The sequence below is a fragment of the Pararge aegeria genome, chromosome 2, assembly GCF_905163445.1.
Source record: "Pararge aegeria chromosome 2, ilParAegt1.1, whole genome shotgun sequence".
Classification (NCBI taxonomy): domain Eukaryota; kingdom Metazoa; phylum Arthropoda; class Insecta; order Lepidoptera; family Nymphalidae; genus Pararge; species Pararge aegeria.
Window position 1 is genome coordinate 8,760,571 of NC_053181.1, and position 121,339 is coordinate 8,881,909.

The window sequence follows — 121,339 nt, forward strand, 5'->3', positions numbered from 1 at the left end:
GACATTTTGAGAAAGTTGAACAGCAATTACCATTTGTCTACAAATTAAACATGTAACAATAGTTTTTGAAGCAATGCCTTACTAATCATAATACTATAAATAATAATGCATGCATGAAAGCCACTATTCTGAAATTATAGGTAGTTATTGCTAGAACAGGGTCTACATGTTTTCAAAAATTTGGTAGTTTTGAATTTAAGTCTCCAAAAGATACATCCACTTTGTAATTTACGTCTCAAAATCGGCATCCTTAGTACGGAATTAAATGCGGGTTTTCGAGTATCGAAACATTTTAACGACTTGGTTAATAAGAATTGATCGTTACGTCTCCAGCAGAGCATCAAAATTCATTTATTTCAAATAAGCTTACATTATAAGTCAAAGTCAAAGTCAAAAATATCTTTACTCAAGTAGGCCCATAGCACTTTTGATACGTACATTACATGAATAATCTGTACATGGTAGTGAGATAATGGCGTTACCCATATTCGTAAACTTAAAACTAAAGCTATGGGGGTTCTAAACGCGTCCTGGTCTAAGAAGAAGCGCACAAGAAAATTAGCTGGGTGTTCTTTTTTTGTTAAAACCATCTCACATTGTCATTTAAAATAATTAGCAATAATACACAGCCCAAGCTTTTTATCAGTTACGTTAATCTTTATATAAATCGACTGTCTGTTTGTAGTGACTCTTCCATCGGTTTGGAAGATAGATTCAATCTTGAAGAAGCCGACAAGATACTCTGCAGTTTCTGTTTGCGAATATCATTTTACAATTAAACATTAGTTTTTCTATCTTGTAAAAGATGAAAAGCGCTCCTAGTTGAAAATTCCTGTAAAAGAAAACTACTATAAACAAGTTTCATTACTGTCTGACGTGTGACGTATAGTGGTTCGATACTCAAAACCGACAATTGCAAGTTGAGCTACCACGTACTAAGGGTACTGTAATGAACATATTAAAATATTATCGCTCACGAAGATTGTCCGCCTTTTTAGCAATAAGGCTTTATACACATACTACTGTAACGTTCATAATGTGGATTTCCTTTCTTTTTGATGTTCTTTACTATAATTATATTGATTGATTTAATTTTATACTATTACGTATTTATATTTTTTGTAGAATATTTGCAAAATTGCTAGTGGACATGTACTTATTTAAATCATAGTAAGTATTTGCTTATTTAGTTTAACAATAAATGAGTTTGTTGTATGTTGTGCCCGTTTTGATATTTTTTAAGAATGGCTAGTATTTTTTTCTTATATAGAAGTACTTGATGAGATGAGACACTGGTGTACATTTGGTGGTACACAAATCCTAAACCAAACTGTCATAATTTGAAGTAGCGCCAACTATGAAATAATAACTTAAAACTTGTATATGAACTAGATATTGACGTAATTTTTTTTTTTATATATAAATTATTCATTTTTAACAATCAACAGAAGGAAAAGGTGGCACTAATAAAACCTGTCAGTTTAGTAAAGTTTAGGATTTTTGTACAACCTATTTGGCATTATTATATTCACGATTGGTCATTCTAAAGATAAGGTGTACAGAACTAGTTAAAATTGTATAGGGTATGGGCATTAATGTGTTTTGTTGTTAATTCATTTATTTATGTGAGAAAATTGTAGTTTAACGCTAGAATCGATTAGATAGATTTTTATCGAGAGATAGGTTTTTGTTTTATATGTTTTGCATGTTGTGAAATATTTTAGATTATTTTTGAATGTCCATATCCTTTTGGTGCACTATTACATTGTAAGTAAGAATTTGTCAAGATTATAATATTAAATATTAGTGTAAACTAATAAATTGCATGGGCAATGATAAATATTTAAGACCGAAAAAAATTGCGTTCAATGAATGAGAAATAAAGAAATAATGTTTATAATACACGAATGGCTCAATGTTGCATATGTCCTACATATTTGCAATATTATAATACAGAATCGTACCCTTTTAGGCCTAAAATTATACTCAAACGCACCACTTTATAACAATTTTGTTTTATAAATATAATCTTAAACAGTCATTCCGTGTATTATAAGCGTTGGAGTGCACTGGTTTGATTGTGCCTGAAACTCACCAATGCCGCTCCAAACCTCAAAATTGTGTAGGTATTTGTATAATAAGGTAGCTTATAAATCGGTTCTGAAGTACCAGTAATACGGTACTGTAGTGTGTATTGGCGTTCAATTAAGCATGACTCAAAGAGTGATTACATTATTCAGTTTTGACTAACTTTTTTTTTTATGGGGAAAGAGCTAATCAGTGTGACGTTAGTGTCTAAAATAGTACAAATGAGAAGACTTATTGTCGTAAGCCTCGGACTTTTCAACATTGCAAATAATAGGTTTGAGATGTATCCCTGTGTACTAGTTTTATTTTGTACTAAAAGTTAAAAATAAATAAGTAATTATATTATATGTGTTTATTTGCTGTGTACGGTCGCTTACTGTGGGAAATGCTACACGGTTCGGATTTTGCATCAGCCGAAATGGAAATGACGTCAGCAGCATGATTCGATCCCATCGAACTCTCAAAAGAGGTTGCCAAGTTCATCGATAGTCATTAATGCTTCACAAAACCAACGGTTTGAATATAAATTGGTGATAACCACGTGATATGAAGATCTTTTTTTCAACTTAGCTAGTGCCTCTAGCGAATCCGATGACTTCTTGATTTTGACTTGCGCTGCTGACATCAGTGTAATTTGTGGCACTGCAACGGCTCTTACGGCAGTATGCGATTAGCTTGACATTTTCATTCATCAATGAACCTGAGATATACATACGAGAGGTAAGAGATACGAGAGAGAAGACGCCTGTACCACTGGGTACTGGTTACTGGTTACAGGGTACAGGGTAATGGTTAAGTCACAATAGCCGCTTTTTGTTATAATTTGTCAATCAAAACACGGATATAATCGAAAGAGGATGACATTCAACTCGCGTCTTCTTTGTTAGTAAGATGGTAACTAGCTGAGTAGCCAAGGCCGAAACCTCCCACCAGACAAAACGAATGATGCCCCTTCTACCTGTTTTCCCGATCTTCAACATTAATTTAATTAATTTTAAACGATAATTTTTGAGCCACTTTTATATACTGGTTTTTAAGTATTATTACGTACTAGCTAGAAAGACAAATGCGGAAAAAATAGCGATGCTAAACCGTTGGAGCTGTTTGCTTTCCAGGATAAAAAGAAGCATATGAGCTATTCCAGACTATATTGTAGGTATACCTTTGCCAAATTTCAGCCAAATCGGTTCATTGTGGCGTTAAAGCGTAACAAACATCCATCTATCCATCCATACATCCATCCCCACAAATTTACGCAGTTATAATATTAGTAGTATGGTCCGCATTATTCGATCGTTGTCTCATATGCCTTGCGACTTGTTATTTGTAAAGAGTTATGTCCTTCATCTCCGACAATACTTAACAGATCTTCAATAAAATTAGACAATACATGCTTGATAGTATAAACTTTTAAATAAAAAAAATAATTATTAAAATCGGTTCAACTTTAACGTAGCTATGAAGTAAAATTGATAAAGCAACATCCCATTTCCGGAGGAAACTTATTGATGATCACTATACCATTTTTTTTTAAATCCGTTCAGTAGTGTTCACGTGATGCTCGGACAGACAGACAAAAAATATATAAAAATCTGTTCTGAGTCCAAAACAGGCATCCCTCTGTGAAAATTTCAGAAATAGTGGAAAGCACACGGGTCTTTGAGCCCACAGATTTATTAAAATACAGAAATCGTGAACACGACTAATATTGAAGCATCAAAAATCACTCCACTTAGTTACTTCATACCATGTAGCAGTTTACAGTAATTATTTTACCATAAAAGGGGAAAATAGGAAAAAGTTCTTGATCAAGCAACATTATGGGGGTGTGAAGTGAGACTTGCGCAGGGCGATTTTACTGTTTTTGGACACAATGCACAGCATGCATTAATGGCTGAATGAGGGCTCTGTATGTAACATGGGTCAACGGGATCTGAGCTATACGTTTAACATGTGTATAGTGTTTCATTCTAGATTAGAATGATGGAAAAGGGGTCAATAAAGATTTCAAGAGTGATAATTTTTTTTTATTTTCTGCTGTTTCTAACTAGTTTTATATGTCTCTTTGCCAAAGGATACGTCACGTCGCTCCGTTCTTTCCTGTAAAAATTATGTTTAACAAACCTAAATATGAGATAATTATAATGTTTATTTGAGGTATTCATATTTACGTTAGTAAAATTTAAAGATGTAAAATGATTCGGTACATCAAAATTTTATGAGCATATATGCATATATGCTAATTCATATCAACCGATAGACGTCCACTGCTGGACATGCGTCTTTTGTAGGGAGTTCTAAATTCCAAGGTTCTGTGCCGCTTGGATCCAGCGGCTACCTGCGACGCGCTTAATGTCGTCTGTCCACCTCGTTGGGGGTCGACCAACGCTGATAAGTAAAATATTATTTCAAAATCAATTAATTTTCAAAGTTTCAAAGAAAGTGTGAGACAGTCGCACCCAATCGTGCTAAACTGTGACCCGCTTTTTCCCCCTCGTCGATTCGAGTTATTCCACAACTCCCCATCGACAATACTTCCCAACTAAAAACCTAAATAAAAAAGTTTAAAAACTTTAATGTAGAAACTTTTGTATTTAAATATAAACTTATGATAAAACTGCAAGTCCTCATTGAGGAGCATTGTCAATGAGGATTAGTGAAATAACCCCAATATACCATTATTTTTTTTCAATTATCAAATAATTATAAAATTTTCATAGGTGAAATTCATCGAGGGGTAAAAAAACTTAGAAACTTTATTCGAGTCAAATCACACCGTATCATGCGTGTGTCTCTTTGAGAACTCAGAGAATTTTCGCATCCCTATCGTAAAATGACAAACAAATCTGACAGCCTATTCTACATAGATAATACAATAATGACTAGTATTCTCTGTGCAGTGGGCAGTATCCAGTTTAGAACTTATAAATCAAATTTTATTTACTTTAGTCTGTGAAGTTTATTTAGTGTACCTAAATCAATCTAGTACTTTAACTATTTGCGGTTTATATAATTCCAAGGCAACGATAATGTAATTTTAGAACTCCTAGAGCACTCAGCAAGTGAGTGCTGTATAATTTGTTATTTCAAACTGTCACGTATTGGAACAATTTACCTTAACGTTGTTACCGAAATAGCTTTACTGTTTTGGCCTGAGAAGAATCCCTCAGGGATTATAAATTTACTAATAATGTTTAAACATCTTTAGTTAATAAACAAATATTCTACACAATATACTTAAATAAAAATTATCAATGAAGTCCAACATTCGAGAACTCGCTCTACTAAGCGACAAACCTTGTGTTGTAGAAGGAAGACTGAATTACAAAAAAGTAGCAAATGGAAGCTACCGAAATCAAGCAGGTAATAATAATGTTCAAGTTAATGTATTTTTATGTCCCTGTTATTTTTTTGTAATTGCATCTATAAATAACTCTTTAAAATCAATTGGTATATGGTATGATGTTATTTATTTTTCACACCACTCCCTGAACAATGCCTTAGCCTAGTATTGAAAGGACAAGTAATTCAATACATCCTATGTAGGCTTAGCAGGTAAGTAATGTTATACTGGAGTCCCTATTATATTATGATGGTATCATAATAATCATTGAATAGAGTACATAGCAGTCTGAAAAGTAGAGATTAAGGTAAGGGATTAAGCTGCCTTCATTTTTATAAAAAAAAAATACAGTTGTGTTTTCTTCACTCAGGATTCTAAATGCAAAGATTTAAGAGTAACAAGCATTACTCTAAAATTCTTAATTTGCTTGGGGTTTATTTGGTGCCCGTAACATTAGACATTGTTTCATGCCCTTGTTGAATACTAAAATGGTTTTTGAGATAAATCTTGACTTAAATTTTTTAAATTTTGTTTTACAGACAATTTTTACACTTTAATTTTTGTTGTGTGTTTTGATTTTTCACTCATGATAAATCTATATTAGCTTAAATTTTCGAAACCTGATGCATATGATGATGGTGATGTATTTTTATATTATAACATTCTTTACTGTATTGATTCCAGCCATTTATATAAAGTTGTTTTTTGGCCAATTGAAAAAAAAGAAAATGGCAGATAAGCAGAAATGCAATGTAACTTATGAAACAAACATTTATTACAGTGTTCAAGGAGAGATGGTTTCGCCTCATAAACAATTATTTATTCTACTTTAAAATTAGTGAAATGGGGAAGTTTGATACAAAAACTCCAGCTGGAGTATTTGTTATGGAAAACTCATCAATACAAATGGAACATGGACAGAGTATATCATTCTCCTTTTCAATATCTTTTATGTAAGTGTATAAGATAATTTGTTTTTAATAAGTTATGCCTACTTCCTGTTGCATTAAGATAAAAAGACAATTGAAACATTTACTCTGATGTACACAAATCTGTAATTTAACTAATTCAATTCTTGTAGGTATATGGCTTTTATGTGTGCCAACTGGGCACATGGTGTTAATGTCTTGTAGATCAAGAAGGCATTAAGGATTTTGATGAGTCTAATCAAATAATTCTCGTCAAAAATTATTATTATACAAGTCTTATCATTTTTCAGCATAGAAATTATTGGCCCCAATAAATAAACAAATTGAAGTATTGAAGTGAAGGATGGATTTAATGTAATTATTAAACATTTTCGATTTCCCTACAAAAATGATTTTTCAATCTTTCTCGTCTGAATCAATCTCTTAGTTGCCTACGAATAAGCTAGTTATTTTCTTTTTAATGTAGATTGCAATTTTTACAACTGGAAACTGACCCCCTAATAATGAAGAGGCATACATTTAGTTTGAGACAATATTAAGAAGAAGAAGAAGAAGAAAAAGTCTTTATTGCACATACAAATATAAAATCAGGTTAACAAAAAAATAAAAAATAAAAACTATACATATTAGTTGAAGGTTATTGACCTTCCTAAATTATTACCTATTTAGATTTTCAGAGCTATATGATACCTAAAAATTCTTTCAGAGATGAACCTGAAAAAAGGCATGTGTTTGCTGCTCGTAGTGAAGATAATGTTGTGCAGTGGGTAATGAAGCTTCGCCAGTGTTCATACGAGTACTTACGCAGCCAGCTTCATACCTTACAATCAAAAATATTCTCAATCACTGGCAAAGTAATTATATTTCAACAATTAAATTTTAAGTGTACACAATGTTAACCTTATTTAGTGAACTTCTATCTATTGAGCTCCTTAACCCTTAGCACAACTCGCTATTTTAGCCTTACATTTGTGGGGGAGCGCGTGTATAATTGATTTATGAGCCTAATTACAATAAAAAAGGATATAATATATAATAATAATTTTAAAATTAATTATCCCTTTTTAATGAAAAAGGTTCATTAAATATTCGAAAGTAGTTTTATTGAAATCCCAATGATTATGAAAACGCTTTTAAAATATCAGTGTCTCATTCAAAAGCAACCATCGATCCTAACTGAGTATCTCAAAACGAAGTCTTTTGTTCTCAAAAATTTTATATTCTCAAATATAAAATTTTAGTATTTTCTTATGACAAGAGATTACATGGGTACCACATACACATGGGTCATAAACCTTAGTTCACTTATTCAATCATCATTACTTTACTGCACATATTATCGCATAATTATTTTATCGGTACATATTTATTTTAAATTTCTGTTTTTCTATTTTTTTAATATTGCACTAATATATAAATATTTAATTAGTATACAAACTTCTCTGTTGCACATCGTGAACATTCTTGGAATAATGCTGTTTGTTTCTTAAGCATAAATATCATCGGGATTTTTCTTCAATATTCTACTTCCGTAGCTATACTCGTGGGGGACCTAGGTACCGTCACAACACGTACCTGCTAAACTAGATGTCTGATGTACCATTAACATTCTTTAGCTTTCTGGCGGCACTAGGAATATCCGTGTATTCCTATAATCGCGAATTCGTATCGTGCAAACATTTATTACAGTGTTCAAGGAGAGATGGTTTCGCCTCATAAACTATTATTTATTCTACTTTAAGCACGCACATGTGTATTGCATGGAACTCTACTCAACCACAAGTTGTTAATGATTAAAATTTAGAAATTGACGAGATTTGTACTAACAAATTTACGAGTGGTAGACCTTTCACAGATAAACTTGGTAGCGGTTGTACAAAAAAATTGTAACTGTGTATAAGTTATTAGTTGGCTTAAAATACATTTTAATTTCAGGATCCGCTATTGCTGGTGCCAAGAAATGATGGTGCATGTTTGTGGGCTCCATCTGTGCCATTTTCAACTGTTCCAGCTTGTACCACAAATACTGGCTCTTTCAGCTGCCATCTTCACACCAACAATGCATTCACACTTGAAAGAAGTAAATCAGACGTGCAGACTCATAGACATTTAAAAGCAGAATACAATTCCAAAACAACGTTCTACATTAGTGATCATTCTGATCGTGAGGAAACTAAAGAGGAATCTCAGAATTATGCACTAGAGAAAAGTAAAACATCAGCATTCTTCACTGACAGTTTAAATACTGTTGATATATCAATATTTGATAACCGACCAGCTTATTCTAGGGCTGCTCCGAGCCCTCCTGTCAGAACTAAATTATCTCCCGGCACCAGACGCATTGAATTGAATAAAGATGTGAAGACTATTGCAGATCAAGGGAAGTTAAAAAGCTTAGGACAACTAGGTATCCTGGATGTAGCACCCGTACCACCTAAAAGGAAGGTATCGCCTAGATCTTTGGATAATAGCAGCAGAGGATCTGAAAACAATATAAGTTCTGAGATGCTATCCGATACCAGTGAAGATCTCATTAAATTTTGATGGGTGCATTAAGTAACACAATACATGTCTATCAAAAGTTTTGTTCCCACCAAGTTAATAATAATTATTATGATGTGGACTCTTGCCATACACAAGAGAATTAATACGTAAGTATAGAACATTTTGTACATTTGTATGCATTGTGATATAAAAAAAATAAGTTACTACTGTATTGCATTTATTTAGAAATGTTTATGAAGAGATTGCTCATAAAGCAGCCTTTTTAATCGTTGTCAATAGTTATATGTACAGGGGTTTACTACCATCAATAGATGAAAGTGCAATATTATTTTTAAAAACATATCTGGTCATAAATTGGGCATAGTAATTGGTAATATGTAGTAGCAGTGAGGTACCTTCTAAATAAATGTGACCATTATGTTACAATAGTTATGCAGTTTATGTCACACTTTAACAGACAAAATATTTTAATTGTCAAGACTACTTATATATAGTTTGGATATTTTCGATTTACTATGTCCAATCGGTTGTTGTATAATAAAAAAGTAGATTCACATTGAGGTTTTTTGAGTTTTTTTAGACATTTAGGTCTTTACAGATAAGTTTGGCGTAACGTTTTGACTAGTAGCAGTATTTTTTCACACTCTGACATTCAGAATAGTGCATAACTGTTGCGCCAATATGCTATTCCAAATTTATTAGAGAACATAAATAAAATAATACTGCTTTAAGTGACGGTAGTAAACCTTCACTTTGCACAACCCTACTTGACCAGGCTAAAGAAGGTTCTCTGAGATGTGGAATCATTAAATGTCACCTCACAATACTATTGAATTCTTAAAAACTAACCACTTGTGACTTCCTGTAGTCTGGCCAACTCGGATCACGCTTACGTTAGTTTCTACTTTAATTAATTAAGCTTGTATTGTATTCTTATGATCAACTATGCAAACTTATATTATAATTCATAATATTCTATATGGCTTCAGTCCAATTTAAGCCAATTTTCCTATAATTTGACACTACTTCTTGCAACACCTGTTTATCATTTTAATATAATATTGTTTCTTGGGACACTTTCCTTGGGTTTGTTCCACTTCCCATAATTAGTTATCCCATCTTATAGTGCAAGTGACATACCTGATGTCAAGTGCATTATAAGTTATTTGCCTTGTCTGGATACTACTTCTTGGGACAACCTGTATATCATTTCAATATAATATCTTTATTTTGGAAAAGTTTTTTCCACTTCAGGGAAGTGGAAAAAACTTTTCCACTTCAGGGAAGTATGAACGTCACTTACACTATCAATTATAAGGGGCATCATAATGACACTCCTTTTATATCATTTTATTATACTAAATTTAATGGAAAGTTCTGTTCCACATCTCATTCAGGCATTTCATTTAAATTAGAATTTTTATGGCGCTTCTTCTTGGTAATGCTACTTCGAACAACCTGTCTATCGTCTTAATATCTTTATGTTGGAAAAGTTGGTTCCACTTCCTATTCAGGTATGTCACTTGCACAAGAAGTAATAAGACAAATGACAATGTAGTTCCACAGGTTTTGACCCACGACTACTAGTTCCGTCCATACGGCGCCGCATCAGTCCTTAAACTGGTGATCCATTGAGATTAATAATACCTACTGTTTATATCGTTTTAGCAGCAGTAAACTAGTCCGTCTTAACATAATGTAAAGCGAGCATGTTATTCCATTTCAACTAAAATTATATTAAAATCCTATTTTCTTATAATGTTAAAGCTGTGTTGCTGTGTAAAAAAATTCAATTATCAAGTATATAATTCTGTATTAAAAAAGGAATAAATATTTTTGTATGTTTGACTGAAATTTGTAATGTCAATATTTTATAAAATATGATGTAAAGAATTGTTTCTAGTTTGATTCAAATTCCTGATAAGTTCTTTTTGTTGAACTGTTAAAAAGGTTGCATAATTTAATTTCAATTCGACCCAATTGAATAAAATTATAACATCAACCAATTTGAATCAAATTATACCAACTATCCTTAGGAGAAGAAAGTAGAGAGAAAACGAACTTATACTGTGTGTATTATAAATGAATAAATTATCAATAAACACAAATAAAACAACCGCTTAATGTCTTATAAGTACTACTTTTATTTAAATAGGTATACTTACCAAAGTGTTTGTTGATGAGTATTCTTTGAATCTATAAAGTTTGCTGCCTATTTATTGATTTATTTTCATTATGTTTTCTTTTGCGAGGTTTAGACTTGGGACCTCTTTTCAATTCAATTGATTTCTTCACTTTTATGTGAGTTTCCTCGTTGATCAATCTCTTAGTTTCGAAAATTGCACTTTCGTAGTTTTCTAATAGACTGTCTATAACTTCCCGCTGTATAACCATTTGTTGTATATTATTATTTCCACTAGACTGTATTATTTCCTGTAGGTAATACACATTAGGCATAGGTATATTTTTTATGCAAACAGCGTAAATGATCTAAAAAAATATCTGGGTATTCTAGCTTTTAAATTCTAATTGACATAATTAATTGTAGCTTTAAGTTTGGATAAATCTCTAAGGTATTTAAATCTATTGGTTTAATTGAACAACTTTAACTTAACAGTAAACTAGTTTTGTAAATCGATCTAGTTCTGAAATTGGATGCATATATGTGCGACTTTAATAACGTTCTTCTTTTCTGAATTCTGTTAAAAATCGGATCTACACAAAATTAGTGAAAGGTAGGCTTAGTTTGACGGCCGATTGGCGCAGTTGGCAGCGAGCCTTTTTTTTATATATTTCATTACAGGTTTACTGCAATCTCACCTGGTGTTAAGTGATGATGCAGTCTAAGATGATAGCGGGCTAACCTGTTAGGGAGTATGGTAGTCATATCCCCTAATCGGTTCCTACACGATATCGCACAGGAACGTCTATATTGGAGCCTGCTTTCCGAGTCCAAGGCCGTGGATTCGATTCCCACTACTGGCAAATGTTTGTGAAATGATCATGAATTTTCAGTGTCTGGATGTTTAGCTGCATGTCGTAATGTATTTTATGCATATTATTTTGATGTCCGATTGGCGCAGTGCAGACCCTGCTTTCTGAGTCAATGGCCGTGGGTTCGATTCCCACAACTGGAAAATGTTTGTGTGATGAGCAGGAATGTTTTTCAGTGTCTGGGTGTTTATATGTATTTATGTATATTATTCAAAAAAAATATTCATCAGTCATTTTAGCACCCATAACACAAGCTATGCTTACTTTGGGGCTAGATGGCCATGTGTGTATTGTCGTAGTATATTTATTTATTATTATTATTCATAAAAATATACATCAGTCATCTTAGTGCCCATAACACAAGCTAACTTTGGGGCAGATTGCGATGTATGTTTTGTCGTAGCAAAGTAATTTATTTATGTTGTCGCTTCGGGTCGATGTTACCTTAAACATGTGGACTTGGTTGTTGATAACAATGGTAACGGCAGTTCCCTTACGCCCAGCGCGTCCGGTGCGGCCTACTCGGTGAATGTAAGTTTTGATATTACGCGGAGGATCGTATGAAATTACATGGTCACACTCTGGTATATCGATCCCTCTTGCCAAAGCGTCAGTACTTATTATTCTGAAACATAAATAACTATGTGACTAGAGGTGGTACAGATTTTTGTGACGGAATACGTCCGGGGAAGTACCACTGCATTTTTGCAATGCCGCGTTCCGGCCTGAAGAGGTTGCCAGTGTTATTACAGGCCCATTAGGCTGATAGCTACGCCTCAAGTTGTTGGACACTGGAAGGCACTTTGTAGGATGCATTTTTTTTCCAGTTATATTATTAACTGAGGTGTAGGTGCTACGCGTCACGTGCCATATGTAATTACACCGGCAACCACGCCCTTCAGACCGGATCACAGCAAAGCAACAATGCTGCTTGGCGGCACAAATAAGCATGGTGGTACTACTACCTATAATGCATGTCCTGCAAAATGTTGCTGTGGTTATAGCCGATGGATATGCACTTACCAATTGCCTGGTCGATCAATTATGCATCATCATACCAACCCATTACCGGCCCACTACAGGGCAGGGGTCTCCTCCAACAACGAGAAGTGGTTAAGACCGTAGTCCACCACGCTGGCGCAGTGCGGATTGGTGGACTCCAAATTTGAGAACATTATCAAGAACTCTCAGACATGCAGGTTTCCTCACGATGTTTTCCGTCACCGTTTAAGCGAGTGATATTTCAATTACTTATAACGCACAGAACTTAGAAAAGTCAGTGGTGCGTGCTGGGATTCGAACTCTGCCCGCCCCGAAAGTGAAGTAGAGTTCCTACCCACTGGGCTATAACTGCTGCCAATTATTATTTATTATTAATTATAAAAAAAATAATCATTGGCTTTGATATTGCCTTGGTTAAGAATTATAAAGCCCACAAAGCTGATTCAATGCTGGTTAGCTGGCTTTATTATACGATTAGTGTTCCTATAGCATCACTAGATTTGCCCCAAAATTAAACCAAATAACAATTATCCTCAGTGCATGGACTGCATTGAGGATGTTAACTAGCTTGTTTCTAAAAATATTTTTTTCAAATCGGGACTAGTAATTCCCAAGATTAGCTTGTTAACAAACAAACTAATAGAATTAATACATACACATCTATTTCTGACTGCTTGAATTTCCTTAGCACTAATTCCCTGCTAGCCCTATCCAAGGCTGCGGACAATTCGGCAACCCTCAGTTTACCACTTCCCCAAATATTCAAAAGTGCTGTTAATCTATGGGCCGATTGTGACGAATTAGTAAAACATAATGTTTTGTCCCATTTTAAATTAGCGAAGAAATTGTAGAAAATCAATGGTTTCTCTTCAGCTGAACATACAACGTAGTGTTCATGCAATTCGTCTGGGGTGGAATATTTTTTGATAATATTTTTATTTGTCGTATCGTTTATTGGTGTCACCGAAAATAGTTTTGGTTGGAAAAGTCCCCATTGCTCGAGTAATTCGGGATCTGGTGATAACGTCGCCGAAAACAGAAGCTTATGTATGGGTGATTTTTGACTCGAAATAGTGCTCCAATTTATATGTGGTGTCTTGCTCATTTGCATTTCAACTTGAATGTGCTTCTCCAAGTGGTAGAGCCAATCGTTTTGTATGTTGTCCATTATTCTATCGGCTTCATCTATGACGAGGAACTTCAAATGCTTCAATGAAAAACCTTCTGTGTTATGCAGGTGCTCTACCAATCTGCCAGCCGTACACACGATGATATCAGTTTCACATATCCAACCTAGAGTTTGAGCTAAAAAAAAAAACATTTTCATAAGTACATCCATTCTTATTCTAAAAGTTCGCTATCTATTTTTCAAAGTCCTAATAACATTCAAGTCACCAATAATTTTTACGTAGTTTTGTGTAGAGAATCTATGTACGCTTGTTAGGCTGTACTGTACTGTAGAAAACAAAAATCTACACTATCTGAACGCCTGGTATTCTTCTATTATCAGTAATATAATATTATTGCTGCTTTTGAAAAATAGCGCACTTGTATATTGTAGAACAATCTTCCTTACACTGTGTTTTCTTCAAAACTACGATAAGAGGAAACGAGGCGGATAAACAAATTCCTTAAAAGCCCGCATCGGTGGCTCCTCACCTCTGTGGTAATCACTGAACATCAGGCAACCCGCTTGCACATGTTTTCGTAATATATATTATAAAAAAATGGCGCCCATTTAAAGTTGTATAAGTTACAGAAAAATTTTACTTGTCAGAAAATATACACTGACGGATTCGCAGTTAACTGAAATGAATTAGTAATTGTATATCATACTATATCTCATTAGTTGCTGCTGTTCCTTTTGAAGAGGTGCCGATCCACACAGCAGTGCCACTCGGAGTCCGGTGTTAGTGCAGTATTTTTTAAAAACCTTAGCAATTTGTGCTGCTAGCTCTTGTACGGGTAAAACGATCAGAGCTCTAATATGATGGCCAAGTGGATTCATTAGAATCTAGAAACGAATAAAAACTCAAATGTGAAAATGACTTTTTAGAGCTCCACACCCAGAGGGTAAAACGGGATCGTATTACTAAGTCTCCGCTGTCCATCCATCCGTCTGACGTTTTTTTGGCCGGTTTTTGAAGTTGTACTTTTTTGGCGCGATGGAGAAAAATGATGAGAGTGAATTTTTTTTTATAACAAGCTTTATAGCAGCCTCGAACCTAAGATTTTTCCGAGTCGTGACACAGCTTGGGTTAAGTTCCCTTGGGACGGAGAAAGTAAAGGAATACCCTGGAGGATACATAACACATGCGCCGAAAGGATCCAACCCAAAGAAAAAGGGGACAATTTGTATGACACGTTGGGATGTTAGGGCGAGTGTACACCAAAGCGGAGTGGCGAGATTATAGGAGGTAACAATCAGCGTAGCGGGCAGGTCAATTTCCACCAATGCAAAGCGGGGATGTGAGCTGATTAAGGCGAGGCAATGCTGCGTCTAAGTTGAAATATGAAAACAGTTAAGCGTAATTGATCATCTCTGCTGATATTGCCGATACAAATATTTTGGAAAAAAATGCTTAAGTATAGAAATTGGGAACACGTAGTATACACGTAAGTATACGTAGTATGTATTTTAACCCGCATCTCTTTGGAATTTGCTACCCAATGGCTTCGCCAAATCCACAAAACGGTAGTATAAACGGTGCCAGGTACTAAAGATGCCAAAATTATTATTTTGCAGCTTTATCAGCGCTATAACGTCTGTTAGCGCCATCTAGTACTGTTATGTCTTCTTTACCAAGGTTCCTATGATATTTCAAACAAGAGATGACACATTGATAAACAAATGTTTTTATCTACATTAGTACATTGATTTAATATGTAGGTATGGTACATATCAGGGTAATATCAAATATTATGTAATTTTAAAATGAAATAATAAAAATTTTATGCAGTAAATGTGGCTTAATGAAGCTGCTTGAATGATGCAAGTCAGAAGGTGCAAAGTGACTGTCAATAAAAATTTTAAAAGTCAGCCAGAGAGTTACTTTTCTCAGTGTTACTTTTGTTGCTCACACCTTATGTCATTATCCATTAGCATTATGGGCAGTAAAGTGGTTTGTAATATTAAAAGTACATCTTAGACTGCATAATAAACTACCCAGCAGGTGAGATTCGAGTTAGGGGATAACTTGCAGAGGAATATAAAAAAAGAAAAAAAAAGTCATATATTCCAAGCTAGCTTTAATAAAGATGTGTGTAAATAAAATTATTTTTCTTACTTGAATGATAGGTAATACAAATGACAATGTTTTCCCACTGCCAGTTGGAGCTGACACGCAAATATCATGTGGTCTAAAAGGTTCTGGTTGTTTATGTTCTTTGAGTATGAACGGTATTACTTGTTCCTGTACAGGGAATAGATGGGTGACTCCCTCACTAGCTACAGTAGCCTTTAGAGTACTATGTAACCAATCCTGGTCTTCAACAACACATGTTAACGTTTGAAGATTTTTTGATATCCTATATGCATGAGATAGCCAATAGGGCAACACTCTTTCAACCTAGAATAGAAAATATTTTTTATACATAAGATACGCTAATACCTAGCTTTTAATATTTTTTAATTACCGTTTACGTGATGTTATTTAAGCATCAAAAATAGGAAAATGTATCACCCATTAAATTAATTAATACATATATTAAAAACTGTATTTCAACTCAGATGATTTTGAGGAAATTTAAACCACACATAAATATTCCATCCATTTAGATTTAGAATATTTAAAACCCAAATAATTGATCGCTTTAAAAAAAAAATGAAATACCTGAATTTTTTTTTCAAAATCTGTGCTACCTAATACTTTAAATTCATTGATAGGTTTATCAACTTTACTTTTATTGTATACGGTTGTATCTTCAATATTTGTTTCTGTCTTGTCTTGCTCATCTGGCACATCTTGGTTTTCATTAGAAATTTCGTTGTTTATTTTGTGGTCCTGTGATGGTCCTTGCTCTTTAAGAGTTATAGTATCAGGTGTTATAGTATGATTTTTGTAATTTTTCTTTCTTTCTTCTATTTTCTGTTTTAATCTTTGTAAATGTAATGTTTCTCGACTAACAACATCATTGTCTTCATTTGCATCTGTGTATCTGAGAATGCAAAAAGGGCACGCATAAAACACATCTGCACTATGTTTTGTTAATGAAATAAGAATCAATCGTAAAAGGTTTGTATCAAGATTTGTAAAAAAACTATTACAATCTAAATTCAAAAATTCTATAACTTCCAATGGTATCTTTAAGAATAATAAATAGTTTGTTTTTTTATTAGAGCACTCTGGGACCAACAGCTAGATTTGAAATATTTGTTTTTGCATTTGATAGCCCATTTCTTATTTAATATGCTACAACCCTTAGTAGCAAACAACATTAATAGGCGAATCAGCCCAACAGGGTACAATTATTGTATAATGTATTATTGAACTGAACACTCACAGAGGAGAGTCACTCACACTAAGTTATAATATGTTAAAAGGTAGGTATGTCTACCACAATATGTATGGAGACAGTACAACTATCAATTAATACAATATACATTTTAATATTACATTTTAGCAAATGTGTTTACTCTATTTAAACTTATGCAAAGGTAAATCTAATAGTACCTTATTAATGCACATACTCAACCCCATAGTGGTTTTCTGTACTTAATATTACCAATTTAAAAATAAATTTAAAATTCAATTCATTTCCTGCTATTCAACTGCAATTCAACCGCCTCAAAGATTCCAGGCAGCACGTTTCTGAACCCATCCTTAACGAACGGATGAATCCCCGACTATTTGTAAAAGTTTGACTAATTTTATGTTAACAAATTATTTTTAAATCAAATCAGCCAAACTCATAGCGGAAAAGTGTAACTTACCTATTTATTATAAACAAGTCCATGCTGAAATACTACACACTGCGCTGTGGTAGGTACTGTCTGAACTTTTCAAATTATCAGAGATATTTTACTGACAAACAGTTTACAGCCACAGAATACTTATTCTAAACTATGTAATATTCTTTCCTTATTATTACTTATCACACAAAACTTTGTTATTCTAAACCAAATCAATACATTAGACTTTAACTTAATTTTTAACCTCAGAAAAACATGTCAGCTGTCACGTTTTTTTTTTCCTTCTGGACAGGCAAAGCTCATTGATCATAATTTTTATTCTTTATTACCCGAAGCGAAAAGGCAAAGGTATAATTTTATGCAAACATTAATTTTCTACTTTCTATTCTAAGAAATTATTTTTGACATGCAGTGACGGATTCTAGCCATTATGAGTCTACTTTTCTTTATCATTCTTCTCATTCATTATATCTCTCTCAAGTTTTCTCTCTCAAGACCTCAAGACAGGCCTAGGCACCTTAATAACCATAAATTTTATATAAATAATACCAGAGTGATACACGAGGTCACTATCGGAAACCCTAGGGTATGGCCTAGGGTCTGCTTTGGACTTTAACTTTTTTTTTTTTTAATCTTTTCTTACTATAAATATACTTACTTAAAATTACGAATATAAGATTTACGGTTTAATAATCAAAAACAGGGGATTCTCCATTTGTAACACATATTTTTTTGTGTGAATGATTGCTATAAGATTTCTTCTGTCTAGTCACTATCATCATTATCAAATATCAAACCTTTAACGGCACACTACAGTGCAGGGTCTCCTCTACGAATTGGAAACGCCTGGCCGTTAGTTAAGGGCTAAGCGTGGATTGGTAGACTTTACACGTCTTTGAAAACATTATGGAGTACTCTCAGGCATACAGGTTTCCTCAAGATGTTTTCCTTCACGGTAAACCGTGAAACCGTTATTTGGTGAAAGTGTTATTTGGTTAAATTATAAAACACTCATAACTCCGAAAAGTTATCAGTACGCGCCGGGATTCGAACTCATTGCCCCCGAATTGGAGGCGAAGTGTTACAGGTTAATCAACAGCAATATCGTATATAATTTTTAATGAGAAACTAATAATTAAAAGTTATTTGGATTAAAGATGAAGCAATTTTTTATTAAAATACATGAAAGGAAAGTTTGAGACCTTTTTATAATGAATTAGTTTTTTTCTTATAAAAACTAACATTTTAAATTTATTTTTATACCTTCATAAACTCAAATTATCAAAGATAAGCACTATATATATGTATGTTAATAATTAATTAAATGTTACAGTAATTTTATAAAGTGGGTAATAATTTTAAACAGTACACATACATATACAATACACAACTATATATTCATATTGGCGGGATATTTTATTAAATTGATTAGTTTTTTATTCAAATACGATAATAATTATTATTTAATTATTAAATAGTTTCCAAGATACAATTAAAATTATATTTGATTAACAACCGATGTTCATGACATTGAGTTGGCGGGTATTTCGATATAAATACGACTGAATTATTGATACACTTCAGTCCTACATGGACTCGAACCATAAACTTTATGAATATCGAACATGGTATCGAACATGGTTGTCGGGGTTCGGTACAACAATATCTGTGTTACAAACATGCACATTTTTGGTGACGCCTTTGTTTATCTAGTTCGATTAATTCTGTGATAGTACCATAGTAAATAGTTGGAAATTTAACACTGTAATCGTAGTATGATTTTATTCTGTGGATTCTTATTTGTAAAAATCAATTTTAGGAGTATTATTATAAACTCAGGTGGTCCATAGTTTATATTTAAGGCCCACAACAAGGCTGTGAGTTATTGGTTATCTCTATCCAATGATTTGGCGTAAGAGCAAAACTTCAGCTGAGAAATAAGGTAACCTTGTATAAAACGTGCATACGTGCCATAATGACGTACGCTAGCATAATATTCGCTCATCGCCCTCGCAGCTCTTACAAGAGCTTTCAAGTCCAACATAGTAAGTCAGCGCATGTCCACGGGCAGCCCGTGGTTCGTGTTTGAGACCTCGATCTTCCCACCATAGCCCAATACATGAAAAAACTATCGAAGACCTATTTTGAGAATGCAGTCCGACACCCCAACTCGAGTGGTCGAGGCGTCCACCTATACTCCAGACCTAAACGTCGATCTCATGCGGAGACGGCCGAAATACGTCCTTGATGATCCAGACAATCAATTTACTACCGACAATGTGTCCCAACACACACACACACACACACACACACACATACACACACACACACACACACACACACACACACACACACACTCCGTCAAACGGACGTGGGCCCTTATCACGGTCACGAGGGTAGTCGGACGAGACCACATTTAGTGCAAAAGTCCACCAAGTCAGATTAACGTCAACCCGAGTCCTCGCAGGAGACACCCTTGGGTTGACGTGCCCGTTTTCTCCGATTTCATCGGGCCCTGGGTCTTAAAATTATTCCCCCCGATTATTTCCCCTAACAGGGGATATAATTAACGTGTCCACCTGCTAAAGCACGGTAACATGGAATGGATAGATGGAGAAGTCTATCCGCGTTTATTATTCACATATATTCATCATATCAACCCATTACCGGCCCACTACAGGGCACGGGTTTCCTCCCATAATGAGCAGGGGCTAAGGCCGTAGACCCAGTGCGGACTGGTAGAACAACACAGACCTTTGATAACTTTATGGAGAAGTCTCAGGTATGCAGGTTTCCTCATTATGTTTTCCTTTACCGTTGAAGCAAGTGATATTTTAATTGCTTAGAACGCAAATAACTTAGACAAGTTTAGACAGAAGTGAAGTCGAAGGCCATTGGGCTATCACCACTTCACTTGACACATATATTAGTATGATATTATTTCCTTTCCCCGGGGAGATATTAGTCTCCTGCCCATACTAGCCGTGTGTTTGTCATCGGCAAGTGTCCTTCCGAAAAAGTAGAAAAAGTATTATATTATATGTTTTAGTCTTTGACAGGACGTGGCATTATCTACGTACCTATTGCTCTCTGTTTTTTAAATTCGTTCTTACGTCTATGTTTTCGATTATTTCGGTGGCAATAGGTTGTTTTTCAGACTATTCCAAATGAGTGTAATTTGCTGTCTTTTGGATAAAAAATAGGCTTTCACATGTTTTTTTATTGTTCGGTATATTAATATTGCTGTCGCAAATAAAATCTCATCAAAATGGCTAATGTGTCGTATCAAATCGCCAATCTTCTGGAGAAGGTAACCGGTGCATATTTTTTTTAATTTAGTGGCCCATAACGTAGATGTCTTTTTATAAAATTGCTATAAAAATGTTTGATTCATTCCAAATTTAATAAGCTGCAACATTCTTTTGTTTTAGATGACATCCAACGACAAAGACTTTAGGTTTATGGCGACAAATGATCTGATGACTGAGTTACAAAAAGATAGCATAAAGCTCGACGATGACTCTGAACGAAAAGTCGTAAAAATGCTACTTCGTTTGCTTGAGGATAAGAATGGGGAGGTTCAAAATTTAGCAGTGAAATGGTTAGTGCCCTATCTGGTATTAAAAATTTGTTTAAAACTGCTTAAAGGCTTGAGAGTCGCTCACAAAATTTATATAATACTAATATAATACTACTTTGGCGTATTAGTTTACCCTGCCATCAAAAACTGCTATTTCATTGTTGTTAGTACCACACAGCTTCTATTATATATTGTATGATTGTACAAATACTGAAAATATTAACAAAACAACACAGAATATCTTTCTTCACATATGCCTAATGTTATGATGTATAAATTCAAATACCTAATTATTATTATTTATTGTTACAGTCTTGGTCCCTTAGTGAACAAAGTCAAGGAATATCAAGTAGAAGGAATAGTTGAAACTTTATGTGTAAATATGCTCTCTGACACAGAACAGCTTAGAGACATAAGTAGCATTGGTTTGAAGACTGTAATATCTGAACTACCATTAGGCTCCAATACACTTGCCGCAAATGTATGTAAGAAAATTACTGGAAGATTAAGCAGTGCTATTGAAAAGGTATGCAATTTTCTTACTTTTTATGTGACCATTGCTCATTCATGAGTGGTTAAGTATTTGTTTATTCATAAATAAATTAATTTCATTTCATTTGTAAAATCTACTTATTCATTCTGGTAGCAAAAATTAAATTTAAGAGAGTCAGATAGTGCCAACAGTAAATTGGAGGGAGTTTGCCATTGAATAAAGTACCTGTGTTATAAGATAAGAATATTTATCTCTATTGATGTCAACACCTGTGTGGCAATAGCAAAACACCTACCTAGTATATTTTTTCTTAGTTGGTTTATAGGTAAAGTCCTTTCTTCAGGAAATTCTTACCAACAATATCTTCCTCAGCATATGTCATTCCACCAACATTAATGAATAATAAAATCATGGTGCATGTGAATATTCAAGAAAAAACAAATTTCAATCATAATAAATTTAATCTTTTATTAAGTCAATTTGGTTACAGCAAGAAGATGTGTCAGTTCAACTAGAGGCTTTGGATATATTAGCAGATCTACTCAGCAGATTTGGGGGTTTATTGATTTCCTTCCATCCTATGTTACTAAATTCGTTACTTCCACAACTAGCTTCTCCAAGACAAGTTAGTGAAGTTCTTCTTATTATATTGTTCTATTATTTTGAATTTGCTAATAGTACTCTTAAATATACATTTAACTTCATGTCTAAATAAAATAGTTCATTCCAAAATTGCCGGTCTAGCTACTTGGATAAAGACAAAGCAGCATAAATTTTTATATTTTGTTATTACAATTCCTTGCTTTGTTTACTGAAAGAAAACCAGCAAAAAATGTGTTCTTAATTAGAGTATATTTCTGACTCCTTATAATTTTTGGTGGTTTAAATTGCTTTTAGGCTGTACGCAAGCGTACAATAGTGGCATTGTCTCACCTGGTTATGTCCTGTAATGCATCTCTGTACAACACACTCATTGATTATCTGCTGGAGGGGTTAAGCACATCAACATCTTCCAGTGTCAGTCGTACACACATTCAATGTATAGCATCAGTTTGGTAAGCTAACTAATATATTATAGATATTATTTATCATCATTCTTAATTGTTTTAACTTATATGTACCCAATAATAATTCATTAATGTGTGTGAGTTGGCCATAGTTTTTGTGAATTGTATTGTACTAAAACTAATATTTTAACTTTGATAAACATTAATAAATAATTAAAATTTACTGTAATATTAATAATGTAATTATATTGAAATTATTCATTTAAGGGTATATTTTATGTAATTTCATTAAGTTTCGTACTAAATGCTAATGCTAATTAATGCAAAAATTTATGTGTTTTATGAAATTTAATTTTTATCAAAATATCCTTTAAATCAAATAATATTTTTGTTATAGCCGTCAAGCTGGTCACAGATTCGGTGTACAGTTGTGGAGAGTTGCACCACAAGTGCTGAAACATTCTACTGACGCTGATGAAGAGCTACGTGAACACTGTTTGCAAGCACTAGAGGCAATTGTGCTTAAATGCCCAAAAGAAGTGCAACCCCATATCCCAACAGTAAGTGTAATCGTCATAGCCTCTATGATAAAAAATTGCAGGAGAAGTCAGATAGAAGTAAAGACAGTGCCTGCTTACTCCACCTAAAATTTTATGAATTATTTTTTTGTTGTGTTCATATTTTTTCTGAAACTTTTATAAACAAATTTCTTCAATATTACAGATCATTGAGCTATGTTTGAAAATGATTACATACGATCCAAACTATAACTATGAGGATGACGAAGAGGGTGGGGGTGGTGAAGACGAGGAGATGGAGGATGAATCTTTTGAGCCTGAAGCATATCCTGAGTCTGATTCGGAGGAATACTCTGATGATGACGATATGTCATGGAAGGTAATGTACATTAGGCCAGAGTGGTGTCCTAAAGCCTTCTTATTCCTCAAAAAGCTCTGTGCCCTGTAGTGTGCTGGTCAGTGGCGTGCATAGAGGGTATGCACAGGGTATGCAGATGATATCAAATGAAGAACATCTCCAGTAAGAGTTATAAATAGTTAAGGGTAGGCTTTTAATAACTCTTTAAATGCCTATCCTTAAGTTTTTTATAACTCATACTGTAGATTTTCTTAAATTTATATCATCTGCATACCTTGGGCATGGTGCTGGTAGTAAATTTATAACAATGCTGTATGTTTGTTGGTGCTTTTCTCAGTGTATTCTTATTTACTAGTCTCATTTGTAAAATATTTCTTAAGAAAGGTCTATCAAGAAAGGTTATCTACACTAATAATAAAGCTGAAGAATTTATTTTTTTGCTCTATTAAACTTATCCCTGAAACTGCCAATTGGATTTAAAAAAATATTTTTATATTTATTTATCTTCAGGAAGGTTATAGGCTGTTAGTAGTAGTGTGCTATACATGCTATATTGTCAGACACATACAAATCTTTGTCTTGTTTTAATATTTCCTAAGTTCGAGCAAAGTTTAAGTACCTACACTCAATAGATCTCAGCCTGATTCTGGTAACTCTTGCTTAACCTATCTTCACAAAGAACATACATACAAAAACTAAATTATCAAAATAATAATCACTATATACTAAAGAAGCGAACAATAAATAATCTGGGCAAAAACAGGAAAATATGTACTTAGTATTTTTTGTCATTAAATTGATCTTCCTAATATCGATTAAAATAAAACTAGCTTGTAAATAATAAATTATTTGTATTAAAGGTCAGACGGGCGGCAGCTAAATGCTTGGAATCCGTCATCACAACGCGTCATGAACTGCTAGCTGAAATGTATCAGACAGTCTCGCCCGCTTTAATTGCTAGATTTAAAGGTAAGAATTGTTTTTTTTAATATATTTTTTTCGAAGCTTCTAACATATTTTTTGTTTACGGTAAAAAAGTCTAAAAAAAACGTCGGTAAAACCTTGGTCAGAAAACTCTTTTTTTTCTTACAATTTGACAACCATACTTGTTTATTTTATATAATAGAGCGTGAGGAGAACGTGAAATGCGATATCTTGAGTGCATACACCGCGCTTCTACGTGCCACGCGGCCCCCGCCCGCTTTGCAGGCTCCGATCGCTCCTAGTGATGACTCACCACAGGCTTTACTATTGCAACGGGTACGTTAAAATTATATTTCATATCTCATGTACATAAAATTTGCGTTCTCTATCTAAACTGCGAGTGTTAAACACCTCATTACTTTACTTTAAAAATTTAAAAAAAGTCAAACGTCTCTTATTTGCTATGTTTTTAAGTTGTTGTTTTATTATTTGTACCGTTTAGGAGAGGCAATTATCTTTGACCATACAGCCTATTCAGTCGTATATTTCTTGTTAATGGACAATCTACGTTAACGAATCAAAAATAATAATGAAGGCACTTAGGCAAACTTAAGGTTTATTTTACGCTTTCATAAATTTTATAAGTAACGCATTTAAAGTTTGTAAGCATAAATCAAAATAACCTACATTCAAATTTAATAAATATTATAGCTAATAATTACATATTAATAAATATTATAACCTGGCAAAAAATAGTACAAATTAATTTCTACAGTTCATTCTAGTGGATAATGCAAATATCATATTCCAACTTTGAATATATTCATACATTTTCACAGTTCACTGTTTGAGTATGTTTTCCGTCTCGTTTAACAATCTCGTTCTCGAATCTCTCTTTTTAAGAATAATATGTTCGACACCAGGGGGTCAATAATACTTCTTTAAGTTACGGTAGGACGGGCTCTGATATGCATATAACGTGGATTAGAAATTCCTCATTGTACTAAATTGTTAGTTTTTTACTAACTATTTACCAAAAATAATTATTATAATATATGAAGCAAAACTGTACCACTTTTTACGAAAATTGCCGGGCGGATAGATATGAAATTTCCCACACTAATATTTTTTTTTATAACATAATAAAAACATTGCATTCACTAACACGTATCTGACACACACAGGCATATATAATTATTTTTAGAATTTTTTTGGTTTATAATTTGTTTGGTGAAAAATAGGTAAATTAACTGTGACAGTGACAAATTTTTAATTTGCATTGCAATGTGGAGTGTAGTGATGTAGAAATCATTCAGATAATCACAAAAATAATATTGGAACTTTCACGCGTGAATACATCAAATAGTACATAGTTTCGTGTTTTACATTAGTAAAACATAATAAAATATAGTCACAGAAAAGTCTTTGTGGATGGTGTTTATGCCATATGCAGAGGGATAAAACAAAATAAAGTACAACCTATTTGTGAACCCCTTTTTTTATTCAGTTCTAAAGGATGTCATTTACGCAACTTTAACTTCGAAAAGTCCCGGAAATTACATAGTAACTCGTATTTTCACCTTCACGGGGTAAGAATATTTAATACCATCGCATGGTTTTTCAAAGTTATTATTAAAATGAATTTTTGTCGAATTTTGGACCACTAGTAATTATCGTTCTTTGCCGTGCTGTTCTGCTACTATCTACTGCGATCACCAATCCATCTGTCCAACGTGATTATGAGCAAATAATCTCGTTTGGAGAGGCCTTAAATCCAGCAGTGAACTGTTATAGGCTATTGATGACACCTACCATGATATGTTCCATTGCCCTATATGACGTCTCTCAAAACTATGTCTTATCTGCTTTGCCTCGCAACCGTTTCTTATTCAGGAAACTTACTTACTTGCATTTAGAATTTCTCTTAATAACCAGAACTTTTTTTAAAAATATCAACGTAAATTGTCCCGTCAGGTGCCCGGATTGGTGCGTGGTGCGTTGCGTGTGATACGCGGACGCAGCGTGCGTGCTCGTGCTTGCGCGCTATCGTTGCTGCGTGAACTCCTGGTCGCCGCACCCGGCTGCCTAGCTGATCACGCTGCTCGCGTTATTCGTGCTCTCACGCCACCTCTGACGTATGTATTTTTTGTGTCGAGTTATTGACAATTACAGTAAATTCCATTTTTTTAATTTCAAATCGACTCGTTATATTGATTACTAGATCCGCCCTCTGCTTCGCTGCCGTATATTGTATAAACGTAGGAGTTCTATTGACACGTCATTTATTATTAAATCTAATGAGTTCTTTGGAATTAAGTCTGAAATGTTTAAAAAGTCTGATTTTAGGTACAATGAACGCTGTACAATAATTTAAAACTATTATTCATTAAAAGCACACGGAGAAAAGTAGACCGATTCCCTGTTATATGCTAGTTTGCCTAATATAGTTATGGAATGTCCCGTTTGTCTAGACGTTTGATGTTCCTGGGTGCGATTATCGGGTCGGGTCAAAAATAAGTAGTTATTGGAATTGTCTGATCAGAAGTCCTTTGTACCAGCCCAGATATAGAAAATGAGCTTGGTTCCGAGTTAAGTTGGATCCGATTTTTAGCACCAAAATGTAAACGTAAACTTAAGAACCCGCCGGTTCGCGTTCGGGCACCGTTGAGGTATGATCTAGTAATTTTAGCCCAGTATAAAGCAGAGATAGATTAGTTCGATGTCTTTGATCTCTGATGGTCTAGACTGCCCTATCTAGATCCCTTATTATTGAGACCAGTGAAAGTCCGGTCCTCTTGTACTTATCGCACGATTGCTGTCTAGATGAGCTTATGAGTTATGCAGTGTTTGAATTTTTTCGTTCATATTGCAGCGATAAAGGCACCGCGTCATCCATGAAGATCGAAACTCTGGTATTCGTTGTTTGGTTGGTACGTGGACACAGTACCGAAGCGATGCGGCCACACGTTGCAGCATTACTACCTGCTGTGCTTGCGTGTGTACACGACTCGTTCTACAAGGTCACTGCTGAGGCCTTGCGTGTGCTGCAAACCCTTGTCAAAGTTATGCGACCTCTAGGTGAGTTAGTAATTACCAGAAGCCTTAGTCCAACATTGGCTTGCTCGTAATCGATGAGTCGATTTCGCATATCAAACTCCATACCGTCAAAGTAAAATGGACCTAATGCCACACTTTTTACGGTTGCAGATCCTCTACTTCTGATTTAAATTTTACAAAAGTTCTGTCAAAAGCCCCCGCTCAAGAATTGCATGTTAATTTGAGCTAAAATACAAAAAGCATTAGATCCGTATTACTCTCCTGTTAAAACAATTCATTATTCAAAACAACTCGTAGATTGAGAGCGTTCAAATCTAATACTAAGGGTACAGTACAACCTCGTTTTATTATATCGAATATAATATAATATGTAAAAGTCAACAGACCGAGTTCGTGTAACATAGCTCTCTATCCGGTCGTTTGTTCATCTCACCGAGTCTTATAATTTAAATTAAAAAAAAAAGTCAATATAATGTAAATTTTTTAAGAGTAAGTAAGTTTCTTTCCCGACATCAATCTCTAGAACGACTTTATCTCACAGATTTTGGAAGGAATTCGCTCACATGGTTGTATGTGAAACAATTTCTAATATCATTCGATATTAAAATACACATAATAAATGTTATTGTTATTAGTTGTTGTAAAATTAGTTAACACTACACAATGTACTGGACAGTGGTAGTTACGCTAACAATGTAAGCATTTTTCATTTTATTGAGACTAGCAGTTCCTCGCGTTCTTTCGCCGCCTTTATTGCAGTTTTTACAAATCACATGGGAACCGTTTGTTTTCCTGGTATAAAAGGTAGCCTTAAAGTTCTATGCCAAAATCAAGTTGATTTGTTGCTCAGATAGGGCGTAAAGGAATGACCACAGAATAAAGAATACACAGAAACCGTGTCTATGACCTAATATTGAAGCATCAAAAACCACTCTACTTTAGATTGGTTTCTTGAACAAATGGTCAAAGTCACTTCATACCATTTAGTAGTTGACAGTAATTATTTTACCGCTAATGTTCTTAGCGATAAGACCAATAAAATGGTAAAACATTCATGACCTAGCAACATTCCGCGGGTGCGCGCGAGGCGCATTTACCTACTGATTTTAGATGCAATGCACTGCATACAATAATGGCTGAATGAGGATTCTGTATGTTCTTAATTCAATGGAAAGGACAAAAAAACACATTTTCGAGTTTATAATATTAAAATAGCAAGGATACTAAGTTAGGAGAGAGCCACTGGCTGGTCCCAACTTGCCTTGCAATTCTCTGTTGTCAGAAAACATAGAGAACATACAAGGTGAAGTGGAGCCGCCCGCAGAGGAACTGCAACGGTTCGTGCCCGCCATGTACGAGTGCACGCTGGTGCGGCTGAGAGCCACGGACATGGACCAAGAGGTCAAGGAACGCGCCATCGCTGCCTGCGGGCAACTTATCTGCCACTTTGGAGACTACTTAGAGGTAGGTATTTTTAGGGTACCGAAAGGGACTACATTATTAAGACTTCGCTGTCCTTCCGTCCGTTTGCCTGTCCGTCTGTCAACAGGTTGAATCTCAACGAATACAGAATTGAAATTTTCGCAGAACTTCTGTAGCAACAATTACTAAAGAGAATAGGTATTTTTTTCCCGTCTTTGTAGATAACCAGCTGCTGCCCGCGGCTTCGTACTCGATTTTTTATATCGAAAAAAGGATATGTGTTAATCCAGGGTATAATCTATCTCCATTCCAAAATATAGTCAAACTGGTTCAGTAGTTTCTGCGTAAAAGGATAACAAAAATATTGGTAGGATAGTACGCGTGCGCGAGTCAGACTTTCACTTTAGCCGGTTTACTAAATATTTTGACAACAACTTCTGTCGACATTTAGATATCATTTAGATAGATGTTGTTGGTTTCCTAATCAACATCTCCCGAAGATAATGTGCGTAGAGAGCGAATTTTTAAAGATCTGTGATATATAAATATTGTAGAAATCATAAATTGCACTGTTTATATTTGCCTGATTTTCGTGGATTATAGGAAGTTATGCTGTATATTGTAAATCATTGAATTCCACAAAAAAAAAGAATCGAGAGCCTATGTTTTTTTTAGTTTTTACAAATTTTTGAAGTGTTTGAAAAAAAAAATAAAAGTAGTGTCAGGTAAACAATGTTGTTTTGCAGTCACGCAAAATTTTCAATTATTTTTATGTCGCCTAGCAAACTGCACGACAAGTTTATTCTTACTTCTAAAATTAGTGTTCCTACAGTGTGTTTGTTAACTTACGATTGTAATTGCTGTATTCGCAAGTTGTGGCAGATTAATATATTTTATAATTTTTTGTTTAGTTTAATAAGAGTTATTGTTACCTGTTGATTGTCCATTAAATAAAAAAAAAAAAAAAAAAAATTGGTGGATTTTGTTTCAGAACGAGCTTCCAGTGTGTCTTCCAATATTTTTAGAAAGATTACGCAACGAAATAACCAGACTGACCACTGTTAAAGCACTAACGAAAATCGCTTCCTCGCCATTGCGTATCGACTTGCGACCTATTTTGGTATGTTGATATTTATTAACTCTATAAATAACTTTTGTGTGAACATTTTAAAGTGAATCTTCTTTAGTAATAGTTAATTGAAAGGAATATAATGAATAATAATAAGTTAAATAAAGTAAATCGAAACATGGAGCTATGATATACCACATCGCCACAGGGAGTTATTGTGGTTATGACAGACTCGTATCGACTTATGCCCCCGCGATGTTCCAACCAGTCAGCTGGTGCCTGGGCCACCATGAGTTATAAAAAACTTAAGATGGGCATTGTTATAAAATGCCTACCCTTAAGTATCTGTAACTCGTACTGGAGATTTTGTTCGTTTTATATAATCTGCATACCCTGTGCATACCCTCTATGCACGCCATTGCCACCAACCAACTAAGACCCAACCATAACCCAAACGGGACCCAATTAATAGTTGGGTCCCGTTTGGGTTATGCATTCTAGTCAAAAATCGATCCAATAAACCCAACCCATTCAGACTTTTTTCACCATTATATGAAATAAACCAAAGAATTTCAATTTTATGTTTGATACTTGGACTTAAGGAACCCAAAGACATCTCTTTGTTTGATATAAACACGTTTTTGTTGCAGTCGGACGCTGTGCCAATACTCGGATCCTTTTTGAGGAAGAACCAGAGAGCCTTGAAGTTATCTACTTTGGTGTTGTTGGATACACTTGTACAAAACTATAGCAATGCTATAAGTATAGAATTATTAAGTAGGGTAAGAATAACTTGTTATACTTATTATCCGCGTCAGTTCTGCGTTTTTTATTATTCTCATATTTATCGAATTGGGTATTTCTTAGTGACTAGTCTGAGATTTTTTAGCTAAGTTTACTTATTCAATAGAAGTGATATAGAATCAAAAGAGCATCATCTGGTGACAATAATTCCTGCCAGTATAGTAGATTTTTAAAAATACTCACTCAGGCATGCAGGTTTCTTTACGATGTTTTCCTTCAAAGTTTTATGAAGTAATATTTAAATTTCTTAAAACGCACATAACTCGAGAAAAGTTAGAGGTACGTGCTGGAGTTCGAACTCGCCCCTGGTTCAGATTAAATATGGAAAGAGAATTACTTTGTCGATAACATGATAGAAAATTAGTATGGAAATGTGAATAAAAAAAGCATGTATCGTTTACGTAGGTGCTAATGGAGGTGCCAGCTCTCGTGTGCGAGGCAGACTTGCACTGCGCGCAAACTGCGTTGGCACTCGTGAAATGCGCTTGCGAGCGTTGCCCCGCCGCACTCACTGCGGAGGCGCGGAACGCACTCACGCCTAATATACTTACGCTAGCTCGTTCGCCGCTTTTGCAAGGTACGTTATATATTTTTTAAATTAAACTACAAGTTAGCCCTTGACTGAAATCTTACCTGGTGGTAAGCGATGATGCTAAGTTGGTAGCGGGCTAACCTGTTAGGGAGTATATAAATAAACAAATAAATAAATAAATATACTGCGACAATGCACACATCGTCATCTAGCCCCAAAGTAAGCATAGCTTGTTTTATGGGTACTAAGATGACTGTTGAATATCTTTATGAATACTTATTGCATAAATTATTATATAAATACTTATTATTACATAAATACTTATAATATACAGATAAACACCCAGACACTTCATTCACATTGACATTCATGTTCATCACATAAACATTTTCCAGTTGTGGGATTGGGTAATCGTACCCACGGCCTTCGACTCAGAAAGCAGGGTCGCTGCCCACTGCGCCACTCGGCCGTCGGCTCGGCTCGTATGGTATACACCTAATCGGTTTCTACGCGACATCGCACTGGAACACCAAATTGCTTAACGGCACGTCTCTGTCGGTATGGTGGTAACTAGCCACGGCCAATGCCTCCCACCGGACCAGACCCGGGACCGCCTGCGTAAATTCACAGTTGAGAATTATTTTCTTTATTTGCCAGGCTACAAAATTTCTTGTTTTTAGTAACTGGTTAACTTAAACTTATGCTGATTAATATGCCTTTGTACGAATTAAAAAGTTGTATGGGATTTCTATAGTCTCACATATGAGGCTTACCACCTACGCCTCACGTTGATGGTCACAGGGCAGTATTTTTTCAGACGTTCATGCCCTTAGAAGTGTTGCTATGGTTTTCGATTATTACTTAACAGGAGGTGCCCTAAAGGCGATGGTCGGAGTGCTGTCGGCCTTAGTAACAGCAGACGTGGCTGGTTGCTCGCGTCGGGAACTATTGTCTCTGCTGGTCGCGCCAGTGCACGCCAACGCGGACCACGCAGCTACCCCACATCACATCAAACAGGTAGGTGGTAAAACGAAAGTTTAGCCAGTCTTAAGAAAGAAGAAAGAAATAAAGTATACTTTATTGCACACCAAGAAACACATACAACAATGACATAAAACGAAACATTAAACTTAAGTTGTTCAATATGCGGCCTTATCGCTGAAAACCAGGCGACCAAAATGCAGAGGATACAATGATTATGATTGGTGGGTTATCGGTGATACAACAATATTTTTATTGTAGACATTTATACAGACACTAGCGGACCCCAGCGCCATCTGTCGGGCTGATTTGTGAATCTAAACCATCCAGGGTGCCACCCAAACGCATACCGAAAAATTCATTCAAATCGGTCCAGCTGTTTCGGAGGAGTTCAGTGACATACACACGCACACAAGAAATATATATATGAAGATATATATATCGTAAATATAATTATTATTATACGTAAATATATTTATATATTCAAAGAGGATCAATAAGAGAAAAGACAGATAAGCTAACAGACGCCAAGGAAAAGTTTATATTGTTCGTACCTGTATTGAGATTTGGGGATTTCCACAGATTAACTCTCAACTTTTATAAAATAGCGATGATCTGATCTTCGCGGGCGCGTATACAATAAAAATTGAATACAAAACCATCCACTAACTAAGAGTTATTATTTTAGTTATTTAATTTAAATTTTTTATTGTATATTATTGAATGAACTTTCAACAAAGTATTCAAGGTCTAAAATGTTATTGCAGGCGTATCATTCGTTAGCCAAATGCGTCGCGGCTGTAGTGGTGTCGGGAGGCTCGGACGCACTGGACATCACTCGTGGCTTCCTGCGCGACGCGGCGCAACCGAACTCCGACACTCAGCACATGTTCGCACTACTGGCGCTGGCCGAAATAGGCAGACATCTGTGCGTATCTTAAACCACTTATTAGTTATTCAATAGCAATAACGCCGCCTTGGTTGTCCTTAAATTTGTAGGCTTTCTGTGTTGTCTGTAATTTTCTTTTGCATGCAGTATTTTGAAATTGCCTTGTTGGTCTCTTTTTTGGTCTCGTAGATGGTTGGTCTTCCCGGTTCTAGTCAAAAATTTAATTCTGAAATAAAAAATAGCCTATTTCACTCAAGGCCATAAACTATCTTTAGTCCGCCACCTTTTTACCATTGAAATGAGAGTCATTTTAAGCAACTGCAACAAACAACGCTTACAAAGCTCTTTGGTTTTTCTATTATAAATCTCTAAGACGCACCGCATAGATCTAGAATGCCCTTGTTATTTTCCTACCACCCATAAAATTCAAAATTTATATCCTTTGAGTAGGTCTGTTTTATGAGCACTATTTGTATTAATTCTACCACTGTTAGGAAGGTCTACAGAGAAGAAGTCGGCAAGTAACTTAGCATTTAAAAATTTCATAATCGTTAAGATAAAAGTCTATAAAGTAGAGATATTAATATGAAACGATTTAAATTTCACCAACAGAGATTTAAGCTCCATACCCAATTTGAAAGAGGTGCTACTAGCGTCCTTCGCGCCTTCGTCAGAAGAGGTTAAGTCTGCCGCAAGCTACGCACTGGGTTCCGTGGCGGTGGGCAATCTGCCAGAGTTCCTGCCTTTTATACTCAACGAGATCGAGGCGCAGCCCAAACGACAATATCTGCTGCTACATTCGCTTAGAGAGGTTGGTCTTATAGTGTTTTCGCATATTAACTTTGCATCTATCTTTCTGATTATCCACCTTACATTTCAATATGTCCATCGATCCATCTATCCATCCATCCATCCATCCATCCATCCATCCATCCATCCATCCATCCATCCATCCATCCATCCATCCATCCATCCATCCATCCATCCATCCATCCATCCATCCATCCATCCCTCCATCCATCCTAACGTTGTTTTACTTCAGTTGCCGAGTTGCTAGGTGCCGGGGATCAAACTCAGAATCTTTTTAAATTGCTCTATATTGAGTGCGATACCTTTTTTAGGTAGTGTCCTAGTAGTTCTAGTAATACTAATAGATATAGTAATATAGTCTTATTGTGAGTACTGTGTCGTAGATTTGCATATAATGAAACGGTCATAAATTAGTGATATCTGCATATCGTCTGCGAAAGGTGCAGAACTCCTTTGTGGGGTTGAGTATACGCTTTTACAACATGATTCCTAAGGAAATTCTTGACCTACCAATGCATACATTTAAAAAATGTGTAAAAACGCATCTAGTACAGCGAGGTTACTATACATTTGATGAATTCCTCAATGACAAGGTAGAATGGAAGCAGCCAGCCTCGCTCTCATCTCCCGCAAGATAGCAAAATGATTGTAAATGTTGATGTTGGAAAAGAGCAACTACTGAGTTTCTTGCCGGCTCTTCTCGGTAGAATCTGCTTTCCGAACCGGTGGTAGAGTCACACAAACATGCATACTTGACGTTTCAAAAGTGCTTATAAAGTAGGCCTACTTGAAATAAATGAATTTGAATTTGAATTTGACATGCCCGCCTCCAACACGCGCTGGAGCAGCATAGTGATTTAATGCTCTTATTTTTTGTATCCTTTGGTAGAGGTGGCTCGTGGTTCAGCAGTGACCCATTAACCGACTGAGGACTATGATGAGGAATGGTGACGAATTAAGCGCCAAGTACGGACCTGATATCAAACAAGAATTTGAATTATCTACGCGCCTAATGATCCTATTATTTTTCAGATAATTGCTTGCGAGTCATGCACACCAGAGGGCGTTGAAGCTTTAAGGCCCTTCATACCCGAGATTTGGATACAGTTATCAAAGCACTGCCAATGCGTCGAAGAAGGTTCTCGTAATGTGGTATGTAAAGTTATTTGAAACGTCTTCTATAGTTTAATATTGTTTTATTAACAGACCCGGATTACCATCAGGTAACAACTACTTATCGAGACCAATAATGATGCTGATTAAAACGACAGCGGTGCAACCTGCGGACTTATTTCTTCAAAATATAGGCAGAAGAGCAAAAAGACGTTACGTGCGTCTTGGACTTGCCGCAATAAGGTGCAATATAAAAAACTACGGACTGTTAAACGTTAAGACCGAAAAAAAAACACGAAGTAAACACGTTCTCTTCCGTGTTAAATAATGTTAAAAATAATTTATTCTTTGTTTTCTTTTGCAGGTTGCCGAATGTTTAGGAAAGTTGTGTCTTTTAGAGCCTAAAGATTTGTTGCCGCATTTGAAAGAATTCCTGAAATCGCCTGAGTCACTCACTAGAACAACTGCTGTTACGGCTGTTAAGTTCACTATCTCAGATCAGGTTAGTTTTGATGAAAAAAATTTATATAGTTTTTATTTGTTTTGTTAAATCCGACATAAATTTTTGTACAGTAGCTTTACTTTATACGTTAATTAACTTCTTTTTGTTATTTGTTCTAACTCTAACCTAAGCTAGATCTGAGTAATATTTAAATCAAATGTAATCAAACCTTTATTTATTTAATTAGACTATAGCAGACACTTTTGTTCTTAATTTGGATAAATCTAAACAACTCTAAAAAATCATAGTTGTTTTGTTGATTTTAGAAATTTGTTTACATTAATTTGTACAAAATTATACCTACTAAGAGTGGAAATCTAACTACAAAAAGAATAATATTGAAACCACATGGAGTTCCCGCACAGATTTAGAACAATAAAGTCAGACTCTTTTAGGAAGTTCAAAGTATTAAAAGCATTTTATAAAACCTGTAGTCCTAAAAATCTTTAGCAATCGGAGTAAATGTTATAAAATGTGAATTTTAAATAATCGGTACAGCCACAAGCGATAGACGGCATGCTCCGCGCGTGCATGGCAGAGTTGTTGGTGCCGTTGCGAGACTCCGAGCTGGGCGTGCGTCGTGTAGCGTTGGTGGCCTTCAACTCGGCCGCCCACAATAAACCTTCACTAGTGCGAGACCTGTTGCCGGACCTACTGCCCACCATCTACGCAGAGACCAAAGTCAAGGTAAAGCTATGTCCTAAACAATCTTGGCGTGACCAATTATCGGACCTGTCGCACACATCTATGCCGAAACTAATCTAAGTTAAGGCAGGCAAAATTACATGTTGTGGTTGTGTGCGAAAGCGTTCCCATGACCCAGTTACCAGGCGATGAGTTGGAACACCGTGGGGTTTTAGTCGGTAAGAGTCCGGCATAACCACTGCGCCTCCCCGTGGTGTAGTGGTATCCATGAGGATTTCCCCACGAAAAAAAAAAAAAAAGGCAAAATTACATGCTCATATTATTAACATTAGACTACAGCAGTTTTTGAAACCTCTGTTACTAACGCATTCAAAGAATGAACGTTAGCAACAGAAATAGTTGGTACAGGTGTTTTTGGATTGTGCATTATATGTCGAGCCTGATATTCCAGATATTGGAACTTTTCCAAATATGACAAAGGAGGCAGGGTAGCCCAAAAAATTAAGTACGTCTAATTAATTAAGCCCAAAAAGTAAGTTAGGTACTGAGGTACTCTAGGTATATTCATTTTAACTCTGTATATCCATTTTTTCTCAACAGAAAGAGCTTATTCGGGAAGTGGAAATGGGTCCCTTCAAGCATTCCGTTGACGACGGACTGGACTTACGCAAGGCGGCCTTCGAATGCATGTACACTTTGCTCGGCACGTGCTTGGATCGCCTGGACGTGTTCGAGTTCCTACGTCACGTGGAAGATGGACTACGCGACCACTATGATATTAAGATGCTAACCTATCTCATGTGCGCTCGACTCGCGCATCTCTGCCCCGCTGTTGTGCTGCAGAGTAAGTGACCGTTCTATCTATTACTAGTAGCCAGTATTATTTTTCAGATTTGATCTAACGTACGTGCTCGTTAGCCTAAATCTGACTTCGTCCGCGAACGAGCCGACATAAAAAAATATTCGTTTGTTAGAACTTTAAAGAAACAACCATTAAGACTTTTTGCCCGAGATTCCAATATAAATGAATCCTAGCTAGATCGATTTATCGCCCCCAAAACCCCCTGTATACTAAATTTCATGAAAATCGTTGGAGCCGATTCCGAGATTCCAATTATATATTTGGAGTCGCGGAATATATATATATATACAAGGATTGCTTGTTTAAAGATATAAGATTATGATTAATTTACCGGCATAGACAAAAATTATAAAATATTAACTCTTATTTCCTTGGACTCGAGACTTTAACAAGTTAGTAAGCGGACTTTGCAAGTAGTAACGTTTAAGGAGGGCACTCATTCATTTAGATAGTAATGGGACGATGGATATCAGAAATTCTGTGCGGACGAATTCAAGGGGTAACTGAGTTTAACTGACTGATAATATGTCTGACTTTATTCGCCAGGACTGGAAAGCCTAGTGGAGCCGTTGCGTGCCACGTGTACCATGAAGGTCAAAGCCAACTCTGTGAAGCAGGAGTATGAGAAGCAAGATGAGCTGAAGAGATCTGCCTTACGTGCCGCCGCTGCGCTTCTGCAGATACCTGACGCTGGTGAGTTATCGCACCCTCAAAACTTAATATGACAGGAGCCAGTGTATTTATACCTCTGTGCACAAATAATATAACGACGGCCGAGTGGCGCAGTGGGCAGCGTTTCCCACAACTGGAATGTTTGTCAATGAATATGAATGTTTTTCAGTGTCTGGGTGTTTATCTGTGTACTATAAGTATTTATGTGTATTTAATTTAATTCATAAAAAATGCCAGCAACAACTTTCTTCTTTTTATCGTTATGACAGGTGTATAAAAACTTACCGTGATAGGTTTCTACGTTTCTGAGTAGTATAATTTGTTTTTTAATTGGAATAATAATTGACGGACCAATCAGATGGCCCACCTGATGGTAAGTGGAAACTATCGCCTATAAACAGAGCAACACTAAACAGGGCGTGCAAGGATCATGACATGCAACATTCGCCCTGTGTCTATCACACCAGCAACCACAGCATTGTAACAGTGCTGCTTAACGGAAAGCTAAGTACTTCGGCGGCATGTCTTAGTCAGCTTAGAAAACTGTTTTCTGAATAGTGATTAAAGATATCTTTGTTAGAGAATAATCGACATAGGGACGCAGGGAGCGTTTATTTCAAAGACGAGGTCAAATACTTATTTCCATACTCAAATAACCCTATAAATGGCACCTTCGATGCGCGTACAATATTATACGTGGTAGTGATTTTGTGGTAATCTATATATAAAAGAAAAAGTGTGTGGGTATGTTCCGTATAGGCTCCGAAAAGGCTGGACCGATTTCAATGAAACTTTCAGGGAATCTCCGGATTGACCTGGCGAGTAATCCTGTAAAGTTTGGTGACGATCGGAGCACTCCTATTTTTGAATTGTCAAACTGTCAAATACAGCTTTTATTTACTATGATGATATTCTATTGTTGGGTGTACATGGGTGTACATAATGATCTTCACCCGCTCGAAAAGAGAACAGAAGAGAATGAATACGGAGAGAAATAAATGATTTAATATATTATGAGACTTAATTTAAAAATTTAATGATGTAAGTTTATTGTTTAAATAAAATAAAGCAAAATTTAGCCCGGCGAAGCGAGCTGGGTACGCTGGTAACTTAAATATAGACCGCGTCAGGAACCCACGAATTACAGTTATACATTTTTTTATGTAATGTACGTATAAAAAGTGACCCATCTATGGGTCTTTATAATAAATAAATATTTGACTTTGAATTACATGATTGCACATGATATTTCCAGACAAAAATCCTCACCTCATGGACTTTGTGACGCAAATCAAATCGTTCCCGGATCTTCAGCCCATCTTCGAGTCGATCCTTAAGGATTCTACAGGCGCCGGTATGGACTCCAACCTAATGGACCAAAGTTAGCTGCTCCTGGCTTCTCTTTACTTATAATTCGCGAATCATCACGAGGTTTCTTTTTCTTTATATATTTTTTTTTATACTATACATAACTCACGTTTACATTGTAAAAATTGTAATGAAATGAGACGCAGTTTTATTCAACAGTTATAATTATAAAAATTACAAATTTATAAACATTTTCGCTAGCGGATAAAAAGCTAGATGAATAATCCGGGTAGCATCAGTAGGGAGGTTTGCATTTAAGGAGTGCAGAAGGATATTGTTTATTAGATGTTTTGTTTTGATAGCTTTATCTGATATGTATTGTGATATTACATGCTATGTGGAATATTCATAGGAGGTTGGATAAATACAATAAAAAGCGAAAAATTATATTATATTCTTCAATTATTTCCCTTTCCTCTTTGCGGCGGGTGTAGCGCTCGACGCCCTTGTGGTGGGAGATTCACTCTGTAACATAGCAATTTAAGGGTGCGATGTAATTGGTCGGTTAATCGATCGTTACAGAGAAAGCAAAATCTTAAAAAAAAGTTTATTTCGATCAAATCTTTTTTTTTATACAACTTCTAGCCCTTGACTGCAATCTTTCAATCAATTAGTTAACGGCTATTGTGAAACAGGCCTTAAGGATTAGGAATTACATGGTGAGTCAACTCGGCTGCCCGACCGTGCCCGGATTGAGTGCGTTGTGGGCAGTCCTCGACTGCGTTAGCATAGATCGGTTTTGCTTGCGCAACGGTACTTTCAATGAGTATACAAAGAAGTTGAATGATATACTCATTACATATTTCGTTGCTGAGCTTACAATACCGCGTAAGTGATATTACCAAAGTTTTAATTTCACCAAAAAACGTTATCTACTATACGAAATTAAAAAAGGTTATAAACTCCTTAATATTGCTAAGAAAATCCTTTTATTTTTAACAATATTCACAGGCTTATCATGCGATTCTTTGTTTAAAATGGGGAAACTTATTGATGACCCTTTTTGATGTTCGCGGTATCGTTACGTAAACGACGGTTTGGTAAAACCGTAGCCTTTTAACCAAATATAAATATTTCCAACGTACCAGTTTAGCGGGCTGAGTGCGTGACAATGTGTTAGCGCTAGCGTTTCGCAGTATTGGTTTAGTGCCACTGGCCCCCGTCGTACTGCCCGCTGCACTACTCGGCCGCTCTGGACTCAGCTCTTTGCTGATAACATTATAATGCGAGATTTATTGAAAAATTCAAACACAGACCTATAAACAAACGTGGCACAACGTTGGAATAGTTCAGTTTTTTTTGTTTTGCGTTGACATTTAATAGGTGCTGTCAGTTGAGGTGTGAGAAAAAAATCTGTATCGTTTTTTTTATCAGTCCTACTCCTCTAAGAATAAGAAGGGTTTAGGCCGTAGTCCATGTTAGCCAAGTGCGGATTGGTAGACTTCACACGCTTTAAGAACGTTATGGAGGCACGCAAGTTTCCTCACGATGTTTTTTTACCTTCACAGTTAAAGCAAGTGATATTTCAGTTGCTTAAATTAAAAACGCTCATAACTCCGAAAAGTTGCTCCGGTATGCACCGGAGCAACTTTTCGGAGCAGGGGATCGAACTCGGACATCCCAAAAGTCACCGCTAATACAATTAAATTTGATAAATTTATTGAGGCATAACTATTCTGACGTAAAGCCATGTTTAATATAAGGGGATAGAGGGGTAATCTAATAGTCAACAGAACATGTGAAATATATTTCTTACAGTATGCGCTATCAAAGTTAGCCAGACGAAGATATGAAGTAAGGTACGAGTGGCTGCGTTTAAAGTATTTTCATTTTGAAGTAACATGCTTGAACGTTTCGGAGATCCAACTTCAGTCCGGCTAAGTAACGTCCGTTGTGCGAACTGTATATAATTGCCATTATTTGCCCATTATACGCGATAATGTTGTGGACGATCTCTTAGTATAGGAATCCATTGTCGCCACTTTTTCGAATGAATTTACTTTGGCTAAATTTACCATGGTCTCGTGCATTACATAATACGTACCTATTAGCTCGGCTCGGTTGCTTTCTGCTAAACATTCCGGATAGTCGACCGCGCAGATCACGCTTGCTACCAGCTGCACTCATATCAGAATCAGATCCCTGTGTTATAGAAATTATTTTATTTAGTGCTGAGGTTTTTTTTTCTTGGTTTTGATTTAGTGGTTATTTCCTGGAGCTAGTAAACTCTTGATCATGTTTTTTAATTGTTAAATAAAGTGCTTTGAAACGTGGCACAGTAATACTCCTACATAAATTTTGTTTCGGTTAAGTATAAGTAGATTTACATATTAGCTGATTGGCGACTGCTATAGCGAGATAAACAATATAAGCACGTTTGGAAATTGACCTGTGACACAGTCCCGATTGGTCTGAAGTCCACCACATCGGTATCAACGTGATCGTCGATAGAGCGCGATTTGGTGAGGTTCTTCAATTTACCGAAGAGTCCCTTCTTTTTCTTCTTCTCCGAAGGCAATACGTCACTTTGGGCGGAACCGCCAGATAGTCGACTGCAAACCAAATAAATTGTTAATATACAAATGTTAATAATATACTGTCGCACACAGTCCATATTAAAGACACTATTTTTTACCAATACTTCAATTCTTTAATATTAATGAGAATATTCTGCATATAGTCAACACCACGTGTGTGGAGGGAGCCAAAAATTTATTAAACAACGGACTAAAGATGATTTGATCAGATAAAGACTACCAAAGTATTCCACTTGTTGGTCGAGATCCTAAGTTCGTTAGACGACTATATAGGTAGGTATATATTGTAACAGTTTATTCATTTAAAAACTGCTCCATATTATTATACATGTATTAAATTAATAAGACTTGCCTGTCCAGACTTGTGTCTCGTTGCATTGTGAACAGTCGCATTTCAGAATCGCCGTCTAGAGACTGCATCGACGAGACGCTGCTATCGTCAACTATTTTCCAAATAGCGCTCTGAAATAATAGATTTAAATCTTAATATTTACTATTACATTCCTAATACATATGTCTCAAGGTCAGGAAGCGCACCACCATCTTAGTGCTACAGCCACTGACCTATTTTATTACTACTGGCAGGCTGCTGTCACGTTTTTTTTGTCTACATTCCATAGAATCCATTTTGTCGTTTTAAGTGTGACGTATACGGTTGTACGGTCATACGATTTGCATGATCACCACCAAGCTGCTTTCCATAAATTCTTAGTGTATAACTATCGCCAACATGACGTGCGTTTTATTTAGTAATTTACCACATTTAAATAATAGTATACCAAACTGTACTGTTACTGTATGGGAATATATCATACATATTGGTCCTTCGATCCGGATTGGAAACAGTGACAAATTGACTTTCTGTGCCAAAGTATAAACTGTACTATAGAATATGTAGAATTTGTATTATTGAACAAACCCTAACACGAATATGAACGTCACCCTAACACGAGTGCCTAAGGATAGTACAGTGTTTTTTATTATAGTGTATTTAGTAATTCATATACGAAATGAATAACACTATAATATTAGTTCCAGAGAAACACTAAACTAGTTGATAGTACACCAAATGAGAATTTGGTGCATCAAAATTGGTATTATGGACACAAAATTTAAGCGTTCAATAAAAGCGATTGATGAGGGAGGCTGAAAATGTTGATATTATGGAGGTAGTGTAATTGATATACCTGTTCTTTAGTAGTTTGCTCTAGCGATATGGACCGTTTCTTTAGTGATGGTACACGCGATGGCGCCCGAGAAGTTGGTGTTACGGAAAGCGTGTCTCGTGGTTCCGTAGACATTGCTCTATGGGATAAACAAAGAATTATATTCATATCGAAATAACGGTTTATAATAAAATTAACGTTAACAAAGTCGATAAGTTTAATTTTAATTCTCAATGCTACATTATTGTTCCCTAAGTTCTTAACTCTCTGTTATGGTCTAGGCATATGATATCGACCCAACACAGACTTGATTTAAAGCATTGGAATGTGAGCCATGTGACATAAAGCAAATTTATCAATATTTTCGTGCCGAGAGGCTGACGAGTGGACCTTTATGTCCCCTGACATAACGCTCTGATTTCCATCCATTATTTCGATTTGTAAATGCGTTTAGAATTACAACAATTTGATACTTCCGTAAGCTTAGAGTTAATACCGTCTTGGGTTCGCCTGTTGTCTGCGCTGCCGTTCAGCTATGCGCGAGGCTCGTAGTTCATCGGTGAGGCGGCGCAAACGTGCTGCAGTGGCCGCGGCGTCACTCGCTGCACGCGCTTCCATGTTCTCCGGTGTTGCCGAACGGGATCGAGATTTTGATGACTGAAATTTTAATTAAGGTCATAACGCATAGGTTCTTAAGTTTTAAAGTCATAACGCACAGGTAGGTATAATTCTGCATGAGCTGAATAATTCCAATCGCGTTACCTGCATGTTATGTGATTGTCAAGGCTCTCTTTTTATGCTATAAGCTTATTCTGACCTTCACTTCGTTGTTTTGTTTGTGTATAAGAGGTGTTTAAAATAAAGCTCACACTAGGAGACAAGCTGTTAAGAGAAACTGTTCAAAAAACGTACGCTATCTAAGAGGCCGTTTTCTCTCAACAGCATTTTAAATTTTGTCGCAATATGGAATTCGTTTACTTGCGTAATAAGAGAAGATACCGAAATGTATATTTACCCTGTTACGTCTTGGAGGTGTTGGTGTCATTAGGGTCTTCTCTGGCTTTACACTTGGCTCGTTTCGGAACAGATCGGGACTCTGTTTCATCAGATCATCGATGGTTTCCAACAATTGTGTTATCACCCTATCGTCTTCCTGTAATAAAGAGATGTATAAGAATATATAGAAAAATATTATATCTAAAGAAACGTCTTGATTTATGACAATACACATTTTTAACTTGAGTTAAGTCGACTTTTCTGGTATTTTAAATGTGATTTTAGACCCGAGAAGTTACAGGAAGCTCGATCTATGTTGTATCCCCAATAGCTGCAAAGATATAGATTTAAGATTGACGACGGTAACGGTATCAATTTTGCACATACATCTCCAAACTTAACTAAATGTTGTCCTTTTCTGTATCTTTTTCGCGGAAAAAGATTGTACTATTTTTTGACCTGTTAATTTTGTTTAATTTCAGCTGCAGCTTTTCTGAATCTGCTTTAAGTCTAAAGCAGATTCAGAAAAGAATGTTGAAATGGCGTGTTATTATTATTCATTTAACCGAGAACTAATGTTAAATGAATGTTTCGGATGGTCTAGAGTTTACAAAGATCAAGCAATTATTTAACCGTCTAGTCGAATGTGGAGTGTTAGGAAGGGACGTCAGTATGTAATGGCGCTTTCATGCTGGAAAATTAACTTACTTGCTGTGCACGTTTCAGTGATATCACAAGCAACTTGTTCTGGTCGCGATCGCGGTCGTGACGCTCCTTATCACGGCGAAGCTTCTCATTGGCCGTTCGTAACTTTGCGTGTGCATCCCGGAGTTCCAACAAATCGCACTGTAACTCCGTCACCTAAGAACGGCATTGAAAAGTTTTGACATGACGGTGGTTATTATTTGTAATTTATGACAAATAGGTTCCTCTTTATTAAGATGACCTGCGATTATCGCCCGCTTATCACTAACGAAATTTCTAAACTATAAAATTTAATTATACCTTTTTCTTGGCCTCTTCAGTTTCTTCCTCTGTAGTTCTCTTCAACTGATCTAATCTTCGCTTCATATCTAGTTTCTCCTTTTCCCTTTCTCGTTCTACCTGAAAGTTATTACAAAATTATATCATATCAGCATTAGGTAAGTACATCTGGAAGATATAATCAAATTTTTTTGTGCAATTTGGGTATGTGGAAGTTTTCGAATTTTATGGAAAAGAGTAGATTGAATTAAGCTTACTTCAAATAGCGTCTGCCTCAGGTCCCTGGCAAGAGTGGAGGTTTCGTGCAACAAGCGTTGCTGCTCATCGCGTTCTTTGTGCCAAGCCAACTCCATGCGCGAAGCAAGACCTGCCACGCGTGCTCTGCCAGATGACATTAATCGTTCCTCTTCATTCTGAAATTCGTTGCGTTTATTTTGCGTTAATTAAAACGAGTTGTAAACTATTAATTATTAATGCTATTGACCTCACAATGTAGCTTGTAGAAATGCGTAATTAAATCAAAAGTGACGAGATCTGTAGAAGAACCACATAGTTTCACGAATTGCAAAACTTATGTGGCAATAGGTGAGGCACATTGCGCGGAGGATCGACGGAAGTTGGTGCCCAAAATATCAACCGCGCACCCAAAAATACAGCGTTTGTAGACCCCCCTAGATGGGCCAGATGACTATAAGCGATTCGCAGAGAGTTGCTGTATACAAACGGTACAAGCCCGTTTAGTGTGAAAATGCCTTCAAATAATTCTGTAATGGACGTCCATCGTTTGAAACGATGATGATGTTGATTTGTTGCAATATAAAAATAAGCCTCTAAATCATATTATGGAGAGAAGCAGATTTGGTCCATATATTGACGGAAAGTATTTAAATTTGAATGAAAGAAATTAAAAGAAACACTTTCGAGTTTTATTTATGGTTATTTTATTTCTTAACAAGTAACTCAACATACCTCATTTAACCTGGACTGCATTTCAGCAAGGCGGACTTCAGCGGTGGATCGTTCGCTGATAAGCTCTGTATTAAGTTTGGATGAAAGGAGGCGGGCTTCGCATAACTCATCTTCCGCGCATGCTAACTGTTGTTCAAGTATGGCCACTCTATTGCGATATTCTTCCTACAAGGTAAAGATATATATTCGATGATTCAACATTAATTTTCAGTTTCGTTGATACAGTTTTAACGAAAGGCCCCTTTGCTTTTAAAGGATAATACCTAATATATTTTTAGTAAGTACCTCGCCTCAGTTATATCTAAGATTAACCAAAGTCAGAGTTGATTCTTAATCATACCAACCTCATCGGTGCTCGATATTGAATTCCTTTGTGCTCTTTTGTCTCCATTTTTCTTTTCGGTTACCACCTTTTGAGCAGAATCTAACATCTGTTTATAATTATCCCGCTCTCGCCTAAACCTTGATACCTTAAATAGAATTTAATTATAATAAATAAATGACTTTCGTATATAGTAGTTTTTTTAATATGTAAATTTATAAATATTCACCTGGTTATGTAATGATTTGAGCTCATCTCTCATCGTGTTCATCTGAGCTTCGTACCGTGTTTTTGTTTCAGCTACTTCGTTTCTCCTTGCCTTGTCAGCTTGTTCGAGCCTAGTGTTCAATGCAGCAAGTTCCCGCTCCAGCTCAACGTTATCTGCTGTTAATGTTCTGTGGACCTTGCTTACTTTCTCGTAATCTTCAAGTTTCTTACGAGACTCTTCCAACTGGAAGATTAAAATACGTAAACATAACGACTAATCCTATTTTTTTTTTCGTGTAAATATCAAAAGTTGTAATTTTTATACGTACTTCTTTTTTAACAACATCGTGGTGATGAGATAGCATTTCATGGCCTTCTTTAGCCGATCGTAGGTCACGTTCAAGCTGTTCAAGTCGTGCCGTGAGTCTTGCGCGCTCGACTTCCCATCCACCACCACACAAACGGTCTTGTAATGATGAAATCTCTTTCTAAGGAAATACAATCAAATATTTCATTTAGTATTACAGTATTACAGTATTCTGTCAGTTATAAAAAGTATTACGACATTATAGGATTTTAAAGTTATGAGAGAAAACTTCACCTGTAATTCAGATTTCTCTTTATTCCATGCAGACGATTCACTTTGATAATTATCTTGCAGGGTTTTAAGCTCCTCCAACGTTTTGTTCAGTTCTTGTTGTACTTGAATCAGGTCGCTGTTTATAATAAAAACAAATTACAATTGGATGTTTAATATAAACTATTTGTAATTCTAAAATAATGCGAGGGTAATGAATCTTTCAAAATAACTTCTTAACATAAAAAAACTTGCAAAGAGATAATAATTAATTAAATTATACTATCAGAAATAATAATATAGGAGATATCGATCAATATTATTCATACCTCTGCGCTTTTTCCTTTTCAACTGTAAGCCTTGCTTTAGTGACCACATGTTCCTCCTCTAACAATTCGTATTTACTTGTTAACTCTTCATATTCAGCCTTTTCAACGGCTAAAGAGTGCTCTAATTCTGAAAATAATTATTACTGGCTATAAGGCAACAATAGATCAACCTGAAGTTATGTGCAATATTATACATACTTTTCACCGTTTCTTCGTGCTCTTGTTTTAGTTCTGTCAACCTTTTAGCTCCAGCACCTGAAGTCTGTTCCAAAACTTTTAGTTTTCCTTTCAGCGTTGCCAGTTCTGCTTCTTTATTTTTAATATCTTTATCATGATTTGCTCGTATACGGTCAATTTTTTTTCTTTCGGCCTGTAATTCAATTGGATTGGAAAACGTGAAAATTGAAAATAGTTATTAAATTAAATCATGCCGTGAACTAACAAATACTGAGTACCTGTAAATCAGTATCAGATTCAGATGCTTTTTGTTCCCAATAACTACTTTCTTTTTTCTCGGTTTTCAATTTATTTTCCAAATCTTTCTTCTCATTTTCATATTTAGCTATATCAGACCTAAGTTGTGCAGCTTCCGTTTTAAGAAGAGACAAATCCTTTTCATTATTACTGAGCTCTGTTTTAACTCTTACCAATTCCTCTTTCTTTTCTGTAAGCTCTGTACTAATGTTATCATATTTATCTTTAAGTTGAGCCATTTCAACTGATGATATAGCTTCGTCATATTTCTGGTTGGAAGTTTCTCGTAAAACATCTTCCTAAAAACATAATTGGTTTCATTTTTATTTTAGGAAAAGCAATATTTATTACTAATATTAACTACTTGTCCTGAATAAAAAAAGGGTTTAAAAATCAGCATCGGAACCAGTTTTCTCGGTTCTTGGTTGCAAAAATACTGGGTCTGAAAATTTAAATTAAACTATTTCACTCTGCTTCCTCGGTCCGCATTGTAGCCAAAATAATGATTGCCAAGAATGGATTGGTAGACTTCAGTCTGTGATTATTATTATTATCAATACTAAAATTCTGCCCGTTAGAACTTACTGTTAGATTTTATTTGTATCTTTCTTAACTAGGAAACATTACAAGCTATTTTCAAAAAAAATATCGCGTTAATCACTAAGAGATAAGCTGTCTCATTGGTCTAGGCATGGTCGACGTATCACGAGAATCTGCACGATTCAGATCGTATGGCCATATAAACTTAGGTCATGTTTTTCCTCCATAAATAAATTCTTAAATAAAGAAGCTTGTGCTCAGAACCGTGTTGCTAAAAGACTGAAAATTATGATGCCACACAAAATAACACAGCAATACAATATTTTTACAATAAATTACTAAAGGAACCGAAAAACCCTGGATTTGCATTGAAACTTGAAGAAAAAAAACTTGCTCTAGTCTCTAATTAAAAATAATTTATGATGCAAAAAGGGCCATGCCAAGGGTTTGACTAAAACTTCGTGTATAGAAAAAGAAAGTAAACCATTCATTGGGATTGTATATAAATGAGTGGGAAACTTAACATGCTTTGTAGGGTATGCAAAATCAGTGTTGCAAAAATACCAGTTGTTTTATGTGAATATCTTTAGCGGTTATAGTAGATTCCAAGTTTGAAATTTTATTTTCATAGTCTGACTTCATTTCTTTGATATCTGACTGTAAAGTGATCAATTTACTTTCAGATTTAAAAAGCTTTGTTTGTATTTCATCTTTTTCACTCGTTAGGTCAACAGACATCCGTCGTTTTGTATCGGCTAATGCTCCAGCTTGCTCTTTTTCTTCAGAAAGCTAATTTAAAAACAATTGTTTTAATATCTGAGCAAAATACCTCAATATTTGTATGTTTATATATAAGACGCACTAAGAGTTAATTTTTAAATAAGGCGTAATAGTCTAGTCGACAAGTTGAAAATGGTACAATATAGAGATACTGCTCTTAAAATTATGTGCGATAGCTCATTGGATCCGGAATGACGTCTAGAAAAATGTGCCAAAAGCGTGTATGAGCACATAAAAAAATGCAAAAGTTTAACAAACAATTAAAGATGAAAAGAAAATGGCATTTCGTATTTTGCCAATATTTAATAAACTATTGATATATAAGAAATTTCAAAAAAAGATTCTGAAAGGGGAGGAAATTTCCAAAAAAAAACTCCTGACTCCCGGAACTCTATCTCCATTATTTATAATTTTAATTTAACGCTGAAAATAGGTCTGCGCGTGTCATTTTTAGGATGCGCGCGTGGCGTCAAAAGCGAGTACTGCACATTTATTAATTTATTTAAGGTATTGAATATTTTTTTTTAATTTGAATAAATTATGGTGTGTTCTGAACACTATAATTAATTTATTCCCGTTGGAAATTTTACTTAAAGTAAATTTTTCAACAAGTTAAACAATTGTTAACTAATGAGATTTTCTCAAACTACCGTCTTAATTGTAAGTGGAAAAAAATGTTTAAATAATGGCGCTTCGTAGAGCCTTTCTTACATACATACTTAAACAAGATCGTGCCATAAAAGTTAAAAAAATATTTATACTTTACGAAGCGAACATTTTTTACGACCAAAAAAAAATATTCAATACCTTAAATAAATTATATTTTGCATTTGCATATTGTTTATAACTTTTGCATTTTTTTATGTGCTAATACACGCTTTTGGCACATTTTTCTAGACGTCATTCCGTATCCAATGAGCTATCGCACATAATTTTAAGAGCAGTATCTCTATATTGTACCATTTTCAACTTGTTGACTAGACTATATTAGAAGTGAAGTATAGAACAAAGTTTTCACCGTTTAATTTTAAAAAAAAGCGGTGTATAACCCGTTTATTAAACGCCAAAACTTAAGCTTCTAACAGCTATCCCTACTCAGCTATTACCTTACCTCTTTTTCTAGTTTTGCAACTTTATCTTTACGAGCGGCAAGCATTTTTTCATTCCGCTTGCACTTGTCTTCCGCTTCTTTTAATTTTTTTTCTAATTCACCGATCTTTTTAGCTTTATCGCCCACCTAAAATAAAGTGCTTTATGCATATAGAAAGTAAAACTTTTCAAGGTAAATTAATAAATATTGAATAATCTTTAAGAAAATTCCACAAACGCTCAAGTTTATAACAAACCTCTTTGATCAATTTACTTTTGTCCTGTTCCATTTTAGTCATGGCATCTACTTGTTTTTTTAATTTTTCAATTTCTTTGTCTTTTGTATCCATTTCCTTTTTGAGGTCTTCAATTTTCTTCATACAGTCTGACATTGCCATCTGTTGTGAACTATTTTTTTCTGCAAAGAGTACTTATTAGTATCTTTTTTATTAATAAGAAACTGTAATAGTAACTTATAATTAGTAGAACCTAGAATTCAGCTAATATACTTACTCATTTCTGAATTCAGTTTAGCTATTTGAGTTTCTAAGTTTTTCTTTTCTTCTGTCAGTGATTTACAATCGGTAGCAGCATTACCATGGTCAGCTTCTAAAGATCTGCATTTATCAGTAAGAGTTTTTTTTTCTGTTTCTAATTTAGCATTTAAGTCTTTTAGTTTTACAATTTCACTATGTAAACGGTTCTTTTCATTTGTAAACTCGGTTTCACTTTCTGATAGTTTGGATTTTAGACTTTCAATATCTTTCCCTACTTGTCCTTTAACATTTATTTCTTGAGATGAAAGACCAGCATTCTTCATAATAACGTATAAACCACCTTAAATGTTTATCAAATTTTTTATTTAATTATTACTTTATTATACAACCGATGATTCCGAACAAAAAAACGTGTAAATAGTTTTTAATATAAATATTCATACGCTTCGAAAAAATTGAGAGGCAAACTAAGTTTGTTTCCAAAAAATTCGTTCTGATTTTTATTAAAAAGCATGTTACTTTGATACACAAAATCCAATGAACTATATTTATTTCAGATTTTAGAGATCAAGGCGAAGTCGAAAACTATTGGTTTAATTAAAAGTTTGTTGAAAATATAGGTATATAGCATTACGCTATCACCTGCTGTTGACATTGGTGAAACCGCAGAGTATAGGTAGTTTTCATTAGATTTAAAAAAACACTATCTAGTCCAAATTGCTAGTCAATAATTGCATTAATAGTTCCTTCTTAATATTTTTCTACAGAAGGATAGCATCGCACTATATTAATATTTATAAATACATGGTGTATTTAAAAATATTTTATTATTCAGCTATAATGAAAAGAAAATATAATATTAGCTTGCGTTTTAACCAAGATGCATCATACCAATTTCACTTTCAAGTTCTTCAATCATTCTCTTCATTTGTAGCTTTGTTGTGATATCGGTAACTTTTTTGGGCGTCCTAGGTTTAAATGTTTTCATGGCATCCTCCTTTAACTCCTTCAAAGTGGTTTGCAATTTGACTTTTTCCTTCTCCAACTACATATTAATATTTTTAATTAATAAAGACACTCAGATTTATAATGACACAATAATAACAAGCACTTGCCTTATTGAAGCTAAGTTTTAATTTATCTAATTCATCTTGTTTTACTTTAAGTGCATCGTTATCTTTTTTAGCCATCTCACCAAATCGAACTTTCTTTTCAGATTTATCTTCCTTATCTTTAGTGTTTTCTAGGTCTTTGATTTTTGTCAACGCCTCCTTTAGTTCAGTCTCTAGTTTACTTATTTTATTTACGTTAAGGTCAAGTGATTTGTCTGTTCTTAATGTTTTAGTATTCTTAAGTAGCTGAAATAACAACGTATAATTGAATGAAACAAGTATATAGAACGAGAAGTGAACGAAAACTAGTTATTTTTAAAGAAATCATCGTACCTGCAACTTTATATTTTCAGCTTGTAACTTTTCGTTGTCAGCTTCTAAACTTTGAGTTTTTGATCTAAGAACGTTAGCTTCCTGCTCTATTACTTGCAGTTGCCGTTTTAAATCTAAATTTTGTTGATCGTTTGCATCTAGGGACCTTTATATTGAAATAAGATTTATTTTTAAGAAATTAATAGCAGTTATCCAATGCATATTCGTAGAAAAAATATGTCAAGATTACTTACTTGCTTTTTATTAGTGAAGCTTTGGGTTTCTTATGAGTTAGACTGAGCTCAGCGTGTAACCTTTCGCAGTCCCTCTCCTTTTCTATCAGCTTTTTTGTTACTTCAGCTATTTCATCTTCAAGCACCTTTAAATAGACCATATTTAAAATGACGGAATTAATGTCAAATAAAATGATGAAGATGAAGATACCTTACCTTAACCTTTTCTTCGGCTAAGTTACTATTTTTTGTAGTATTTCTTCGTAAGGTGACAGTAGAATGGGTATTTGGTTTATTGGTAACACTGGCAATCTTATCTGTGAGTTCTTTAACCTGTTTCTTCAATGAATCTCTGTCTATTTCTAAGTCTTCTACTTTTTTTCGTAAAACGGCTGCTTCCTATTAAAAAAAAGTTCTTTTTAAAAAATACATTCCATAAAAAAATAATAAAAGTTATCTATTTATGATAGCATACTTTGTACGGAATGTATTTAAACATTGAATAGCGTATTTTCTTTATTAATTAGGTTTCTATTCCAATAAAAAAATTTACCTGCTCGTTTAGTTCCAGTAGAAGTCTTAACTCAGCTGGATCCTCTTCATCCGATATACCTTCGTCTTTTTCATTAGGTGCCTCAATAGAAAGTCTATTTGTTGGCGGAGTTGGGGATAGCTTTCGACCTTGAAAAAATTAATTTGTAAACAGAAAAACAGTTCTAAGTTTTTTAATAAAAATCGAACATATTTTAATTTTTAGTACAATGCAATGGCAATGTTATTTATTATATTAATGCAATGTTATCTTATTAAAGTTTATAAAAAAAGGCATTTAAAATCACGCAAACTCCAATAATTTATTTACAGTCAGGTCTCAAGCTGAACTGGAGAAAATGGCTACCTCAGAAAGATACGCCGGTTTTGATTGCATTTCTAAATAAAGACTTAAAGGAAGTCCCTAGTAAGGCGAAGCGTGTTAGTAACAACGTCGAATGGTTGCAGGTCCAAAATAATAGATACTTGATAAGTATCTTATGGCAAGTTATAGAAAAGAGTAATGGAAATGAAATAGTGTTACGAAGGGTGATGCAAATGGGAAACTTTGTCTAGGATCCGGGATTACACAAACTGAGAATTTGCAATTATAATTTGACGTACTTCTGGCTTTGGTAGCCATTTTCTTCAGCTGTAGAAGTAAGGACTCATTGTCGTCCTCAACTCTTGATGCAGTTTTACGCAAGTTATTTGCCTGAAAATATTCGTTAGTTTATTATTAACTATTGAGATTTTCTATGCTAAAATGAGGGAGGTATTGTTATAATATGTACATACATATATTATGTCATAACGAAAAATAACACTTATAATAACCTACGTAAAGTAGTAAATATATACCTACAATAGGTAATCTTGCTGCCAACGGATTAAACAGAGCAAAAGGAAATTGTATGTGGTTTGAAGGGCCCGATGTAGCTTTATCAGAGGAAAGAGGTGGGCTGTCAGATTTGATCCTATTGTTTTTATCATTTGTTTCTACTTTGTCTTCTAATGTATTCTTTTTATTTAAATCCGCCATTCCAGATATTTCGGTTAATGTACCGTTTTCTTCAAATGTTTGGTACTCATTTTTTGTTTGTTCTGCATTTCCGATTTGAACAGATTTGTCGTTATGTATAATATCAGTTTGGGCTAAAAAATTTCTGGTTTTCTTTTTACTTGTTTGCGCATAGGAATGTGATAGGAATAAATCTGTTTGGACGTTCTTGTTTTTAACAAAGGCAATATCTGTTTGTGAATGCATATCTAAAGATTGAATATCACTTTGTAAACATGAATCTAACGTTATTTTATTAGTACCAGTTGCAACTTCATTATAAGTCATAGGATCAGTCTGACAACCTTCGGAATATGATAGTATAAGATCTTGTGGTGACTGTACAGTTTGATTTATTCCAATTGTAAATTTACTTATATCTAAAGAGGATAGATTTCTTTCTAGTTTATGTTGCATTTCTAGTATTCGCTTAATAGATTTATCTTCGTCGGCATTGGCAGCAAGATTGGCTGTGAGGTGAAGCGTTGACGGCGATGAATCTTTCAGTAGCGGTAGTGTCTGTTTGCCCGCGAACCGTCTTCGATATCGACTAGCCTGTTTGAAGATAATATTTAAATCTTTCCTAAAGAATAAAATTTGTTACTAGATAAAAATAATATATGCACCAAAAAGATAATCCGTTGAGTAACGTATTTATGGATGCAATATTTGTGTCGGATCTCGTTGAGTCAGGTAGAAGTTGGCTCGAAGCCAGCTGGCCGTCGTTTATAGCTAATGATCTTTTAAATACAATTGAACTATAGTAAAATTAACAAAGTAATAAATTAAGCGTTACGAACAATGTTAAAATTTAAATTTAGCTTTTTAATTAAGTTCCTCATTTTTGTTTTCTTATATTAAATACTTTTTCATGTTGTAAAAAACCATTTAGCAGTTAAGTGAACCTAATACCTCCCTACCTTGGCACAGAAATGTATGTTTTTTGTTACTTAATTGAAAAGTAAAAGCTTGTGAAATGTTACTCATAACATTCGGCAAAAATTCAATAAATACAATACCTCTTCTTCAGCATTCCGCAATTGTTCCCTTAAATCTGCTTCTCGCTCGAGGGAGTCTTGCAAATCACGCAGTAACTGCGCAGGATCTTCCTGACTGCCTCCACGCGTCAGTGATGATCGCGATACTTTCTAATAGAAATACAATGATTGAGGGGTTCAAGTCGATATTTTTATCGTTAGTCGTGACTGTTTAAAATAAAATGGTTCTATAGGTACTTATATCGACCATATTGCAGCGAACGCAGCAGTGTTAGCGTTAGATAGCGATAATTTGATGATATGTAACAAAAATTTAAAAATGAAATGTATATCGTTATGACGTGTTGATACTACTACACAAATCATACCGCTTTAGCTTGCGCGTAATTTGGACTTTCATAATAATTTGTAATTTATATTTATCCAATCCCAAATTTGGGAATAAAAATAACTGAAATATTTAATTTCAAACCTAATTTAAAATAATTGCAAATTATTTACCAGAAAATATATAATGTGCACATGACATAACATGTACAATGTGAGTAAAAATTATGGTACCAAAGGCTTACCTACTCGTCTCTGGTATTTCATAATGTGGTATAATAATTACCAGGCTTACAGTTCATATAATTACTTTATTATACTCTACTCTACTTTTATTTATTATCAAAATAATCAATCATCAGCCTATTAACGTCCCATCCTAGGCTCCTCTCTCTCGGTTTTAGAGCATAGACCCACCACGCTGTTCCAATTGCTGGTTATTTATTATTGTCTGTTATATTGTATAGGAAACTTTCTGGTTATACTTACTCCGTCATTTAAGGCTTGCCTCTTTACATTGGCAGGCGGAGCACCCGAAGCAGCAGCTATTTTAGCATTAGCTTCTGCTAGTTCTCTTTGTAAACGTAATGCAACTTCGTTTGAGCGCGACACCTCTTTTTCAAGTTCCTTAATTCGGTTTTCACGCTGAAGGCCCTGCGCGCCTCCTACTATCTGAAATCGGTTATTTGTATTAAAGATACATAATTATATCATGTCACCTTAAGAATTATCTCTACTCTATTCGAACAATTAAAAGAGAGAAACATAAAAAAGAAAATTGATAATTGATAATAGTTCAAGCGTTTCATTATATTACAATTTTGCGTCTGTGATGAATAAAAAAATCTTGTTATCTATAATATATATATTATAGACTTATCTTATAGACAATCTATAATATATATATTATAATATATATATTATAGATAACAAGATATATGTAATGAATATTTTATCTTTAATCGTGAATAACATATAGAGAAACAACTTAAAGAATATACAAACTTCTAAAAGCTTCTTCTCTTGATCAGCTTTTTCTTGCTCAAGCTGTTCAGCTCTTCGTTCAGTCTTTTTTAACTTAAAGGATAAAACCCTGCAATTCTTTATTGTTTGCTCCAATTCTCTTCGTAGTGAGGAATACTCATCCGCTTGATCTTCTCTGAAATACATTATACTCAGAATAATCTAATAGAAAATAAAAATACAATATGCCCTTTAAATTTTACAATCGTTTACCTAAAGTTGTCTTGCATCTCTTCTATTTCTTCTTCCAAGTCGCGTAATTCCTTTTTCATATCTTCATTCTCATCCATTAATTCTTCACATAGAGTTTCTGCGGCTAGTAATTTTGCTCTAAGCTGTTCTATTTGACGTGTTTGAGCTTCCATTGATGGCCGAGACTGTAATTAATTTCTAATATGAAACTTGTTAGGCTTGCATGTTAACATTATTAGTATTAATACTTACGTCAAGTTCAACTTCTATTTCTTTAATTTTTAAGGTCAAGTGTTTCTTCTCATCTCTTAGATCTTCATTTTGCGCGGTAAGCTCATTCACTTTTTGCTGTAATTTTAAGACTTCGGAAGATCGACTGGTAGAATATTTATTTGTTGTGTCGATATTTGCTAACCTTCGAAGTAGTATATCACTTTTCTCTTTTTCTACTCGTTCACACCGTTTCCTTAAAAGGTCTACTTCTCCTTTTAAGCTTTCGATTTGGTCCTGTATAAAAAAATAAAAGTTGCTTTTACTTTTACTTACAATATGTATTTACGTTATTAAGTTAATGCATTTTGTGTTTAGTTAGCCGATTTGTTTAGGGACAATTTATTTCGTCACTGGAGTTATATCTACCTGATAATCCTTAATATTTGGATCGATGAGAGTTGTTTCAGTGTCTGTGGTAACGGTGCCTATTGTACTCGCTTCATCGTCGGATACGTCTTCTTTGTCGCGTACAGGACCGCCACGTTTTGGAGGCTTGGAATTTGTACTGGCTCGATTACTTTTAACCTTGAAATATAAATGAAAAATATTTACAAATTATTTCATATATGTTTATATAGTAGATGTTACCTATGTTTTAAGGACCAGACTTATAAACTATAGTAATAATAACGCTGAGATCTTAATTTCCGAGGCGCTATCTTTGAGACTATAAGTTGAATTTTCAAAATCTCTGGTCGCATTTGATAGCTCAGTTCATGAGGGTTATGGACTAAGTAATACTCTAGGTAACAACGACTCTAAATACAGTCGAATAGTTTATATGGTCACTTATCCAAAAGTTTTACTTAGCTTATAAATTGAAAATACCTGCATTAAAAAGTTAACGTCCTCTTTAACACTACTTCGTTCTTCCTTTTGTCGTGTGGATTTTTCTTCTTCTTTACTTCTTGATGTGCTTCGTTTCTCCCTTTCTTTTTCAATACTTGACTCTTTGTCGAAACTACTTTGAGCTTTAATTAACTGCATCTGTAATAAGAAAGGCTAATTTATTTTCCTAATAATCGGTGAGTAGCTAAATTAAAATGAGTTTATTTTTTATCTACTATTTAAAACCAATTATTATTTACCGGTATCTTGGATACCATTGATTTAATATCTTATACGTGTTATATCAATTCAGTTGGTTTTATGTCACATTAAGGCATAACTTAGAGTATTCACATATTTTTGCTTCTGTTTACAGAATCAAAATAACAACAGAAGAAGAAGTAAGTGCAGTAATTGCAGATTTTCTAGCTTCAGCGCTGACATATAATAAACAGGGCATTCATTTCCTTAATTAATTTCACTGTCTTGTACTTTGCCAAAGCACAGATTCTGATAGCGACCTTTTGGCTATTATTAGCATCGCAACGGAACGGAGTGAGTTATAAGCATCTGGAATGGTTCTAAGCTGACCCACTTCAATTTACTATAGACAAATTTATTATTATATCAAGGAGCGCTCCATGATTGGAAGTTGGATATAAAAATTGTTGTTCCTTACACACTCATGCGTAATTAATAATGCACTATATTTAAACGTCGAATGGATCAGTTTGTTTATGTCGAGCACGCTTCCTACATTCTTATTTTCAGCGTTGAATAATTCCTAAACGTCTTGCAAAATATCAGACTTGTAAACGGTGCATCCTATATACATCTCAAATAGTTAAATAACCAATTTGTTTGATGTAAACACGATGCTTCTTTTATTGTGTACCTTTGCGAATAAAAGATTTTTTTTATATTTTACAAGTTAGCAATCTCACCACAGGTAAGGTGATGATGAAGATATAACAATATGATGATATAACTAAGATATTAACGACTAACCTGTTAGGGGTATGACTACCCCTAATCGGTTTCAAAAGTGCATTATTAAATAAAACAATAAAACTGCCGATGTTTAAAGTGCCAAGTGGGCCATTAGTGCAAGCACCGGAATAGATGGATGTTTTTATAAATAAATATAAATTGGCATAGGTTATCTACCTTTCGCACCCGCTCTGCTAGGGAATCGTTTTTGTTGATGGTAATCACGGCGGTGGATTGTACGGCAGGAGGTGGCGGGGACGCGGATGGTCGACGAACCGTCACCGTTTCTGAAAAATTGGTAATTGCTATTCTGTCCTTTAAAGGGAATCTGGGGAAAACATTAAAACATCCATACTTATCATCCAATTCAATTGTAGTTTTGCTGTTACAAATACTTTAAAAAAGCAGTTCATTCCGTTAAATGTGGTCACATGAAATTATTTTATGTACGTATACAAGAAATAATACAATCCTCATACTAACAAACTGAAGGTTTTAGTTCTGGTTTAAAATTATTTAAAAATTATTTCCCTAGGTCTTTGAATCTGTCTCAGATAGACCACTAGTAGATAATTTCTTGCCATGTCTACTGATACTTATAAACAGAAATATATATAACACTCAGATAGTTACTTGTAGTTATTTGCGTATATTAGTTACCATTAACCTTTGTGTGACTAATAATATATGTCGGAAATGTCTGGCCCTGGCAAATGATATTTCAGTTATTTATTACCATTAAGACGTTAATGATAATATGACAGGCTGAGAGATATTTCCAACAAGTTCCAGAAACTAATTATTTTATTATTAAGATGGGATAATTTTCCAAGCACTACATAATATTTAATAGCACTAATAATACCTAAACTGATAAATAAATTAATAGTTTTGATAGTTTTCTAAATCCATCATACCTACTTTTCTAAGAGAAAGAGATATTTATTCCTTTGTCAGTACTATTGAAAACGAGCCCCATGGCCTATAGGTACGCCTTCTTCTCATAATAATTTGATAGTAAAATAGGATTTTTTATTTGGGAAATAATAATCATGAACCATATAAAATGTTTAAAGAGAAATTAATTGCACAGTAAACCACGCTACCTCACTATACTAAAAAATCTGCTCGCTAGGGAAATAGTTTTATTTTTCGGTAATAGTAAATACATACATACATGCTAAGGTAGTTTTGGACCTACCAATGCATAAGTTTAAAGAATGTGTTAAAACACATTTATTACATCGAGGTTATTATACAATTGATGAATTTCTTAATGACAAGGTTGCTTGGAAGCATCCGGCTCTGCTCTCATCTCTCACAAGATAGAGAAATGAATTTTAAAATGTAAAATGTAAATTGTTGATATTGGAAAAGAGCAACTGCTGAGTTTCTTGTCGGCTTCTTCTCGGTAGAATCTGCCTTCCGAACCGGTGGTAGAGTCAATACACGCAGACAGACTTGACGTTTCAAAAGAGCTTATATTAGGCCTACTTGAAATAAATGAATTTTGAATTTTGATTTTGAATACAACTTCTATATTAAATATACAATTATCTAGTGTAAAGATTTTTCGCTTAAAAACTTCCAAGATAAGAGAGATTTTTTTTAAAGTATTATTTAGGATAAATATTAATAAAGCTTAATGAGATACAAAAACCTACATTTGACAACGGAGTGATTCTATAATTCATTTTTTGTTATTGAACAAGTATGTTCCGAGCTTATTATATTTTAATTGACATACCTGTATTATTTTGGCCCGTGTCTAATGAAGGTAGGGGCCCTGTACTTCTACGTTTAGGCAATTTGAGGCTGACTGTAACAGCGGTTGAAGTATCGCCCTCGTTAGCTCCCAAGTCCGGCGTCGACGTCCACGATGTACTGGTTCTACTGAACCCTATGCAATACAAATTTATTTATTTATTGTCTAGAAGCAAGCGTTAAACCAATCTTGATAACTGACTGTGACACACATGCAGCTTGAATACTGGCGATGGATATAGAATAATACTTAACCCGGGGAACCTGCTGGTACATGTTACTCGCGGGGTTTAATACAATAGCACGTGTTACCCATGCATGGCTTGACCACTTAACTTATCTTAGTGAAATTTGAAATTACATTTTATCCTAGGGTTTCAACAAAGAAAAATACAAACTAGCAATGTCTAGTCGGTATAAAAGCACCGAAAAACCCGCAGAGGTTTGTCATCGGTGCCTACCTGACACGATTACCTTAGGTGTTTAGTTAGAAAGAATACAAAACCATCTGTGGGAAAAACATACTGCTATCTACACGTTTTCGTTTATCGGTTACCAGGCACAAAAGCTTTTTTTAAATACTGCAGGAACGTTATCCCGGTTGATAAGAAGTTCTAGCTGCTTCTTATCCAATCATATTTTTTCATCATTTGTCAATCTCCAGGATGTAAGTAAAGGGTATGTGCCAATTGGTACCTAAGGTTTCGGTCGTTGAGCCGACGCGCGACGGTAAGAACGTATGTTATAATATACGTTCTTGCCCGGAACTCCGTTCGCGTGAAAAATTTGATGTGTATGTCTACGTTATTCTCTGACCCCTGCACTACGACTATTCAAACAAACATGTCGATCTCTTGCTCTGTTTAAAACAAAATTGAATCTCTCCCACGATAACCGTACATTTTTCCGGGGTAAAAAGTAACCTATGTGTTATTCCAGACTATACCTAAACAATCTCTGTGCAAAATTGTATCCATATCCTTTCAGCCCTTCTGGCGTAATTGAGAAACAAATATCCATAGAGTATAGATGTGGAATACGAACCCGTAGAGAAGGCGTCTTTCTTGGATGTCTCTGTAGTGCTGAGATTTGAGCTGGAGGCCCAGCCGCGAGTTCCCTTCCCCACGTCTGCGCTTTCTTCGTCACGTCCCCTGTATTTTATAGAAGATTAATTTAGAATTTATTTTACACAAAGCAAAATGCCTCTTTGCTTAAGTGGTAAGCATTTAGGAACACCGATTTAGAGGTATTGGTCGGGCCAAGAAATTCTCAGAAAAAGGAAATTATGCACCTGTGCCTCTGAAAGTACGGTATGCCGTTTGTTTCGGTTATTGCCACTAGCCCCCTATCATCACTAGACTGCCTTGGAAGCTGAAGCAGTGTGGAGGGTAGAAGGTCTAGGTTTCTCTTCTATAAGAGACGAGGGATGTGCCCAGCTTTGGTACAATAAATGCAATACAGCCATACACAAGAGAACTCCATTATTGTAGAGCTGTGCTTTGAACATATACATAGACGTGATGTACAAGTATTTAGTTTGTATAATTAATATCTGTCATTAAACTAATTAGCTTTTAAGTTCTAACTAAAGATTCAATCAACCGAATGAAATATAACATCATTAAAAATTTATAGTGTTCTGTCACATTACGACGGTTTAAGATAAGTCATCAAGAAATTATTTTATGACTTGGTATCATTATAGTAACGTTATTTTAAATTAAAAATAAACTTTAATTCATTTTTGTAAATGTTAATATTTTCCCTTTTAAGTATTTTTTTTTAAATATTCTTGCATAAAATCTTAAATCAATTGCAGAGCAGCTTTCAATTTTGGGTTCCTGACCGTTATCCGGGGAAAGCCACTTTTTCACCCATTTCACATAATGTGGCGCCGAAGACGGATCTGCATGACCTAATTCTCCTCTCTCAAGACTATATTGTAAGCCATGAACCACAAAAGCACTGTCATTGACATTCATAATTGTGCAAATTGCGATATAAGTTGTTCTTACTTTAGTTTTAGTTTAGAATTATTTTCCTTACTTTTACTTTTACACTTGTATACTTAGCTAATGTTGCTAATGTACCTTTAAGACGTCTATGGGTACATTTAATGAGTAATTTAATATTTTCTGAGTATAAGTGCCCGTTGGTAAACATAATAAATAAATAAAATTAAGTATTACTAAACAGCGTATTTGTGGTGTCTTGGTGAGCACGTGGAATTGTGTAGCTAGGTTATAAGTCATTACCTACAAACTTATATATACTTGGTACCTACGTGTTAAAAAATAAAACAAATAAGTATAACTAGGGCGAGGCAGATTCTTTCCCCGAGATTTCCGCAGATAACGAATAAAAAGATGAGTCAAAGACAAAAGAGTCAGTGTTGAAATTGCATTTTGTTCGTCTGTCAGAGACCTATAACGTCTGAATTAAGAAATTTAGAACACGAAGCTTACAAAATTAAATGTAAATGTGTAAAGCAAATTCTCATTAGTGTTCAACAATTAGACAAAAATTAGGGTTTCATAATGTTTTAAACAGAGAATTGCAAATTGTTTAGGTACACGCTGAAGCGGTGATAGTGGGTAAGACATTGGCCTTCTTTTCGGGTTGATCCAGTTCGATCTCTAGACCTCTAACTTTTGGAGTTATTAGTGCCTTTTTTGGTTTAACTGGCCAGCGCTGTGGACTACGGCCTAAAAAATTCTCATCACCAAAGGAGACTTAGGTCGGTCATGGGTTGATAACGATGATAATTATGTAAATACGTATACCTACTAGGTTAAAACTTAATACGTATACGTGAGCTCGTGAGTCATCCAAATAAAGTGTATTTTTGTGTAACCATACTTTTCTCAATAAGTTAGTCTTTCAGTAAGGTCAAAAATTTTAACTTACATACTAATCTTGCTTCACTTGTTCACAAACGGTTAAAACTGTATCCGCATCCGTAAAGTAAATAAACAGTGTTGTTTGTGTATGATTAGCACGCTCGCAAATGTGGAGTCTCTTTCGCGTATCGAAACACTATACGGTCAAAGTAAAATAGACGTAGCGTCTATTGTTTTAGATTCTCAAATTCTGTATTACTGATGTGTATGTTACAAATAGCTGTAACAGAACTGTGAGGAAATTTGAGCTTTCATTTCATGATCATCACCATTATCACTTCAACCGATACAACGTATGACTGCTAGCATGGGCAGAAGACAATTATATACCCGGGGAAAGGATAAAAATGTATCTTCTCCCACAGCTTTATCAACTCTCAGAGCACTAACGCACAGTTTGAAATAATATCCAAATAATACATGTGTGTAAACAAAAGGTAAACTTCTCCTATTCCATGTTCTCGTTAATTATATCCCTTGGAGGAAGGATATAATCGGGGGGGATAATTTTTTTAGTTCTTCCTGTTTCTGCTGGATCGCTTCTTGCCAGTGAGTCGTATGATGTCGCCTGCTCACCTCGTTGGCGGTCTACCGTTTTGATACAAAAAACGACGTTGCGATTGCATGCTAACAAATTTTTAACTAAGTTATACTCAGAATTGCTAAAGATAGAAAGTTTAAACATCAAAGGGTAGCGAGGTAACCGTGCTTTTGCAACGCCTGACAAACGGAAATGAAATTGGTCACGCGCGGCATTAAACGTGCGCGGTCTAATAAGAAATTATAAAAATAAAAACCTTAAACCTCTTGTTTATTTGATTATTAGTAGAACCGTTGAAGATCCAATATATGTGGCGTAATAAGACATTAAATAATGACAATGAATAAGAATAAAACTTTAATTGTAATTTGCAATATTAATACAATAAAGTACCTACTTAGTTTGGGGTGATCATGCGTCAATCGAACGCAATCTCAATGGAATGCAAACAATTCGTGAAAATATTTCATACAATTTGGAATAGTGCCATAATACAAATTTTATGGTTTCAGACAACACGGACGCTGCGTTGTTTTCGTTCTGTTTGTTCATTGAACATTGCAAGGAAATAATAATAACTATCTATACTGGAAACCACCATTACAGTTGCGAGTAGGTACCTAGGTGGAAGGGTAATGGACATACCCTTAGTGAATTAATAAATAAAATTATAAAGTAAGCGTAGCTTGTGTTTTGGGTAGGATGACTTATGAAAATTTTAATGAATACTATACATAAATACTTATAATATACAAATAAGCACCCAGACAATAATTCATGTTCACCACACAAACAGTTGTGGGAATCGAACCCACGGCCACTCAGAAAGCAGGGTCGTTGGCCACTGCGCCATTGCGGCCGTCAATTTCATTTGACTATACACAGTCCCATTGACGTTTTTTAAAGTTACGTAGTCAATAATCCATAAACCCATAAAGTTTCGCCATGTCCGTCATTCACTCCGTGGTTAAGCTGGATTAGAATGAGAGACGAACTCTTTGTGACAGAGGACTTTCCGTCTGGGCAAGTACTTCCGTCATACTTATTTCTGACGCCAACAGCATTATTGCAATGCGGTGTTTCAGTCTGAATGGCGTGGTTGCCGGTTTAATTACATGCACAGAAGGTTTAAAACCTGCGCCTTCGATTGATGGATACAGCCTACAAGGTGGTACGTGTCCTCTGCAACCCGTTAGTTATTACCTACTATAAAAAAATTATAAAACAAAATAGAAATCATAATGGGGGTACTTTTGTTGTCAGACCAACTAACATACAAACGTAGGTCACACATTACATACGTACGACATTCTCTTAACTTTTAATTATAGCAATAATTACAACTCGCTTTAACTGTGAGGTGAAAATATCGTGAGAAAATCTGCTTGCCTGAGAGTTCTCCATTAAGATCTCAAAAGCATATTAAGTCTTAACAATCCGCACTTGACCAGCGTGGTGGACATGGTACCGCCTAAGCCCTGCTTATCCTGAGAAGAAACCCGTGCCCTCTTGTGGGCTGAATTCATTGATGACAAAAATCTAATTTGTTATTCAAATGTAACTCAAGTATCGAGTAGTTATTGGGTGTACCTGTCGATCATTTTGTTTTAATCTAAATTCTCTAATTATACCGCATAATTTTAATGATTCAGTAGTTGTTATATCCACAGTTAATAGGGTAATCTGAAGATAAAGTTCGTAGACAACGGCAGCACGACTAGCATAGACAGGAGAAAATAATTTTACCCTTCGACTATATCCACCCACAAGGAATTTAATTTACTTACTATCCTGGTAAAGCACGGCAACAAATAAAACGAGAAGTTTACCGCCGTTTACAACATCATCATAATCATGTGTTACAGTAATTTTATAAAGTGGGTAAATAATTAAACATTTGATCAATAACCAATGTTCATGACATGGAATTGGTGGATATTTTGATATAAATACGACTGCATTATCGATATACTCTAGTCCTACATGGACAGGAACGATGTAAAGATACCTCCCGGTGTCTTAGTCGTTTATAACATGTAAATTCATTACCGGCCCACTGTAAGGGACGGATCTCCTACCGGCAGGTTTTGGCCGTAGTCCACCACGCTGAGCCAGTGCGGATTGGTTTACTCCACACGCCTTTGTGAACATTATAAAGAACTCTCAGGCATGCATTTTTCCTCAAGATGTTTTCCTACACCGTTTAAGAAAGTGATATTTTAATCTTTCTATATATATAAAAGATAAAGTGTGTGAGTATGTTCCGTATAGGCTCCGAAACGGCTGGACCGATTTCAATGAAATTTTCAGGGAATCTCCGGAATGACCTGGCGACTAATTCTTAAAGTTTGGTGACGATCGGAGCACTCCTATTTTTCAACTGTCAAGCTGTCAAATACAGCTTTTATTTACTATGATGATATTCTATTGTTGGGTGTCCATGGGTGTAGATACAGATCTTCAACCGCTCGAGAACAGAATAGAAGAGAATGAATACGGAGAGAAATAAATGATTTAATATGTTATGAGACTTAAATTAAAAAAAAATTAATGATGTAAGTTTATTGTTTAAATAAAATAAAGCAAATCTAGCCCGGCGAAGCGGGCTGGGTACGCTAGTTTCATATAAAACCCACTTAGAAAAGTTAGTGGTGCATGCTGATGAAATCCTAACCACTAGGCTATCACCGTATAGTATTAAACATATTATTTGGAGAGAGAAAAAATGTGTCGCAGAAGACTTACAATTTGTCCCTTTCCCGTGGAGAACAATGTATCTTGCCCGTGCTAGCCGTGCTGTGAACATTATAGGTACCTTCAGTGGCGTGCACTTTATACATGCAAAAGAGCACTGCCTACCCTAAAATATTTACAAGGCTCGTATAGGAGGAGGATTTAGCTATTTGACGCCACCTTCTTACTTTGTGCTTATCCCAGTCAAAAACTTTGTGCACGCCAATGGATACTTTATTATTATTATAGTGACGACACTCACCGTGACGATGGCGAGTTCCAAGAGGAGAGGCTCGGTGTGGATGAGGTAAAATCATCGTCCTTCTTTTTACCGCCGTGTTCCTTGTAGTCGCGAAAGCAACGCTTGCATCGCGTCGGCCACCGCACTTGAGGATGGAATCCCAAAGGGCACAACGGATCGCCCTTCGCCAGCGGATACAGATGATGCATTTTCACAACCTCACGCACCAAATACTACCAAATGCACTTACAAAAATGACAACAATTTCCGCTTAAATGCTAATATTACAACACCGATTCATTCACATCTGCCTTCGATCACCGTGCCGTAAAATTCTACGAAGGCCAAATCGTTTGCGCTCAACGCACTCGATATTGTTTATGGAATGAGTTTTACGATTCTACGCTGCTATAATAATTCATGTAAGTAGCAACGTGACCGAAACGCTCGTAACTTCGTAAGTCTGCACCGCACACCAGCCATAAAAATATCTCGCTCGGTTCGAACCGGGCGACCTAAATCGACGGATACTATTGGGCGCCAGGAATCGATTTCGAGTGCTCGGCTTTTAGTTTGGCTTGGACGCTCTTTATGTGTTATATTCGCGTAAGCGTGTCTTGTATAAATTGTTAGGAGATTATGGAAAGCGGGTGCGCTGGTCACTGGAGGTGGGCGTAGCACGAGGGTCGGTCGTTGCGCGGCGCAGGCGGCGGTCGGGCCGGCGCTGAGGGAACTGGCGGCGGCCCGGGCACATTGCCAACGCTCACTTCTTAGCCTCTTACACCACGAGCAATTCAAGCACGCGCCCCACCCCTCAGCTCCCCATCTCTCTCTCAGTAAAAATAAATTCATCCCGCGAACAAATTGCGTCAAGAGTACTGTTAGCGGCCCATGAGAGCAATGTTGTCTTTCAACGCGCTTTACCAGAATAGATATATTAGAAGTCCTAAAAGATGTCCGATAAACGTCATAAAGATGGTTCCGAGTGAACAGCAGATACGTCACGTACACATGAATGACCGCGTCTACGATTCGTCGTCAAAAATAAAAGTGGGGATATGGAAAATTTCGTTATTATTAAATTCTTAAGCGTACAATCGTCTACAACCATTTAGTTTTGGTGCTTCAGTGTATTGTAATAATATTTACATTCTGTAGTGCCAAGTGCCTACCACGCCTACATTGTTGCCCCATTCTTTTGATATATTACTAAATATCATAAGCTAACTAACTGTAGTATGAATAAATAATCTTTAATATAATAATCCTCAAATAAAACAATATCGTAACATAAGAAGTATTTAAAAATTTATTAATATATTTTAACAAATAGATACAGTCTTATTATTAGTAAGTTATAACATAATAATTGCTTCAGGTAATTTTTTTAATTTCTTAAACTCTCAGACTAAATTATAAATTCGAATTATTAGTTTTTTTCATTGTCTCTCGAAGTCTGTTTAAAATATGCATGCTTTAAAGACGTTATGTCAATTATTATAGTCTAAGAAGTTCAGTTGTACAGTACATAACTTATACATAGTCTAATATTACGATACGTGAACATATTTCTCCACCATACTAGCAGAAGTCTCCTTCGTTCAAAGGTTCGTCCTCTTTCTTATCATATACGAGGGTTTTATAGATAACTTCTTCGAAATGTAGCGCATTCAAGCCTTTTGGTTCGGCAACTTTAATTTTTACATCTCCTGGGTACAGTATTTCTCCTTTGTTTTTCGTACTGCCCATGACAAGTGATTTTTGTAATTTGTCAATGCAGGGTATTTCTGGAAACGCAATAAACATTGCAATTTTTAGTAAATAGCTCATAAGAATTTTATAATATGTGCATAGTTTATGCAATAAATGAATTATGAATAAATATCATCATCATCATCTTCCTATTAATGACCTTCAAACCTCTTTTCTTACATTGCGGGTTGGGCGTTGTCTATAGCTAAGTCTATTTGTCTATCGTTTATTAATTTTTTTTTTATCATAACAATGCTTAAAAAAATAAAAAACCCTATTAAAAATTTATAAGAAAAAACATCCACCCTCCGCTTGCAGGGCTTTTGAATGCCCAAGCAACCGGCGGTCAGGGCTCCAGAATGAGGAACCTCCTAGCAATACGCGCCGTTTCAGGGACTACTGCCTTCTGTCTCCGACCTTTGATCCAACATCCACGCGAAAGCTTCTTAAGATGTTGGTCGAAGCTTTTCGCGAGAAGATCATTGACTGGAACGACGATCGGAACAATAATGGTCGACTCAACATTCCACATGGCGGTAATCTCGTGAGCCAGGTCCAAGGTCCAGTCTATATTATTATTTGTCTATAATGATAATAATATCTGACTGTAATCTAAGTTTGATCCAAATTATTGTAAATAGTGTTGACAATATTATTACGTGTGTGTAAGAGCTAGTTTATAATATAGAAACGTATAGGAATTATATGAATAAATTTTAATGTTTAATTTATGCAAATAATCATTGCCAAAAGACTTGGTAATATTTGGTTTAAATTTTGTAAACGGCTGACTTTAAATGTCCTAATTATTATGACATTGTGAGCTACCTTGAGGATGTACTTGAGTACTTTCACTACAAGCGCATCTCAACTTAAGACCTCATTATTGGTTTCGTAGCCTTAGTAGAATAACTAATTAACTTACGAGTAACTCGTCGTTTTCGAGTACAAAACTCTGTATCTTCCAAATTAAATGGATCTTATCTCACTTGTTTAACAGAAACAAATCATGTACTTTTGATTTTTGTTTTACAAATGTTCTGCAACCTTAGTATAAGATCGAATCGAAGTCTTTTTTAGTAGCGAAATACTTGAACGTCACAGTAAAATGTATCTTATTCATATAGTTTCTAAGCTCAAATCTAGCCTACAATTCAGCAATTACGGCTTTTGGTAGAACGTTTGTAAAATTAAAATTAGAAGAACAGGAAATGGTATTCAAGCGAATAATTTTCACAAATTAAAAAATATATATATATATTTCGGATTCATATATGTCATACTTATTTGGCTGGTCTAAACCAATGCCAGAATATATCCGGGAACATTATGTAAGTAATCAATCTATTCCAAAATCATTGGGCCAAATGATGAAGTTAGTATAGCCATCTTTATCGACAGGGTAGAGTGGAAAAAGGGTAAGAATTCTAAATTAAATCTTCGATCTGCAGTATTTGGATTAGATTGATTAATTATTTGGGGCGTTGGCCGTGTCAATTTTTAATAAGCATATAATATTTTTAATAAACATTAGGATAAATGCACCGTAAAGTAACAGTGTGCAATACAAATGTACCCCATCTGTATAACCGTGTTAAAATAACCATCAACTGCATTGGAGGTCGATAGTAACTTATTATATAAAAGGTGGTTTTGTCGGTAAGTTAATACTATGAATTAATAACGTATTGAGGATTACCTGATGTAACGACTTTTTTAATTGGGGTACCCAGCGATGCTTCTATTACTCGAACATCCCTCACCAGCTGCTGGAATTCCGTCGGCGTGAGTGAGCATACGTGATCAGTTCCCTTTAAACACTTGTCCAACGTTATGTGTTTTTCTAAAACCTATAAATAAAATAATAGTAAATTAATAGATTCATTGGAGCTTGTTTGTTTTCTCTAAAGAAGATAGTAAAAATATATGAAACCTTGACTTGGCACAACATCTTGCCGTCAAAGTTTCATATATTTTGTACCAACTTACTTATTTTTAGAGGCTAGTTTGTAAGGTGAAGGGGACTCAACCTACTAAGGGGTGTTATAGTATTCATATTAACGTAAAACTTTTGTTTCAGAAGTAGAGAGAACACGCAAAGTGTCAACCATAGCTTCAGCTGTGTTACCTAAAATTTTAGTTCAAATTAGGTCAGATATCTGTATGGCAACACATTAAAGATTACTCTCAATGATACTCCAAGCTAAAGTACTCTCTCGATTGACCGTTGAGTGAACCTGTGCATTCTTATGAGGCTTATAGTAAGCGACCACGTTTCAGAGCATCATGACTGGCAACACGCACTGTTCATAATATAAAAAAAAAAACAAGTTTATAATGTACCTTAGTATATTTCATTTCTTAACAGACATCTGAGCACTATGAATATATCGAATCTATGGAATTTGGCAAACTTTTAATAGGTACAATGTTGTATTATTTACTCCTCCTGACTTTCTTTTTGAGTTGGGTTCACCCGAAAATATTAAATATAAATATCAAGCCAACAGAGATTTATCTATCTCTGATGCTCTAAGATTAGTTGAAACACAACCATTTCAAAACTTTAAAATTCCTTGATTTCATTATCATTTCAATGTGTTTGTATAGGTATGTGCTCTATTTTCGCAGACCTTGTCAAGGTGAGGTGTATTTGCGAGCGTAAAATCTTACATTTTATTTAAATATGTATATATTTAAATTAACAGTAGCTGCTATGTATTTGTGTACATGTTAAATATTTTCGCAAATACTTAGTTGTTAAGGCAAGTTAGTCTGTTCGCTCCTAATTATTCTAACAAAAGCGAAAAAAAAAAGAAAATAAATAATTATAAAGTTACATGACGGAAAGGATCTGTTAGAGATAAAGTATTTAAGCCTTTCCAGAAAATCCATACTAGTTTTAGTGTATTTCATCCATACTAATATTATAAATAAAATAAATAAATGATGTTCGGAAATTATATTCGTACTATTGATTAGACTATTGCACTGATGCGGGATTTGCATTTGTAGTCCGATCTAATTAATTTACAGCAACTTTTATAAATACCGATTTCAAAATTGATATTATTGGATTTATAGTGATTTTTTTAACCATATAAATTCGGTTATACCAAAGTAAAAAAAAAAAGGGTAACGCCTGTTAATAGCACGTATTACTTCTTATAATGACTATTTACTGTTGAATAAATTACATCAGATTAATTGAACACGAAACGTTGGAGAAATTGTCGATGATGAGATGAGAAATTAAAGAGATGAAATTAACGCAATGAAATTATTGTCATCATTACCACTTTAACTATTTACCGAACTACGAGAGGATACGGGTTCTGTTCTGGAATGAGAAGGGTTTAGGCGGCAGTTCACCACTGGCCAAGTGCGGATTGATTTCACACGCCTTTGAGAACATTATAGAAGACGCTGAGGTATGCAAGTCTCCTCGCTATGTTTAACTTCACCATTAAATCAAGTTATATTTAATTTCTAAAACTTAGAGATACTTGCCCGGAAAGGGTGGCCGAAGTTTAGCCAACTACCAATAAGTTGTGTGATTTGTGCCAACGGAAAATAATGACAACCGTCATACAAAGGAAGGTTGCGTTTTTCGGTCACCTACAGAGAGGATCCCTGTGTGCGTTTCCAAAGTTGATCCTTGAAGGGAAAATTACCGGGAAAAGAGCACCTGGGAGACCGAGGAAGAAGTGGTTCGACGATATAGGAGAGTGGACCGGACATACCAATTCAGTATTGAAGATGTCACATCATCGTTCGATTTTCCACCAGCTGACCTCCGAACTTCAATATGAAGATGGCCTAATGATGATATTTAGTTTCTAAAACTTAGAGATGCGTGCCCGGAAAGGGTGGCCGAAGTTTAACCATCTACAATAAGTTGTGTGATTTACAAAGTAAGTATGTAAGTAGGCACCTACCTTAGCTCCCAAAGCAACTGCACCCAACGCTACCGCAGTTCCAACCTCTTGCCCGGAATATCCCACCGGGACGTCAAATGTGTTCTTATAATCTTGTAGAACAGTCAAGTTACAGTCTTCGAATGGCACAGGATAAGCCGATATGCAATGCAGTAAGCAGAACTGCTTGTGTTGAGCTGATATGATATCGTAAATGGTCTTAACCGCCTTTTTGTCGACCATGCCGGTTGATATGATAAGAGGTACCTTCTTTGATGCGGCATATTTAAAAAACAACAGATTGTTTGAGTCTCCTGAACCTATTTTGATGAATGGCACTTTTATGTTGACAAGGAAGTCAAATGATACCTGAAAATAATATTTTGTTTAATAGCTACGTAAATATACATACTTCATAATAGAAAATAAAGGGATCGATCTCTCCGGAATGAATTTTCAAAATACAGTTTTTTTTTTAATTACTCTTTAAGAATTGACTGTAATCTCACCTGCAGGGCTAGCTGACAGGGGATATAATTAAAGTGTCCACCTGCTAAGCACGGGAACATGGAACAGGAGAATTTTACCCCCTCGTTTATTTTTTTTATTTGGATATTATTTCTACTTTTGCGCGAGTGCTTTGAGAGTTGATAAAGCTGTAAGATAAGACGAATTTTGATCCTTTCCCCTGGGATATAATTGTCCCCTGCCCATGCTAGCCGTTGGTGTGTGTGATGATACAGTCTATAACGGTAGCGGATTAACCTGTAGGGATATTGGTATGGCAGCTTTAAAGCCTATACCTCTGATCGTTTTCTACGCGACACTGTACGGTAACGCTAAATCGCTTGGTGAGACTGTTTTGTCGGTAGGCCGTAGCTTGCAACCACAACTAGCTCTCCACCGGACCGGACCAGAGAAAATTCAAACCATAGCGGAACAATTACTCCTACTAGAACCTATATTTAAACATTCAAATTTCTATAATCATACAAATTACGTACCATGTCCATAGCAGAGGCAGTAAACAGAATCCCCACTTCTTGTGCATATTTAAATAGCTCTCTGTACTGATTGTCGGTAAATTCTAAATGTGTTTTATGCTCCCCATAAGTTTTGCCCCACGAGTTAGGGTTGTCATACGGCTTATCTAGGTATTTTTTTGTGAATTTTTCGTTAAGGCATGTTTTTTGGAACTTTACACAACTGGCCCCGGCATCCTGCAATTTTAGAAAAAGTAATAATGAACGTAAGTCAACTACTAGTGAACTACGTCGTGACTTTATACATAGCAAAGATGCACTGCCTACCCTAAAGAGGTACCTTTTTATAACTCTTAATTAGAAAGATGAAGCTTGTGTTAAAAGCAGGCTAGACCCTACGAATGAATTAATACCACCTTTGTCGCAGAGGTTAGTAGTGATTTGCAACGAAACTGTCTATTGAAGTGTTCAAATCTAATCTTAATATGTTGTACCTACTTCTATTTTTATTTTGGTAGGTTGAAAACCATCTACTATAACTTCAGGGTGTCCATCAACCTGAGGCTTAGGTGTTTAACCTCATGTGCCTGTAATTACACCGGCAACCACGCCTACAGACCCAGACGTTTTTCTATTAAACTAAACTAGGGTTGGCATGCTCCGCAAAGCCGCTATGAAGATTAACTTAAAAGGCCGCCAGCCAAATAGTCGAGTAGGTAGTCGAAAGTTTTTAATGCACAACATCTAAACCGGCGGTTCAGACCAGTTAGGCATTTGGTATGTCGATGCAGTGTGCGTAAGCTCCCCTCGAGGAGGATAAAAAAAAAAATGGTTTTTCTTAATAAATCAGAATTCTGATTCATATTTTAAATACAAAATTGACAGTCCAATTTTAATAATAATTCGGTGAGTAGGTAGTACATACTGTCTACCGAGTACTTAACATATTTAACTATCTTGCAATTGTAGTATATTTTCAGAATCGAAACCATACGTCAAAATAAACTGAACCAAATATCAATCTTTTAATTTCGTTAATATTCATAGGTACCTACTAGTATTTAAATCAGGTAATTAAATAGTTTTATTTCACCCTTGAGTTATATATATGTATATTTTTCGATAACGACTAAGTATGCCAATATGTAATTCGAATGTACAAATTTCAATATATCTGCTAAGGGTAGGATGGTACGGGGGTAGTCGGTTCTGAACTGCGCTTAGATTGGATACCTATTAATTGCATTTTTCTAATTGTGATTCGACCATAAAAAAACTGTGCGATGAAACATCTCTATTTTTTTATATTAATAACGTGTGTTCATTTGTTAAGTTTTTATTCATTGTTTCAAGAATAACACAAATAAGTATTGAGCAACTAGTTTACTTTGTTTGTGCGCTTAATGGAGTGGATTTATCGTGCATTGAACGTAGGTAATAGATTATTAATCGCCAGTCGAAGCATAATATAATAAATAACTACAAGGATATACACATAATACGTTAGAGAACTTACTTGGTGATGTAAACTTTATTTAAATCGCAAATATTAATGTACCCATGTAATAAATTATGTAATATACTTTTATCTAGAAAGGCACAAGGGTTTTCAACATTCATACAAGATTAAGATTAATTGAAACAATAAAATGTTGCTGTAGGTAGTAAAGCGAGCGCTTGTCGAGGCGTTCACCGCACTACGTCACCCGTTATTGTTTTGTTTCCTCTTCATAATAAAGCCTCTCTAACCTTAAAACTATTTTCATTTAAAATGCATGACCGGTACTAACCTTAGCCGCTCTGATCAACTTTTTTGCAATCTCAATGTCACCTTGATGATTTTGACCAACCTCCGCGATAATAAAGCAGGGATTGTTGCCGCCAACTCGAATGTCCTCTGATATCTTGACTTCGACCATTTTGACAACTTCTAATGGGCCATAGGAGCAAACATTCGATACCGGACCCCGGTGCGAACTGATATGTAAAACTTTTGTATGCCACGAGAAAGGTTTATCGACCCCTCGTTCAAGATCGCGCAGAGTAAATAAGGTCAATTCAATATAAAAGCGCGCTTCTCGGTACGCGTCCGCCACGCTAGTGTGTGCGAGTGCCGCTGGTACCCGCTCGCCGATAAATAATGATAAAAACCGGTATGTTGGGTAGCGACCAGTGTCGGCGCTAGGCCAAACATGTAGGTACGTCGCGTTGAGGCGACATCAGAGCCTCAAGTATGCTATTACAATAATTGTCAGTTGGTCGATCGATGATAGAAATAAATAAAAATATACTGTAATTGTAACATTTGTATAATTTTTTTAAAATAAAATAGTAATGTGTGGCAAAGGAGCTGGCTTTTGTAATTAAATGCTTTTTTTCATTCGTACTTTTTGTCATTGTTAGCCACCATTGTAGTACTTGACTTGGGTCACTGGTTCCCCACTAGTAATAAAAATTGAATGAATGAATGAATGAATGAATACACTTTTATTGTACACCACATAAACATAACAAATTAACAGTAAAAATTTAACAAAAGGTATACAATTTGGCGGCCTTATCGCTACATAGCGATCTCTTCCAGGCAACCAAAGGCGCTAAAAACAGCTCAAGAAGAGAGGTAGGTGGTGCATTTAACTGTACTGTTTTGCAAATAAACATGCATAAACCTATATATACAAATATAATATGTACATATAACAAACTTACAATAAAATATATAGATAGTGATAATAATTAATATATACCTGTATAATTAATATCAATAATAAATAAATATATACAATATTGTCAAACCACAAATAAAACAGAAGGGAATAGGCAAGTCAAAGATCCGCAGATGCAGACAGAAAATGATCTTTGACAAGTTTTTTAAAAATGGTAATAGACTGTGCCTCTCGGATTTCCAGAGGCAAGGCATTCCAAAGCTTAACAGCCTGAACAGTGAAAGATCGGTGGAAGAAAGATGAATTATGTGAAGGCACCCTTAAGATCAATTTCCTTGCAGTACGGAGAACTTCACCAGGGCGACCAACGAATTCAAATTTTTCCTTTAAATAAGGTGGAGAAGAAGGAAAAAACAACACACAGTAGAGAATAGAAAGAATGTGCAAATTCCGGCGAAGTCGAATAGGTAACCACTTGAGACGAGAGCGAAATTGTGATACATGGTCATATTTACGTAACCCAAATATGAACCGAATGCTAATGTTTTGAAGTCTCTCAAGTTTATTTAACTGATCGTCAGTTAGGTTAACAAAGCTTGCGTCAGCGTAATCCAGAATAGGAAGAAGGAGAAATTGTTTCTCTGCGGACGCATTGTTCCCGACAAGCAAAGCGAGCGCGTTTTTTTATTGTATTTATAGAATAAGATAGATTAGATCCTCGAAGATAGAATAGATGAAATAAAAGAAAGTGAAATCAATTTGTGAATCAACAAACTTTAGAATGCGAGCGAAAATATTTCTGTGTATCTATTTTTTAATTCTTTTTTTGTGAGGTCCGATATCGGTAGTCTGGCGCCGCCACTGTACTTGTTGGTACTAGATAAATAACACACATGTACAAAATATAAACATTGTTTATTGCACGATTCATATAAATACATTGGTTATTTACATTTAAAGTTATTGCTGTGTACAAAACGAAAGTCTTTGTCCTTTGTATCAAAGTGTGCACGCGGCCATTTTAACGATATCTTCACAGTTCTTTATCTTGTCTCCGATAGCTCTGTTTACTCTGGACTCTGTGGGTTTTGCCAGGAAGTTGGATATGTATCGACCAGCTTCAATGAGCTTTACTAGATCTACGTTAGTGTTGACGCCTAGCCCGTATAGGAAGTATACAAGGTCCTCTGTCGCAAGGTTGCCGCTCGCGCCGCGTGCGTACGGGCAGCCGCCTAGCCCAGATATAGACGAATCTACAGTCCTGATCCCAAACTGCAAAAACAAGGAATGTTAAATTTATCTTTATGACGTCAGCAACAATCATATGGGTGGTGGGTTGTTTATATTACACACGCAAAATGATTAAAATAGTGCATGAGGAAATAGCATTTCTAAAGAGCAACTTTAGTGTGTTATTATTTTATATATTTAAAAGTAAGTAAAACTACTAAACTATGGCATTGATTAGGAGTGCTTTGCTAAGTTCCAGTCGGAATAAAGTCGTATCTATGTCGCAGGGAAATAAAATTCGAAAACGTCAAATCCTGTATAAATAAGGCCATACATCCCTACTTTTATAAGACCTACTCGATAAGTTTTTTTTCTTCTCACTGTCACGATCTGGAATATTCGAGTTCTTATTTCATTGTTCCTTGGTTATTATTTAATTAAAGAATCGTTTCAGAGTTAAAGGATTTATTGAATAACTTTGCCAGAAACATAATATGCGGCGAATAAAGAATCATGTCCTTTGTTTGACAGTGGATTGAAAATGTTATTTTATCAGTAGGTAGGTACCTACAACATATTATTTATATTTGGCTACATGTTGTGATAAGTGTGGCGATATACATTTTATCAAGTCCTGTAAACACATTAATCTCGTCACATGTTCAAATTTGTATCAATATGCAGATAAAAGAACTTCTCTGCTAACAAAACAAAAACCGGCTAAGATTAAATAAGATTCGTACACAAACGTTTTTGTACCTAGATGAAATATGAAAAAAAATTAAATTAGATAATCACACGTAGGGTTCTCTACCAAGCTGCGATATGGAACAATGGATAAGTCTTATTTAGATTGAGCAAAAACACCATAGAAACGCGTTTCTTGTATGGTTTAGTTGAAACTCTTATTGTTGTCGTTATCTCATCATCATCATGACCAACCCCGTTGCCGGCCCACTACAGGGCGAAATGAGAAGGATTTAGGCCATAGTTTACCATGCTGGCTAAGGGCGGATCGGTAGACTCCACACACCTTTGGGAATGTAATGGAGAACTCTCAGGCTTGCAGGTTCCCTCAAGATGTTTTTCTTCACCTTTAAGCAAATGCAATTGTGGCAATTTCTAACATATTTATTGTTTTAATTAGAACAATTTTTTGAAAAACGAATTATGAATTTTATGAAATATATTGCACTGTAAGTTTATTCTTACTTCTAATGTTTAAATTATTGCAGTCACATTTTTTCTTAAATTTAGAAATGTTTTTATAAACATACATTAAATTTTACCAAATAGCAGTGCCGGATTAAGCAAGCGCGGGGCCCGTAGCAAATTCTTTTAAAGAGCCCTTGATCTGCTATATGGCTCTGTGTGTATGTATGTGTGTGTGTGTGTGTGTCTATGTATCTATGTGACCTTCTTCTATCTTATAGGAAGTTGGAAAACGGAAGCCGGATGCGCATATTTGCAGTGCCTATTAGAAACGAGGGGGGATATCATAGTTACGTAACGGCGCAGATCCCTGCGTTTCCCCGCGGATTTGCGGTTCAATGGTGGAATTAGAAAGGTGATTATTCAGATGCAAATGTACGTGCTGCCTACACACATGTGTACCTACTTAGTTTGAAATGAAATCGCTAAGCGAACCAAGATTATGTCGCTTGCCTACTACTTACCTATATTTTAACCGACACAAGTCGATGTGTTTTTTTATCGTTGTATTGGCCACTGTAAGTAATTTAGATGGAACACTTTGGAAAAACTTTAATCCCGCTTAGGGGGCTCCATAAATTACGTGAGGTTTTTTTTTATTTTCTGTTCTCCCGACGTAAGATTAGATGAGATTTGACTCGACTCAACCCCCTGCCCCCTTTAACTTCTCGCGTATTTTATGAACGCCCCCTTGCTGCCACTTAAAGTAATTAAGAAGTGACCTTGGGTGACGAGGAGTAAAATAGAATATTTTTGGCAAATAATTGGAAAGAATTCCATTTAATCTTGAACTAATATTGCCCTATGACAATTATGGATAGACTTTGGATAGTAACCATCTAAAGTCCTATAATAATAAGACTTTAGGTCTTACTACCTACGTATCCATCTCAATTTTTTTCATTAAACGCAAATAGGTTGACCATTTATTTCTCTTTTTCATACAGTTCTTATGTTTTATCCAGCGAAGCCGTGGAGGCCTAACGGTTTAGTTTTTTCTAATTCAGTTCCGTTTCCTCTTTGACGAAATTATCTACGTAATTAGACAAATGACATTGTTGTAAAAAGTAGGGAAACTATCCATCCTTATCGTCAGCTTATTACCGTCTCACAGGAATTCAAAGCTTATACCACACTGCGGCAATTATTAGATCTTTTTATCAAACTATCTCGATAGCATTCGGTTAGCGCATTTTTTTTGTAAGAATACTACAAGTTTGACCTTGGCTGCAATCTCACGTTGTGATTGGTGATAACCTTTAAGATGGTAGCGGGCTAACCGGTTAGGTGTATGACAATTAGGTATATTAAAAACCGATACGCGTAATGGGTTTCTACACGGCATCGTACCGGAACGCTAAATCTCTTAGCGGCACATCTTTGTTGGCGGGGTGGTAACTAGCCTTTGTTATGGGATTCTTCTTAAACCGTGGCGCATTTTGACCCTCGTAGCTGTAGTTTAAAGTTTATGAATGTTGTGATCGAATATCGCCATCACCTCACTAACATGTGCATACACACTTCTTATGTTATGGCCTACTTGAATAAATATATTTTTCACTTTGACTTTTAAAATTAAACATAGCGCGCCATAGCGAGAGAGTTACTGACATCTCGGATAGTAAGGTAAAATAAATTTAAAGGATAGATCCCCTACCTCTAAACCTGCTAATAAATTCGACAATCCCTGTCCGTATGTATCGTGGAAGTGAAGTGCGATGTTGTCAGGGGTCGTTACTGACAACACCTCGCGCATTAGCTTGCGCACAGAGCCTGCCGTGCCAACGCCGATCGTGTCACCCAATGACACCTCGTAGCAACCCATGGCGAAGAGTTCTTCTGTTATCTACGAACATTGAACCGTGTTTAAGGTGCAAATAATTGAACCTGTACTTAAATATTACATACATAAAGGTTCAATTATTAGGGTTAAAATATTTAGTTTTTTTTTTATTTACCTTGGCAATTGCTTTTGGACTGATGGGACCATCATAAGGGCATCCTAGAATACAGGACACATAGCCTCTAACTCTAATCCCATCTTTTACAGCCTGATCTGCCACCAACTTGAATCTCTTGAGACCTTCCTCCACAGAGCAATTGAGGTTCTTTTGGGAGAATCCCTCTGAACCAGCAGGAAAAATTGCTATTTCTTCAATATTGCAACCTTTCTATAAAAAAAAAAAAAAACAATATATTTAAGCACTTATTTTCAAGTTTGGGAATTATAAGTACCTATTAATTTTGTAAAAACTGTTGAATACATTTAGTGCAACAGCATAAATTACAAATTCTTTTTTCCTTTGACTGTCAAAGTACCATTGAGAAGCTAAGTGGCCCAATTTGAAGAGTACAGCTATTACTGACAATGATTACTTTTGTCTCAGAATTAAGAACATACAGAACCTTTTTAGGCATTATTGTGTCCAAAGACAGTGAAAACCCGCGCACATCTCACTTCACACCCCAGAATGTTGTTAGTTCACAAACTTTTCCCCAATTTATGGTAAACATTGAACATGTGTTTAAAAATAAGTAAAGTCAATGGCTATATGGAATGAAATGACTAACCACCTGTTTGAGAAACACTACTTAAGTGGAGTGGTTTTTGGTGCTTTAATATTAGTCATGTACACAGTTTCTGTATGTTCTTAATTCTGTGACTTAATATATATTAATAACAAAATAAGTGACTGGCATATTGATTTAAAATCCTAAGAAATCAGTGACTCGGACATATTCAACATATTTAACAAAAAAAAACATGTCACAGCGTAGCAGGCGGGCATTATTTAGGAGGCCAAAGATTAGCTAGGTCCTCAAAGGGCTGTAATGGTAATAATAATGATGATATGTTTACCCTAATAAATAAACATAAAAAATAATAAACATGCTTTTCTCTTAACTTACAGCTGTTTCATATCCCTTTAGGTTTGGTATTAGTACTGGATAGTTAACGCCTTGAACTCTCTTTATACTCTTCATAACTTCACTACCATCACTCATTTGTTTGACCCATTTGGGGCTAACAAAACTAAAACCAAAATGTTCAAAATATCTATCCATACAGTTATAAGATAAACTTATTGTTCTCGTAAAGAAGCTAAATTACTCCCTGTACCTTTCTTTTCTAAATACCTAGTGCAAAACATTTGCAGAATAATGTCTATTCTGCACACATAATACAATAATTAAACAACATTAAATTAATAATTACAAAAAATAGATAAATCATAATAATTAGCATTACCTTGCAGATTCAATATTTTTTATGCCAGCATTAGCTAGTTTATGTATAAGCTCAGTTTTTATTTCTGTTGGTACAAACTTTGATTCATTCTGCAGCCCATCTCTTGGACCCACTTCGTAAATGCGAATTTCAGGTACAGTTGTACTCTAAGAAAAATTTTTGGTTAAGATGTTAAATAAATCTTAATAACTAACTAAAATGGTCGCAGAGTACTGATTAAAGTTCTGTGTTGAATAGCAAGGCTATGAAATATTTATGTCTTTGAGTATGGAAATTATGTTTTAAAAATTCTAGAAAACTCCTTCCAGGCACTCCACTATGAACTTGTAACCTTGAAGACTCAGAGAGATTGGCATGTTCAGCTATTTCAACTCTGGCCTCTGGTTTTGATTTGACCTCCATAATACCAAAGTCTAATTTGGCTCTCTTTGGCTCTGGCTTCCTGCTCCCACCCTCCAATCTGTGGCCCTGCGTCATCGATGGAGGGGGTGGAAGGGAATGATAAACTCCCCATCCGCTCTAAAATATATAGTATCAAAATCATAATACCTACAATTGTCCGACATATTGCGGCACTTGCCGAAGATTTATGAATATAATTTCTTATAAATTGCATTATTCTAGCACAGTTTTAAAGCCGATTAACCTTTAAACCACAATGTATTAAAACTTTAAAAAATATTTTTAATTAATGTTACGTTTACTCCATTTGCTTATCAGCAAGTTAATGATAACCAAAAAAAAATAATTATTAGATACGTCAAGTGATAGCAAATTGTTAAATTCAAATTAGCTGGTAAATAGTTGGCAGTCCTGTTGGATAGACTTGGTAAATGGTACTACAGAAGTGCCAACTATGATTCTATACGGATTCTATATCTATACACTCTCTTAAAGTTTACAGCAACAAAAGTTTAGTCTATGATCAAAACTCTGCAAATCTCGAAAACTGTAATATAAGTACTTACTAAGTACGGCTTAGGGCAGTAATTTTGGGCGAAAGAACTAAAAGAAGAGAAATTCAATCCTAGCTGTCATTTAAAAAGTAATTGATTGATTTTCTATTACCGAAAAAAAAACGATTAATGTTGGCATTTGAGAAAATATTGATATTTTTTTTTGTCCAAGGCCTAGTCATGTCAAATGTCAATAATTGACATATGACAATTCGCAATTGTCAAACAAATTGTTACGATAGGTACCGGTAAAGTTGTAATTTAAGTTTTTCTTTTTTAATAAAGTTAAATCTCTCAATATGGGTATGTATAAAACCAAAATTTTAATAGAATCTCATTTCAAGCTACAGTCATTAATTTATTGTTATATTTCAGCGGTGAACAGTGCCACGTCCTTCGTTCTGTCTTCTATTCTAACCTTGTTGATATTTTCCGGAATGCAAATGTACAAGCCACTTCTTATAAGATCCCCAATCACAATCATATTTGGTGGCTATCTGGGGTCTCTTATGTTTATGTTCTTCGTTACTGTATCCTTTTTTAAAAGAAGAAAAAACATTTACAATTTTATATTATAATAGTGCCAGAACATAGTTCTCAAACAGAGCAGGAATAAAAGCTTAATTTAGCCTAAGCACCATATTGAGCAGCTCACAATACAAGTGACCAGATTATGTATAATGTTTATGACTAACTTGCACAAGGCACTGCTGCACTGCTAGCATACAAAAGTAATTTGATGAGATGTAGTGATGATTTTGTAAGTAGTGATTCAAGTAAAGAAACCACTGAAGTAGGGTTCATATCCCAGTCCAGCTTAGAAGTAATTAATAGATACCCAGATTACTCTGATTTCACAGGACAGGGCATATAGCTCTTACCTACATTTGAGAACATCGCATTGGTACAGGTCCAATTAAATGGACAGGCAACATTAGGTAAGTTCCAGGGAATTGTTGCACAGGCAGCACAAGACTGGAATAAAAAAATCCTTCAAAAGATGTACGGGATGGATGGGATGAACATGTCCATTGATTGAAATGATTATGATTACTTTATTTATCTTAATTGAATTTCTAAAGGTTTATCGTTCTTGAGCCAAGATGTATATAAAAGTCACAGACTCAGACTCAGGGGTCATTATCTATAGTTCCATACCAAGATTTGTATATATTCTCAGTAAAATCAGCATGTACTCAGCAATGGCTCTTGATATATATATATATATATATTCACATATGTTTCCCAGAGATTTAGGTTGTATGTGTACTTCATTGTTTCTTTAAAAGTTAATTCCCTTAATTACAATAAAATAGGCTATTGGTAACTTAGAGGCTACACTGTTCGGTAAGAACTACCAGTTGAAGCTGCTTGAAATTGCACTGTCTATGGTGATATCACTCATTGCATCTGGCATGGTCCATCGGATTTGCTTCACTACATGGTAAATAAAAATATTTTAATATTTATTAATTATTCTTGAAGAAGTAGGTATAGCAGTTTATTTCAATTTCAGTATGTGGTTAACAACTGCCTTATTCATAGTAACTTATTGCTCCTTGGTTTGGTTCCATGGCTGGGGCAAGTAAGAACGGGTTAAATAATTTTGTACCAGCCTAGATCCAATTTATTATCACTAACATGTATTAAAAAAGCCAAAAAGGAGATTAGAATTAATATGCCGAAAATGATGATGGGTTAAAAATAATTATTTATTACTTTCTTATATTTTATTAGGTATACATGCTAAATCTGTTTTTGTTTCTCTGTCTGCTTTGCTGTTAGGGTGATAGCTGGCCAACCAATAAATCAGATCTAAGTTCATTTAGAAATTGTCTATATGCCATTCAACATTGGCCCAGAATCAAATCCATGACTTTCATGCACTAAGAAACATGTCTTAGCATGTTAAACGATGGAAACTATAAACTATAAATTTGGTTTTTATGCTATAATAAAATAATGGCTGTGTAAAAAGCCAGAGTTAAGCCATTAGAGCATTATCCACCCTCATGCCTCAGAGAGCATGTTAAACTATGAACCTTATATATGTATATTATAAGCCTTAGTACTTACATGTGATAATAATAATCATATGATGCTTATTTCTTTATTAATTTAGGAATCCAACAGCTAATACATTTGTCCTTGTCCAAGTTTTTACATTGTGAGCAAGTGAATGATTAGCTTATTACAGGTTTTCACAACGTTAATAATTATTCAAAATTAATTATGTCATAATTACATTTGTTTGAGTCAATTTACCTACATATACTAATACAACTGCATTATCAAAAATATGTCTAAAAATATCTTACGAACTAGTAATAAATTAGGTTATACCTAATGTTAAAAATAAAGAAGAATAAAATAAAATAAATATGTAATTTTCTATCTGATTTTGGTAACAAGCACTTTTGACAGTCCACTTGTTTGAGACTGTTGCCATTTGACCCCTACAATCTTATTAAAACATTTTATCGTATTTCATCACCATGATTTCTACACAAGTAGGTACTGATTAGGCTATGTAGTAGCTTAGTTCATAAAACATTATTTAAATAAAACCCAAGACAAAAAAAAAATATTAACAGATGAATGTTTAAGTTAAGGCCTATATAAACCAACAGAACAGATTCTCAAGTTTGGTTCATCAATAAGGCCTTAAGTAACTTTGGTGTATATCATATCTATTCCATGATTCATATTGATTTCATCTTATAAATTATTTTTGTTTCAGTTTAATATTCTCGCTCATAACTATCTACTACATGAATAAGCTGTCACAGAAAACATATGCAACAACAGCTGCCATTCCTGCACTAGTGAAAAGTCGTCGTCATAAATAAGCTAATATCTTATATTTTAAAATAAATAATTCAATAACATAAATAACTTTTATTTTTTTATTAAGTACTAGATGATTCGGTGAACTTTGTGACACCTATAGAATGCCATCTGTTGAAATCAATCAAAGTAATCAAAACTTTGAATGTTAGCCCAACACTGTCATTCCATAGTCGGAATTGAGACAGAAGCTGTGTTGAACACCACTAAGTTTTTGGATTGCACTGCATACAATAATGGCTGCATGATTATTCTATAAATATATATACTACGACAATACAAACATCGCCATCTAGCCCTAAAGTAAGCATAGCTTGTGTTATGGGTACTAAGATGACTGATGCATAATTATATGAATAATATACTTAAATACTTATAATATATAGATAAACACCCAGATACTGAAAAACATTCATGTTCATCACACAAACATTGTCCAGTTGTGGGAATCGAACCCACGGCCTTGGCTCAGAAAGCAGGGTCGCTGCCCACTGCGCCAATCGGCCGTCACTCAATTCATTGGTATATATGTTTCGTGGTGATATTACACACGAACACTTGAAATATTAAGTTATATAATGCCTGTGTGCCTGCTACCTAAATGGCTTGTTTTAGCTAAAGCAGTTAAAATAATAGTTTAAAAGCTAAGAAGGCTTTAGAAGGTAAACGATCATAAATTAAGTACCTAACTACCTATAAAAGTAGGTACAGGTTTTTTTTAAATTAAAATGGATGGACCAACAGATAACCCAACTGATGTTAAATGCAAAAACCATCGCCTATAAACAACAACACTTCGCAGGGCATAGAAGGAACACATCTTGCAAACCGTTGCCATGTGTCCATCAACGGTGGCGTAGATGTGCCTGCAATTACACCGGCAAATCTAATGTCTGCTCCTAAACTGTCCCTCCTAGTAGGCTAACAGCAGACTAAAAAAAAAGGTGTATTAATTTGACTACTTAATAAATTAGATATATAACTAGTAGTAGGACCGTTTTAATAAAACATCAAAAATGATTAACAATAATCACTTTATTAACATAAAAATATGATAGTGGATGATGAGAATTCTTAAAAATATTGTTAAATAACGTAAACATACTTATCTCTTACCATTTAGTTGTTGACTAAAAATATTTAAGAGTCAGTAGTTTAATTACCACTTTCGGAAGATTTTGTCTTCACAGGGTAGAATTATTAATTTATTATCATTGGCAGAAGCAGAATATAAGATACCCTAGTGATGACAGTGTCTCGATAAACGTTGCACAGTACTCTCAATTACTAAGTATATAGATCGACGATATTAGACGATAGTGGACGGTATTAATTGGATGAGAAATTTTAGGGGCAAGAAAACTTTAGCGCTACTCAAGAGATGCCTGCTTCTAACATTTGATACTTACATGTGGGATGAAGATTAAGTAAATAACATGGTAAGGTTTAGAGGAAAAATCTTGAATTATATTGTAGGTAATTTAAAATAGAGTGTTGTTAATAATGGTTAATTACTATTAGAAGTTAAATCCACTAGGCCTAATTGGCTGATAAAAGTACTAAAATTTTTCTTTTTTACACCAATTTAACATTGGTTCGTAGAAGAATTGCCTCTCATTTTGGTAACTTTGCTATTGATTGGGACTCTGTTATGTCCATACAAAATTTACAAAGAGTGCACTTATGAGACATTGGTGGGTCTAGACATTATGAACAGCAGTTCTATATTTAACGAACTAAGAAAGCATTTTCAGAAAATACATAGCTAAAGGGGTGGAAGCTTGTAGGTTAGATTTGATTTACGAAATAAGAGAATAGGACGGAATAGGACGAAAAAACGGTCTTGATTGTAATGGGCTATACAGAGTCGGAAAGTTAGTTCAAATGATTACACAATTTAACTTATTTTCTGACTACTGAGTAAGACACAAAACAAGTTATGTATAAGCTGTTTGATTTATAGGTAAGCTAAATTAAATATTATTAATATAAATTTAGCATGTAAGAATCTACTCAAATAAAATTTGAAATATAGTAAGAAATTATTCCAACATATGGGTACTAACATTTCAAATAAAAACATCTACCATATGAAAAAAACATACATCTTAATATCCTATAGTTAATAATTTGTATACTACATTTCTAGAACATCAAAAATATATTTTATGGAAAACACAAGCACTATCTAATCAGTTCTATTAAATATAATCAATTTAAGATTTATGTATTATAATGACTAATTTATCTTGATCAACAGATACTTGTCTGTATAATTGTTGATTGGCTCAAACATACATAGATAGTTTCTTTACAATTAGTAATAATCGAAAACAAACCAATGCATGTTGTTTATAAATCTTAAACAACTGTAAAATTATACCAAATATATGAGTTTAGAATTAGATAGGCTTTTTAAAACAACTTATTCTATATTTTTAAGGTAATTGGTTCTTTCAAAATATGTATAATAAATGCTTAATCTAATTTATATTGCACAAGGGTATCCATGCACCCTATATTTGCACTATTAATAATAAATACAACAATATTTAATAACCACAGCTCATTAAAAGCAATAATCTGTGTTATTAATTATACTATTTTTCCTTCCAGTTATAGTTATATAGGTAGGTAAAATATACTTAAATAATATTATTGATGTAGGTGACAATAATTTTGTATGATTCAATGTCCTTTACATCAGTATCAAAATATTATCAGATGAGATACTTTTAATGAGATAGTTATAAAGAAAACTTTTTGTTCTACATAACTATGTTAGCTCATGCATGTGAAATATTTCCAGTTTGAATATTTTGGCACAGCAAAGACAAATCCTATGGGAATCTACAATCACAAAAAGCTGCAATAACTGCAGAAAAATAACTTAAAATAACATGCAAAATGGAATAAATTAATCATGTATGATTATTTTGATGAATACTAATTAGCAATTATATATTGCCTGTTGTTTTTAGTAATAACATGAAATTAATAAGTAAATTTTACAAATTGATAAGGCACAGTTTAGGACTTTAGGCCTAATTAATATAATAGTAAATATTGCTAAGAATATCATTATGTATACATAGGAATAAGTAATTTAGTTAATTGACATCTTATTTCTTTAGTTTCAGAAACTAATAAGATCTAAGAACTAGATGTTTATTTTAAGTGATAACTTTTTCTGTCATCACATTCAATTTAATAAAGTTATGGGTATAACAAAGATAATCTCATTGAGTTACAAAAATATTGAGTTGAGATGTTTTGAAACAAAATTTTTATACAAGATTTAGTTACACTAATAGCACACTCCAATGCTATAGAAATAACTTTTACTTATTTCTGATATGCATGCTATTATTCCTGACGTAGGGGTTCTGAAGGATCCTTGGTGTTGTTTCCATCACTCTTAGTAGCAATTCATCTAAATAATTTTCTAGATCTTTATTCTTTTTCTTTTCTGATTCAACATCTTTTTGTAAATTGTACACCATAACAATAAGATCTTCACGACTCATACTATCAAATTGTTGTACTACTGATTTTGGTATATTACTGAATGCAAGGTTCATAGAATCTTCTTCAACAATATTCTCCTCTCCTACTATTATACGTTCTTCTAGCAACTTCTTAGGTTTACTGTTGCCAAATTTTTTGAAGAATTTTGGACTAGGCTTTTCTTTAAGGGAACTAGGGCTATCTAATTTTTTGTTTCTCTCTAGACTTGAAGATTTTTCCCTGTCTATCATAGTTTGACTAATGGATTTTCTTGGATACAGTTTCTGGGACCACTCATCATTTTTATCAGGCACCTGCACTGGTAATTGTGGTGCTGTGAATGTGTCTAGGCTTAAACGGACAGGTTTGAGAGGAGCTGTTTTCTCAGTATTCACTAAGTTGCTGCTGGTGGAACGCCTTAAAAATTCTCCCCCACCAAGATTTTCCAAAGAAGCATTGACTGGGGATGGCGTATATTTTACTGTCCTGGGCATGTATGAGGTCTGTACATTGAGTGAACTACCAGAACTTTTGTGTGATAAATCATCGAAAGCAAATTCATCTTCGTCCTCACTTATTACACCTGGATCTGCTTCGGTGGGCAACCTTTTTGGTGTAGAAGTATCAGGTGTTGATAGCACAGAGGCCCTTAGATTACCGACACTGCCGCCTAGAGAGGATGAGTCACTCTTCTTATCTTTTTTTGTTAGATTAATTTTGGAACCCAGATTCTTTGCAAATTTCTTTAAGCCCTTACGTTTCTCGATACTACCAATACTCATGAGGCTGCCACCAACATTCTGGGCGATACTTGACAAAGAAGATTTGTGTTTCTCTTTCTTACTTAGATCGTTTAAGCTTCCTTCTTTAACAGTGAAGCCTATTTTTACTTCCAACTCACCCCTGCTCTTGTCATTTTCTTTACCAGCTTTTCCGCGTAAGGGATACACACGATTTCTTGGTCGTTCGTACACATCGAGGTCTTTTAACGGAATCGATACTTGACCCAATAAGTGATCCTTAACGAAATCCTCGTCGTAGACTTTCAAAACTATCTCTGCTGTATTCCCTTGCGTAGGGATGCGTAATTCACATTCCTCGAACCATTCGACATTCTCTGTTGCCTTGTGTTTAACGGAAGTTTGAAATTTTTCTTTGCCGAGAGAGATTGTAACAAAACAGTTATTCGTGCCGTTTTTGCCTTTTATTAGCAATCCTCTAGCTTTTTGCACTGTTACTTGAACATGTGTCGGATCCCACATATTGACACTTTATGCAGTAATAGAAAAAACACTGGATTGTCTAGAATATAAAACAAATATCCCACAAAACAATACGATGAGCTGTCGGCCGAGGCGTCCGTCACAAATTGTACACAATCACAAATCACATTCCGTCATTCTATTCTCATTGTCGGTCATTCCGCATTCCTTAATCAAGTCAGAGCTACCAACCTAATAGATTCAATTTTCCTAATACTTACAACGTAGTGCTAGTTATTTGTATACTCATTGTATTCTGAATTAATATTCTAATCACCGAACTAACCGGCTTATGCTAACTTTAGGGTAGAAATAAGACGTAACATAGGTACTTATCTTTCCGACTTATTATGTTAAACGGAAAGTTGTCAGTTGGTCAGTTTATATTATTCGACTCGATGTCGGCACGACCAGAGTACGACCTTGTTTTCTTTACCTACAATTTGACTACTTCAGTCTTAAGTTGGTCTCCAAGTCAGTCCCGCAAAATATAATACCTAGTTTATTTATTTATTCAGCCACTACACTGATTAAACTGATTAGGTATACTTATATATTTTTTATTTTTATACAATGTTTTATAATTTTTTCCTCTGTGTGCCAATCGTTAATATAAATGGATGCGTATTAGATCAGAGAACCACGACATCTTAAATACTTGGCAATTTATAAACTAGTTTGTACCTGGGTATTTATGGTCCCATTTAAGATTATAAATTTCAAGTTAATTTGTTTGACAAGATTAAAAACATTCTTATGTAATATTAAATATCTAAGGGCAAACATAAAGAGTAGCGGAACTAGCGGACTAGGGAAGCGGTGATAGTGCAGTGGGTGGGAGCTCGACATCGATTTCGGGGGGCGGAGTTTGAATCCCAGCACGCACCTCTAACGCTTATAAGTAATGTGCGTTTTAAGTAATTAAAAATATCACTTCCTTCATCGGAGAAGGAAAACATCGTGAGGAAACCTGCATACCTGAGAGTTCATATTCTCAAGGGTGTGTGGAGTCCATCAATCTGCGCTGGGCAGGGCTAGCGTGGCGGACTACGGCGCCTTAACCCCTTCTTATTTTCAGTGGAGACCTGTCCCCTTTTAGTGGGCCAATATGATGATGATGATGATGATGATGATGATGATGATGATGATGAACTTTAAAGAATTTTATTCTTAATAACTTTATCGGTGAGATTGTTACATGAGGTAAGGATCTTGTACGATGACATCTTTATAATAAAACTACATTTACATCATAAACTAGCCATGTGTGCTAACTGCTGTTAGGTTTGTGATTGCCCTTTTTTTTATTTAATAAATTAACCATTTTGCCCCGCCTCATTAACCCTGTGGTACGTTAAGGTTAGGTACCTATGTTTGTTCTGTATTCTGAGATAATTTTAAATAACTTATCTTTTTTAATTAGGTACTGACTAACGCCCTACTTACATATTCCAATTAATTCTTTATACCCACTGACCTCTATTACCTATACTATATAGTGAAGAGTGATCACTGTTTACACAGGTTTGCATGAAATCTAAAGATTGACCAAAGAGGATTTGTAACTTAACTTACTCTTAACTATTGGTAAGAAATAAATCAACCATACCCTTTATTTTTTATTATTGCAAAGAATAATCATCATCATTCTTTACAATGGCGGAAACTGTCTGAAAGGGTTTTGGCGAGACTTTTGCAATTGATTGTAGGATTTTGCAAGATTTTTTCCGTTAAACGATGTAGGTATATTATAACATTATTTTTTCATAAACTTCATAAACCTTGTGTATATCAGTAATAAGATAATCACATAAATTCATTAAATCTATTAGTTGTTAATTTTATTATCTAAAAGACATTTTAAAACTAAAGTTATTTGCTTTATTTACCTACCTACCCCATAGTAGGCAAATGACAGCGTACGTATTTAATAGCGCTTAATTTGAAATGTATGCATTTTGTTTTGACATTCTCTTTTTACAGCCATTTAGGTTCAATAATCAGATACAAATTGCATTTATTATAATATTGTATTTATTTAGGTAGGACCTTTTATTAGATAGACTATTATTAGTTTTTAGAAGCTATATATATGTAAGTACTTAGTACACCATTTGTGTGCTAATTATTGTTACGTGGCCTTTAGCCTCATTGGCACGTGGAACGTAAGTTGTTTATTATAATTTTAAATCATTGAGTGTACGTACTTGTACATTTCAATTTACATTACCTTCTAGGTAGTTAGGTACTATATAGGCACTCAGGTTGAACCGTTTTTGCAGAGCGGAGTTATTAATAATCTCAGGGGCTAAAATAACGAACTACACCTGTCACGTGGTTAACACTAACAAGACCGAGCGAATTTAGTTGGTTTGGCTTGTGGTTTCAGGAAGAGCCACGCTGCCGCCTGTATACGTACTACTACTACATACTTTGATCTCGCCTGCTGTTATAAGTGTGATGAGTAAGTGATGACGTAGTCTAGAGGGTAGCGATCTAACCTGTTTGCGGGGCATGGTAGCAGTGGCGTGCATTGAGTGTATGCACAGGGTATGCACTAAGTGAGCAGTTGATATACTTACAATGAAAAAATCTCCAGTACGAGTAATAGAAAACTTAAAGATCGGCATTATAAAAATTATAAAATGCCTACCATTAAGTTTTTATACCTCTTACTGGAGATTTCTTGATTTTATTGATTTTATATTATCTGCATACCCTGTTCATACCCTCTTTGCACGCCACTGCATGGTAGTTATAATAAACCCCCCCCCCCTATTCGGTTTCTGGGCGTAATCGTATCGGAATACTACATCGCTTGGCAGCACGTCTTTGTTAGTAGCGTGGTAACTAGTCTCATCCGAACCTTCTAACCTGACCAGACCAGAGAAAATTCAGAAATTATGAATTCCCAAATTGGTATACCTTTAATCGAACTCAGGACCTCATAATTAACTTTGTCAAATTGCCTATTGTCATGAATATTTTCTACATATTAATTTGCAGGATGTTCGAAATATACCATACTAAGTGTTAGAGTGCTTGTTAACGGGGTTAAATGAGGTCAATTCTCTACACTTGATGAGGAAATTAAACGCAGAGTACCTGTCTGCATTACAACCTAATAGAGGTAAAGATGACTCTTCATTAAAAATATTTAAAATGCAGAATATTTTGGATATTTCTTACTTTAAATATGGGACGCCTCATTTGAAACGAAAATGAAGGTGCCTACCTAATTTCAAATAAAAATGCACTTATGAAACGTTAATACATCTTTACTAATATTATAAATGTCAATGGGAATTAGTTTTTTTTTGTCCTTTTTTAAAACGCCCTCACCCCGACAACTTGATTTTTGACATAGAGTTAGTAGAAAGGACGGGGAGTAACATAGCTCACATAGTATACTTCTTATACCAGGAAGCCCAGCGATTCCCACAGGATATAAAAAATAGTAAGAAATGCGGATGTAAGTAAGCGTAGCTTGTGGTATGGGTACTAAGATAACTGATGAATATTTTTATGAATATTATGGTTAATACACATAAATACTTATAATATACAGATAAACAGCCAGACACTGAAAAACATTCATGTTCATTACAGAAACATTTTTCAGTTATGAGAATCGAACCCACGGCCTTGGACTCAGAAAGCAGGGTCGCTGCCCACTGTGCCATCCGGCTGTCCTATAATAATAATTATAATAAATGAGATAAAAGTTAAAGATTTAGGTTAAAAATTTAGGTTTTCCTAAATAATGGGTTGGGAATATGTATAACAACTGTGCAGGCGATGTCTAGGAACCGCACCTTTCCCCCTGGGTATGGTAAGGTAGTTACTGGGTTAAGGTACTTAGTACCTTATACATAGGTATAAGCCGTATAAGGTCCTAGATACCTTAACCCCCTAAGTTTGCCCCCCTAGGTATGCTTCAATTTTAAGCAAAGAAGCAGTGTGTGCCAAAGTTGTATATATTTAACAATCATCTAATAAGTGGTGGTGGTGGTGGCGCCTTGGTCTTATAAGAGAAAGGTCCCGGGTTTAATCTCCGGCGTGGACAAGTTGGGAATTTATAATGCATGAATTTCAATGATTTTTAACACAATGTAAAGGAGCATTATCTATCGTTGTCATAGTATATTTATCACTGTTTACTTATTATAGATATATATTTATATTTATATTATATAAATATTTATTATATTATTTTTATGTATTTTGTATATATAGTATATTCAAATGTTATTGTATTAGTATGTAGAATTTTGTTATTATTTAGATATATTAAATATACTTAGTAGTTATGAAGTATATTGAACCTTTATTTCACCTATACCACAATTAAATCATCTTACTCACATCCTGGGGTAGCTGGAAGAGATCTCTTATAGAGATAAGCTTTCCTTTGTACACTCTATTTTATTATTATCTATCTATCTTATGTTCACAATCACAATTTATGGTACATAAATAATAAATATTTTTTTTTCTGGCATCGTCTGGTGGGAGGCTGGTTTAGCGTTCCAGTAGTATGTCTCATGTCATGTAGAAATTGTATTGGTTTAGCTTATTACTGTCATACATCTAGTAGGATAGCCCGCTACCATCTTAGATTGCATTAACACCGGGTACTGCTGCAGTCAAGGCTTAAATTAAAGTGGAATAAGAAAAAACTATAAACCATGGCACCTGCCGTACGACGCTCTCATACTTACATCATCATATCACCGGCGCATTACAGGACACGGGTATCCTCCCACAATGAGAAGGAGTTAAGGCCGTAGTCCATCACGTTGGCCCAGTGCGGAAGGTGTGTGAAACACCTTTGAGAACATTATGGAGAACTCTCAGGTATATTTACATTAAACACATGAAATAGCTATTGTCCTCCTACACTTAATTATGGGAAGAGTAACGACCCAAGTTTAATAAAGGCCTCTGTTTTATCAGTTCGCAACTTGTTATAAAGAAAATCCATTAGCGTATCGTTGTATCGTTGAACTTACTTAGTTTAAACCAACACTTTGTTTGGAATCCGGGCTTTATCTTATAGATGGGGGACGGGACCTATAACATATTTCGTAGCATAACGTTGCCATAGGAAAAGGAAGCAAAATACCATCTAAAGTCCATTCCCAAATATATTATGGGAAATTAATATTACAGGTGTTATTTTTAGCTACTTGCCTACCTACGTTGATTAAAGTCTTATGAGCGCTACCGAGGTTGATAATGGTTCTAGCACGTGAAATATGTATCGTAAACATCGTTAAAGGAAATAGATGCGTCGTCATTACAACGTAATTAACAACTCGCGTCTTAAGCAGGATTTCCCCTACACTTTGTAAGAAAATCGCTGTTGTTATCATCTTAAAGGTTTTCTAGTATACATATACTAGTACAAGCTGCTATGGGTATTACCCCTTTATGTACCCAACCAAATTTCTGTTAGGTTGCTTAGGGTTTAACTCCCTGGAGGTCAGACGGACTTGCGATCAACAAAAATAATGTGCCAAATCTTACAGGAGACGTCGATGCTCCAGATCATCATAACCAACTGTGTTGTATACGTGCCCCCAAAAGACAATAACCTTCGTCAGCAAAAAAAAATCGTGGTCCCTTCCTGTAACACTATTACACGAAGCATGGCACCTATACCGCGTTCATTGTCGTCATTTAAGGCGCTCTTGGACAGCAATGTATAATGGGATCTATTCCATTACGGATGAACAGCATAGTTCCGTGAATTGTTGAGGTACTATTCTAATGATCTTTCCTTCAATATTCGCAGAGTATCACTATAGAACACTATATTAACATCATGTTTTTTATAATGTTTAATGTCATCTTTTATTCATTTGTCTTATAGTTATCGATAAATTATGAAATTCTATCTAGTTAGAGTAAGTGTCCCTGCCGTACTAACAAGATGTAAAATAAATAAATAAATAACTTTTTTTTACGGTTTTACGTTTTTTTATTCCACTTCATGTTAGCCCTCGACTGCAATCTCACAGGCACAAGGCAGGAGACATAAATTATATCCCCCGATTATATGCCTTGACAAGGGATATAATTAACGTGTCCACCCGCTAAAGCACGGGAACAGGGAATAGAAGAATTATATATTATTTGGATATTATTTCCACTTGTGCTGCAAAATAAAGCTGCAATTAGTGGAGAAGATAAATTTTTACCCTTTCCCTGGGGAGATAATTGTCTCCTGCCCATGCTAGCCGTGCTGGCGATAAGTGACGATGCAGGTAGGTATGGGAGACGGTTTCTACACGACATCTCACCGGAACACTAAATCGCTTAGCGGCACGTCTTTGTCGGCAGGATGGTAACTAGCCACGGCCAAAGCCTCCCACCAGACCAGACCAGAGAAAACTCTGAAATAATAAATTCCCAAATTGACCCTTGCCGGGAGTCGAAACCGGGACCTCCTACTTACGTGTTACCTGATGCATTATTATGATTTGGCTAAGGGCGTCACAAAACCTCCTCATGGCATTTAGGCAACTTGTACCAAACATCGTTAAAATTTGAACAGTCAAAATATTTCTTTAATAATAATTATTTGCCGATTTTGGCAACCGAACCTGCAAGATTGCTAAAAAAGCTTTGCTCGTGCGCCCATTATGACCGACATACCCAATCATGCCATTGAACGAATTGAACAGTGCTGGACAAGTATCTTTACAAGTGTTACCATCAACATATATTTGTTTCGTTTGACGTGGAGCCCCTGGGTCCATGGGGTCTAAGTGCAAAAAAGCACTTGCGAGATATTACACCGCGGTTTAATGCCTCATTTTGTGACACAAGAGCAGGTTCATTTTTTGCGTTAAGACCTGCTGTTCAACGCGGAAATTTAGTCTCCTTTTTGGCACCATTGCACAGTCATTAGTTGCATACTTAAATTATCTTTTTTATTAAAAATGAGACATACTTAATCATACATTTTGTTGGAGTGTACTCTTCTTCCAGGACTCGTTAAAATCCACTTCAATCCTCTTTAGGCAATCAAATTGATCAGTACAGTGTTCTCTTCATATTTGAGTTTAATTTTACCAACGTAAGGGTATAACTAACCGAACGGTTTTCGCTTGAGGTTCTTAAAAAAATCACACGCGGAAAAAGTCGGCGGGGACCGCTATTGAGATAATATTTCACGCGAAACTAGAACCTTGTTTGTTTCAACAGAATACGAGACACGTAGGTATTATTTACCTAATGCATAAACATAATAATTACTTGAGTCGTTAGAAGGATGTTCTCTCTCTTTGCGGAGAATATTACGATGCAAAGGGAAACTCAAAATGATACTCGTGTGTGCTATTCATTTGGGTTTGATACAGTTGTACGAAGACAGTTAATGGGACTAAGACGGGTTTGAAAATATATGTAGCTGCTTTGGTCTAGTTGTCTGGTGGTAGTGGTACTGGTTTGGCCAAGTGACCGAGTGTAGAGTTTTACTCGGTTTTATTGTCGCCAAACCAAGTATTTGGTTCACGTTTTCACATGTTAGAGGAGCGAAAACATCACGGGCACAGCAACCCGGGCTTTAAGCATTAGTCTCGTATACGGGTAGCAAGTGTCTTTTATTCAAGTTTAGTACGTCTGATATACGGATCACAAGTGTATTTTATGCTAGTTTTAGCATATGTCGTATACGGATTTCGAGTTTCTTTTATGCAAGTTTAGTACGTCCTGGACGCAGGTATCAAGTGTCTTTTAAAAAGTTTAGTGCGTCTCGTATACGGGTCGCCAGGCCTCTTTTATGCATGATTAGTAAGTAGCGTAAACGGGTAGCAAGTGTCTGTTATTCAAGTTCAGTATGTCACATATGCGGATTGCAAGTGTCTTTTATGCGAGTTTAGTATATATCTCGTATACGGATTGCGAATGTCTTTTATGTAAGTTTAGTACGTCTTGTCTGCAGGTAGCAAGTGTCATTTATGCATGTTTAGTACGTCTCGTATTCGGATCGTAAGTGTATTTTATGCAAGTTTAGTATGTCTCATATACGGTTCGCAAGTGTCATTTGTGCATGTTTAGTACGTCTCGTATTCGGATCGTAAGTGTATTTTATGCAAGTTTAGTATGTCTCATATACGGTTCGCAAGCGTCACTTATGCATGTTTAGTACGTCCTGTAAACAGGAAAGAAGTGACTTTTATTCAAGTTTCGTATGTCTAGTATACGGATTGCCATTTAAGCAAGCTTACTACGTCTCGTATACGAATCGCAGTTGTCTTTTATGCATGTTTAGTACGTCTCATATGCAGATACAAGTATCTTTTATACAAGTTTAGTTTATCTCTTATACGGACCGGAAGTGTCTTTTATGCAAGTTTATTAGGTCTTGTATACGCGTTGCAAGTGTCTTTTATAAATGTTTAGTGCACCTTGTATACGAATCGCAAGTGTCTTTTATTCAAGTTAAGTATGTATCGTTTAGAAGTAAGTAAATAGATTTTGACAATACATCGCCTTCTAGCCCCAAAGTATGCATAGCCTGTGTTTTGGGTAATAAGATAACTGATGAATATTTTTATTAATAATATACATAAACATCCAGACTTTAAAACCCTCAGAAAGCAGGGTCGCTGCCCACTGCGCCAATCGGCTGTCTGACGGTCGAGTACCTACGAGTATGTCTCGTAAAGGGATTTCAACAGTAGCGTGCGCAGGTTTTCCGTCAAAGGTATGCTTAAAGAAAGAAGGAATATCTTCCATGATAATTTACCTTTAAAATAATTCCTATTAAAGCAACTGTGTATGAATCGATATAAAATCATTAGTATCAGTATTAAATAATAAAAAATACACTTACCTACTCCTATTGATGATCTACATCTACATTTTTATTTAGTGTAAAATAATAATCATCATTATCAGCCAATAATCGAACATTTATAATATAAGTGAGGACTTATTTTATCATTATATGCCACGATAATAATCACTGTTAAAAAAATATTCTCATTTAAAAAGAAAAAAAGGAGCCCACTCCTTTGCGTTCACCTTTATAGCCACCCCTGTTGATATCTTGCCTCGTTAATTAGCCGAACGTGACTTGCGACCTGGTGGTAGGCTAAAGATGATTAATAGTAAAGGTGTAGGGCTTTGTATTAATATTTCTTAGGGTTTGCGTGCGTTTCAATCAGAACCATTCAGTCTAATATGTTTTTCAAAACGCACCAAAAGATAAGTATAACTTTAAAGATATCAATAAATATCGCTCTAACAATTAACGAAAGTAAAGTAACACAGGATCAAGTTATTGTCTAATGAGAAATTATGATTTTTTATTGAATAAAAGTGCAACATACGACGCTTTGTCTATTGTTTAACTCACTTGGAAGTGATTATCACTAAGACGTATGAATTCAAACTGAATTTTTTTATTCATATTTTAATATAAGTATTTAACATATTCATAAAACAGAATTAACCTAAAATAATCTAAGATGCTGGCAGCATTTCCCGTTTGAATGGCCAAACTAATTCTTTGGCCAGTTTAAGGTATTTATTGAATTGGATTGAATTGAATGCGTCTAAATATACGTTTTATTTATTTATTTTTTCAGGTTCAACGTATTACTTATTCGTTTTGGGTTTAACTTTTGGGTCGTTCTAGATAGATTAATCGAGTTAGTAACCCTTAAGCTCAGAACGCTTACACCAGACGTGTAATAAATTTATTCAACGCAAAATCACGGTTAAATGGCTTTCCGTTGGCCTGCGGCCAAGTTACGTTTCATTTTGTTGTTCACGTCGCAAGCAAACAGTACAACAATGTTCAGTAAAACAATATAATACCTACCTATATTATTAACCATAATATTAATTAGGCGTGTATAATAAGGAGGGTACTAGGTATCATAGTATTGCTACAAAATTAAGAACATACTGAAACCACGACTAATATTGAAGCATCACTACTGACTAATATTGAACACGACTAATATTGAAAGACCAAAAACCACTTAACTTTAGTAGTGAACTTTAGTCTCGAACATGCGGTCTGTCACCTCATTTCATACAGTTATTTGATCTGTAATGTTCTAAGCGTTTAACATAAAATGGGAAAATACAGCTACCCACGTTCCACGGGTATGGATGGAGTGGGCGTTTTCACTATTTATGGACCCAAAGCACTGCATGCAATGATGGCTGAATCAGGACCCTATAGCGGTGTTAGCACAGTGGATAGAAGCTCGACTTTACTTTTTGGGTCCGAGTTCGAATCCCAACTCTAACTTTTCTAAGTTTTGTGCGTTTTAAGTAATTAAAATATCACTTTCTTCGGCGGGGAAGAAAAACATCTTGAGAAAATGTTCATCATCAATCATCATCATCTGTTCTCGAAGGTGTGTAAAGTCCACCACAATGGGCAAGCGTGGTGGACTATGGTCTACACCCTTCTCATTGTGGGAGGAAACCCGTGCCCAGTGGTGTGCACAGGGATTTCGACCAGGGTATGCAAGAAGCAGGTAGATTGCATAAAATGGAAAAATTCCCCTCCAATACGAGTTATATAATGTTTGGGTATGCAGTGCTTTTGTGCATGTATGAAGGTCACGCCACTGCATGTGCCCTCTAGTGGGCCGGTAATGTGTTTGTACGGGAGCTATGGTGATACGCTCGACCGTAACAATAGGAAGATCTTCCTCCGAACGGGTGATCGTGCTCGGAGACCGAGGTCTGAACTTTCATTTTTGGAAGTCGTATATATAGGCATTCTTCGTGAACACTTCGCTAGCGCGATGCAGGATTTTTGTGGCGCCATCTAGTTCTTTAATGTGGAGACCGCTACATGTTCATGTGATGATGATGATGAGGCTTAATACCTATGCCTCAGGTCGATGGACACAGGGTGGCACTTTGTAAGACGGGTTTCTTGTATGCCCTACCAATTGTTTCTCTGTAGTCTGTTTATAGGCTTTAGTTTTCTACTTACTATCGGATGGGCCTTTACAATGAAAATAAGCATAAGTCACTCAAATGTTTAATACCTATGGACGATAAACTTTGTAGGCCCAAATTCGGCTTTTATCTTTTGAATAAAATAATGAATTATAATTAATATTGCCTACCACAAAAAGTACGCAAAAAAAGAAAAATTCAACAAAAAAATTTTTAAAAACTACTTGGAAAGAGGAATATGTTAAGTCTATCTGCCTCTGTGATTTTCATTAACGCCCTGGTTATTTTCTACCATCATTTAAAAAGATTGGTGGGACTAAGCTCTATAGCAGTCTTCTATAAAACAGGTTACTCGTCCCACTGCCGGGCATATAATATATCAAAAATTAGGTGCGTATAATCTAGTTAACTCTGTATAGCTTGTAAGGGCAAATTATAGAGTAAAAGTAGTTGTGTTTGCATTTACATACCTGTTCACTGTTATAAAAGGTATTTTTGCATAATTTTTTCTTGTCTAGCGGCCACCCTCGACCTGGTTTCTGAAAATTATAAATGCAAACTAATTAAGGCAAAACTTAATTCGGGTACCGAATGCAAATTTGAATTTGGGTAAACAAGAAGAGATCAAGGCGACTGATGACTCTAAAAGTTGCCTTGCGAACATTTTTATTCGGCCAATTGAAGGGTTACCTCAAAAGAATTTAAATTTTACTTTTTTACGTTATTACCTCAATATTGATAAAACGTTACCAAATCGGTAACTGGATTGGTTATGAAACAAGTCATTTTTTAATTTTTATAATGAATAATCATCGATATTCTTCAGAATGGCTGAAACTGTCTGAAAAATTGTGGCGAGACTTTTACAATCAATTATAGGATTTTGTACGAAATGTGCTACTTTGCAAGAAATGTTTTTCTTAACTACTATGGAAGTGTTTATTTCGGCTATCCTGAAGAGCAGGTTAAGCCGTCGGTTTCGGTCAAGTCTCACTACTCTAAAACGTAGGTACTCCATGCATAGCTCTCGCAATTCTCTTAGCTACCTAGAACTTTAAAAAGCTTAGTATGGGCTTTTTTTATAGCCATAGAATGATGTATACTAAAAATAAATTAGTGCAATAAATTATCGCGACAGAAGAGTGATATTTTTTTCAAGAGAATAATTATCATCATCTTTAACAACCCGTCCCACTACATGGCATGTGTCTCCTCTCAGAATTAGGTTTTCCAACACTCTGGCATAGTGCGGATTGGTAGACTTCCCACGCCTTTGAGAACATTATAGAGAAATCTCAGGCATGTAGGTTTCCGCACTACGTCTCCTTTCACCGTTAAAGCAAGTGAGATTTAATTGCTTAAAACGCTTTTGAATATTACTTTAAAATCCTAATTTCCCATTTGTAATAATTATTTATTTAAAAAATTTTATTGCGTAGTAAAGGAGAAATTACAAATATACTTAAAAAAAATTAAAAGCAAAAGGCGACCTTATCACTAAAAGTGATCTCTGCCAGGTAACCTTAACGATAGTACACAATAATACATGATATATTGATTTATTTGATTATAATATTTAGTGGATAATAATTCAAAATTCAAAATTCATTTATTTCAAGTAGGCCTAATATAAGCACTTTTGAAACGTCAAGTCTGTCTGTTTGTAGTGAATCTACCACCGGTTCGGAAGGCAGATTCTACCGAGAAGAAGCCGGTAAGAAATTCAGCAGTTGCTCTTTTCCAACATCAACAATTTACATTTTGCATTTTAACATTCATTTTCTATCTTGTGAGAGCTGAAAGCGGAGCCGGATGCTTCCAAGCAACCTTGTCATTAAAAAATTCATCAATTGTATAGTATCCTCGCTGTAATAAATGTGTTTTAACAAATTCTTTAAACTTGTGCATTGGCAGGTCCAAAATCACCTTAGGAATCATATTATAAAAGCGTATACTCAATCCCACAAATGCCCCCTGTACCTTACGCAGACGATATGCAGATGACACTTATTTATGACCATTTCTTGTAAGTCGACTGTTTATGTCCACTTTTTGTTTATAAAGACTAATATGTTGTCTTACAAATACTATATTGTTATAAATATATTGTGAAGCTACAATAAGTATGCCTATTTCTTTAAACTTCTCACGGAGGGATTCGCGTGATTTAAGTTTATATATTGACCGTACAGCTCTTTTCTGCAATATAAATATAGTTTCGATATCAGCTGATTTACCCCATAACAAGATTCCATAGGACATAACACTATGAAAGTACGCAAAATAAACTAGCCTAGCTATTTCAACGTCAGTAATCTGTCTAATTTTTCTGACTGCGTAGGCAGCCGAGCTTAGTTTACCCGCTAGTGAATCTATATGGGCACCCCACTGTAGCTTATTATCCAAGGTCACGCCCAGAAAAACTGTGGAAGTCTCTATTTTTAGTGATTCACCATTTATCATTATATTTTTATCAATTTTCTTTACATTTGGTAAGATAAATTCGACACACTTTGTTTTTTTTGCATTTAAAAGTAAGTTGTTAAAAGTAAACCAGTGCGACACATGCGACATAACACGGTTTACTTCGTCAGAGTTATCTTTACTCCTATCAGTCTTAAAAATTAGAGATGTATCATCTGCAAACAATACAATGTCGCATGTTCCACTGACATGGTACGGTAGATCATTTATATACACTAAAAATAGAAAAAGACCCAAAATCGAGCCTTGTGGGACACCCATTGAGTTATTTGAACCCTGAGACTTTGCATCATTTATGGAAACTCTTTGGGTTCTATTGCTGAGATAAGAGGCAACCAAATTTAGTGCAACGTTTTGGATACCATAGTGGCTTAGCTTAAGAAGCAAGGTTTTATGATCAACACAATCGAAAGCTTTAGATAGATCACAAAAAACACCCATGGCGTTCTGTGAACATTCCCAGGCATCATAAACATGTTTTATAAGGTTAGAGCCTGCGTCCGTTGAGCTAAGACCTTTAGTAAAGCCATACTGCTCAGGGTGTAGTAAGTTATTTACATTAAAATGATATAAAAGTTGATTTAATATAATTTTTTCAAATATCTTACTAAGAGCTGGTAAGATTGAGATAGGTCTGTAATTGTTTATATCATTTTTATTACCAGATTTAAATAGAGTAATGAGTTTACTATGTTTCATTAGGTTCGGGAAAGTACCTAAATCATCACATTTATGGAAAATTATAACTAAAAGAGGAGCAATGACGTCAATAATTTGAAATATTACCATTACCGACATTCCCCATATATCACCTGTTTTCTTTAATTTTAATAATATGGATAGTAAAGTAGAGTTGAGTTATATTTTTCAACGGGAGCATGTCAAGGCCTCAGATATATCGCACAAAATTAATAATAAATATAATCTGCAATCTTCTCTCTGTGGTATATTTTTCATAACGTTCCCTATTAAATAATGGCTTTACTGTCTGTGATCTGAACATTTTAGTTTGGATTGATTATTAATATCGGGCATTAGCCATTCTGTGAATAATATATCAGCTATTAATGTTTAATGTACCATTAATTAATTCGGTAGACACTTTAAGCTCCCGTTGTTGATTAACAATTAATGCATTGTCAATCATTAATGTTACGTATATGTTCTTACTATAATGTATGAGAGATGCTCGGAAAAATTCTGCAGGCGACATATGATAAGCAATTTGCAAAGATTTCCCATCTACTTTGAAAATTGCTTGATAATGCTATTAGCGCGTAGTAACAGTGTATCTATGTTCTGTTTAATGGTAATTATATCGAGCCATGTTAAAGTGGAATATGCTAATTATAGAGACTGAAATAAAACCAATTTGGAAAGTCGTTCTCGTAGCTTCGCTATTGTGGAACTGAACGGATGAGATGTCTGTAGGTTAACACCTTATTAGCTATTCTTTGGGATAATAAACGGTTCTAATAACTCCCTCAGCGAATATAACATCTGGGGCAGGTAACATATTGGCTCTCTTTTGTTTTGCATTTATTTAGTCTCCTATCTGATCGTTTCTCATTATCCTAATCCTACTTTGTTAAACACATTTTAATGAATTGTTTACTTTGTTAAATAACGACAGTTAAATATACACATTAATTGGTTAAATAATTTAAGACTAATTATTTAATTACCTAATTAATGTCTCTTTATTGCACATTATTTAATTAATGAAATTATGTATTTTGTTAGTATAATAGTCGTTAAATAATTATTCGTTAACTACTTTAACGTTAAAAAGTACCCATATATAGACGCGATATCTTTGGTAGTTTTTACAAGTGGTTAAGGTCTCATAACGTGAAGAAGTAAAATAGAATAATGGTTAATCTAACTGGTCCCAATGAACAGTTAGCGAGGCCCGTAGGAGAAAGGGGTAGTGTCCGCGGACCCTTACCTCCTCGTAACCATCACAATTGGGGAGCGAGGTTTGGGCGTCATCGTGGCGAACTGAGGTTTAGAGAGCCCACAACGCTGGCTGAGATGGAAGAACTGGCCTGGAGATCTGCTTTGCTGATGGAGAAACACGGAGGGGCATCGAAACATAATTTTCACAAGGCTATGGATCTTCTTCGACAACAGTACAATATGGTAATACATATGTATAATTAAGTTATATATTTTTAAACACTATATGTTGCCCACGACTTTAGACGCTTTCTGGGTTTTTAAATATCCTACAGGAACTTTATTTTCCCGGAATAAAATGTCCCTATTCTACTGCCGTGCAAATTTTACCAAGCTTGGTTAGAATAATAATTCTGCGAATGTTTAACCTATAATTGTTAACACTCTAACACCATTGCAACGTGAATGGCCTATCCTAATTTTATAATGAACGCTAAAGTTTGTTGGTTTGTCTTTTTTCACGCAGCAATATATATAGCAACTGCTTGCCAAGATTTCTTGCACAGACATAGTTTAAGGGCCGGAAAGTGACATAGTTTTAAACCCGAAATAATTCGGAAAATTTCGCATTTATCATTCTTTGCCTTAGGATAATGGGACGAACACTTAAACACTATAAATAATAGAGTTATTATTAATACTGTTCTCTATATGAAAGTGAGTTTTCAAGTTTGAACTTTTTCACGCATTTATCATGTACCAACCTACAAGGAAATTCTATAAGTGCCATAAACTGCGGGCAGAGATAGTAATTATAATAAATGAACGATATATAACATTTCTGTTTTATATAAGGTATACCTTCATATCATGCTCTTTTGTTACAGAATTTCATTGTGGTGTGCGAGAAATGTAACGGTCCACATTTGTATGATGAAATCACTGCGCCAGAAAGGTGACCGATGAAACAAACGTTGTTACATTATTGTGCATAATATATTTATTACTTAGTGTTTTATTTTTTTACCATTTCCAAAATAAATCTTGTTTAAAAAAGCACGCAATTCTTTTACTGTTTAGGGTATTTAAGAGCGTGACAGGACCGGATTTGATCTCAGTCCAGTTACAGTATAGTACAGTAGAGTTTCAGACGTTGCAATTTGCTATTTTTTTTGCATTTTCTGATGATAGCTTAGTCGAGTTCAGTATAACAAAAAAAAAAACAAAGTGGAACCTTCATGTGGAAGAAATATCGGGATGAATTTTTAATAAAAAAAAGAACATAACCTAACTAATCATTAGATAATGTCTACTTAAAACAGTATGTTTTAACGCAAAATTTTAATAAATTACCACTGACCTAATAGAAAACGTTCTTCAAATTTTCGTTTTATGTAATTTTGAGAAATATGGTCAGAAATAACATATCTTTTTTACGCTGTCAAAAAACTACGTAGATTTAATTATTTATAGTTCTTTGAATCTAATTTGGAGTACTCACTTTAAGGATCTGTAAGTAGGTCAAGTTTCCTTTGGGAAATAATTCAATTAAGAGTTTCACCGAATTTAGCGTCGTTAAAGACGAAGCCAATGGCAATTATAGCACGTTGCTTTCTATTAACATCAATCTACAATTTCCGACGTTTAACTATGACCTACTTCAAATAAACATAGAGCAAAACATCGTCGAATAGTAAACCATAAAAATAATTTGTTTTAGTACATGATTCAATATTTATTTATTTACACTAGCATTAAACATATAAGTTATGTCATCATTAGCACCATCTAACTCTTGCTTGCCCACTAGTTACAGAGCCTGGGTCTCCTCTTCGAATTAGAAAGGTTTAGGCCACAACGCGGGCCAAGTGTGGATAGGTAGACTTCAAAGGCCCTTGAGAACGTTATGGAGTATTCTCAGTCACTGACGGTACACATAACAGTACACATTTACGCATAACTAATATTGTATACTAATATTAATAATGCAAAAATGTGTCTGTTTCTTTGTTTGCTAAATATTTTTCTCTTCTATCGCAATATTTGGGCTCATTTATAGTTGATATCCTGGGAATAGATATAGAAATTTATCCCGGAATAACAAACGGTTCCTTCTTGATTTTCAAAAACCGAAAGAAACGTGAACGAAGTCGCGAACAACTATATATAAAATAACTCAGACGCTTCATTATTTCAGTTCTATCCTGTAGATATCCTACAAATACTAATAATAATGGATTAAGTACTAAGCAGTATTTTGTCACACTTCATGTGATAGCATCTTTTAAAATTCAATGAAAAAAAAGTAACTAGGCCGTTATTTTGCCATGTTTATTTGTGAATCGTTATGCTCTGCGTTGTAACACTTCAACTAAGAGAACCTTTCAAATATCAGAGCGTGACAAAACACAGTAGGTATGACTTTTTCAACGTTATTCTGCATTTATTTGTTAGAGTCCGTGGTATATAAGTAGGTAAATCAATTGACTGATAGGTACCTACTTAAAACTAAAATTAAAGTAAGTTTAAAATTATTTCGGAGGCAGGTCATTAGTTTCAGAGAAACGTGAAAATGAGAAACAAAAGCTTTTCGCCTTTACACTACGCCTATTATAACGAGACTAATGACTCAACGTTTTGTAACTCATTATTCACGAGTAGTATTTCACTTTACAACGTTGTAATGCTTTAAGACAATCTTATTATTTACGAGACATCTTTCGACCCAGATTTTTAGGGTGATAACATTTTTAAACCAGTCTAACGCCTGACCACGATAATATCAAGTCTTGACTTCACAGAAATAGTACGTACTTATTATACCAGTAATAGTAGTAATTATTGATCAAAGGGTTATTGACCTATAAGTCTGTATACAGTTAAGAGTGACTGAGTTTTGTATTCATAAATTAAAATTGATTTAAAAAACACTATGTTCGTTTAAAACAATAAACAAATAAATTAGAAAAATATTTAAATTCGAATAGCATTGTGTCTCCTATGGGAAAGTTAGGTTAATGTGAAATAAATAAGAGTTTAAAGGGGTTTGTCTGTCGCAACGAAATTGATTGGGGAGACCAGGGATAAAATTTACCCGGGATGAAGTGAACAAATGAGTTACGAAAAAGTTATTTCAGCCGCAAAAATCTTCTTCTTTGTCGTAACACTCTTGCCGCAAAAATACCACCCTTTATAGGTAGGTTTAAGTCTGCTTCTTAAGTGGAAGTTAAATATCATAAGTATTCGTAATTTTATTTTGGCATTCGAAACGGTATTCTCATAACGGATTTTTAAATTCGGTAAATTTTATATGTAGTTAGATGACTGTTAAGATTTTGACTCCTCTACCAGCTTCGGTACTGGTCAATTAACTACTAAGTGGTCAAATTGATGCAATGCCCTCTTCATCATCATCACTTGCATAACCAATTTTGCCTGTTAGTTGCTTCCCCTACAGAGAAAGTATCACCGATACCACCAGTAAGTAACACCACCATCGGAAGCGTAAGGTATTGGCAAGGACCCTGAGATGGCTGTAGTAGCAATTGCCTTTCTTTTAACAACAGTTTCGGCAGATGTACCTATTCATCTGTACCGATTGGCAATTTTACACAATCAATCTATCTTTAAAGGAGTTCAGGAAGTTAAACCCTTTCAGAAAAAAAGCAAAACTGTTTCAAGACAAAAAGAAAGGAAGTTTAGAGCCAATTAATTTAAGAAACCTATTTGACTGCTCAAGAGTCAAAAAACCAAGGGCTTTAAGTGAAATTAAAACATTACAAAACAAAGAGGAATAACAAAAGAAGAAACTACCTATAAAATGTAGGATATGGAATATGGGTTAACCCAGACAATTAAGATAGTTTCTGTTCAGTTTACATGAAACCCTTTTCTAACAGCGGTTCCAATAAAAATTGTATGCAATGCCAGAGTTTCAACATGTGGACTGTATCGAAATGGGTCTTATAATTCTTTGTTTCATTGAATTGTCATTTTTAATAATTTGTATTGATTTATTTTATGTAACTATTATAAAAAATATTAAAAATAAAAATTTCAATAAATCTCTGGAGTAAGGTGAAAGGAGTCTTAGTCATTAAGAATGCATGGATGCCCGTGCATGCGTTTATATATGCACTTGTATAGTGATATTAAATTCATCATGCCAGAGGATTCGGCCGAAAAGATCAGATATCGTGGTTTAAAACTGTAGTCGTATTTTGAGAGTTTAGATATCAAATCTTCGCAAGTATACCTACTGCATTTTCCAAAGTCGATGTGGTTGCCAGTTTATTTCAATGGAACGGCTGCGGGGCACGGTGGTTATCAGTTTTAAACTTTTCTTTTTGAAGTTTTCTAGGTACTAAGGCTAACTTTTGGTCCTAGGTTTCTTGCAAGACAAAATGTAGCTTGTTCAAGCGGTGAATATATATGGCAGTCCCTTTTTTTGTTGTATTAATTTTGAAATACTGTACCCTATTTGTGTGATTTACTTATCTTCTACCTATACTTATAATAAGGACCAATAAGATGCTTAGTTTTGATATCTTAGTTTAACATAGGTGTGGTCTTAAACATTACTTAGGTATATCTAATTAGTGGGGTTCACTTACATACATATCATCGCAAAACGGTTGTGGAAAAGTAACCTTTACCAGGGTTTCGGGTTGTCAGACTAGTTTGTTCGGAAATCCACCTTCGCTTTAAAGTAAGATTTAGGAAAGTTCATATTCATCAGCGTATATTATACAACGGCTTTTTTTTAATAGGTAAACACAGAGCAAAGATGTAAAGCTAAGTTATACGCTACGCTGCCCCAATGCGAATTGGTGAGTTAACGATTTATTATTTCATGTTAGTTATTAAAACCAGCTTAAAGAGTTCTCCGAGGCATTGGGAGAATATCTACTGCCAATTTCCTAACTCGGGGTCCTTGCTCTGAATTTAAACCTTAATCAAATACGTAGCAATTCTTGGCTCGATGATCGTACCCGGGATCTCTTGATCCGCTGTTGAACCTCACAACCGCCTAAACCGAAGAGTCAAAAAACTACGCTCTTACCGAACCAAAAATTTACGTAAAGTTTTCCGTGTTAAAAGTCCGTTAACGCAAACGTAGGGTCATTAAACACACACGCCAGGTTCGTTGTTCTATCAGAGGCGCCGTTGCCCCTGTTTCACTTTGCATACTAACTTGATGTTACCCCTTTTACGATGACCGTAAAAGTGTTTGTTAAGCTAATAAATGCGTGTTAGCTTTAGGTAATTTTATAAAATATCTCGCAAAGTTACTTAATCCTTTGCCTGATAGCCAGGGCACTGTTATGTATCAAGTTTAAATTTTAGATTGACTGACTAAATAAGATTTTTTTAAACTTTATAAAATAAGACTTTAAAGTAGAACCAGTGGTTAACAGTGACCAATTCAAAGTAAAACTATTCCATACAAACTTTTATCCCCTATTCTACATCTGTTTCCTACTGACATATCCCTTCATTATTTTCCTTGAAAACTGGTAGTCTAAATACAATAAATAGAGCATACTTCCATACCTTTGCCCAATTTCTCCAAATAAAAAAGTCTTACATCGGTTTTTAAATAATGCTCTATGTGCTTGGAAAAATCAAGTCTACATCAGTCAAGCTATTTCGAAGAATAGCTATTACTAATAACGCAAACTTCGGTAACGTGATTTGAGTTATATGCTAAGTTTCGACGGTACGAATATACTAAAATACGGGTCTTTATAATCATCGTTAGCCTAATTAAAGCCTCCAGACACAGAACTTCCGCTAACCACGATGCTCCGATACAGCTTGGCGCTGTTAGGTAATGTGCGAGCTATCGAGCTACGAATAGGTTATCAAGTTCGCCCTATAAGCATATATTGACTAATAATTGAGAATCTGTTCTAAGATAAATTTTATTGTCAGATATAAGTGGTAACTAGGGCTTAACGTTATGAAAATTAAGGTTAATTTGCTATACTCCGCCAAAAGTAGGAGAATTTGTATGGCGTAATTTATAATTTTTTCAATACTTATACTCCACACCAAACAGATCTTCGGCAATATAGGCTACGCATGTTTGAAAGATATAAGATTAGCAAATAAACTTTAATTTTCATAATTTATCATGGAATTCCGCAAAGTAACGCCTGCTTCTATCCAATAGGGCTTAACGTGATATTTTCCAGGCACAGAGATAAGCCAAATTCGCACCTACAAAGTATAACTCATACACCCATCCATTTTCTGACATAAATTAACGTTGTTTCACCAACGCAATTGATAGATTTGCATGTGTTGCAAACCACGCTCTATTCTGAGATACCAATGAATCAATAATATTCTTATCATATTGAAAAAGACGTAGCATATTCCTGGACGAAATCACTACTAGTGACAAAGTCGCTTACACTCTGTCTGCTGTACACTATGTCCGTTTATTCTTTGTTTTCTTTTTTTACGTGTGTAATAAAGAGATTATTTTTTATGATTAAACATAAAATAAAATTACAGTAGAAGAGCTAAATACCGCAATCATTTAAGATCAGATATTTTGCATACTAGTTTTAAATAGTATGTGTTTTATTTGGCTTTTATTACAGTGTGTAAAAATACTTCATCAAATAAATTACGAAATTTTCTTAAACTTTCTGTGTATCAAATTTTAATAAACTACTAAGGAAACGAATCGTAGATCCAAATTATTATAAATTCAGGTAACTGCGTATTTCATTGTGGTTTCAATACACCTTAAAAGCCTCAATAATAATAAATCTTACCGAAACGCGGTCACAGTTCCTAATTGGTTTAATTAAACGAACACCAAATCTGTAAAGAAAAATATATAGATTTTATATTTGGTAGAGAAAATACGTTTCCTTTGAATTATTAACAAACAAAGAATTAGGAGTAAGCAAGGGATTGCATTGAGCTGCGTGGTTAAGGATTGCAAACAATCTCATAAGCCCCCGGGTTTCAAACTAGTCGGGTTTCAAATCCGACGAAAATTCCCGTGAGTCCAGCCGTTAATGTGTCTCATTGTGGGGTAGAATTAAGTTTACTTGAAAAGGGGAGATAAGGAATTAGTACCTAGAGAGAGAGAGGATTTCTCGCGCGATCTCTGTCACTTTTGCATAAAATAGAAATACAAAAGTGACGTTTGACAGCCAGAATTGCGGAATTTACGCCTGTCACGAGAAATGTAATCACGTAGCGGTACAACTGCCGCGATAGTCCAGTGGTTAGTGTGTTCAATGTGGCCTAATTGTTGGGTTTTTCATGAACGGTGATGGTGTCGGTGGCCGAGTTCGAATCCCAGTACGAACTTCTATCTTTTCAAAGTTATAAGCAATTAAATTATACTTGCTTTAACTGACAAGAAAAAACATTGCGAGGAAACTGGCATGCCTGAGAGTTCTCTATAATGTTTTCCAAGGCCTGTGAAGTCCACCAATCCGAACTAGGCCAGCATGGTGGTTTACGGCCTAACCCTAAACCCCCAAAAAGCTAATAACTTTTAGCATCAAAGTCTAGTCGAAATTCGATTCGACTTTGATGCTAACGTTTGATTACACCCAGATACACTGTACTGAAATATGTTTCTCTTTTTTCAATAAGATTTTCTCAGACGTAACTTATTGTCTCGTTTAGGTACGAGATCTATTCGAACAGTGCAGAAAATGCGTTTTGGCACACGGCCACTATTGTACCTAAGCTTCAATATGAAAAACACTTATATATTATAGTAGAGTCTTTTGTTTTATATTCGCCCAGAGATTGATGTCTGCGAGAAAATATAGAGAGCTGTATTGTTTTAGCGTAATGTTAAAAGTAGCCTTTTAACGAGAACATTTGTTGCAAATGGGCCAACGTAGCCGTAAACGTAGCCATGGCGATACGTACTTCTCAGTTTTTAGTAATAACCTGATGCTTCATAATTTAAATATATTATTATCTGCTTATTAATACGTATTAAAGTAGACTAACTATTACTTTCAGTTATTTTAAATGGTGGGAAACTTTTTATGGAAATTAAAAAGTTGTGAGTTTTTAAATTACAATTATATTGCGACCGGCTATGTTTTTTCAAGTTTAAGTGGTATTTAGTTTAAGTGGTATTTTGCAAAATCGTCACCATCATATGAACAGATAGATCTTCTCTGCTGGTTGTGGGTTTTTTGGATAAGTTTCTAAATTCCAAGGCCTTTCACCGGTTGTGTTTCATATCCATATGGCTATTTGGATCACGTCGTACTTAACGTCGTTTTTTCGGATGCTGGGTCGCCTTTATCACCTTGGGGCCCCAACATCCATCGATTCTGTGTGCTATCTGCATCGACCATTGCTGTTATAGCTTCGCTATATAATAAAAATAATAATAATAATAGCTTTTTAGCGATAAGGCCGCCAATTGTACCTGTGTTTTATTTAGTGTTGTTTTTGTTTATAATTTCATTTCTTTTAGGTTTACAATAAAGTGTATTTTCATTTCATTTTCACAATATTTATTATTTCAGGCATATTTTTCAAAGGCTCATATTTTTTGTTAGTTAGTGATATAATTGATCCTATTAGACTAAAAGATATTAAAAAAAAAAAAGTGGTTACCACTGATGCTTCTTTAGATTTTTTAGATAGATTCTCCTTTTTTCTGATAACAGTATCAGGCCTAATATCCCTATACATAAGTAGCCAACCTCCCTGAAGCAGAGATGAGCGCTGTGGTTTTAAGTGGGAGGTTCTGGGTTCCCCGGTAGGAGCAGTTTGGGAATTCATGATTTCTAAATTTTCTGGTCTGGTCTGGTGGAATGCTACAGCCGTAGCTAGTTACCATCCGACTGACAGACACAAGCCAGCGCGTCCAAACGCCAGTCCAAACAGTCGCGTACAAACTGATCAGAGGTTTGTATGAGTTTAACATAACAGCCATACACGTAGCAGGTCAGCCAGATAACATCATAGACAGCGTTTGCACTTATCAGCAGATGAGATTGCAATGAAGTAAAAAATAAAAGATAAAACATAGAAATTTATTGCTTGTCACAAATACAAGCACAAACCTTGCAAAGTACTTATTACCATAGGTACCTACTTAAATATTAATGCTATGAAAACCCAAAAAGTTTTTAGAATTCACCGCTGAAATATCGCCGTGCATAATTTTTGCCTCTAAATATGTTTGCTGAGCTTGTAAAGTATTGAGCCCAAATATAATATTTACTTTGGCGGCAGTTCAACGGTAAAATAACGATACGCTAATGAATGTTCTCTAACACAACTTTTCGTATGATAAGACAGGGTTACATTAAGGTTAGGATGTTGACCTACACGGAAACCTTCATTATTAATAGCCTAATTAACGCAAATTATTATAGTGATTAAAGACACAGTCCCCTAAGGCGAAAGGTGTAAATTTTTAGGTACTCTACCTATACCTATACCTCTTTATATTTTACACGAAATTTTACACATTTTTTTAATCTCCGACACACGGAAACAAGCTATAACCAAAGCCTTCCAAAGGCAGGACCAGACCAGAAAATTCAGAAATTATACATTCCCATATTGCTCCTGCCAGGAATCGAACTCGGGACCGGGATACTTAAATTGACAGCGCTCACCGTTGCGCCAGGGAGGTCGTCGCATGTGTGTGGACGACAGTTTTGAAGCGATGAATCGTTGCGATCTGCGTGCAATTGATCGCTGAGACGGATTGCCTGTAAATGGACCTGACCGGCGACTGATTTGTGCTCTTGCAAAGAAATTAGTTTTAAAAATATTCATTGATTATTTATTATGTTTAGTTTATTTGGAAGCTTAATTACAATTACATGTTATAAGCTGTTGCCCGTGTTCTTCATCCCCATTTATTATGGTTTTTTACAAATCCTGTGGGTCACTTTTCTTTTCCTGGGATATAAGCTTAATTAATCTCCGCCCTTTCAACCCACTCTATGCCAATAATCAATTCGTTTAAAGCCTGAAGCAAGGACAAACAAACAAACAAAATAACACACTTTTGCATTTATAATATTAGTAACGATAGACAGAGTGATATTTCAACTTTTTTTTAATATTTCCGTACTTAATCACTTTAAAAACTTAATGGCTTAATTAATACGTGCTGTAGCGATTAACCAGTCCCAAAATGCCCGTTTTATCTCTTATTTGTTACTTTTCTAAGTTAGATTAGAGGTTTCTTAAAGCAACAATTCAAATTTATATGTCAAACTGCACGAACTGTTTTCCTGCTAAGATTTACTAAGTCTCCGAAATACTCATCAATCAGCGCGTGTCTATGGTAGGTATTATATCTTGGATCTCGAGACGATAGATATTACAGGGTGAACTTTGCGAACAATGTTTGAGTTTAACGATTAATGGCAGCAAGATTGTCAAACTTATGTTTGTAATAAGAACAATGAGACTATATTTACTAGCCCTACCCGTAGCATCAATACACTTATTAATTAAATATAATACAAATATAAATTAGTAGTATCCTGCTAATTGTATAAATATGAAAGTTTTTGCTTGAAATAAGGATAAATCAATAAACTTTATGGAGTTCATAATTTTATTGTAGTTTTTATGTGATCATAAAGTCTCATATTTTATTCAATTACGTTTAGCGATCAGAGTACCTACTCAAATGGCTGGTTTGGGATAAATCTACAGAGAAATTTATTATTTTATTGTAAATTATAAACCCTGAAATAATTGAAAAATTTTAATAACACAATTAGAGAGATTTTTTATCCAGAAGTCACAAACAGGCAATTCAGTAAATATTAGGTTTCAGCTGGAAATAATCGTAATTGTAAAGCTAGTCAGACGAAAACGCACTACGTTCTTTATCCACATTCAATGGTCGAAATAAATACTATTTACTGCAATAATTCGGGCCTTTATTAGGTCTAAAAAAGGCAGAGAAAAATACCTATCTCTTATAAATAAGCTACAATAACTTATTTTATTAAAAAAAAAAAAAAACTATAAAATATTAATCTAATGTTGATAAATCATTCCCATTACAGCATGTTATTGGAATACATAATTTAGGAGTAAATCAAATTTAAAACCCTTTCGAGATTTCGCTACGATTACTCGTTGTACGATAAGTTAACGTGAGTAAAATAATGGGAAACATCTAGTTCATAATATAAGTAAAGATACATAAGAGTATCAACGTAGTTTGTTAATTCAAACGACTATACGTTTGAATTAACAAACATTTTTCCGCAAAATAAAAATAGGTAAAATAATTCTCAAAGAATTTAAATCAAATGCAATAGTAAAGCCGCAAGTTGGCGTCTGTCCGCAAAATTGCACCAGGCACAATGTGGAGTGAATGAAAATTCATGCAATTGAAAGGAAACCATTACGCGACGAAATTTCTGACATCATTTTTATTTCGAAAATTCTGACAATTGAGCATGCAAACTGTAGCCTTATTGTACTATCCCAAGTTTTGTGGCCTGACGTCGTTTCACTTTTGCGTATATCTATAGTTAATTATTGTTTGTGCTGGCAAACGTTTGTACGTTCGTGGCTGAGAATAAATGTTCAATTTTATTAACACATATGAGACGCCATTATATTATTCAAAAAAAGTTACATCAATAAATAATCGAACGTGTTTCATCAAGGGAGCGATTTAAGTAATCTATTTATTATATTATCTTAGTAGTAGTGACCCATGCTCCCTCATAATTTTTAGCCAATTTGGGAATTTAGTCGAACATGTTAGTTATTATATAAAGGAGGATGCTATTTTTAGTTTTCTATCGTTATCAAATATTATAGAAGGTTCTTGTTTTCTTGCACATAATCTAATACGATTTCTTAAATCGAATTAACGTATAGGTTAAGGAAATCAGAGTGTCATCGATTTTCAGTGGCTATCTTCGCAAGTTTCAAATGATTAATAGCTCGAATGTGTACGTATACGTATTGTAACAGTTTTATATGTACTTCTCAACGTGCAAATCTTAGCGCGTTTATATTGCTAAAGGCCTAATTTTATAAACATTTGTAATATATATAACTTTTAGTCCACCCAAGTCCCACGTAGTGGATTGTGTGTCATGATGATGAGTGATGACTCATTATTTTGGTACCGTGAATATACTATAATACATCGTGCACCTCTAACAATACAGTGAATATCCCTTAATTGTGTGCAATAAAGAATTTGTCTATCTATCTATCAATATCATTACAGGCGATGGTCTTCCGCTTATCACCATGCTTGATCCCCCAATTAATACCTACTATAAAAAAACAAAGCAAGTATGGCTAAAGAATGTACAACATGGCTTACATTTTCCCTTCAATACTTTAGTTTATAAAGTATGCAAACGGTACGGATTCGGATATGATAACAGAAAATGAAAATTGAAAATTAGCGTGGAAACTGAGCATTTCGCGTTGATTACACTCGGAGCTGTTTGCAACAATTCGTTTTTAGCACCATACGTAATGTCTGCTTTTGCGATGTTTTTTGTAGGTAAGTAATAAACTTAAATCCCTCTGTGAACCTAACTTTTTTATAGAGGATTCATTCACTCGGAACATGCCACCCTCATATGAGCAGTTTCAAACAATACAGATCTAAGTTTTATTACCTACGATTTTTTTACCATAAATTTTACGATTGTTATTTTTTTCAGTCTGTTGGTTGTTGTAGTAGTATGGATATCCGATTAAATGTCGACAAGCAAAAGTGTCGGAATCGGCTGGAGGAACCGAAATTTATCAGATATTTTATTCATTACTTGCGGACCCTCGCGACTTCGTCCGCGAATGAGCCATTTTCAAAAAATAGTCGTATGATGAAATTCCGATATACTTAATACGTATATAGTTAATACATATCTACTTCCGTCGTTTGGCGTAACGTTTACCGTGCCGCATCGCATGCCTTGGAATCTCTCAAAAAGGATATTTTTGCAGTTTTTGCTATATTTCTCATGAATGATTGTAGCCATTGGTCCCAGCGTGATGCTATATAGCCTTAATTGATACTACCAATCCAATGTAAAGAATACCAATTTAATGTACAGAAATCTTCCAGTTACATTTTTATTATAAGTATAGATTTACCCCTTTATATGCCTTTAATAGAAATAAAATATTTATTTATTTATTTGCAGCGATAGGACTGGCTATATTTCAAATAAGTAAAATAAATGGGGTAAAAGATTTTGATATCGATAACGTTTTGGGTCAGATACACCAAGACGATTCTTCACCTCGTCTTACGACTTTAGATAGGTCACTGGAACGGCAGGAAAATACGGATGATGATTATGAACAACTAGTTGAAAACATAGTTCGAAGCCCTCAAGTTCAAATAGGATTCCCTTATAAAGAGAAATATTATTTAGTTAGTGGTAAAGGCCACAGGAATAAACGGGATCGGTTTCGAAAGTGGCCCTGGAGGCAGTATATTTATGTTAAGCCTGCATGGTTGAAGTCAGTTTATACTCCAAGGACACAAAATCCTTTGAATAACATGAAACATGAAGAAGATCATAGCGATCTTGGTGTCTATTCTAAGATTTACTTGGTACTTGATCCAAATGCTGATATAACTGATTCAGACGTTGAAGATTTGAGCAATATGTGAGTATATTTTTAAATGCTAAAATGCTATGTAAGAACTTCAAACTTAAACTCTACTTAAGTTAAATTAACTTAATTGCGACATAAAGGTTATAGCAGAATTAAATTTAGTTTTATTGGGTGATAATTTCATTTGCAGCTTGTTTTTAGTTGATACCTAACGTTTAAAAGCTTTTAGGGTGACATCGGTACTCACAAAACCTAGTACTTCAAGGAAAACTTCACTGAAAGAACGTTTCCAAAAGAAACGACGTTACAAAGGCTACGTACTGAAAGATAATCGAAGACGAATTCGCGATTCAAAAGAAAGTAAGTAAACATCATTTAATGAATGTTCATAAATCTTTTGATACTTTGATAGCTACCTATAATTTGATTAAAAGATACCGAGTACGTTTTTTTAAATCTTTGATTACATTTAATACATTAAAAAAAGAACGTATGTGTTTAATTTAGACTCTATTCAAATACATAGAGCTCCTATTGGCTTGTACAATATGCAAAATTAGGTTAAACTGGGTAAACGGATCAGGAATTCAGTAAACAGGAACTGCCTGTTGTTAACAGAATAAATAGCAATATATAATGGCTACATCTATTAAGGTATAAAATTATTAATGTGCTTCAATGTTCGAGTGTTTCATATTTTATCGAGAACAAACAAAAAATGGTTATATATTATAATTCACGATTTAGTACCCAAGTGAAGACGGTTTAATACCATGACTCGATAATTAAATGCTTAATCGAAGACTATTTTAAAATTTTAAGTACCTTTAGTTTTTTAAAGTACTGTACGAAGTAATTAAACATTATAGAGACTAATTAAATGAATTATAATGAATTGTGTCAAAGATGGAATAAAGTACGACCTGATGAAGACACATTTACAGCCCTTATTTAAAAGTAAAAAAAAAAATGTTTTCAATAGAACATCTCAACTTTTCATCATTGGTAGCATCTTCTTAAGACGTTAATAACAGTGTGTAATTTATTACAGTGTTTGCGGAAAAGGATTCAATAGAGCGTGGTTATAGATCGAAAAGACCCCGAGGAGATTATGGCGGTGTTGGAGGACGGACGCCTATACCGTACATCAGACATCGTGATGATATATTTGAGAAGGAATAATACACAAATATCCAGCAACACACCCGAAGTTTCGTTTCAACATGCCACATGAGGTATATAGTGTGATGTTGTTCGAAATCTTCGGACCAATCTGGATCAGTTAAATGCATGATGGCTTGAATCGGCATGACCAATCCAAGCCGTACAGTTGGTTTAGTATCTTCACGTTGCGTCGTGGCCAGTTTTGATAAACGTGTGTGAATGTGCGTTCTACCCATACAAAATTAAGATTTGATACGAGCCAAGTCAACAGGTATTGACTTGGAAAAGATTTGGAATTAGATATTTTAACATTTTCGTAAGCTGTTAAGTAGACAGGTACCAACAATTTAAGAAAAATGCTGTCTAGGAGTTGGCCCCTTAAACCGAATAATTTAAGTCTTTGGCAACTAGATGCACCTTTTTGAAATTAATCACGATTTTGTTCTCTCGGGACTAATTTTGGAATCAAAAATTAACAGAATTTTAAATTTTATTATTCCCATCCTGTAAATAAAACATTGATGTTCAAGAAATTAAGAGTGAGTATAACAACAATAAATGGTAAATACTATTTATTGTTGTTATACTATATGAGGCAATCTTATAAATAAAACGATGTTCCGGATTTCAATACTTTACTAATGCATATTTTCTATAATTTATTAAGAGTATATCACAGTCATCACTTTAATAAGTGCATCAATATAAATAGTTTACTCCTGTATTACAATTAAGTTCCTATGTATGTATAAATTGAATTTCTATTAAGTTAGTAATAAAT

The 121,339-nt window shown here is 34.9% G+C and overlaps 10 protein-coding genes across 19 annotated transcripts; 5 read left to right on the forward strand and 5 right to left on the reverse strand.

Annotated features, from left to right (window-relative positions):
- The first annotated feature begins 4,995 nt into the window (after window positions 1-4,995).
- LOC120629019 lies at window positions 4,996-10,706 on the forward strand. The gene is made up of 4 exons (XM_039897748.1): window positions 4,996-5,451; window positions 6,213-6,384; window positions 7,067-7,214; window positions 8,296-10,706. The coding sequence occupies exons 1-4, from the start codon at window positions 5,343-5,345 to the stop codon at window positions 8,902-8,904; spliced, it is 1,038 nt and encodes a 345-aa protein (XP_039753682.1). The 5' UTR covers window positions 4,996-5,342; the 3' UTR covers window positions 8,905-10,706.
- LOC120629007 (probable ATP-dependent RNA helicase Dbp73D) lies at window positions 8,737-18,043 on the reverse strand. 2 transcript variants are annotated; one of them, XM_039897736.1, is made up of 8 exons: window positions 17,795-18,043; window positions 16,695-17,019; window positions 16,149-16,430; window positions 14,698-14,875; window positions 13,518-14,166; window positions 12,304-12,484; window positions 11,031-11,298; window positions 8,737-8,842 (listed from the first exon to the last, which is right to left on the reverse strand). In XM_039897736.1, exons 1-7 carry the CDS (start codon window positions 17,815-17,817, stop codon window positions 11,062-11,064), a joined length of 1,875 nt encoding a protein of 624 aa, XP_039753670.1. In that variant the 5' UTR covers window positions 17,818-18,043; the 3' UTR covers window positions 8,737-8,842; window positions 11,031-11,061. The 2 variants fall into 2 exon arrangements, with proteins under 2 accessions (XP_039753670.1, XP_039753661.1); XM_039897727.1 differs by lacking the exon at window positions 8,737-8,842 and having other exon boundaries at window positions 10,986-11,298.
- Window positions 18,044-20,887: 2,844 nt separating this feature from the next.
- Window positions 20,888-39,768, forward strand: LOC120629690 (cullin-associated NEDD8-dissociated protein 1). Its single transcript, XM_039898671.1, has 24 exons — window positions 20,888-21,083; window positions 21,205-21,374; window positions 21,666-21,879; window positions 22,337-22,471; window positions 22,744-22,901; window positions 23,251-23,413; window positions 23,577-23,750; window positions 24,590-24,698; window positions 24,856-24,989; window positions 26,628-26,788; window positions 27,526-27,731; window positions 28,993-29,174; window positions 30,124-30,252; window positions 30,852-30,983; window positions 31,411-31,582; window positions 32,406-32,554; window positions 33,286-33,446; window positions 34,020-34,218; window positions 35,250-35,369; window positions 35,695-35,832; window positions 36,331-36,519; window positions 37,078-37,321; window positions 37,886-38,032; window positions 39,267-39,768. The coding sequence occupies exons 1-24, from the start codon at window positions 21,042-21,044 to the stop codon at window positions 39,395-39,397; spliced, it is 3,759 nt and encodes a 1,252-aa protein (XP_039754605.1). The 5' UTR covers window positions 20,888-21,041; the 3' UTR covers window positions 39,398-39,768.
- On the reverse strand, window positions 39,708-67,512 carry LOC120629654 (COP1-interactive protein 1). 4 transcript variants are annotated; one of them, XM_039898653.1, is made up of 41 exons: window positions 66,926-67,512; window positions 61,534-61,640; window positions 60,473-60,625; window positions 58,903-59,012; window positions 57,736-57,894; window positions 57,274-57,432; window positions 56,887-57,141; window positions 56,656-56,819; window positions 56,425-56,578; window positions 55,909-56,091; window positions 55,114-55,242; window positions 53,896-54,649; window positions 53,057-53,184; window positions 52,720-52,902; window positions 52,525-52,649; window positions 52,292-52,436; window positions 51,962-52,204; window positions 51,738-51,891; window positions 50,863-51,186; window positions 50,607-50,767; window positions 50,372-50,497; window positions 49,045-49,269; window positions 47,922-48,239; window positions 47,665-47,836; window positions 47,467-47,593; window positions 47,162-47,276; window positions 46,890-47,048; window positions 46,583-46,804; window positions 46,376-46,501; window positions 46,032-46,196; window positions 45,320-45,475; window positions 45,084-45,182; window positions 44,787-44,939; window positions 44,098-44,235; window positions 43,579-43,739; window positions 43,104-43,221; window positions 42,269-42,378; window positions 41,769-41,931; window positions 41,424-41,521; window positions 40,465-40,588; window positions 39,708-39,844 (listed from the first exon to the last, which is right to left on the reverse strand). In XM_039898653.1, the coding sequence occupies exons 1-41, from the start codon at window positions 67,111-67,113 to the stop codon at window positions 39,782-39,784; spliced, it is 7,116 nt and encodes a 2,371-aa protein (XP_039754587.1). In that variant the 5' UTR covers window positions 67,114-67,512; the 3' UTR covers window positions 39,708-39,781. The 4 variants fall into 4 exon arrangements, with proteins under 4 accessions (XP_039754587.1, XP_039754595.1, XP_039754594.1 ...); XM_039898661.1 differs by lacking the exon at window positions 53,896-54,649 and adding an exon at window positions 53,659-53,749 and having other exon boundaries at window positions 66,926-67,511; XM_039898660.1 differs by lacking the exon at window positions 49,045-49,269.
- Window positions 67,513-68,190: 678 nt separating this feature from the next.
- Window positions 68,191-75,685, reverse strand: LOC120629701 (sialic acid synthase). Its single transcript, XM_039898684.1, has 5 exons — window positions 75,347-75,685; window positions 73,578-73,793; window positions 72,595-72,942; window positions 70,356-70,506; window positions 68,191-68,691 (listed from the first exon to the last, which is right to left on the reverse strand). Exons 1-5 carry the CDS (start codon window positions 75,473-75,475, stop codon window positions 68,486-68,488), a joined length of 1,050 nt encoding a protein of 349 aa, XP_039754618.1. The 5' UTR covers window positions 75,476-75,685; the 3' UTR covers window positions 68,191-68,485.
- A 1,433-nt stretch (window positions 75,686-77,118) lies between these two features.
- Window positions 77,119-82,926, reverse strand: LOC120632970 (hydroxymethylglutaryl-CoA lyase, mitochondrial). 4 transcript variants are annotated; one of them, XM_039902998.1, is made up of 6 exons: window positions 82,883-82,926; window positions 81,915-82,060; window positions 81,575-81,698; window positions 80,623-80,835; window positions 80,322-80,510; window positions 77,119-77,494 (listed from the first exon to the last, which is right to left on the reverse strand). In XM_039902998.1, exons 3-6 carry the CDS (start codon window positions 81,668-81,670, stop codon window positions 77,222-77,224), a joined length of 771 nt encoding a protein of 256 aa, XP_039758932.1. In that variant the 5' UTR covers window positions 81,671-81,698; window positions 81,915-82,060; window positions 82,883-82,926; the 3' UTR covers window positions 77,119-77,221. The 4 variants fall into 4 exon arrangements, with proteins under 4 accessions (XP_039758932.1, XP_039758907.1, XP_039758925.1 ...); XM_039902973.1 differs by lacking the exon at window positions 82,883-82,926 and adding an exon at window positions 82,468-82,742; XM_039902991.1 differs by lacking the exon at window positions 82,883-82,926 and adding an exon at window positions 82,464-82,540.
- LOC120632993 (protein KRTCAP2 homolog) lies at window positions 78,928-85,762 on the forward strand. 3 transcript variants are annotated; one of them, XM_039903019.1, is made up of 4 exons: window positions 78,928-79,019; window positions 83,246-83,400; window positions 84,187-84,314; window positions 85,611-85,762. In XM_039903019.1, the coding sequence occupies exons 2-4, from the start codon at window positions 83,308-83,310 to the stop codon at window positions 85,717-85,719; spliced, it is 330 nt and encodes a 109-aa protein (XP_039758953.1). In that variant the 5' UTR covers window positions 78,928-79,019; window positions 83,246-83,307; the 3' UTR covers window positions 85,720-85,762. The 3 variants fall into 3 exon arrangements, with proteins under 3 accessions (XP_039758953.1, XP_039758944.1, XP_039758963.1); XM_039903010.1 differs by lacking the exon at window positions 78,928-79,019 and adding an exon at window positions 83,093-83,173; XM_039903029.1 differs by lacking the exon at window positions 78,928-79,019 and adding an exon at window positions 83,105-83,112.
- Window positions 85,763-86,747: 985 nt separating this feature from the next.
- On the reverse strand, window positions 86,748-90,651 carry LOC120631165 (rab11 family-interacting protein 2). The gene has a single exon (XM_039900626.1). It carries the CDS (start codon window positions 90,484-90,486, stop codon window positions 89,059-89,061), a length of 1,428 nt encoding a protein of 475 aa, XP_039756560.1. The 5' UTR covers window positions 90,487-90,651; the 3' UTR covers window positions 86,748-89,058.
- A 15,111-nt stretch (window positions 90,652-105,762) lies between these two features.
- Window positions 105,763-106,769, forward strand: LOC120631173. Its single transcript, XM_039900639.1, has 2 exons — window positions 105,763-106,053; window positions 106,698-106,769. The coding sequence occupies exons 1-2, from the start codon at window positions 105,784-105,786 to the stop codon at window positions 106,767-106,769; spliced, it is 342 nt and encodes a 113-aa protein (XP_039756573.1). The 5' UTR covers window positions 105,763-105,783.
- An 11,489-nt stretch (window positions 106,770-118,258) lies between these two features.
- Window positions 118,259-120,962, forward strand: LOC120632769. Its single transcript, XM_039902770.1, has 4 exons — window positions 118,259-118,327; window positions 118,974-119,445; window positions 119,624-119,754; window positions 120,446-120,962. Exons 1-4 carry the CDS (start codon window positions 118,300-118,302, stop codon window positions 120,574-120,576), a joined length of 762 nt encoding a protein of 253 aa, XP_039758704.1. The 5' UTR covers window positions 118,259-118,299; the 3' UTR covers window positions 120,577-120,962.
- The last annotated feature ends 377 nt before the right edge of the window (window positions 120,963-121,339 follow it).

Bases quoted from the DNA above. Each gene is read 5' to 3' on its own strand.
- LOC120632970 (XM_039902973.1), bottom strand. From the start codon at position 82,530: ATGCAATTTATAAGAAATTATATTCATAAATCTTCGGCAAGTGCCGCA. The intron at 82,061-82,467 runs GTAGGTATTATG...AATTTTTCTTAG, and splicing joins CCGCAATATGTCGGACAATT to AGTACAACTGTACCTGAAAT. The intron at 77,495-80,321 runs GTAGGGGATCTA...TTGTTTTTGCAG, and splicing joins ATTTATTAGCAGGTTTAGAG to TTTGGGATCAGGACTGTAGA.
- LOC120632769 (XM_039902770.1), top strand. From the start codon at position 118,300: ATGTCTGCTTTTGCGATGTTTTTTGTAG. The intron at 118,328-118,973 runs GTAAGTAATAAA...ATTTATTTGCAG, and splicing joins TTTTGCGATGTTTTTTGTAG to CGATAGGACTGGCTATATTT. The intron at 119,446-119,623 runs GTGAGTATATTT...AAAAGCTTTTAG, and splicing joins GTTGAAGATTTGAGCAATAT to GGTGACATCGGTACTCACAA.
- LOC120629654 (XM_039898653.1), bottom strand. From the start codon at position 67,113: ATGCATCATCTGTATCCGCTGGCGAAGGGCGATCCGTTGTGCCCTTTG. The intron at 46,502-46,582 runs GTGAATATTTAT...ATTCTATTTAAG, and splicing joins TCAAATCATTACATAACCAG to GTATCAAGGTTTAGGCGAGA. The intron at 41,522-41,768 runs GTCAATTTCCAA...TCTATAACACAG, and splicing joins CAATCGGGACTGTGTCACAG to GGATCTGATTCTGATATGAG.
- LOC120629019 (XM_039897748.1), top strand. From the start codon at position 5,343: ATGAAGTCCAACATTCGAGAACTCGCTCTACTAAGCGACAAACCTTGT. The intron at 5,452-6,212 runs GTAATAATAATG...CATTTATTACAG, and splicing joins AAGCTACCGAAATCAAGCAG to TGTTCAAGGAGAGATGGTTT. The intron at 6,385-7,066 runs GTAAGTGTATAA...AAATTCTTTCAG, and splicing joins TCCTTTTCAATATCTTTTAT to AGATGAACCTGAAAAAAGGC.
- LOC120629007 (XM_039897736.1), bottom strand. From the start codon at position 17,817: ATGGACTTGTTTATAATAAATAG. The intron at 14,876-16,148 runs GTAAGAAAAATA...ATTCGTTTCTAG, and splicing joins TTGTATTACCTATCATTCAA to ATTCTAATGAATCCACTTGG. The intron at 14,167-14,697 runs GTATGATATACA...TTTTTTTTTTAG, and splicing joins GCAGCAACTAATGAGATATA to CTCAAACTCTAGGTTGGATA.
- LOC120629690 (XM_039898671.1), top strand. From the start codon at position 21,042: ATGGCTAATGTGTCGTATCAAATCGCCAATCTTCTGGAGAAG. The intron at 29,175-30,123 runs GTAGGTATTTTT...ATTTTGTTTCAG, and splicing joins ACTTTGGAGACTACTTAGAG to AACGAGCTTCCAGTGTGTCT. The intron at 34,219-35,249 runs GTTGGTCTTATA...ATTATTTTTCAG, and splicing joins TGCTACATTCGCTTAGAGAG to ATAATTGCTTGCGAGTCATG.
- LOC120631173 (XM_039900639.1), top strand. From the start codon at position 105,784: ATGGTTAATCTAACTGGTCCCAATGAACAGTTAGCGAGGCCCGTAGGA. The intron at 106,054-106,697 runs GTAATACATATG...CTTTTGTTACAG, and splicing joins TTCGACAACAGTACAATATG to AATTTCATTGTGGTGTGCGA.
- LOC120629701 (XM_039898684.1), bottom strand. From the start codon at position 75,475: ATGGTCGAAGTCAAGATATCAGAGGACATTCGAGTTGGCGGCAACAAT. The intron at 72,943-73,577 runs GTACGTAATTTG...TATTATTTTCAG, and splicing joins CTGCCTCTGCTATGGACATG to GTATCATTTGACTTCCTTGT. The intron at 70,507-72,594 runs GTAGGTGCCTAC...TTTTATTTATAG, and splicing joins CAGTTGCTTTGGGAGCTAAG to GTTTTAGAAAAACACATAAC.
- LOC120631165 (XM_039900626.1), bottom strand. From the start codon at position 90,486: ATGTGGGATCCGACACATGTTCAAGTAACAGTGCAAAAAGCTAGAGGA.
- LOC120632993 (XM_039903010.1), top strand. The intron at 83,401-84,186 runs GTATCCTTTTTT...ACAATAAAATAG, and splicing joins TGTTTATGTTCTTCGTTACT to GCTATTGGTAACTTAGAGGC. The intron at 84,315-85,610 runs GTAAATAAAAAT...TTTTTGTTTCAG, and splicing joins CGGATTTGCTTCACTACATG to TTTAATATTCTCGCTCATAA.